Source organism: Oryzias latipes, chromosome 2 (genome assembly GCF_053564925.1).
Source record: "Oryzias latipes strain Hd-rR chromosome 2, Olatipes_Hd-rR_3.1".
NCBI classification, from domain to species: domain Eukaryota; kingdom Metazoa; phylum Chordata; class Actinopteri; order Beloniformes; family Adrianichthyidae; genus Oryzias; species Oryzias latipes.
In genome coordinates, this window is record NC_136238.1 from 3,094,970 (window position 1) to 3,217,500 (window position 122,531).

Genomic DNA, 122,531 nt, shown 5'->3' on the forward strand with positions numbered 1-122,531 from the left:
TGTTACTCTGCTGATGTCTTAATTGCAGGAGCTTTAGGACTGCGCGATACCCCTGTGCAATGGGCTGGAAGGTGGAGTAACAGCTGCCAAGATGCTGTTCATAGAGAGGCTCGAGGGTGTTCATCCCGATAAGCACAGGAGATGAGGACTCAGAACGAGCATCCGGAACAACAAGAGCAAGCGTTGGCACATCCATTTCCACTCCTGGGAAGTCCTTAGGAAAAGTGATGTCCAGTTCCACATAACCTAAATATGGCACTGACTGTCCTGCTGCACCTTCAACCTGGAGGTTGAAAGTGCTGTGTAGTGGCTTCACAGGCTGGTGGCTCAGATATTGATTATAGAATGACACTGGAATTGTCGTCACCTGCGAGCCGGTGTCAAGGAGGCAGTTGCATAAATGTTCATCAGTCTCCACCACAGCAGCATTTTGAACCATTAAGGCCCTTTGGTAGTCTGGTGGGCGTGGTGGTCTTTGATTCAGCTTCACTCATCTCCGCACACTTCACAGTCTCTTTCTCTTTGGGACAAGTTTGTTCCATATTGGTTCCCATTTGCCCCTCAATAGGAACCCCGACTAGTTTAACTGACTGTTTGTGAACGTGGGTTGTTGTTTCTGGCAAACTGTTTCTTTTTGCGGGCAACCAGAGCACTATTTGGTTCATTTTGGCACTGGGGACGAATGTGACCATCTTCACCACACCTAAAACAGAACCCAGGTTTGCGTTGGGCAGGTGTGGACTTCCGGGATGCAGGCTGTTTGCAGTATTCTGCTTTGGAACAGGAGTTGGTTGGAGGCTGGCCTTTGTTAGCCGTTAACAATGCCAGTTGTTGCTGTACTTCAGCAAGTTGTTCTGCCAGCTGCTGGGTTATGCTGGTTAGTGCAGCAACTGCTCCTCCCTCACAACCAGTCTCAACCTGAGCCAACTGCACATGGGTGGTTGCTTTCTGTCTGACGGCCCCGAGGTGATGTTTCATTCTTTGGATCTTTGTCGCCTCCCGATCCTCTTCAGTCCGAAGAAGCAGCAACAGTTCATTGAATGTTGATGGGTTCAACTTCCTTTGCTTCAGTTGGAGTTCAGAAATTAAGGAGCTGTCCCAGCACCCCCGGCAGAATTGATTTATAAAGTGTTTGTTGGCATCAATGTCCTTAACTCCACCCCTTTTTGCAGTTGCATTCAGTGCCACTTGGAGTATATGCAGATTGGAGGATGGCTTTTCTCCATTGTTTTGGAAAGCGTCCATAAATTTGGCAAAAAGTTCATCACCACCTTGTACAGTGCCACAAGCAGAGTCGAGAGTGTCCAGATAAACTAAAGGCAAGGCATCTGTGCACATCAGCTGCTGGTGGCAGGAGGCTGTCGACAATCTTCAGAGAACGCTGGAGATCTGAGATTGACGGGTCCCGCAGCATTAAGTCCACTCCTGACCGTCAGGTATCATAATCTGCCTCATGCGCTGGTCTCTGCAGTCGTCCTGAAAACACTTTCAGTTTCTATGGGAAAAAATTTGCCTCGCTCTTCACTATGTGCTCCACCACATAGCGCTGGACTTCAGGTGGGTTGAAATCTGGGGTGGTGGTAGACGCTCTCTCACCGTGGACAATTCAGAAATTAGGCATGTTTCCGTTTTATCAGAAGAACTAAATGTATACGGTAGACTGTGCCGTAAATCAACTATTTTGTACCGCTGTTAAATTCAATAATAAGCGACCCTTCAAATTCTGAACACGATTCCGATATCATTTCAGTTCTGTCAACACGTCCATATTGTTCCAAAAAGTCGATAAATTCTTCAGCACCTATTGTTTCAGTGACTGATATGCCTTCAACTATTACACTGTTTGGTATTTTAATTCCCAAGTTCATAAACACATCCATGATGACACAATAATGTTGCAGAGGAAAATAAATTCAAATTACCGCACAGTGTGGGTTAAGACACTTCCTACTCCCTCCTAGCTAGCTCGCCACTTTTTATATGTATGTAGATACTTATAAATTAAGATTTCATTGAGAGTTTGAGTTTAGGCTAGTATCTGAAGATCTTTGGTTCTTCTCAGGGAGGGAGGTGAAGGGCCCAAACAAAACACAAAGACAAAGATAATGGCTATGGTGCAAAAAGTGAAATTTTATATAGTTAACCCCAAAAGACATTTACAATATATACACAAGCTGTTCACAATGTTTTAAAGATAAACAGTTCATGAGTTCCAAAACAGCTGATCGGCGAAAATCCAGAATTTAATCCGGGTTTTATTGTCCAGGAAGAACAGAACAGGTGCACTGTGCCTTTGGTAAAGGCAAGGTGAGGTATTAAATGGGGAGAGGACAGTGCTGCTGCGCCTCTTACCACACAGGTTCCAGGCGATTCCAGGCAGCTCACCATCAAAAGGAAGGAATCAACATAGAAACGGAGATGGAACCTGGCCAGATCCCTCTTAAATCGAACAGTAGCTCCAACTAGCTTCCAGCGACAGTCTGTACTGCGCCATTTTTAAAGAGGCACGAAAAGTCACGTGGGAATTACCGGAACCGCGCAAGTCTCGCGATAGCTCGTAAGCAGCCGGACAGAACGGAAAGAGGGAGGGCAGGAGAACAGAAAATGGCTGAAAATCACCCGGGTTACACTAGTCCGGTAAGATGTTACAGAGTTTTGTTTAAAGTTTAGATAGCAGACGGCTATAGGAGATGCAGCCAGCCACAGCAGATCAGCAACAGCCAGAGCATGGATGACAGGAAGTGGCTATGTGACCCGGATGTTAATAAAGGGAACTGGCCCCACCAAAATGAGAGCGCCCAGGTGTTCCAAATCTGGTAATGCAAGTGGGGCACTGATCCGGGTTACACTGAACTGACTTAAATTTTTGAATTGATTAGTAGAACTTAGATTATAGAGTTATTACAACTTGAAAGATTGTGTTAAGTCAAAAACCTTAAGTTGGATTTATTACAGTGGACATGGGGGCAGCAGAGACATGAATCCAGCTTTTGGCTCCAAGACAGTCTAGACACTTCAGTGACTCTGTAGACATGGACAGAGAGGTGTTGATATGATCCATTGGTTTGCTGTTCTCCATCTGAACTGTGAACTAGAACATTCTAGCTGTGACATGACTCTAGTTAGTTTGGTTTCAACCTACCAGTACAGACAGAATGGAGCTGATTGCTGCTGATTCTCCACAGACTGGACCAGCAGAGCTCAGAGACTCCCAGTGGTCCGTCTGTCCAGCAGCATCAAACACAGCTGGACTCCATCTTTCTGGTCTGTACATGAACAAAAACTACTTTCCCATCATTCTGTCCACAGTCGTCTCCATGCTGCACTTTGCAGACCAGTGGATTGTCAGAGTGTCCAACATGGAGCTGATGTTTGGCTCCATGACTTCACTCTGATTGGCTCATTCATCTGGAATTCTGTTGCAGCTGCTGGAGGACAACATTGTCACTTTTGTCAAGAAGGAGCTGAAGAAGATCCAGAAGCTTCTGAGTCACAGGGAGGAAGAGGAGGAGCTGGAGGCTGAAGATGAAGAGCAGAGGAGCAGCAGAGAGTCAGTGATGAAGATCACAGTGAACTTCCTGAGGAGAATGAAGCAGGAGGAGCTGGCTGATGAACTGCAGAGCAGTAAGAGGATTTCTCTGACGGTTTCAGCTGCTGAGAAATGAAGATTTCCTGATGTCTCAACAGGGATTCAAACCCTCATCATTCAGGGCTGCAGAGACTTGATTTACTGTTTGTTGTCTTCATTCAGGATCTGCTGCTGCAGTTTGTCGACATGAAGTCCAATCTGGTCTGAAGAAGAAGTTCCAGTGTGTGTTTGAGGGGATGGCTAAAGCAGGAAGCCCAACCCTTCTGAATGAGATCTACACAGAGCTCTTCATCACAGAGGGAGGAAGAGGAGAGCTGAATGAAGAACATGAGGTCAGACAGATTGAAGCAGCATCCAGGAAAGCAGACAGAGCAGAAACAAGCATCAGACAAGAAGAGCTCTTCCAACTCCCAGCTGGAAGACCAGAACCAATCAGAACCGTGATGACTAAGGGAGTGGCTGGCATCGGGAAAACAGTCTTAACACAGAAGTTCACTCTGGACTGGGCTGAAGGCAAAGCCCACCAGAACCTCCACTTCACATTTCCATTCACTTTCAGAGAGCTGAATGTGCTGAAAGAGGAGAAGTTCAGCTTGGTGGAACTTGTTCATCACTTCTTCCCTGAAACCAAACAAGCAGGAATCTGCAGCTTTGAAGACTTCCAGGTCCTCTTCATCTTTGATGGTCTGGATGAGAGGCGACTTCCTCTGGACTTCCACAAGACTCAGATCCTGAAGGACCCTAGAAAGTCCACCTCAGTGGCTGATCTGCTGACAAACCTCATCAGGGGGAACCTGCTTCCCTCTGCTCTCCTCTGGATAACCACACGACCTGCAGCAGCCAATCAGATCCCTGCTGAGTGTGTTGACATGGTGACAGAGGTCAGAGGGTTCAATGATCCACAGAAGGAGGAGTACTTCAGGAAGAGGTTCAGAGATGAAGAGCAGGCCAGCAGGATCATCTCCCACATCCAGAGATCCAGAAGCCTCCACATCATGTGCCACATCCCAGTCTTCTGCTGGATCACTGCTACAGTTCTGGAGGATCTGCTGAAGAGCAGAGGAAGAGGAGAGCTGCCCAAGAGCCTGACTGAGATGTACATCCACTTCCTGGTGGTTCAGGCCAAAGTCCAGAAGGTCAAGTATGATGGAGGAGCTGAGACAGATCCTCACTGGAGTCCAGAGAGCAGGAAGATGATGGAGTCTCTGGGAAAACTGGCTTTTGAGCAGCTGCAGAAAGGAAACCTGATCTTCTATGAATCCGACCTGACAGAGTGTGGCATCGATATCAGAGCAGCCTCAGTGTACTCAGGAGTGTTCACACAGGTCTTTAGAGAGGAGAGAGGCCTGTACCAGGACAAGGTCTTCTGCTTCATCCATCTGAGTGTTCAGGAGTTTCTGGCTGCTCTTCATGTCCACCTGACCTTCATCACCTCCAAACTCAACCTGATGAAGGGAAAACAGAAAAAGTCTTGGTTTTCTTGTCTTTCTAAAACCAGTCCAGTCCAGTTCTACCAGAGTGCTGTGAAGAAGGCCTTACAGAGTCCAAACGGACACCTGGACTTGTTCCTCCGCTTCCTCCTGGGTCTTTCACTGCAGACCAATCAGAGTCTCCTACGAGGTCTGCTGACTCAGACAGGAAGTAGCTCACAGACCAATCAGGAAACAGTCCAGTTCATCAAGAAGAAGATCAATGAGGATCTGTCTGCAGAGAGAAGCATCAACCTGTTCCACTGTCTGAATGAACTGAATGATGGATCTCTATTGCAGGAGATCCAACAGTTCCTGAAGTCAGGATGGCTCTCCACAGAAAAGCTGTCTCGTCTTCGTAGGTCAGAATATCTCTCCACGTATAAACTGTCTCCTGCTCAGTGGTCTGCTCTGGTCTTCATCTTACTGTCATCAGGAGAAGATCTGGAAGAGTTTAACCTGCAGAAATACTGTGGTTCAGAGGAGGCTCTTCTGAGGCTGCTGCCAGTGGTCAAAGCCTCCAACAAAGCTCTGTAAGAACTCTCATGAAAATCACCTTCAGTGAACAAATGAATCTGATGGAAACATGAAAGATTCAATAACTGCTGTCTGTCTTTGTTTTCTGCAGACTGATAGGCTGTAATCTGTCAGAGAGAAGCTGTGCAGCTCTGTCCTCAGTTCTCAGCTCTCAGTCCTCCAGACTCAGACTTCTGGACCTGAGTCTGAACAACAACCTGCAGGATTCAGGAGTGAAGCTACTGTCAGCCGGACTGGAGAGTCCAGACTGTAAACTGGAGACTCTCAGGTCAGCTTTCATTCAAATGTTGATTCTCTACAGTCTTTTTCAACCAGTGTGCCGTGAGAGATGATCAGATGTGCTGCTGGAAATGACTAATTTTTACTGATCTAAAACATTTACCATTTCCAGAATATCAGCTCCATGTTCATCAAATAGGTCCATGTTTCACTCTGACGCTTTTGTGGAGCTCTTTGTAGTAGAAATACACCGGATCTCTCAGCATCTTCCATGTCTTTCATAAGGAGGGCGAGAAAAACTTTTGACGGTAGCTCCTCCCACACGGTGGTAGCGTCAGATTTAGAAACACACTTTTGGACGAACGTCCAGCAGCCACTTTGATAGGTGGAGATGAATCTGACGCGGGTTAAAAAAAAGTGGAGGACATGAATGAAGTGGGAGAAAAGAGAAGGAGGGGGGGGGGGGACCACGGCACACGTCTTTGAAGAACTGGGACTAATGATCCATATGGATCACGGATCATCCGTGCTCCCCAAGTAGTTTCCCGCGGGATCCGGTGTCAGAGCGCGTAAACGTGATCAAAAAGTACAGTTGCTTTACAAAAACATAAATCACCGTTTAGAAAGAATGTCATTTTGTTTGGTTTGGTGAGGTTTACATGAAAGTGCATTTAACAACCTGGAGGGAGAAACGGCTATCTGGACACATTTTCAACTCATTTAGTTGAACATTATTATTAAATAAGCAGCATCAATTGTTTTGTGGCTCAATTATTCCAAAAAATGCTGGTGAGATCATGGAGGGACTGTACATCAATACAGACCACAGAGATTCTCTTTTTAGTTTTGGTTGCTGGTGTGCCGCAGGATTTTTGTCAAGGTAAAAGTGAACCTTGGCTGAAAAAAGGTGGAAAACCACTGATCTACAAGAAGTTGAGTCTGGTTTTCTGTGATTTAGGAGAAAGTGTCAGATAGACGTCACTGATGAAGAAACAGCAGTAGATAGAAGAAAAACATCAGTTCAATTCAAAACCCCAGCTGGGTCTCATCTCATGACCTTTTTTCTGGCATGTTTTTCCACACCAGACTAAACAGGAGAACCTAAATCCATCCAGGGGTTGATATCCGGGAGAAGTTCATGTTCTGTGTTCTTGAAAGAAATCAGGAATCCATCCCAGAAGTGCAGATTTCAATGGACAAACAGTTGCAGCAGATTTCTGAGCCACAGAGCAGCAGCTCCTCATGCAGAAATATGAAGAGGTCAACCTGCAGCAGACTGACAGGTCTTTCCCACAGACCTGGTTCTGGTTCTTCTTCAGAACCCAGCCTGGATCAGAACCAGCTCTTTCATTAGACTGGTTTCGGGTTCTTGTTCCTGGTGCTTAAACAGACACTAAATCTTTGCTGGATTAGAGTGAAGAACCTCTGCAGGTAGTTTATGGATGAGGCTGGGGGCGGGGCTACCTGGCCAGAGAAAGGTTGAAACCAGGGGTCAGCAACGTTTGTGACATGAAGTGTCAGTTTGACATTTTCTCCAGAACAGCTGTGGCGTCACCAACAAAAATGTGAACTCTGATACATGGTGCTTGTATTGCATGTAAAATTATGTTTGATCATTATAGTTATATTATATACAGTTATATACATTTTCCACAATTGGACAGCATCATTCTTTTTTTATTGGAGTGGTGATCAGTCTTAGTATTCATTTTTAAACTTGTTGACATTTGTCAGAACAGACAAAGTCTGGGTTTAACCTGTTCCACCATGTCTCTGTCTTTCTATGGCAAGTAAAAGGTATCAGAAATCACCAGGACAAGTGGCGTAAAAAAACTGGTTTTTAAGAACATTTTAAAAGTAGAAAATAATTTACATCCGTCTTGTGTTGTCCTAAGACGGATGTAAAAAGCGGCGTTTTATCACGTTCAAACCACACGTCAAGAACGGAGATCTGATGTGTCACATATGGGCATCAAAAAAGCTGTAATGTTAATGAATCCATAGTTGTCTGCTATGGTCTAGTGATTAAAAAGCTGTACTTTATGTTTTTATCATGTGGAAATTATGAGTTTGATTCCACAGGATACACAAATGTTTGTTATTTTTTCTTTTGCTGACTTTTAGTGACATAATTATATTTATTTGTAGACACTAAACCCCACCCTGCCTCTGGTGGAGGGGGGGTGCCAGTGTTGAGCAGCAGAGCCACCTTCAGTTTCTGAATGGGAAAGTGACTGGAAAGAGCTTTGTTAATGTTTTTGGGTCAAAGTCATAAAGGAAATTGCTAAACAGCCCCCCCCCCCCCATGTATAATGCACTTTCATTTCGAGGTCTTCATGATTTTTCCTCCAAAATCTCTCCTGAAAATGTCATCTGTCAGTGTCTCATCAGGGCGGGTCCCACCTGACTGAATGGACCAAGTTCCTGGACCTCCAGCTGCATCACTGCTCCTGAACACACTTTTCTGTCTCATTGCAGGTTGAAGGACTGCAGTTTGTCAGGGATCAGCTGTAAAGTTCTGATCTCAGCTCTGAAGTAAAACCCGTCCAATCTGACAGAACTGGACCTGAGCGGGAACCAGAACCTGCAGGATTCTGGAGTTCTTCATCTGTGTGGTTTTCTGGAGAGTCCAGACTGCAGACTGCAGACTCTGAGGTCAGACTCCATGTTTCAGTTGTGTTCACATCAATATGATGAGTCCAGATGACTGACTGATGACATGACTACAGAGTGATGACTTGTCAGCGTATTCATACTAAAATCAATTATTTGTGAGAAATTCCATCTTTAAAAGTTTTTATATAGGTTTTTACATTTTAAGAGATATGACTCATAATAAAGGTGCTCAAATAAAGGTTCACTCTTACCTCTCTGGTCGCACCCAATTTATTCAATTAAAACAGTTCACTTCCCATACAGTTCCTGTCACTACAGGTGTTCCCCAGGGCTCCGTCCTGGGACCCCTGCTATTTATCATGTAGCTTCTCCCTCTTGGTCAAATCTTCCTTAAATACAAGATTAACTTCCATTGTTATGCAGATGATACTCAGCTCTACATCTCCACCAAGCCAAATTCCTCTCTACCTCCCACTTCCCTCACTGACTGCCTTCTTGCAATAAAGTCCTGGTTCACTACTAATTTCTTAAAACTAAACAATGATAAAACTGAACTTCTCCTGATCGGCACCAAATCCGTTATAAACAGTCCAGAACTTCTCAATTCCCTTTGAAACCTCCTCCATTTCCCCCTCCCCTCAGGTTAAGAGTCTGGGTGTCATCTTCGACAGCACCCTCTCCTTTTATAGATTATACCCAGCAACAATCTCTCTCCACTCTGGCGCATATTCTGTCGCCTCCCCTTTTATTATGTTTGTTGGGTTTTCCCTAAGCTACACATGCGCTGAGCTCCAAGGAGGGGAAACAGATCAAACACAGCTGCAGCGCTATCAGAAACATTAATTGGCATATAAAAAATAAGAGTAAAAATCACACATATGAGATCTAATTAAAAGCTGAGTTAAATAGATGAGTCTTTAGTTTCTTTTTAAAAACCTCAACAGTGGATGAGGCCTTCACATCCTCAGGCTGTTCCACAGACGAGGTCCGTATTGTCTGAGCGAGGCCTTTTTTTTTGCATGTTTACAGAAGTGTGTGTGGACACACACACACTTCTGCAAACATGATTATAGCAGCTATATAGGTAGGTAATGCATAAAATATGCAAATATAAGATAACTTCTATACATTAGTCCAACACTCCTTCCCCTAGTTCCATTATCGGATACAGATCAGTTTTGAAAAAAGTTTCTCGCAAGGAATGTGTCAGAAGTCAGAGTGCAGGTGTAGAGACAGCAGCTTCAGGCTGAAGCTCATTTTAGCAGTTGTAATCACAGATTGGAGGTTGAAACACTAAATGAACACATGTTAATTGGAATTTGCCAGTTCATAGCAAAAGCTTTTGTACACACAGATACAGATTTTTGGTGCACAAGTTCTCACATCAAATCTACTAACTCGTCCTTTAGACACATTATTATCTTCAGCATTTTCATTTAACTCAATATGTTTTAATCAATGTAAAAATAAATTGCTAACCCCCTCCCCCATGCATAATGCATTTTCATTTCCAGGTGGTCATGATTTTTTATCCAAAATCTCTCCTGAAAATGTCATCTGTCAGTGTCTCATCAGAGCGGGTCCCACCTGACTGAATGGACCAAGTTCCTGGACCTCCAGCTGCATCACTGCTCCTGAACACACTTTTCTGTCTCATTGCAGGTTGAAGGACTGCAGTTTGTCAGAGATCAGCTGTACAGTTCTGGTCTCAGCTCTGAAGAAAAACCCATCCAATCTGACAGAACTGGACCTGAGCATAAACAAATTGCAGGATCCAGGAGTTCTTCATCTGTGTGGTTTTCTGGAGAGTCCAGACTGCCGACTGCAGAATCTGAGGTCAGATTCCATGTTTCAGTTGTGTTCACATCAATATGATGAGTCCAGATGACTGACTGATGACATGACTACAGAGTGATGACTGACCCCCCCATTCCCACCTTACCGTATGCTGCTGCTGAGACTCTGAGGTTCCTTTTTAGCTAAACGCTCTACCTCCAACCGTACTTTTACTAATTCTAGGAACCACAAGCAGTCCTGCATTAAGTGAGTGAAGTGTTCTGATTGGATGGTAAGGCACTATGAGGTCTTTGATATAGGATGGGGTCATACCATGTAAGGCCTTATAGGTTAACAGGAGGATCTTGAACTTGATTCTAGAATCAACTGGGACTGACATAGCTGTGAGTAATCAGGAGATGTCCCCTCAGTGCCCTACCCGCCAATTTTAACTGCACCCTCTTAGTGCACACACCATTTACTCCTCAAAATATACATTCAAACAAACACACACAGACACACAGACACACACCCTCACTAACACACACGCACACAGTCATGTCGCAAGGAAGGCTGGACCTTGGACCATCTGTCCCCTACCCCATCCCTGGTGGGGCGTGCGGGGCCCTTGGCGGCGGCGGCCGTGTCCCCTGCGTGCCGGTTTCCTGGGCCCGGCGGTGCTCTCCCCACGCAGGGAGAGGGATCCCTGAGCTTTCTGGCAAGCCCAGAAACCGGGGATCATATTACACCTGAGCCGGAGATGTCTGTGTCCCTGCGGGGTGGGTTCTGGTCCTTGCCACCGGGTGCTGGGCCTCGCCAATTTCCATCTGTGGCAGAGCTTGGTCGGGCCTTGTCTACAACAACCCTTGTGGGCCCCCCTTCTCTCTGGGGTGCCCCTCTCCTGGGCGGCGGCGGCTGCCCCCTGTCTTGCACCTCCCTGGACCATCTGTGGCCCTGGTGGGTGGCTGCCTGGAGCGCGGAGCGGGTCTCCCTTGGGGGGTCCTGGCTCGTACCTGGGGTTGGGGCGGGGGGATGCCGAGAACTCCTGGGTGGTGATGGGGTGCTCATCTGGGGCTGTGGGTGCCCTTCTCGGGTGGGGCCCTGCGTTGGGCTCTTCCGGCGCGGCAGGGGGGCTGCTCTCCTGGTTGGGCTGGGGCGCTCTCTTTCCCCCCATACCTCCCTGCTCTCTGGCTCTGGGGGCCTCGCGGCGGTCCTGCTGGCCCTGGCCTGGGTGGCGGGCGTGGGCGCCAGGGGGCGGTTGTTCTCTGCCTGCTTGCTGCCATGTGGCGTTGGGGGCTTCTGGCTGCCGCGGCTGCTGTGTCGGGGGTCTGGGTGTGGGGGTGGCTGGTTGCTCCCCCTCCTGCTTTCCACATTCCATGATCCATTTTAGAAGAACATAAACACTTAACTGAGCACAGGTGTTAGCTCACCTTTGCACTAACAAATTGCGTGAATGAATGAAATATCTCACACTAGTTGGCTTGTAGGCTTGTAGGTAATCTAGCCACAGGGGTTGCAAGCCAGTTACTTCTGTGCCGGTCCCAAGCCCGGATAAATAGAGAGGGTTGCGTCAGGAAGGGCATCCGGCGTAAAAATTGCCAAAATAACCATGCGAATCATCCACAACACTTTAGACATACCGGATCGGTCGAGGCCCGGGTCAACAACGACCGCCACCGATGCTGTTAACCTACAGGGTGTCGGTGGAAATTTGACTACTGTTGGTCGAAGAAAGAGGGGAGGCAGAAGGGTCCGTGGCCAGAGAGAGAAGGGAAAAGGCAGGAACATAGGTTTGAGAATAGGGACTCTTAACGTTGGCACAATGACAGGGAAAGGCAGAGAGCTGGCAGACATGATGGAGAGAAAGAAGGTAGATGTACTGTGTGTGCAGGAGACAAGGTGGAAGGGCAGCAAGGCACGTAGTATTGGAGGAGGATACAAACTGTTCTATCATGGTGTTGATAGGAAGAGAAACGGGGTAGGAGTGATTCTGAAGGGGGAGTTTGTAAACAGTGTTCTAGAGGTGAAAAGAGTCTCAGACAGGATGATGAGCTTAAAGTTAGAAATTGAAGGGGTGATGGTGAATGTAGTCAGTGGGTATGCGCCACAGGTTGGTTGTGAGTTAGAAGTGAAGGAGAGATTCTGGAGTGAGTTGGATGAGGTCATCGAGAGTATCCCCAGAGGAGAGAGAGTTGTATTGGAGCAGACTTTAATGGGCATGTTGGTGAGGGCAACAGAGGTGATGAGGAGGTGATGGGCAGGTTTGGTGTGAAGGAAAGGAATCTGGAGGGACAGATGGTGGTGGACTTTGCAAAGAGGATGGAAATGGCTGTAGTCAACACTTACTTCCAGAAGAGAGAGGAACATAGGGTGACATACAGAAGTGGAGGTAGGAGTACCCAGGTGGACTACATCCTGTGTAGACGAGGTCATTTGAGAGAGGTTAATGACTGCAAAGTGGTGGTAGGAGAGAGTGTAGCCAGACAGCACCGCATGGTGGTGTGTAAGATGACTCTGGAGGTCAGGAAGAAGAAGAAGAGAGGGAAAACAGAAAAGAAGACCAAGTGGTGGAAGCTACAGAATGAAGAAACTTGTGAGGAATTTAGGCAGAAGTTGAGACAGGTCCTGTGTGGTCAGAATGAGCTTCCAGATGACTGGGAAACTACAGCAGAGATTATCAGGGAAACAGGTAGGAAGGTGCTAGGTGTGTCATCTGGAAAGAGGAAAGACGGTAAAGAGACTTGGTGGTGGAATGAGGAAGTACAGGACTGCGTCCAGAGGAAGAGGTTGGCTAAAAGGAAGTGGGATGTAGAAAGGACTGAGGAAGGTAGACAGGAGTACAAGGAAGCGCAGCGTAGAGTGAAGAGAGAGGTGGCAAAGGCCAAACAGAAAGCTTACGATGAGCTATATGACAGACTAGACACAAAGGAAGGAGAGAAGGACTTGTACAGGCTAGCCAGACAGAGAGACAGAGATGGGAAGGACGTGCAACAGATAAGGCTGATTAAGGACAGAGATGGAAAGGTGCTAACAACCCAGGAGAGTGTACAGAAAAGATGGAAGGAGTATTTTGAGGAGCTGATGAACGAGGAAAATGACAGGGAAAGAAGGGAGGAAGATGTGGTTGTTGTGGAGCAGGAAGTAGCAGAGATTGGAAAGGATGAGGTTAGGAAGGCTCTGAAAAGGATGAAGAGCGGAAAGGCCGTTGGTCCTGATGACGTACCTGTGGAGGTATGGAAGTGCTTAGGAGAGACAGCAGTGGAATTTCTAACGAGTTTGTTCAATAGGATTCTAGAGAGTGAGAAAATGCCTGAGGAATGGAGGAGAAGCGTTCTGGTCCCGATCTTCAAGAACAAGGGTGACACGCAGAACTGCAGCAACTATAGAGGAATAAAGTTGATGAGCCACACAATGAAGCTGTGGGAAAGAGTAGTGGAAGCCAGGCTTAGGAAGAAGGTGGAGATTTGTGAGCAGCAGTATGGTTTCATGCCCCGTAAGAGCACCACTGATGCCATTTTTGCTTTGAGAATGTTGATGGAAAAGTACAGAGATGGTCAGAAGGAGCTGCATTGTGCGTTCGTAGATTTAGAGAAGGCGTATGACAGGGTGCCGAGGGAGGAGCTGTGGTACTGTATGAGGTCGTCTGGAGTGGCAGAGAAGTATGTCAGAGTAGTTCAGGACATGTATGAGAGAAGTATGACGGTGGTGAGATGTGCTGTAGGTCAGACAGAGGAGTTCAAGGTGGAGGTGGGACTACACCAAGGATCAGCTTTGAGTCCTTTTTTGTTTGCTATGCTGATGGACAGGCTGACAGACGAGGTAAGACAGGAATCTCCCTGGACAATGATGTTTGCGGATGACATCGTAATTTGCAGTGAGAGTAGAGAGCAGGTGGAGGAACAGCTAGAGAGGTGGAGGTTTGCTCTGGAAAGAAGAGGCATGAAGGTCAGTCGTAGTAAGACAGAATACATGTGTCTGAACGAGAGGGATCAAGGTAGAAGCGTTAGGTTACAGGGGGCTGAGGTGAAGAAGGTGCAGGAGTTTAAGTACTTGGGGTCAACAGTTCAGTGTGATGGGGAGTGTGGAAAAGAGGTGAAGAGGCGAGTGCAGGCAGGTTGGAGCGGGTGGAGGAAAGTGTCAGGAGTGTTGTGTGACAGAAGAGTGTCAGCAAGACTCAAAGGAAAGGTGTACAAGACAGTGGTGAGACCAGCTCTGCTCTATGGGTTAGAGACGGTAGCAGTGAGACAGAGACAAATGGCTGAGATGGAGGTAGCGGAGATGAAGATGTTGAGGTTCTCCTTAGGAGTGACCAGGTTAGACAGGATAAGGAACGAGTACATCAGAGGGACGGCTCATGTTGCCTGTGTTAGCGACAAAGTCAGAGAAGCCAGACTGAGATGGTTTGGACATGTTCAGAGGAGGGACAGTGGATATATTGGTAGAAGGATGTTGGAGATGGAGCTGCCTGGCAGGAGGGCAAGAGGACGGCCAAAGAGGAGATATATGGATGTCTTAACAGAGGACATGAAGTTGGCTAATGTTAGGGTAGAAGATGTCCATGATAGAGTGAGGTGGAAGAGGATGATTCGCTGTGGCGACCCCTGATGGGAAAAGCCGAAAGAGAAAGAAGAGTTGGCTTGTAGGCATAAGTATGCGTGTGTGAACACTATCTGTATTATGTACATGTTGACATGTGGACATTTTTGCAGCTAACAGGTGTGTTTATAACATTTGAGTGTGTGTGTGGATAGGCCCCGCCCCTTTGAGATTTGTATTCTATCTGTACCTTAGCGTACTGATAAACATCCAGTAGCTTGTTGCTTTATCCTGCTTCATGGTTTTACCCCCCTCTCCCCTCCTAAGATCACCCTCCTATCCCCCTCTTTCTAACGTCCCTCTCTCTTCTCCCCTTCTTTTCCTTTTCCGTCTGGTCCAACAAAAAAGAATTTCAAAAATAATTAAAATGAATAAAGTCTGGTCTCGATTACAAAAGGTGTTTATTCAGACAAACCTCTGGTTTGTCAGAAGATTCATAACCGCTGTTGTAAAAGTAAAATATGTCCAACACAAGAGGCCTTCAGCTCTCATCTGTCTGCCCAGCTGTTGAACAGGACAAGTTAAAAAAAAAACTATCTGAACTAGTTCAGCAGCAGTCCTGGTCATGAGTTCTTCAGGGCCAAACCGCCAATCCCAGTTCTTTTGGAAATCTGGACTCATTGTGGATTTCTCTGGAACACAGAGGAGGATTTCCGGTTCTAAAGGTTCTGAACAGGGTTCTGTTCATTTAGCTTTGCTGTTGGAAAATTCTACAATGTCTCTTTGATGGGTTTTCATGAATCAGCAACTTTGTTTTCATGAATCAGCAATTATGTTTTCATGAATCAGCAATTTTGTTTTCATGAATCAACAACTTTGTTTTTATGAATCAGCAACTTTGTTTTCATGAATCTTCATTCTCTGTAAGATATCTGCAGGGGGTTTAAACTTTCTATATTCTCTTGATTTGTGTCAGATCCATTAAAATGTGATCCAGATTTTCCTATTGAAGATTTTTTTACCCATAATTCAAAGTGATCTTCAATCCTCAGTGAACAATTTACTTTACAATGTGATGATGTCATTTGAAAATTTATTTTACAATATAAGATTCAAGATGGAGAAATACTATTTAATCTGACATTTTAGAAATCAAAGCTTTAAATCAAAGTAAAATTATTGGATGTTATGTTTGTTAGGTTCATAATTCAGATGAAAACCATTTAACAATTATCAGTTCTATTTCTATTTTAATAATTTATTAAATCTACTGCATTTTCATTCACCTTTATGTTTTCAGTTTAAAGTCCAATAGAAATTGCAACCCCCCCATCCAAACCTCCTGTTCTGTTGGATTTTCCCACATTCGGTGGTCTGCAGACCTCGGATGCGCTGAATTTCATTGAACAGTGTGAAAACTATCTTGACCTTAGACCCTTATCAAATCACGAACTGTTAGGATCCCTGTCCGCAGTCCTGAAGGGACCCGCTTTAAGCTGGTGGAAAGCCACTAAACCTGTTGTACATGATTGGTTGACATTCAAGGAGGCTTTTTTATCCGCTTTCCTGCCAACTGATTATTTAAGTGAAGTGGAAGAGCAATTAAGAACAACTGTGCCGAGGCCGAAGCAGTGTTTACGTCACTTTGCCTATGACTATAGGGCTTTGTGTCTGAAGTGGAAACGAGACATGACAGAAGAAAAGATAGTTCGACGGACACTTAATAACATCAACCCGAGGTGGCCGGCTGTCTGCGTGGGAACGTTTCATCGGTAGCCCAGCTGGTAAAAATAGGTTCAATGGCAGAGGAGATCAGACGGAGAGTGGGGTTGCATAAGGCTAGACAAGCTAGGTACTATAACCAATGGAGGAAAGATGCGCTCTTTCTCCCGGGTAACTTAGACCTATCAAAGACCTATCATGGGTTAAGGCCTTAGTAGCCTTTGGCTGGAGGGGGGACTATGTGACAGTCACATAAATGTATCATATTTTCTGTATTTTACACCCTGTGAGGTGAAGAGGTCCTATGTTTTCCTTTTATTTTAGTGTATGTGTGTATTTTGTGTATTGGTGTACCGGGGATGCCGCTGACGTCACCCTTCACAGCTGATGCGATCAGCTGGGGGTGCGTTAACTCACGGCATGGCTTCCGGGTTAAAAAGGGACAGACAAGGTGGGCTGGAGGCTAAGAAGAGTCACAAACTCTGACAAGACGGAAAGGGAGACTACAAGGGCCCTTCCAAGGAGCAAGTACTCACCGAATACCTCGGAAACCGACCAACGGGAGTTACAGAGGAGGATCTGACGTGGACCTTTCCAAATTCTGCTGCGGGGATTATTATTAATTTCTTTTGGGGATGGACGTGGCTGGAAAGTGACCAAGAGCAAAATGAGACTCACTGACATTAACCCGAAGGACGGGGTGAGATCATTTCAGTTTTTATCTGTTTCTTTTGACTTTGGGAGGGATTCTTATATTGGAGCGCTTCTGCGCATGCAGGTGGAGGACGCTAGACGGACAATAGGGTGTCATTGTAAATGCAGGCACGGACCTATATGTAAACATCGGGAGAGCGATTCATGGAGTGTGACTGGGATCAATGAATTGTTAGGGTTAAAGAACATATCTTGATTTAATTGGTTGTACATTTGTTCATTTGTGTTCTATAATCAACCCGCGACAATTATCGTAAGACTCTAAATGAACTGTAGAGTGTTACAAACTCTCCTGAAAATGTCATCTGTCAGTGTCTCGTCAGGGCGGGTCCCACCTGACTGAATGGACCAAGTTCCTGGACCTCCAGCTGCATCACTGCTCCTGAACACACTTTTCTGTCTGATTGCAGGTTGATGAACTGCAGTTTGTCAAAGATCAGCTGTAAAGTTCTGGTCTCAGCTCTGAAGAAAAACCCGTCCAATCTGACAGAACTGGACCTGAGCAGGAACCAGAACCTGAATTGCGGAGTTCTTCATCTGTGTGGTTTTCTGGAGAGTCCAGACTGCAGACTGCAGACTCTGAGGTCAGACTCCATGTTTCAGTTGTGTTCACATCAATATGATGACAAAGTTGTGTTAGGACTGAACTGCAGAGTGATGACTGACCCCCCCATTCCCACCTTACCGTATGCTGCTGCTGAGACTCTGAGGCTCCTTTTTCTCTTTCTTCATAGGTTCTCATGTAGATCTAGTCTGACAATAATCCTGTCCACAGAGGAATGTTTTCAGTCTAACTTTGAATGTAGAAACTGTGTCGGCCTCTCTTCCATGAGCTGGGAGTTTATTCCAGAAAACAGGGGCTTGGTGGCTAAACGCTCTACCTCCAACTGTACTTTGACTAATTCTAGGAACCACAAAGAGTCCTGCATTTAGTGAGTGAAGTGTTCTGATTGGATGGTAAGGCACTATGAGGTCTTTGATATAGGATGGGGTCATTCCATGTAAGGCCTTATAGGTTAACAGGAGGATCTTGAACTAGGGTTGTGTCGATGGATGATACCATCGTCCATCGTGATGGGTGAGTGGCATTACGCTGGAGAGACACCATCGTGATGCCACGCCCCCGCCACGTTGCGAGTCGACACCATAAGCCACAGTTACATGTGCAAAATATCTTAATCGGATCTATGGTCGAATTAGAATCCAACCCTGTACATGAGCCCTGAAAAATGTTTTCAGAATATAACAAACGTACCATGGGTCACATTTTCGGTCGTAATAAATCATTCGCACATGCGCAGTAGGGTTTGAAAAACCGGGAGAGGATATCTGTTCCGCCGAGCGGCTATATACATTGATATTTCACACTCCGCAAAAGCCATACCATAACCATACGGATCACAGGCCCCGGTTCTGCACAGACGTGTGCCGCGGACCCCCAACCCCCCAATCCCCCATCTTAAAAGACTTGGACGAGCCATGGAACGGAGACTCGTAAAAAACAACTTGGCAGTACACAAACAGGCCCATCGAGACCATCAAAAACTCTACTGCAGGGGTCGGGAACCTTTTTTGCAGAGAGAGCCATAAACGCCACATATTTTTAAATGTAATTTCGAAAGAGCCATACAATAATGTAGTGTCCCTTTCCCACACTGAGGCACGGAGACTTAACCTCTTTTAAGGTTCTTTATTCTGGTTACTGCAGACCACAACAAACGCCGTACAATTAATTCAGCAACTCCTGAATCTCTCCAGCGAGATGAGAGCGCTTCTCCCAACTTTATATTCCCTGCTCCCGCTCCAGCCCTCCCATTTCCCTTATTTGGCCCATAGCTGAACCCCATTGGTCCAAATTACCTAACAACAGGCTGAGCGACAGAACTGAGGGCCAATCAGATCTCTGCTTGATGCGTTCCAGAACTCCAGAACTTATAACGCGGCCTAACAGCCAAGTTAAACTCAGTCCGCGACAATATGTTTAAAACTAAATATACAAATGAATGTGTGCATTTGATGTAATTTCAACATTTTTAAAGTACAATAAGTCTGTGGATTCTTTTCAATAACATTGTTATGCTGTTGCTAATAAATGAGTATTTCTCGTGGTAGTTTTGCTGATTGTCTAGTCTGGTTGATACGTGGTGAGTTTCTGCTTCATGCAGGCGTTGAGACGTTAAACGTGATCTTAGGTTGGTCTGAATGTTCTTTAGATGTGACAAAGACTGCTCACATGCAGACGGGGAGCCAGACACACACGCCACAGTGAGTGACAGGCAGCGGGTTTTACGTTTTTACAATCCCTGCGCGATTCACCTGCTGCCGGTCTCCACAACCCCTCACCCCCACCCTCTGCTTTCTTCCTCACACATCCCGTCTCCGCAACTGCGCGCTCTTTCTCAGAGACGGGAGCGCGCAGTTTTAGCCACGGCAATTCACAGGTTTTCAGCTGGCACAAACTCTGTGAAATAATAGATAATAGTAAACTGAAAGTGCTGGCGCAGATTTCTCTCTTTAAGCACCGCTACTACTGCGCGCCTCTGGCATCGCATCGCGCCGAGGACTGGTCTAATGAAAAAAAAAAAGTATAATTAAAGATTTGTCTGCGAGCCACATGTGACCATCAAAAGAGCCATATATGGCTCGCGAGCCATAGGTTCCCGACCCCTGGTCTACTGTATAGCCCTTACAATAGCCAGGTCTAAGTTCTATTCCCACAAGATCAATAGCAACACTGGAAATTCAAAACAGCTGTTTTCCACCATACACTCTCTGCTTAAGCCCCCCACACTTACCCATAGTGATGCTAGTGTCAGCAGCTGTGATAGATTCATGGATTTTTTCACCAAAAAAATATCTTCCATAAGATCTAACTTGCTGCCCACTACCACTATTCCCACCTCATCTGCAAACCCGACTGTACCAACAGCTCCAAGGACCCCTTCTGAATTCACATCCACTACACAGAAAGAGGTTGAGGCCATCTTGAGGACTATGAAATTCTCAACCTGCTCACTTGACCCCCTCCCAACAGCCCTGATCAAAGTATCAGTCCAATTATCACAACTATAATTAACCAATCATTACAAGCTGGTCATGTTCCCCTTGCTCTCAAAACTGCTTTTATAAGACCACACTTAAAAAAGCCTGCACTGGACCCTGATAACTTGGCAAACTACAGACCCATCTCCAACCTACCATTCCTGTCCAAGGTTCTTGAAAAAGTTGTCGCTGCTCAGCTCCACCATCATCTCTCAACGCACAGCTTATATGAAAAATTTCAGTCTGGTTTCCGGCCAGCTCACAGTACAGAGACAGCCCTGGTCCGAGTCATGAATGACCTACTCATCATCATGAATGACCAGGGCTCCCCATCTCTACTCTTCCTTCTGGACCTATCAGCTGCATTTGACACTGTGGATCACGGCATTCTCCTTAACTGTCTTCATACTACTGTTGGACTCTCTGGGAACATATTCAACTGGTTTAAATCAGCAAGCTACGGTTGTAGCTGTGGCTACAACCGTAGCTTACCATCACCAAGTATGAATGAGGAGTGAATGAATAATGGACACAATGTGAGCGCTTTGGGTGTCTTGAAAAGCGCAGATAAATCCAATCCATTATTATTATTATCTCACAAACAGGACAGAATATGTGGCTCTGGGGACTGCTAAATCTCACACACACACAGTCCCCTGCAGAGTTCCTCAAGGCTCTGTTCTTGGACCTTCACTCTTTACCATCTACATATCTCCACTTGGACAAATCATTCGTAAACACAACATCTCATTCCACTGTTACGCCGATGACACACAGTTATGTGTAAAAATGGATTCCACTCCCACCCTAACTTCTTCTGCCCTCCAGGCATGTCTCGAGGAGATAGAGGCATGGATGGCTGAAAACTCTCTCCAATTCAACAGCAACAACACTGAAGCCATATTAATTGTTACCCCTCACCAGATCAAAACATCCTCCACCAAAAGTATTCTGGTCTCTGGTCACAACATCCTGCTTTCTTCACCTGTGATAAATCTTGGTGTCAAAATCGATTCTACTCTAACATTTGATCATCATATACGTCACCTCTCCAAAGTCTCTTTTTTCCATCTCAAAAACATTGCAAAGCTCCGCCCCTCACTCACCCAGTCTGATGCAGAAAAAGTAATCCATGCTTTTATCTCCTCCAGACTAGATTATTGCAATGCTCTCCTTGTTGGGATTCCTGGCAAGAGCCTGGAAAAGCTCCAGCACATCCAAAACTGCGCTGCTAGGGTCCTGACAAGGAGACGCAAATTTGACCACATCACTCCTGTCCTTCACTGGTTACCCATTCGTTCCAGAATTCAATACAAACTCTGTCTTCCCACCTACCAATGTGTCCATGGAGTTCCATGGACACATGGAACTCAAGTAAGCTCCTTTTCCCGCAAGCCACTTCACGACTCCTCCGTTCCAATTTCACACACTGCCTTCATCAGCCAAGGACCAGGTTAACCACTATGGGAGACAGAGCCTTTCAGGCTGCTGCCCCTCCACTCTGGAACAATCTTCCACAATCCCTCAGAGCCCCACAAAGCCTTGGCACATTTAAAAAGGGCTTAAAAACTTTCTTTTTTAATAATGCTTTTAAGTACTTTGACTATTGTTTTTTGTCTTACTTTGTTCTTATTGTAAACCATTGTTATTCCTGCCTCCATTGTAGCGCTTTGAGATTTTATCTAAAATGTAAAGCGCATTCTAAATAAAATTTATTATTATTATTATTATTATTACACCGCCCCAAAGCCTCTGAGACACACTTTTAGACCCAGTTCTGAGTTCGGTCATTCACCTAGAGTTGCGGGACGGATCGCAGTCCTAAATCTCCCACACATACCGCTCATGTAACAAAGCACCCCCCCCCCCCAAACACAAAGCTGTAAGTCCGCGCTCCGCCGGTCCACTTGACTAGTTAAGTGTGGGAGCGGACTACTTCTTTTCTATTTTGTTTGTTACTTTTTTTGTTAAAGTCACTTCCCTCAGTTTATACTGGATCATCGCGGATGAGTCATTATTTGGGAAATAAAATAAAAATAAAATAAAGTAATAGAGTAAAATATCGAATAGCAATTATATAGGAGCGAAAAATTTAAAATGGCCTCTTTTTCTGTGTTCCAGCGTTATTTCGTTGTGCAAATGCATTTGTCATGTAGGGAGGAACCTATGTGCAGCGCTTCCGGCAGAACTCTATGCCACAACAACGAGCTTATACGCACGCGGCTGCAGCGACCACTCTCTGTTCAAAAGAAAATAGCTTTCATGATCGTAAAAATATGTAGATTATTTTACCTTTAAGAAATCTGGGGGGGGGTTTCTGGAAATAAAAATGGGATAAATTGAAATTTCGGGTTTGCTTCGGGCTTGGGCCTGCAAATCAAGTTAATTGGTCGGGTTCGGACCGGGTTTGGCTTTAATGCCTGCGGGCCTGTGTCGGGTCGGGCTGGATTTTTTAGGCCCGATCTTACCTCTTACCCCATGCATAATGCATTTTCATTTCCAGGTCTTCATGATTTTTCCTCCAAAATCTCTCCTGAAAATGTCATCTGTCAGTGTCTCGTCAGGGCGGGTCCCACCTGACTGAATGGACCAAGTTCCTGGACCTCCAGCTGCATCACTGCTCCTGAACACACTTTTCTGTCTGATTGCAGGTTGAAGGACTGCAGTTTGTCAGGGATCAGCTGTGAAGTTCTGGTCTCAGCTCTGAAGAAAAACCCGTCCTATCTGACAGAACTGGACCTGAGCAGAAACCAGAACCTGAATTGCGGAGTTCTTCATCTGTGTGGTTTTCTGGAGAGTCCAGACTGCAGACTGCAGACTCTGAGGTCAGACTCCAAGTTTCAGTTGTGTTCACATCAATATGATGACAAAGTTGTGTTAGGACTGAACTGCAGACTGAGGCTCATCAGCTCTGATCGGTGTCTTTGGTCCAAGAGACTCCTTTAAAGCGCGTGCAGAAGCAGCAGCCGTGCACGCTCACATGCACTCTGAGTCCATGCAGCTGAGAGTCCAAAGGGTTAGGGTGACAGAGTCCTGCTGCAGCTGGATGCTGCTCTGACAGACACATCCTCCACAAACATCCTCACCTTTTCATCCACAAACATCATCACATCATCCATCAAAGCTCCCAGCAGCTTCTGACTCTTCATTCAGAGCTGAAGTCATGCTTGATCAGGGATCAATGTCCAACATCTGCTGCTGACTCTTCCTCATCACTTCCTTCTTCTCTCTGCTTTGATCTGTTGGAGCTGAAAGTCTCTGCTTGAAGGGCTGCAGCAGAGAAGGACTGGAAGATCATCTCCTGAAAACTGGGAGGAAGACTTTCCAGCATCCTGCTGCTGAAATTCTCCCATGATTCAGTGCTGTTTGGAGAAGAGCTGAGCAGAAAGAGGAAGTGGACTTTTTCTGCTGTTGCTGCAGAAACATCAGTTGGTTTGGATGCAGCCACAGGCTGATGTTTGACTTTCACACATCTGGACTTCTTTCCTGAAGCAGCTGCATGTTGTCCTGAATGTTCCTGAATGTTCTTCTTCTCTGCTTCTGCTGGACTCTTCTGATCTGCTGCTGTTGCTTCACATCTTTGGACTTTTTCTAAACGTTCTGATCTTCTTCAGCTCTGAACTCTTTAGAAGAAGTGAAGGATGAAAAACAGGAACTTTGTCTTTAAACTCAACTCTTTCTTCTGGATTCAGGTTGGAGGAATGCCATTTGAATTGGTCCAGCATTCCTGCTCTGGTCTCAGCTCTGAAGTCCAACCCGTCCCACCTGACAGAACTGGACCTCAGAGGGAATTACCTTCATTCTTCAGATGTTCAGCAGCTCCAGGATCTGGTGAAGAGTCCAAACTCCAAACTGCAGTCTCTGGGGTCAGTAGAGGGTTGGAGTCAATCCAGCTGCTTCCAGATGTTTGGTCCTAAAGTTAGTCTGAGAGCAAAGATGCAGAGTTTCCTGTGAAGCTGCAGCTTCTCAGTGAAGCTCTGAGGAGAATGATGACAGGCTTCAGGACAACAGTCAGCCAATCAGAGCAGCAGAAGCTCCAACAGGTGAAGATGACAGGAAGCTGCTGCTCTGAACAGGACTGAAGCTCCTGCTGCTCTTTCTGCTGCTGTGCTGCATCACTGACTGACAGACCAGGATCAGGAGACACTCCTTCATCTCTGGTTCTCTATTTTCTCTCTTCAGGTGGAGGTGGTGAGTCTGATGTTACATCCTGGAGGAGCAGAGAGGAGCAGCAGCAGCAGCTGGTCTGCAGAGATGTGGTGACTGGACGGTGTTCCTGGGAGGTGGAGATCAGAGTGATGGAGGAATCAGAGGAAGTGGAGATGAGTGTCAGAGCTGCAGCAGGAACTGATCTGAGATCAGCTCCACTGTCTCTCAGTTATGGTGCTGCAGCTCCCCCAGTGGACTGATGGAGAACTGCATTTCCTCTAATTCTTACTTGTTCTGTCCAACAACTTAGCAAACAATTAGAGCTGAAGGCCTTTTGTGTTGGACAGGTATTACTATCACAAAAAGAGGTTGTATAGCTTCGAGAAATCAGAGTATAGATTTGTATAAACCCCTTTTTATTGTATTTTTTTTTTTTATTTGTTACATTTAGTGTGTGTGGGGAGGGAGAGGGGAAGAATGTGAGGGGGGGTGGAAGAGAGTAAAAGGAAAAGAGGTGAGAAAGTGGGGGATACAAGAACTGATTTGAATAAGTTTTTATTTTAAGTTGTAACAATTATACCAGATCTGCTGGAAAGACAAATATTACATCAAAGGTGAATTTCTGACACGAAGATGAGCGGAAAATATCTCTCCATCAAGACACTGTGGGTTAGGAAGGGGGATGAAGCAGACAGGGAGCAGTGTGGCAGTGTGCACGTGCACGTGGGGGTGGGGATACATGCACGCTGCCAAAGTGAACCGTGTGTTCATAAGGGGAACCAGATCCTACCCAGCCAGACCAGGAGAGGGGAGGAGAGACCCCCAGGCCAGAAGCGCCCCCGGCATCCGGACCCAGGCAGCCCGGGAGTGGGGGAGGAGGGGACCGCCCACCCAGCCAGGCGCAGAGAAGGCCACCCTACAGGGCCCCCCCCCCCGACACCCAAAGGCATAAGCGAACCCGAGACGAGAGCCAAGGATGAAGCCAGGGCCCCGAGAACCCATGAGCCGCCCACCACCCGACCGGCGCCCCGTCTCCGCAAGCCAGCCCCGGTACCCGATCCAAGCAACCCACAGCCACCCCCCATAACCCTACCCACTACAACCTTCCTCACCCGCCATATTATCTGAGCCCCCCTCCCCAACCCCCTCAATGCCCTCCCCCCTCTGTGATGGGGAGGGAAAGCCACAGAGGATCCCAGCGAGCCAGCCCCCAGGTCCGTCCCACCCATGCACTCTCACACACATACTTACAATCTTGTGGTTGCCCCCCACCCCCTGCCGCCACGCAGTAACCCCCTTCGGCCAACCGACCCCCCAGCGTCGTATGCCGACCATCACCGCAACCGACAGGATACCCACAAGCCCGGCCCCCCTGAGAGTACCAGGCGGGTGAAGACCGACTGCCCCTCCCTGACCCCACCCATGTACGGAGATGTGGGTGTGCTGTGTGTGTGCTGCTGGTAAAATAGGAGGTCTCTAGTGTGGGAGGCCCCACCGCTTCCAAGCCGCAGGGTCCCTCTGTGTGTGGTGTGTATTTGCTGTGTGTGTGCTGCTAACATGCAGTGTGTGTCTAAAGTGGAAGTTAAAATTGTGGGGGGGACCAGTGAAAGATGACCCTCCCCACAAGGCCCTAGATTAATCAGGGTGTCTAATATGCAAGTAAAAGCGGGATGGAGGGCGGACGCCGACGCAACCCCAGAGAGACACCCCAAGTGAGCCCAGCCAGCATGACCCCCCCATCCAGTTCCCAGAGCCCTATGTGCCTGTGTGCGAAATTTGTTTGGGTGAGAGCGGGGAGGAGCAGCCGGATGGGCACAACCGGGGGAAGAAGGCTCCCCCGAGCGACCAGCCCCCCAGCCGGCCGCGGTAGGCGCCCCCCCTCCCAGGGCGGCTAGGCAGTCAGGAGGCGGCAAGCTAGCCGCAGATGGAGGTCAGAGCCTCGTAGCGCCGAGAAACAGCCAGCAAGGAAGGGGCCCGGTGCCAAAACGGAGGGGCAGGAGGGCCAGCCCCACCATTCATGCCCTTACCTCTCTAAGGACTAGCACCCTGCACCCCCCCCTAAAAAATACCAAAATAGATTTAATAATAATAATAATAAATGATACTAATACTGCTACTACTAATAATAATAAAATAAATAAAATGAAATAAATAAATTAAAGAAAATAATGATAAAAAATAATAAAAAAAATAAAAAGGAAAGAAAGGAATAAAATAATAAATGAATAAATAAATAAAATAAAATAGTAATAATACAATAAACCCACCCAAGGGAACCCCTTAACCCCTGCTTCGAATGCAACGCCGACCCCCGGGAGGCCAGGCCATGCGCCAACTACTGGCCACGGCGAAACACCGGCCGCGGGCAGACGACCCCAGGCTCCAGAACCCCAAGCCCCCCCCCCACGCCACGGCAACCAGCCACCCAGCACGGCACCCGTCTGCCGTTCCCGGTCGCACTGTCTACCCTGCGCCCAGAAGGCACCAACCCAGGAGCCCCTACCAAGTCGCCGGCAGAGTGCGCCCCCCCCCCCCCCCCACGAGCAGCCAGAGCCCCGAAGCCGGGAGAACGGCAGGCCCGGCAGAGCCCACCACCCCAAACCCACCCCGGCCCACCCAACCGGCCAGGACCCGGCTCAACCCATCACCATCCCACCCCTACTAGGTGATGTGACTAACCAGCTGGAGCCAGGGAGAGTCTGAAGCCGACAGGTTTTTTGTGGAGTACATTATCTTTAAACTAATATGCTCTGACATGAGGTTTCTGTAGTGGTTGATGCTAAGATTATTTTTAGATTTCCACTTTAGGAGGATAGTTTTCTTTGTGATACATACAGCGGTGAGAACCATATAAGCCTTGTTAGATTCCATGTTGATGTTATTCAGGTCACCGAATAAGCAGAATTTGGGGCAAGCAGGAATCTTATGATTAAACCAGATTGATAAATCCTCACAAACCTTACGCCAGAATGATTGGACAGGTGGACAGAACCACAGGGCATGCAAATAGTCGTCTATGTTGTTACCTATGCACTGTGTGCATACAGCAGACTGATTGAGACCCATTTTAAATAACCTCTGTCTGGTGTAGTGAGTTCTGTGGAGAATTTTGTATTGAATAAGTTGCAGATTAGGACTTGTTAGAGTTAAATAATTATCATTTGCTTGGACACTATATCTCCATAATATGATTGTCTCATTTCTATCTTTCAGTAAGAAAACAATGACCTGAAAAGTTGTGATTATACGAGAATATGATGTTCTTGTTGTTTCTGATTAAATGACCAGCATTCATGTCTGCAACCTTCAGTTTTCAATAAAAGAAGGCTCCATGCACTAGGAGGGCAGAACTCCTCTGTGACAGTTTGCGCTGTGACAGACTGATTCTCCTTCTGCGGAAGTCTAGCAAAAGTTCTCATCTCCTGTGTGGTTCTTCTCTTTATTAAGGAAAAAGTCAGAACCCTGACATCTTGGTGGCGTGACCCGGATCTCAACATACCCACCGGTGGTGGACTGAGGATGACGCGCTGAAGCCGTGCGCACGCCCGGACAATATAGGCTGTCCGGAAGAAAGTCCCGGGAGGTGAATTCTTCGCCGGGCCAGCGTCATAGGTCTAACCCTCATCTGCCAGCGGTGGCTTGACGAGATCCGACCGGAAGTGACGAACCACAGGACTGAGTGAGTTTTGCATACAATCACAGCGCAAAGAATAAAATAGCAGAAAAGGTTTCTGGCTAAAACGGGTAACCAGTCCCAAGCGCAAAGAATAAAATAGCAGAAAAGGTTTCTGGCTAAAACGGGTAACCAGTCCCAAGCGCAAAGAATAAAATAGCAGAAAAGGTTTCTGGCTAAAACGGGTAACCAGTCCCAAGCGCAAAGAATAAAATAGCAGAAAAGGTTTCTGGCTAAAACGGGTAACCAGTCCCAAGCGCAAAGAATAAAATAGCAGAAAAGGTTTCTGGCTAAAACGGGTAACCAGTCCCAAGCGCAAAGAATAAAATAGCAGAAAAGGTTTCTGGCTAAAACGGGTAACCAGTCCCAAGCGCAAAGAATAAAATAGCAGAAAAGGTTTCTGGCTAAAACGGGTAACCAGTCCCAAGCGCAAAGAATAAAATAGCAGAAAAGGTTTCTGGCTAAAAAGGGTAACCAGTCCCAAGCACAAAGAATAAAATAACAGAAAAAGGTTTCTGGCTAAAACGGGTAACCAGTCCCAAGCGCAAAGAATAAAATAGCAGAAAAGGTTTCTGGCTAAAACGGGTAACCAGTCCCAAGCGCAAAGAATAAAATAGCAGAAAAGGTTTCTGGCTAAAACGGGTAACCAGTCCCAGCATGCAAAAGTAAAAAAGAAGGAGAGGTATTTTAGAGACCCTCTCTGGAGTACTCCTGTAAAAAGGCAGTACAGGTGGCAGGGAACATTAAAAAATAAAAATAAAATAAAAAATTAAAAAAAAAATTAAAAATATATAAAATTGTATTACTATATAGACACACATATAAATTTATATATTTGCGCATTAATATCAAAGTGACCTTGGTGTCGGAGATTCAAGCTAGTTCGATCTCCCTGGACCAGGAACTTGGGACATAGCGTGCCATACCTCTTGGTTGGCCAAGGTCACCAAAGTAATCTCAGAGTTTTTGCATCTTTTCGACAACCTCAAAAGTGTGGACTGCAGATGGTTAAAATTGATTTGTGTTTAAATCCAACGGCCTACAGTTGTGACTATGGGTATTAACTTGAGTAAATCCCCTGACGGGGCTCCTTTACAGGGGGACGAAAAATATATATGGTGCAAAAATACCCAAAACAGCCTACAATATATGTTGAAATAAAAGATAAAGTATGGTGTGAAAGGGCAACTAAAAATCGAAGAATAGAAAAAAGTAGTTGTTAAACTAGAGACAGTATGAGTGAGATAATGCAGCTGCGTGTGCCTGAGTGAAATTCTGTTGTCGCAGTAGGTGTGCATGTGTGTGTGTGTGTGTGTGTGTGTGTGTGTGACCATGAGAGAGAGAGAAAAGAGGAATAGGAAAAAAAGGAAAACATGACTAGTCTTACATTAAAGGATTCATTTCAGTGAAATGGTTTATTTTGCTAAGTGTTAATATACCATTAGTTTTTGTGTTGTGTATTTTTTGCTTTTCTTTTAGTTTGGAGAGAACTATTAAAAGTAATTGTTTGTGTCAGCCTGTGCTTTTAAACTGTGATTCAGACATTAAAATATTAATTTGAGAGAACTTGTGTAGCTCAGAAACAAAACAGAAGACAAAACAGAAGTCTTGGTTATCGGTTCTGAAGCAGAGAGAGAGATAAGGTTTTTTTTTTCCATCAACCAACTGTATGTGATCGTAAAGAACCTTGGTTTGATCTTAGATGCTGACCTTAGCTTTGACCAGTGCTGAAATCTTAATTCATGCTTTTATCACATCAAGAATAGATTACTGTAATGACCTCATGTCTAGCGTAAAGAAAACCACACTTATCACATACAGCTAGTCCAGAACACTGCACGCCTTTTTAACAAGAACCAGGAAGAGGGAGCACATTACACCAGCTTAGAATAACTGCACTGGCTCCCTGTCAGCTTTAAGATCAATTTTAAGATTTTTTAGATAGTTTATAAGAGTGTTCATGTTCTTGGTCCTTTTATTTCAGACATGCTTTTAGCTTTTGAACCCCCCAGAGCCCTCAGGTCCTCAGGCGCGGGCCTGCTGAAGGTCAGAACTAAAATCTACGAATAGGCCTAATTAAATGTTATATTAAAATTTATTACATATTTACAGTATTTGTTTAATGCTAGTTTTGTACTTTTTATGTCTTACCTTGTTCCAATTTATACTTTAGGTGTTTTTTATGCATTTTTTAGTATAGATTTATATTAATTTATATTTTCATTTACTAGCTGTTTTTTATATTTTAGCTCTTTTACTTACTACTTCTCTTCTTTTAACTTTTTTATAGTCATTTCTCTTTTATTTTTGTTTATTTTTATGTATGTAATTAGGTGCTATAGAAATAAAATTAAATTTAATTAATGCAAAAACACAGAGCCATATTACACCCCCGTACATTTTACTCCAAAAAGCTTGATCCTGTTGCCCAATCTCTACCACCATGTGTACAGGCAGTTTGTGCTGCATCGATGGCTGTAACCTCTTCGGCAGATGTAATATTATTTCATCCTTTACAACTTTTAGTCCCTCATGCCATTGACGTTTTTTTCTACAAAGCAAAATGAAGCTGAAATTACAGCGTTAACCAGAGCATGTGAATTAGCCAAAGGAAAAGACCTTACAGTGTACACAGACAGCCAGTACGCTTTTCCACCCTTTTTTCTATTTTGCCAAACAATGGGAACGCAGAGGAATGACAACTTCCACAGGCAAACCCATCACCCACGCACAACTTTTACTTAACCTCTTACAAGCCATAAAGGCCCCATCAAGGTTAGCAGTTTGTAAATGTGCTGCACACACTGCAAACATGGACACAATCTCAATAGGGAACAGGCTTGCTGATAAAATTGCAAAACAAGCGGCGGGAGGACACCACAACACAGAAACATACTCTGCAGAAACAGAAAACACACAACTCATAGACACTAGCATCCTGCATGACATGCAAAGCTCAGCTCCACTGCAGGAAAAGAAATTGTGGTTATCAAAAGGAGCAGAAATAACTGAAAAACAAATTTATGAACTGCATGGTAAACCTATACTCCCGAAATCATTGTTCAAAGCAGCGGCAGTTGCGACACATGGGCCATGCCATGTGTCGACAGGAGGAATGACAGTGCTCATACAAAATTATTTTACAGCATTTGGCCTACAATCGTACTTAAAAAGGTTTTGTACAACATGTCCTACCTGTATACGGAAAACCCACAGGGTAACATGCGACCAAAGCGGGGAGCTTTTCCTAAGCCATCCTACCCTATCCAGGTATTACACATGGATTTCATTGAACTTACTGCAAGTGGCCCCTATAAGTACTGCCTTGTGCTAATAGACGCATTCTCAAAGTGGGTAGAAATAATCCCTACCAAAAAAGCTGACGCGATCTCAGTAGCAAAAGGTATCTGTAAAACCATCATTCCCAATTATGGAATACCAGAAATTATATATAGTGATAATGGAGCCCATTTTGTTAACACCATCATCCAAAACATGGCCGCCAGCCTAAAAATGACGTTGAAAAATCACTGTGCATACCACCCACAAAGTGCAGGACTTGTGGAACGCACAAATGGAACAGTAAAAAGCAGACTCAAAAAATGCATGGAAACAACAGGAAGACCATGGCCAGAGTGTTTAGATCTAGTAAAACTATACATGAGAATCAGACCTACATCAGATGGCCTGACACCCTTTGAAATAGTCTATGGTAGGCCCTATAGGTTACCTATAGTAGCCACAGACTTACAAAAAGCTAATGAAGAAAAAACAATAGCAGATTTTATCATAAGAATGATAAACCAGAAGGAGGTGTCCAATGCAAATTTACTGCCATCTGACTCCTTATCTCCACAGGAAAGCTCACCGGTGAAACCAGGCGACTGGGTGTTCATCAAGGTCCTAAAAAGGAAGAACTGGGCCAGCCCACGGTGGGAGGGACCATACCAAGTCCTCCTAACAACACCCACTGCAGGAAAAATAGCTGAACGCCCCAGCTGGATACATCTCAGTCACTGTAAGTTGCAGCGTGCACCAGAGGCCTAAAGGAGGCTGTTGTGGTGAAGTCTGACTACAAAGGGGTTCCGTCTTTTAGTGGCGGTTCGTCTCAATCGTCAGCGAAGAAACCAGCCGAACCCAACATCCATTAGAACCTGGATCTTTGAAGTGACCCTGCAACCTAGCAGCATGGAAGGCCCACTGCTGGGAGACAGCAGCAGGTGGGCGCGGAGCTGCGCTGTGACTGTAGCACGTCTTCTAGTCGCACTGACTTTCCTAGCAATGGAGAAACCAGGAGAAGGCGGTATCAACCTCGTCCACCGCTCATGGGATCTGTATGAAAAGACAACTCACCTCAATATTGCCACCCATGATCATTCCTACAGTACCAATCTCTGGTGGCAACTGATGAACAGAACTGCACACGACAGCAACATCACCAGCTGTTATGTGTGTACTTTCATGCCGTATGCTTCCCACAATACAGGTCTCCGTCCAGGCAATATCACCAGAAGACAACAAGATTGCCTGTATGAACTCAGCACACACCCTGGCTACAACTGAACTAACAGGAGGACATTCAACTCCTGGAGAAAAAGGAATTACTTTGAGCGGTTTTGGGTTCCTCCCAATAACCCCCCGTGGATCAGGTGGCCCAATGAGAGACCTGTTGCCACTACCACAAGACCCCATTAAGCTCCCGGAGGTGATATCTTTGTTCGATCTAACTACTCAGCTTGTATGCAGAAAACCAACAGGATCAGAGGAAGCTGTGGATTATTCCTGATCTGACATAACAAACCAGACCAAAGGTAGGCAAAACCTAGCAGGTTGCAGTACCATAGTGCCTGGAGACCGAGGATCCAGGGTCCTGGCTGATTGGTACTTCCTGTGCGGACACACTGCCTATGCATCCCTTCCTCCAAACTGGGGAGGCCTTTGTGCTCTGGTCCCTCTGGTTCCACCTGTGTTCTCATGAACAGAACCGTCCGAACACCCCACCCCGCACGACGGAAACGTGCTGCACCGGAGTTCCACATGAACGCCCTACAAATGACTACCACTACTGGAGTCCCATGGGAGTTCCGCATCTGGGGTGGAGGAGCAAAATTCGGACAATCACTCCTTCCATGGATCGGAGTGGCAGAAGTAAGAGACCACATCGAGAGCAACAGGTACGCATTGCTGAGACTCCTTAACACCACCTACAAGTTTTCCAATGCATCAGCAGCAGAGATGTCGGCCATAAGAACTATGGTTCTGCAAAATCGACTCGTGCTCGACCTCCTAACTGCATCATCAGGAGGTGTGCAGAATGGTTGGAGACACCTGCTGCACTTTCATCCCGGACGGTACCAGTGATGGACAGGACATTTCTACCGCACTGCACGACTTAACAGGGCTGCAAGCCTATGTTAAGTCTGCGACTGGTGTTTACTCATGACGTGTTTGAAATGATAAAAAAGGAGGGATGTTAGAGTTAAATAATTATCATTTGCTTGCACACTATATCTCCATAATATGATTGTCTCATTTCTATCTTTCAGTAAGAAAACAATGACCTGAAAAGTTGTGATTATACGAGAATATGATGTTCTTGTTGTTTCTGATTAAATGACCAGCATTCATGTCTGCAACCTTCAGTTTTCAATAAAAGAAGGCTCCATGCACTAGGATGACAGAACTCCTCTGTGACAGTTCGCGCTGTCACATACCGATTCTAATTCTGCAGAAGTCTAGCAAAAGTTCTCATCTCCTGTGTGGTTCTTCTCTTTATTAAGGAAAAAGTCAGAACCCTGACAGGACTTTTGGTCATATTAAAGGCATTCAAACAGATCTGTAGCCAAAATTGATCACTAGAATTCAATGATAGCTCAGACTCCCATTTTGTCATGGGTAAGTAAATTGTTTCATCTATGTCCGATAACATCTTATAAATTTTGGAGGTGAGCTTGGGATTTTTTAGGTCAATAAAATGTGTTACTGTAAAGGGAGGGTCTAGGTCTATTTGGGTTAGGCAGTATTTAGTGCTTATAGCAGATTTAAATTGCTGATATTCTAGAAATTTATTTTTACTAATCCCATAGATCAGGGGTGTCCAAACTACAGCCAGCGGGCAAACTGCGGCCCACGGATCTGTTTATATTGGCCAGCAGCAAATTTTGAAAATGTAATTGAATGTGGCCCGCACATGGCGCTTGAGATCAACTCTGTTGCACTTCTCAGTTTCAACGCTAGATGGAGTCGCTCACAGAAAGGTGTGTTGCGGAGTGGGTGTGTGCTGAGAGCCCCGCGTGCCACAAGAGAGGGGGGGGGGCGAGTGCAATTGGAGATGGGTGTGTGAGAACGGAGCGGAGTTGTGGGGGTCTATATATTCTGTGTTCGGAGGACGGGGCATTTTTTTTTTTTTTTAAACTAGTCCTGTCCAACAGCTAGGCAGACAGATGAGAGCTGAGGGCCTCTTGTGTTGGACATATTTTACTTTAACAAGAGGGGTTATTAATCTTCAGACAAACCAAAGGTATGTCTGAATAAACCCCTTTTGTAATTGAGGCCAAACTTTATTAATTTCAACCATGTTTGGAAATCTTTGGTGTTGGACCGGACGGAAAAGGAAAGAAGGGAAGAAGAGAGAGGGATGTTAGAGAGAGGGGGGGGTAGGAGGGTGATAATAGGAGGGGAAGGGGGGTAAGACCATGAAGCAGCATAAAGCAACAAGTTTACTGGTTGTTAATCATTATGGTAAGGTTCAAATGTAGTACAAAAAGGGCGGGGCCTGTCCACACACACACTCAAGTGAGCGACCTTGGGAGCATTTCGGTAAGACAACTCAGGCAGGCTTTACTTAGGCCACTCCCCTAGGGCGGGTCAGTTAATCAACTCACTTGTGCAGCATCCTATTTAAGTCCAGGTGTGTAAGTTGTTCATCCTTCTTTACTGCAGCACTGCGTTCTTTGCCCCACCCTCCTCCCCGGCTTCCACCTGTGAGCTCCGTTAGGGGTAGTTATTACCCAAAAGTTTATGGAAATTTCTCTCTCTTGGAATTGCACGGAGTTTTATGCCAAACCAAAGGAAAGTGAAATGCAAAGTCAAAGGAAAGTGAAATGCAAAGTCAAAGGAAAGTGAAATGCAAAGTCAAAGGAAAGTGAAATGCAAAGTCAAAGGAAAGTGAAATGCAAAGTCAAAGGAAAGTGAAATGCAAAGTCAAAGGAAAGTGAAATGCAAAGTTAAAGGAAAGTGAAATGCAAAGTTAAAGGAAAGTGAAATGCTTACTTGGAGGAATATGAAATGCTTACTTGGAGGAATGCGAAATGCTTACTTGGAGGAATGCGAAATGCTTACTCAGAGGAAAGTGAATGCTAACTAAGGAAACTGAATGTCAAGAATGTGAAAGCAACAAGTATGTGGAAGCAAACTAAAGATGTGAAAATAAATATTATTACTACTGCATGAGTTGTCTGACTGAAATGTTATCAACACACCTGCTAGCTGCAAAAATGTCCACATGTCAACATGTACACAAAACAGATAGTGTTCACACGCATACTTATGCCTTAAAACCAACTAAATGGCGTATACTTATATAGCGCTTTCTACCTTCTTACGAAGGCCCAAAGCGCTTTACAGTCACAGTCCCATTCACCCACGCACACACACATTCACACATTCACACACTGGCGGCGGCTCCGCTGCCGAACACTGGCGCCAACCTCCCACCAGAGGCAAGGTGGGGTTCAGTGTCTTGCCCAAGGACACTTCGACACATGGGCGTGCAAGGCGGGAATCGAACCTGCAATCTTATGATCATGGGTCGACCGCCCTACCGCTGCACCACGGCCGCCAACTAGTGTGAAATCTTTCATTCATTCAATCATGCAAACTATTAGTGCAAAGGTGAGCGAACACCTGTGCTCAGGTGAGTGTTTATGTTCTTCTAAAATGGATGGTGGAATGTGAAAAGAAGGAGGAGGAGCGCCCAGCCACCCCCACACCCAGACCCCCGCCGCAGCAGCAGCGGCAGCCGGAATTCCCCCAACGCCACACGGGAACAGGCAGGGAACAACCGCCCCCCGGGCGACCAAGACCGCCACCCAGGCCAGGGCCAGCAGGACCGCCGCGAGGCCCCCAGAGCCAGAGAGCAGGGAGGCGCGGAGGGAAAGAGAGCGCCGCCCCAGCCCAACCAGGAAAGCAGCCCCCCCCGCCGCGCCGAGAGAGCCCAACGCAGGGCCCCACCGGAGAAGGACGCCCACAGCCCCAGACGAGCACCCCACCACCACCCAGGGGTTCCGGGCATCCCCCCCGCCCCAACCCCAGGTACGAGCCAGGACCCCCCAAGCGAGACCCGCTCCGCACTCCAGGCAGCCACCCACCCGGCCCATGGCTGGTCCAGGGAGGAGCAAGGCAGGGGCCCGCCGCCCCCGCCCAGGAGAGGGGAACCCCAGGGAAAAAAGGGGGCCCACAAGGGGTGTTGTAAATATGGCCCGACCAGGCTCGGCCACTGTTGGAAGTTTGGCGGGGCCCAGCGCTCAGGGGCAAGGACCAGGACCCACCCCCCAGGGACACGAACACCCCCGGCTCAGGTGTAATGTGAACCCCCCCACCGTGCGGAGAGAGCACCTCCGGGCCCAGGAAGCCGGCACCCAGGGGACACGGCCGCCGTCGCCAAGGGGCCCGCACGAGGACGGGGCATTTTAATAAATAGCATTCTGAACTGTGAAAAAGTATTCCCTTTATGTAAAAAAGAACTTGTTTTGTTTTTGGAATTTTTTTTGTTCAAAACATGATTCATTTTGCTTCATGGAAGAACAAAGGAATCCAGCAGTTCCAGCATATAATTCAGAATAGAACATTTCTGTCCCTCTCAACGTTATCCTCAATCTATGGCAGGGGTGTCCAAAGTTTTTTTGGTGAGGGCCAAATACAGAAAAATGAGCAAAGTTCCGGGCCGCACACTAGAGGTGACATATTGACACATGATTACTGTGTATTTTTAACTCACCTATAATGTGAAGAACATTGCTCTCAGTGGGAGCAGCGATGCTGATCTGTGCCACATAAAACAAGCCCACATCAAAATGAAACATCACTCAATGAAACCTCATTCCAACCAGGCAGTTCAGAACGGCTTTATTGAGCAGCTGAAGCCAGCAGATCTTTACATACGTAGCCGTTAGTGTGGTTGACTGGCAGAGTGCACGATTTTCTAGATTATAAAGACTCGAAGTCCAGTTTTCTCAGAAAAGTAGACCAAAAAAAGGGCTTATAGGTGACCAACAAGGACAATTTTAACATTAAACGCACACAATTTAAAAAGCTTCATTTTACAATTACACTCTGTGACAAAATATGCAGCTATTGCTAATTAAAATGTCAGGGTTATTCCAAATGGGGGTAAGTTTACATGGAAATAATGTGAGGTTGTTTTTTTGAGAAAATCCCACCAGGCTGTTAAGGATGAGCTGATGTTTAAACTTCTGAAGCATTTGTGTTGTTTAATTTTAGAACTGAAGAAAGGTAAATTAGAAATATCTAGGTTAGCACAGAGATTTTGTTCTATATCTAGCCAGGATTCATCCAGCACACCAGGATTCAGCCATTTTGGTACATAACACAATCTGTTCATGGAGTAGTAGTCCTGGAAGTCTGGAAGGCCTAGTCCTCCTCTATCTTTAGGTTTTTGAATAGTTTTTAAACTGATCCTTGGTGGTTTACCTTCCCAGAGGAATTGGGAAATGAATGAGTCTAATGATTTGAACCAAGTAGTTGGAGGTTTGGAAGGAATCATTGAAAACAGGTAGTTAATTTTGGGGAGAATCGTCATTTTTATGGTTGCAACTCTCCCTATTAGAGAATTGGGCAGAGTTTTCCATCTAGTGAGATCAGCCTCGGTTGTTTTAAGGAGTTGGGTGTGGTTTAGCTTGAATAGATCAGAAAGCGTAGAGGAGATATTTATACCTAAGTACTTTATGTTGCCTGTTTGTAGTTTAATAGATAACGGATTTAGGTAATTGCAATTAATTGGTAGAATTGTGCTTTTAGACCAGTTTATGGAGTATTCTGAAACTGAGGAAAATCTATTAATTAGGGAGATGATTTGGCAGATGGAAGATTGTGAATTTGAAGTAAATAGTAAAACATCATCTGCATAAAGACTTATTTTGAGTTGTAGTTTCTTGGTTTGGTTGCCTTCAATGTCTCGACTTTGCCTAATAGCAGCAGCTAGAGGTTCAATAAATAGTGCAAATAAAGACGGAGATAGTGGACAGCCTTGTCTGGTTCCTCTTTGTAAATTAAAGCTTGGAGATGTTTGATCATTTGTTCTGACACGAGCATTAGGAGAGGCATATAGTATTTTAATCCAGTTAATAAATGATTTTCCAAAGCCAAATTTGTTCAGGGTGGCTATTAAAAATTTCCAGTTGACCCGATCAAATGCCTTTTCTGCGTCCAGTGACAAAATGGTTGCTTCTCGGTTGTTGATGGTTGTATAATCTATGAGGTTGATTAATCTGCGCATGTTGGTAGATGGATGTCTACCCTTTATAAAACCTGTTTGGTCAGGATGTATTAGAGAAGGAACTACCTTCTCCAGCCTAAAGCTTTGCAGATTATTTTAAGATCTGCATTGATCAGCGATATGGGTCGATAGCTGAATGGTGATGTGGGATCTTTTCCAGGTTTCAGAAGTAAGATTATAGTATCAGAATTCATATTTGGAGGTAGATAATTGTCCTTAATTTCTATTGTCATTCTGAGAAAAATGGGAGCTAAAATTAGCCAAAACTCTTTCTAAAATTCTGCTGGGAAGCCGTCTGGTCCTGGGGCGTTTTTACTAGGCATGTTGGTTAATGCTTTATGTAGCTCTTCTTCAGTAAGAGGGGACTCCAGGGCTGTGATTTGTTCCTCTGTTGGTCTAGGCCAGGGGTCGGCAACCTTTTTTATCAAAAGATCCACTTTGCCCACCCCCCTCACAAAAAAATGTGTCTGGAGCCGCAAAAAATTACAGAGTTTATAAACTTCTAAAAGTTTTAATCTTTATTTAAATTTTAACAGTTGAAGCCACTGAATACAACAAACAATCCCACTTTAATATATAATATGTTTAATAGTAGTAACTACGGTGGCCCTGAAGTGCAAAGCATTCAACAAATCACTCGATACAAAAACATTTTTAAGATCACAACAACAATTAAAAAAAAAATAAATTAAAAAGCAGCATTACATTTTAGAAAACAAAACAAAATTTCAGAAACCAAAACTTGAAAAACAAAAATGACAAAAAAAAAACATTTCAGAAAACAAAATTAATTTCCAGGAAAAAAAAGAAATATTAAAAAATGAAAACATTTCAGAAAAAAAAAAATTCCAGAAAAAAAATGAAATATTAAAAAACGAAAAACATTTCAGAAAAAAAAAAATCCAGAAAAAAAAATGAAATATTAAAAAATGAAAAACATTTCAGAAAAAAAATGAAATATTAAAAAATGAAAAACATTTCAGAAAACAAAACGAAATCTTCAAAAATGAAAAACATTTCCAAACCGGAAGAGGCAGGTACTATGGGACAACGCTGATTGGATGATGATTTTTGTCAATCATTTGAACTGAAAAGTATTTTAAATGAAGCGATGCCGGATTTTATCGTCCAAACAACAATGTACTATAACAATCCACGTATTTCCCATTTATATATCAAATAAAATATGCAGCAAACTGTTAATGAGCTTTAAAATTATTTTTTTAACATTTCGCCTGACACACGGTCACCCGGAAGTAGTTTGTGAGCACTTTTACTTTGAACGCTGTGCGCTAATGTCTACGGCTGCGAGGTTCACGCTGTCAATCATCTTTAGGTAAGAATCAATTCTGTGATCTTTTCTTTTGTCAGTCACATGTCTCTAAGGATGTTAATTTTAGGATGTTAATTAAAGTGCTGCTTTGAAAAGATAATTTCTTTTTATGTTGCGCATGCGCAAAAGGAACCCGATGGAGACGAACCGTCTTCACATGATAGCCGTTCCCGTTTTCGGTGACAACATGAGAGAAAAAGCTCCGAGCCAGCCTGATTCTGTGATTTATACAGTAATTACAGTAATTATATGGCATCAGTGTTGCTAAAAATCGACTTTAAGACTGAAATCAGTAAACAAGTTCTTATGGGAAATAATATTTAAGTGCATTGTATATTTTTGAACCGTGCATATACACATATACTGAAACTTAAAATTGAACTTTAAAGTTTATAAAATACTTAATTGAATTAACATGTGATATTTCTGCAGGTGAAGTTTCTCAAAGCGAAGTTCCAGAAAGGTTTGTGCTGCAGAAGAACAGATGGCAGCTCTACATGGGAATACAAGAAGACTAGTCATTCATATCATTGTGCAGTGTACAGGCAAGTCACCATGATTTATGTGAAATGTAATCAATAAATATTATTTAACCTTAATATCTAATTTTTTTTTTTTAAATTGCAGGTCCTTTAAAAAACGTCTTTAACCTGCTGCATAAGCCTAGTTGTAAATGATGCAGTGGGGAGTGAAAAACGAAGCACAATTCCTGGCTTTAGCGTCGGGCTGATGATCTGGAAATCACATCTGAGGAATCGCATCAAACACTTGTACAACTCCAAACAACTTAATGTTCCTTTAAGCAAAACTCCAGTTTAAAATGTTCATATTAGGCTTGCTTCATTTAGGAGTTTTTCCATGTTTACCATTTTAGGTTTTAAAGCTTTATTAACAAAGATGATGTTTGATTTTCAAAGCTGTTGTTTAGAAATGTTTTTTTGTCAATGAAAAAACTGAATGCTGACGTGAGGATTGTAATAATGGATATGAAAATAAACAAATTTGTTTCATAGCAATGCAGTATATTTATTGAAAACGTAACATGAATACGTTATTCAATACAGTTGTGGATTTTCCTTTATGGGCTTCTTCATGCAGTCAATCAAATGTTGCGTTTACATTCAGCATTTACTCAGCGGACCTGTCAGTCACATTTATTAGAGGAAAAAATGCATCTGGGAAAAGTCTGTTTGTGCTTAACAACTATATCAAAAAGAGTCATGTCAGAAAAGTTTTGTCCACATTGCTGCTCAGCATCACATCCAGAGGAAGATGCACAGGTAAGGGACCCCAGTTCCTGCTCGTACATGCTTGCAGCTTCCTCTGCACTGGACTCCAGCTCCATTGAAATCCCTGACAGAAATAAATTAATAAATTAAAAATCCCTGACAGAAAAACATCGGCTGCCGTTCATCTTTCATTCAGGAAAAAGTTGAGTTCATCAAAATGAGGAGAAAATGGGTTAAACCAGAAATTCATTAGGGAGGGGTCAAAACACCAAACTCAGAATAAAATACATTATTTCAGTCTTATAAAAAATACATTCTAAAACAATTTGGTATTCCTCCTCTGCCTGAAAGACTAAAACGTTTTTTTAAAGATTTCTTTTACACTACAGACTTTGCCACCTTTAGTTACACACCTGGACGTGTCTGATGATGTGCACATCCAGTCATTTACTGTCATGTTTCTGTGCACTGACACACTCTAAAGTCACAGATCTTAATAGTGTGAATAAGAAGCATTCATAAATGTTATTCTGAGACACAAACTGCTGCAGTTTACCTGACAGCTTTGCTGATTTATGCTGCTGGTACACCTGTCTGAGAATCCTGCCCACGTGACCCCCCCTCTCCAGCTGATGGGGTAACCTGTCATTAACGTATGACTGAAGGATCTTGGATCTGTCTGTAAACACCCACCTAGAAATCACGTTTAACGCTACATTTATTAGATCAAACAAATGTGCCTCCATACCTTATCAGTGGATGGCGGGACTGCATTTCCTGATGTGCGCCGTCTTTAACACCCGTTTCTTCGCAGCTGCTGCTTTAGACAGAATCCTCTCACGACATTTTGAAACATTTGTAAACCTGGTTGGTGTTGATATTTCTGTGTGCGTTCTGTCATCACATCCGCTAAATATTCAAAGATTAAAGTTTATGTTAACGTTTTACCGTCCCTTTCTTTGTTTATCTGCAGAACGGACGTCATCCACACAAACTACTTCCGGGTGACCGTTCTGCTTCAGACGAAATATTCAAAAAATAATTTAAACCTTCATTATCTATTTACTGCATTTTTGATTTAATATGTAAATGGGAAATACGGGAATTATCATGGTACATTGTTGTTTGGACGATAAAATCCGTCGTCGCTTCATTTAAAATACTTTTCAGTTCAAATGATTGACAAACATCATCATCCAATCAGCGTTGTCCCATAGTACCTGCCTCTTCCGGTTTGGAAATGTTTTTCATTTTTGAAGATTTCGTTTTGTTTTCTGGAAATTCATTCTGTGTTCTGAAATCTTTTTCATTTTTTAATATTTCATTTTTTTCTGAAATGTTTTTCATTTTTTTATATTTCATTTTGTTTTTCTGAAATGTTTTCATTTTTTTTATTTCATTTTGTTTTCTGGAAATTAATTTTTTTTCTGAAATGTTTTCATTTTGTAATATTTCTTTTTTTTTCTGGAAATTAATTTTGTTTTCTGAAATCTTTTTTTCTTTTTTCTTTTTTATGTTTTGGTTTCTGAAATTTTGTTTTGTTTTCTAAAATGTAATATGCTTTTTAAATTGTTGCTGTGATCTTAAAAATGTTTTTGTATCGAGTGATTTGTTGAATGGTTTGCACTTCAGGGCCACCGTAAGTAACCCATGCATTCTCCCGTCCTCTTCGGGTTTGTTGGCAGCCAGCCAGTGATCAATGGACGCACCTTAAAATACAAAAAAACGACATCAGTTCTGAGTATGAGGATTTAAAAAAAAATAATTTCCTGTTTAGTGGAAATTATGTTCCTCTTACCTGTTTAGTGGGATTTCTGTGTCTGAATTTCCCTGCAGATCTTCCCTATGTCGGCGCTGTGAGATGTGACTTTCATCTTCATGCAGGACTGTAGAGTCTCGCTGGTGAGGCGGGAGCGGTATTTGGACTTTATAATGTTCATGCTTGAGAAAACTTGCTTGCATAAGTAAGTTGAACCAAAGATGGATAGGACTCCTAATGCACACCTTTTCATGTTGATTTAGGTGTCAGGAATGGCATTCCATGTTGCAAAAATAAGTTTGTCGGGTTGGGGTAGTTTTTCCATATCACTCCATTTGTGCTCTTTAGCGAGAGTAGCCCTCTGACGGGCAATTTCTTCAAGATCCGCTGACAGGGATTTAAACTTGTTAACCCACAAAACTTTATCCGCAATATCGGCCAGTTCAATTTCTAGATCAGGCTTACTTACTCCTGTGAATGCGGATGTGTTCAGCAGGGATGGGTCGCTGTTCAGCGGTGCGACAGGGAAAGAGAGAGGCTATTTCTCCTTTCTGAACTCACTGAATCTTTCTCCAAATGCAGCTTGCATTGCAGTAATGGCACGGTGTAAATTATCACAATTTATGTGATTGTTTTCTTCTTTGAACTCTCTTAGGGAGGGGAAGTGAGAGAGCGTGCCATTTTGTACATCTCTGGCGAACACTGTCATCTTGCGCTTAAATGCCCAAATCTCCTCCAGCATGTGCAGAGCCGTGCTTCCCTGTCCTTGGAGATTTTTATTCAGCATGTTCAAGTAACTTGTCATGTCTACCATGAAGTAAAACTTTTCCAGCCAAGATGGGTCTTCCAGCTCAGGATACCTGAGGCCTTTATTTCCCAAGAAGGTTTTTACGTGCTCCAGACAGGCAGCGACGCGTTTCAGCACCTCCCCCCTGGACAGCCACCGGACTCTGTTGAGCAGCAGGAGATCTGAAGACGTGTTTTCTACTTCTTCTAACAACGAACAAAACTGTCGGTGGCTTAACCCATCCGCAATTATTTTGTTCACCATCTTAATAACAAGGTTCATTACTTCCACACATTCAGGGGGAAATGTTTGTGCGCTAAGTGCTTCTTGGTGGATAAGGCAGAGAAACGTCATCAGATCTCGGCCCGGTGACTTTTGAAGTAAATTCACAAAGCCCTTCTGTGCTCCTCTCATACTTGGCGCCCCGTCAGTAGATACCGACACTAGGTGAGTGGGGTTTATCCCTTTATCTTTTAGACAACAGCATCACAAATGTCCTGCCCCCGAGTTTGGCCCTTAAGCGGTATGAGTTCAATCAGTTCTTCCTGCGGCCCATTAGCATTGGGGTACCTGCATAAAAGTGCTACCTCCTCAACATCGTTTACATCACTTGACTCATCACAGGCAATTGAAGATGCTTGAGCTGCATTAACATCGTCAATTTGCTTACTACTGATATTTGCTGCCATTTTAATGGTCCTGTCCTTAACCGTCTTTGCAGAGAGAAGCATGTCTTTCATTTTCTGAACAATTTCCTTTTTGTTTTTAAAATCGGAGAATAGATGCTCTGATATTTGAATAAAGGTTTCTTTTATGTATTCTCCGTCTGTGAACGGCTTACCCCTCTTTACCATCTCCTGAGCTGCCAAAAACTAGCCGCTGTAGTTGACTGTGGAGAGCTGATCCATTTTTTGAAAGATAGTTTTCTCTCTCCATCTCGTCGTTGCAATTCAGAAAATTGCTCTCTGGCGCTCATCTTCGGTTGGGTATTTTTCAGCAAATGCTAAATGCTTGCTTTGAAAATGTCTTTCAACGTTACTTTTTTTTGTTGTTTGATAGTTTCTCGCCACATATCAAGCACGCAGGTAAGCCAGCGTCATTGGCAGATGTCCGCGCTGCATTAAACTCTCTATTTTCTTCTGAATTTTTTCTTTTTTGGGCTCTTTTTATGCTTACAGTGGTAGGGGTTCCCGTCGTGGTCCCGCCAGCAAGTAAAGGCGACGGCTGCTGACGTTGATGTGACATATATTTAAAGTGTCAAATAAAATAAAAAAACTTTATTTAGAATCTAAATTTTAGAATCTAAATAAAGTTTTTTTTTTTTTTTATAATTTGTCATCTAAATTTTAGATGGTCCATATACTTTTACCCGCTTCTTTCCCATCAGTGGGGTCACGGGGGCCGGCTGGTATAGGCGAAGGGCAGGGTACACCCTGGACAGGTCGCCAGCCATCGGGAGCCACTACAATGAGGCTGAAGAGCCGCATGTGGCTCCAGAGCCGCAGGTTGCCTACCCCTGGTCTAGGCAAAGCTATGCTATTGAGAAAACTATTGATGTCATTGTCAGAAGGATCAATTTGAGATGAGTTGAGGATTGGTAAAAGTTTTTAAAAACAGAATTTATCGCAGCTGGATCTGTGTTTCCATAGCTATGTTCAAACAAGGAGCTGTTAACCAAGAAATAATCTAGCCTGGAGTATGATTGATGAACTGTGGAAAAAAAGGTATAAGCTCTTTTCGTGGGATGGAATAAACGCCAAACATCACAAAGACCAAAATCCTCCATGTACTGTTTAACAGTGTTTGTGGACTGCCAGGTTCTAAGATTTCCTGTTATTTAGCCTATCCATTTCTGGATCTAAACACATGTTGAGGTCACCTGCAATGATTAGCGATTTGTCTGTATGTTCAGATAGCGCAGAGAAGAAGGAATGAAAGAATGAAGGGTCATCTACATTGGGGGCGTACACATTAGCTAAACACAGCTGCATATTTTGAGTGGAAAGAGTGACTATTATAAATCTTCCTTCTGGGTCTACGATTTTGTTGGCTTCGGTGAATTTAACTTCCTTATTTATCATAATTGCTACTCCTCTCTGTCTAGAATTATAACAGGCTGAATATACGTTTGGAAAATCTGCTGTGGCGAGAATATTCACTGAGGAATTAGACATATGAGTTTCTTGAAGAAACGCAAAATCAGTTTTGAGATCTTTTAATGTGGTCAATATTTTCAGTCTCTTCTCTCTGGTTCCAGCTCCGTGCACATTCCAAGTAACTAACCTTAGGGTGGACATGCTGCTGTTGAGGTGAATGCTAGAAACTGTGTGTTATTGATGGAGGCAAAAATGAGTATATATGTACACATAATTGTGTGCTTGATGTTGCTATGAGGCTTTATGTTTAATGTACAGTGCATGTGATGTAATGCTGGACATGCTGAGTGTCTGAGTGTGTTGTGCAGATCAGTACTATTGTAGAGTGGCTGAGTTATGTGGCAGCTTAGGTGAGGGGGAGGGAATAGTGTGTGAAAAAAGGGAAAGGAGTGCAGAGGGAGGGATAACTAAGGAAACAGGGAGGGTAGAAACAGAACAAACCTATCATAAACAGGTTGTAGCTGCTGAGGAGACTGGTGGTGATTTTACCTAAAGTGGAAAACCTTTATGCCCCGTGAGTTCTGCCCAGTGTGTCACATATAAGCATAAACTGACACCTGTGCAGAGAGTGTAAAGGGTGTGGATACATGTCTGGTTTAGAAGAGCCAGGGAGTGACGTTTGGGTCACGGTGGAGCTGTCCGTTTACATAGAGCCGGTCCACAGAGATGACAGCGCGGGCCCCTTCATTCAGAAATTTCTTCCTGATGGGGAACAGGATCCTTCGGCGCTCCAAGATTTCTTTGGGGAACTGGTCATCCATCCTGAAGTCGGTTCCTCGGAGCTCCCTGCCACGGCGCCTCACCTCTTCCTTCTCCTTGTGAAGGACAAACTTGGCCACGATGGGTCTGGGCCTGCGGTTCCCAGGTCTCACTGCTCACATGCGATGCACACGGTGAAAGTTTATGGTTTTAACTTTTTCCTCTGGAAGCTTTAGCTGGGTTTGAATAAAGTTTTTAATTTTTTCCACGGCGTTTTCTTCTGGCGTTTCTGGTATTCCCATGACCACCAGGTTATCTCTCATGGATCTTGATTGAAGATCCAGAATGGACTCTTTGATCTTCTTATTTTCTTCAGAAAGTTGGCTCATTCCCTCAGCGCTGAATTCTCCACTTCCTCTAATTCTAACTTCTCAAACGTCACTATGGGGTCAAATTGTGAAGTTTGGTCGTTTCCTGCAAATAAACTCTGATATGAATTTGTAACAACAACCAGTAAATAGCTGGTAAACTAACCTGGCTCCAGTTAGTTTCCATTTTAAAGGTGTTTTTCTAAAAAAGTTTCCTCTTGGTTCAAAGTAAACCTGGACGGTTTCTCTAAACTGATGTGGATGGAGGCCCTAGCTCTAGCTGGAAACACTGCTACAACGTGAAGGGGATTTTCATGGATGGTTACCTCTCAGGTTGGACACGCCCCTGACCAGGTGCCAGTGGTTGTATTGATGATTGAGGATCAGATAGAAGAGTTGGAGCAGCATAGCAGCCCCAGTCTGCAGTCTAACAGTGGTGACATCAGGCTGGGCTCATGGGCTGATTTGGAAGAGAGAGAAACTGTCAACTTTGTAGGGGAGAGCTGCCATTTTCTGCCAAATCCTTGTTCTCCTGTTTCTTTTAGTGGTCAGACAGTCAGCATGTAGGTTTGGGACTTTTATTTTGTAGGATCTGAGGGAAGTTTGTTTTCTCCGTTTACTAGAGGTGTGTTCTGTTTGTTGTGTTCGCCTTGGCTCTCCCTGAATTTAAGATGCTCCTAGAATAAATTCCAGTTATTCTTATCTCCACTTCTTTGTTTTTTCTACACATTGATCTGAATTATTTCACTTATTCACCAACGTGAAAAGAGGAAAAGTTGATTGGATCAGTGATGAACAGAAGCACAAATACAGAAAGACATCCTCAGCGGGGGGGTTACCAGCAAACAGCACCTTTAGCCAAAATAGATCCAGATGTGAGAATCAAACACTCCTCTACACACTGAAGCAAGCAGCTCTACAAAAGGTTCTGGTTCTGTTTGGAAGAGGAAAAATCCCAGCAGAACTTTAGTCATCAACAAGTTTAGGAAAACGTCTCTGCTGCAGAACACAGGAGAACCAAACCAACTCATGTGTCTGTGTGGGACTGGAAGTTCAGAAAAGTCCTCATGGCTTTGAGATGCTTTTTGGGAACAAACAGATCCCAGAGTGGAAAGCCCACACCATGACAGCGCCGCCTCCTTTAAGGCTGGAAGCTACATCTCCAAAATACACTTTGGTGGCTGTTTTGGAGCAGATGAGAACTTTTTCAAACGCTAAAAACGTCTGCAGTTAGAAAAGTACAACTCTGTTGAACAACATGCTTTTATTTTGAAAATTACAATGACTTGGTTTCATTTAAAGTAGATTTATAAATGTGTGTATTTGTTATTTACAATGATGTTCTTATTGCAAACCTGAAAGTGAATCCTTGGAAAATGACATCATGTACAATAAAGTTTGAATGATTGAATAAATAAATAAATAATAATCAACACATATCGCCGTCTGCAGGATGTTTGTGTGCATTTATACATGCCAACATATCCCAGAATTCCCTGGTTTCAGCGCCATCATGTTTTAAAAACAAATTTATTCCACAAAAAGGAAATAAATCAAGTAGAAAACATCAAACTAAAGCTTGGTGGCTGATGCTAAAGCTGCTGATGCCCTCTTTTTATATTTGATTATTATTGAAATATAATCATTACAAACTCTCAGACACAACCACACAATGATGCAAGGCACAGCTCTACACACACAAAACAACGTCTACATGTCTAAAATCTAGAAATCTTTCAGCATCAATGACATTTCAAGGCATTTAACAATCTGGACTCTAGATCAGTAACTATTCTGGAGCAGATTTCCAAATGTCATCAATAAAGGATTTGAGTTCTGAATCCATTCAATGAGGAGAAATACAGTCTGACTTCAATTTCAAACACAGTCAATTCAGATGATCTGTTTTCATTTGGATGCATTTCTTTCTTTTTGGGGACTACGGGCCATTTGATGAATTTCCATAGTTGATCACCTGATGTGTCTGTTATTTTAGATTGATGATACTTTACTGTTAAAGTCATGGTAGAATTGACCTTTAAAGGATTTGTTTACATATTTATCATCACATTTTTCAGTGAGTTTTATTTCATCTCTGACTAAATTTGGTAGTTTATTTTGAACATTGGAAGACAATATTCTATTTCTTCTTAAATGGATTAAAGCAATTGGAATTTCTCTGCAGGTTTTCTGAAATTCCTTGGTTGAACATTAAATATCAAATGGACTTTTGAAGTCTCTTCATTGAAGAATTTCTCCATTTGAATCAAGAACATCGTTTCCAAAATGATCTTGAGGTCAAACCAATTCTGCTGAAACATTGTCTTCCTGCTTGTGGTCATTACTCTGTTGTTCCACAGGGGGGCGCAGTGAGGCCAAAACTAGGACTACAGAGCATTTTCCACTGGAAAAGTACTTGTTGGTGAAATTCTGAAATCTTTAGAGGAAGTTTGGAAATTTCAAAGTCACATCAACCAAAAATCTAATCCAGCGACTTTTTTGAAGATGTTTTTGGGAAAATGAAACCAGAATGAGTCAGGATTAGCTAGAAAGTCTTTAAACATTTGATTCTAAAAGTTCCAACCATTGATTCTAAATCAATCGTCTTCACACCTCCCTAATTATATTCCTTAATTATTAGAAATTTTCTGATGAAATGGGTCTTATTTCTCCAAATAAATGTATAAATAATTGAGTATTTTTTTTAATTCTTTGCATTAATGTAGAAAGATTGTCACGGATATATTAATGTTGAAATTCCTTCTGATTTGGAGAACAAGTTTCCTCCAAAAATGGTTCAATCTCTGATAAACTGCAGCAGCAGATCACAGCAGCAGGTGGCACACATTACCCATAATACACCACGCCTGCTGGCTGACCACCAGCAGGAGTAAATCTAAACAGAGGAGGAGAGAAAAGGAACTGTCCTCAATTACCTTCAGTCAGAGAATGAGATTCATTTGATATTTTATTAATTACAGAAATATTAATTTCCACAAAATTCCACAAACCTCTGAAAGCCCAGATTCTCTCTAACTGTATGAAATGATGTTTGTCTCCAAAGCCAAAGGACTCTGCAGTGAGAGACATCAGCCGGTAGAGGGCGCTGTCACCTGTTTACCTGGAGTTTCAATCTCTTTGAAATTTCTTGTCTGCGTCAAATTAAAATTGATAATTCAATAAGTGAAAATACAAAAATGGTTTGTCAATATGTTGTAAAATTCTATCAGAAACTTGACACTAAAGATGATTTAGAGAAGAAGATATTGAAGTATTTATTAACAATATTAAAGATAAGGTTAGAAAATTCAGTGAAACCTTTGAAAAGACTTGAGAGCAGAAAATGAAAACAGAGGAAGTTGAAGACTGGATTAAATCTCTGAAAGAGAATAAAAGTCCAGGTAATGATGGACTAACAAGTGAGTTTTATCAATGTTTTATTGATAAAATGACCCCTTTTCTAACAGATTGATTTGAAGAAGCTTTAGACATTGGTCTATTGCCCCCAACTCTCAGACAGCCTCATCAAACTCATCCCAGAATATTCACTCCTCAGATTGGTCCGGGACCGGAGGAGTTCCAGGCCAACTAAGCAGTTTTTCCTAATGAGGAGCTCCTCTCAGCCGCTGAGCATCATGGGAGTCCTTCCTGTTGGTGAGGAGCAATCATTTGATCTGAAAGGGATCACTGTTTAGTTTTAGGACAATGTCTGCGTTCTTTCTGACATAATAACAGTCATTCATAGATGAATGAATCTTTTTCTGAATCAGAATAAACCAAATTAGTAGAGTTTGACCTTAGTTTAGATATATGCTAATTCATTCATTTAACCTTAGAAAAGGCACATTTCTAAGACTGGACCATTAATATTTATGGACTATACTATACAATTCATCAAACTACAATAGAATGATTTTTTCATCATTCAGATCATTTTGCAGTTCAACTTTGAACTTTTTGAACTTTTCATTTGTCACAGCTCAGCTGCTCTGGTTCTCCTTTTTTCCCTGTTTTACTTTAAATAACAGCTCATTCAGTTTAAAACATTATTTATTGTGTTAAGGCTTTGGATTAATACAAAATAGAAAGCTTTATTGAAATCATGTTTGGAACATTTCAATGGAACAAAAGGGAAACTTTCCCTGAAACTGTTTAACGTAAGAAAATCATTTATTTGATCAACTTTATTGATTGGTGTTATTCATTTAATTGATATTTTTATTTGAACATTTTTCTGTAATAAAACCAATCAAATGTATTTTCTTCTGTCATTGTTAGTTTTTTTTTTACCACGTTTTTATCTGTCTCTTCAAATGTTTTCATTTTTTGAATGTTTTCTATAAATTATAGTCATGTCTGATAAACATCTGTTAAAAATGGATATTTTTAGAAAATAGATTGATTTTCTTAAATTCCTGGTTGGAAATGGTGTAAATCCTGAATATTGATGTTTTCAAGCACGTCAGTGATGGCTGAGCGGGTTTTTTCTCTGGAATGCTTTTGATTGACAGGCTTCCAAACACAAAGAACTTTGATCAACAGCTGCTTGATGAGAGTTCATAGAGAAAGAAACAAAAATGTCTTGAAAATGTGACATCACAAAGGGAAACCCGTTTAAAAAAGGTGTTTTTTACTACATTACAAAAATCTGTACCATTTGTTGTAAAAGGGAAAAAAACATGAAAAAATCTGTTTTTCTGGATGAAAAATGTGCTGAATATGAAGATGAATAAACCAAAATCTCATGTTTGTTGAATGATTCTTCTTGCTTGGTAGATGCTTCTACTGGCTGTGTCTCTTTTGCCTTTGGGTCAAAGCAGAAATCCTTTTCTGTCAGAAACATTGAACCAGCTAGGGTTAAGTTTCCATTGACTTGAGACTTTTTCCAGATCCTGAGATCAGTGAACTGATCCATGTCCTTTGGTTGATGTTTCTCCAAATGTTGAACTGTTGTCTTCACAGCTTTCATTTTAGACCCAAGGCTTTCAATGGAAACAACTGTTGTTTGAAACATTTGAGGAAGTTGGTTACCGTTTTCATTAAAGACTGTGACATCAGCAAGTCGCTTTCATTGAATTCTTTTAGAGTTTCTAAATGACATTTTTGAAACAAACCTACTTTATTCCTTTCTGAACTGGGAATCTTAGGGACGTTCTTTGTGGAAGGACGGTACTATTGGGAACAAAAACCAAAACAGAAACTGAATTCATTCTATTATTAAATGTTTACCAAATCCCAGAAACTCTAATGTACCAAATAGAAACTCCTGTTCAATCAGATCAAAGGCTCAATAGAGTCAATGAACCCCCCTTCTTTCAATTCTATTCACTTTGATTGATGTAGTCCAATATTCCAACAATAGTCGTCTCAATTCTACCGGTAATTGTAGAATAAACACCAAACCCTAAAGAACATGAAGTCATCCAATTCAATAGGTAATGGCTAAACTAAATGGAACAGACTAAAGTGACCTTTGACCCTCCTTCTCATACAGTCCCAAACCAGTTCCCCTCTGGAGATCCAGGATGTAGACGAGTCGGCTCAGGACGCGTTCACCAGGTTCCACTCAGTTTTTGGAACCATCTGATGTCAAGTGTTCTCTAAAAACCAACAGTGGAATTTACCAATTCATTCAGACCAAAGGCAGTAGAGAAATTGCTGCCTTTTATTGTCTGGATGCATTTTTTTTTTCAAATGTCTTCTGTTTTTACCGTCTCTATGTTGTTTTTTTCTTTTCAATTGGTGGTGACTCATCACCATGGAAACACGTTGCTGTATTTGTGCATCAATCAAAAGTGTTGTGTGGTGCATCGCTCACCGCCTCAACGCCATCAGCCACCGCAGACCGGTGAGCGCCGGCCCATCCAAACGGCGCCAGACGGCTCATGAAGTTCTGGACTTTAGGCTTTCTTCCTATTTTCCAGAACTGTGAACTTTTCAGTCCAAAGTCAGAAAGTGAGAATCTGGACTGAAACAAACGGGATTCTGGGTAATTTCTCTGGAAACTGTTGCTAAATTCCTTAAACTGTGTGTTTGCGTGTGTGAACATGAGTTGGATGGTGGACATGCAGACTTGTCTGGATGTGAACATTTTTGGAGCCAACAGGTATGTTTCCAACGTTTGAGTATGTGTGTGGACAGGCCCCGCCCCTTCTAGATCTGGATTAACCCTTGTGCTATTTTAGATGACCCCCCCTTCCATTGACGTGTTCTCCCTACCATGACAAAGGTGGATAAAGGTGGAAAGATTTCATGGAATCCATGGACAGTGAAGATCACAAATCATTGAAGAAAAAAGGTTCAGAGCACTGTCTGGTGGGTCTAGATGACCCAACTCCCAACGTTAAAGTGCCTAGGATAGACCAGGGTTAATCTGACCCTGACTGGAATGATTCTAGACATGCTGCTGCTTCATGGTTTTACCCCCCCTCCCTCTAACATCCCTCTGTCTTCTTCCCTCCTTTTCTTTTCCATCCGCTCCAACAAAAAAATGTTCCAAATAGAAGTCAGATGAATAAAGTTGAGTCTAAATTCCAAAAGGAGTTTCTTCAAATCTCCACCTAGTGTGTCTAAAGATTCCTGACCCAGATTCATCTGTTTGCTCAGCTGTTGGACAAGTTCACAAAAAGAAACTAGGAGTCCATCTGCTGCTGTGCTGCAGACACAACGGCTCAGTGGAGGCACGGCTGACCTTTCAATCAAAGAGAGAGGGTTCAAATCCCACAAAGTATGGTCCAGAAAACTGTTTTTTGAATAGAGTGTGGAACATCTTCACTTCAAAACAGAGACCAGCTGCTGATCTGCTGCAGACAGATCAGCTCAGTGGTAACCACTTGATCCTGGGAGCAGAAGACTGAGGGTTCAATTCCCTCCTAATGTCTTTCTAAATCCATCAACAGTTTTTTCAGAGTCTGGAACGTCTTCACCTCATCAGAACGACCAGCTACTGCTCTGTTCCAGCCATGAGGGCTCAGTGGAAACACATCACACCACCAATGCAAAAGGTGGAGGGTTCAAATCCTGCTAAGTATCTTTGGAAAGAAACTCCTAGTTTTTCCACAATGTAGACTGTCTTCACCTCATCAGAACGAGGAGCTGCAGCTCCAGTCTAGGTAGAATAGCTCAGTGGTAGAGAGCAGCTTATTAACTAGGAAAACGGTTCAATTCCCAGCTGGAGACAGAGGCAGTAACTTACCTCTGTCATCTAGAAACAAGAACTAAAGAGAATTCAACAGGAAGAAACAGATGATAGGATTCATTGGTAAGTCAGTGTAGGGGGGGTTAGTGGAGGGGGGGTGGAAACTGGCCACAAAGGAGGAAATGAGAGGAAGAAGACAAATGTGGTCAGTTTCCAAAGGGAGCATGGGGGAGAAGATGGGATGGGAGGAGGGAAAGGATGAAGGTGGAGATAGAGGGAGGTGTGTTGGAAAAGTTTATATAACCTTCCCCCCCAACCCAGATGCATTTGGGTTATTCTAAAAGTCAAATCTGCTCTTATTATCTAACCTCTTTTCCCTTTGTTTAGCCTGTGTCTTCCTCTCTCTTCCTCCCCCCTGAGGGGCTGGTCACATGTTTCTGTTGTCTTCCATGTTTCTTTTCTGTGACCAGCCCCTCATCCTTCCTCCTTCACTCCATCTGTGCTGCTCTTCTCTATCCTCCAACCTTTTCTAGCATCTGCTGCTGCTGCTTTCTCCCATTTCCTTGACCTTTGCCAACCAGACAAACTGCACTGACCTTGATTGACCTTCAGTCTGACAGAGGGAAGTTACTGCCTCTGTCCCAAGCTCGGAATTGAACCCTGCACTCCCACCCATAATAGCCTCTTCTCTACCACTGTGCTGTACTTCCTAGACCAGAACTGCAGCTCCTCGTTCTGATGAGGTGAAGATGTTAGACTCTCTGAAAAAACTTGGAGGGTTTCTTTCCAAATCCATGCGGTGGGATTTGAACCCTCACTCATCTGCTTGTTAGATCAACTCTACAACGCTGAGCTGTTCTGCTTGTGTCAAATCAGCAGCTGGTCTCTCATTTAAGGTGAAGATGTTCTCCACTTTGAAGAAAATGACAGAGATACTCAGTGGGATTTGAACCCTCACAGTTGGGAATTGAGGTCAGGCATCATTTCCCTGAAGCCATCAGTCTGTCTTAGAGGAGCGGCTGGTGGTTCTGATGAGAGAAGATGTTCCACACTCTGAGAAATGTTTTAGATGAAAGTTGGGATTTGAACCATCAAGCTGGTGTTTGATGGTCAGGTGTGTTTTTCCTGAATCCTATTGTCTGAACCAGACCTGCAGCTGGTGGTTCTGATGAGGTGAAGATGTTCCACTCTGAGAAAAAATGATGATCTTCTGAACAAAGACTCTCAGTGGGATTTGAACCCTCAGGCTTTTGTATGCTCTTCTGCTAATGCTCAGTGAGAAAGAATTTTGCGACAAGTTTCCCAGGGTGGATGTTAAAATGCAAATGCAATCCCCTCTTTGCATTTTCATTTTAATAATGACACAGAATAAGCGGTTTTAAGTAGAAAATGAAAAAGCATTTTGAAATATTGCTTTTTCCTTTTAATTTTGTGGCATTTGCAGCTACATTTTGAAAATGAAAAAGCATTTCTAGTTATGACTTTGCTTTTTATTTATGATGCAGATTGGCTTCCATAGTCTGAGAGGCGAACAGCACAACTGCAGAGGCAGCAGATAGTCTCAGCATTATCATTATCAGCTCCTCGTTCTGATGAGGTGAAGATGTTCCACTCTGAGAAAAAATGATGATCTTCTGATCAAAGACTCTCAGTGGGATTTGAACCCTCACCCTTCTGCTCACTCTGCCTCCAACTCCTCTATTCAAGCCAATAACTCTATGCTGTTCTGACTGCATCAGAGCTGCAGGTCATCTAAATTATGAGAAAAAAAAGAGAATAAACCTGTTAGATTATTTACCAAGAGACTAAGTGGAATTTGAACCTTCAAAGGTCAAATTAAGGTCAGGCAGGATTTCCCTGAACTCTTATGTCTGCGTTAGAGCAGCAGCTCTTGGTTCTCATGAGGTGAAGATGACTTCAAAGTCTGAAAAAAGCTATTTTTTGTTTTATCAATGGTGGGATTTGAACCCTCACCCTTCTGATCAAGCCAATAACACTAAACTGTTCTGGCTGCATCACATCACTGCAGAAAACTCCCACTAAGTGTCAGGTTTTTTTCAGAGTGTGGAACATCTTGACCTGGTTGCTGCTTCAGAGCCAATGGCGGCACGACAAACCCTTTTCCCTTTTTTAGCTTCTATTGTTTTTCATTGAACAATTGGAACTTTCAAAAAAACATGACTGAACATCAAACATTTGAACAAAAGAAGGTTTTTTTTGGCTCCTCTAGCAGTTTGAAGGATTCTAACTGGATTTGAAATTCACTAATAACTATTGTAAATTGGGGGTGGGGTGGGGGGGCTATACATTAATATTTATGCATATTGAATTTGGCATAGAAAATAGTTTTATTATATTGTGTTTTTCATTCTGAGACCAAAGATGATGATGAAAAGAGTAAATGTTGGTCATGACGGGTTTCTATTTTTGTCCATAAATTTGTGTTTGGGGACATGACCCCCCCCCCCACACACACTAAATCCTAACCGATGTCATTTAGTTTGGGGGGAAACAGAATCTTTCATTGGTTTGTTTTTGATGAACTTCTTTGCATCGGCAGCAGAATAGACTAAACTCTGGACAAACATTTCACTTTAGTCCAATAAATAGACTGAAAAATCTCAAGTTGAGATGAATATGGACTAGTTTGGATTTGATCCTTTACAGAGATGGATTCCTAAATCAATTCTTTCTGATTTGAAAAGGATACGACTATTTCATTCAAAATGGATTGACTTAGTTTGAACTTTAAATCTAAGGTGTCAGAGATTCATTTGACTTTCTAAAACCTGGAGTGCCACACTAAACCCCTCACGCCTGAGACTTTCCTTGAAGTGTCCAGTTCAATCCTTGAAGTGTCAAAGATTTGGGCTTTGACAGCAGTTTGAGCTATTCTTCTGTTATCTTGAATCGTCTTCTTGACACTTTTCTGTTTGTTCTCGAAGAAGAAAAGCTGTTTGTCTCTAGAAGACGTGAGCAACAGATGGGATTTGAACCTTAGAGCCTCACACTAACCCACTACACCATCAGGGCCACTCACACTGAAACGTCTTCTCATGGTGCTTTGAACTTTACATTTTTGTCTGTCAACTTTCAAATGTTGCTATGGGAGAATTGAACCAGCAACCTCTGAGTTAGATGATTCTTAGTTAGATTCTAACACAATGGGAGTAGAAAAGATCCACACAAATATTGTCAGCCAACAGTACTACAAAAAAACACACAAAACATAACACAGCACCAAAAGTGTTAGTGCTAAATCTAGCACACCTGGCATTAGCTCCATCAGCTGCACTGCCCATACCACCTTATTTGAACAGAAAATCAAACTTCAAAGCGGTCTTTCAGTCCTGGATCACATATGCAGCCAATAAACTTTTGTCTCTGGGCTTGGAATTGGACTATGGCTATGTTTGCAAAATACTGAGAATAGCAGTACAGCAAGCCTGATATTTGAACTTACCATCAGAAAGTTGTTGGATTGCATTGTGTACAGATGTCTGTTGTTGCTGAGTGAGGATGAGTGTAGGTGGCTCTCCATGAACAGCTGGAACTCTTCCTCCTCCAGTGGAGGCAGTCTTTGAATTCCATCCTGCTCTAGGATGGCATCAATGTTTTGGTGGCTGGAGGGATTTTCCCCAAACACATTGTTGACAGCTGTGCTGTCTGTTGCAATGTTTTGGAGCGTCCCTCTGTCCAGAGTTCAGATGGTTGGCCATTATTTTCTGGAGGTTCCAGGCCTGTCTAAACTGCTCCAGTCTTTGTGGAATTTCAGGAAGAGAAACAATCTGCAGTGAAAGTCTGTGGACATCATCATCTGGGTTTAGAAGCTCTGAATCCTCTAAGGAGTAGAACATGAGGTCAAAGTGCTGCAACACATGCAGAAATACATCACGCCAAAGGCCTTCAATGCTCTGATGGTGAACGGATCGTCCGGTTCTGGATCCTCTGTGTTCAAGTCCTTGAAGTAGATGCATGAATGAAGCCACCAGGATGTTTTCAGCACCATGGTCAGCTCTGACTCTTGATGGTAGGGCATAGAGGCATGTTGCTTTCAAACACGGAGAAAGCTCTGTTGTGGCACGATTGTCTGTGCTGCAGTTGAGGGAAGTCATCAGACGGGAGGATCCATCAATTGAACCATGAATCCCAAAACCCCATCTAGAAAGGTTGAAAAACAAATATTACTGGAAGATTCTAAGACTATTGACAGTCGTCTGGAAACAATAGAGCTGGAAACTTTTTCTACTTGCTGAAGTTATTTTCAAAATCTAAAAAAGGATGACAAGTATGGTAATAATCACCTTAGGAGACGCATGTTCCCATCAATGTGCCACAAACTATTGGGGTAAGGTACATGATAAACACGTCCTGCAACTGCCATAAAAGATTGATGGAAGCTAAAAATTAAACACATGCAATAAAACAACTTTCATAACATCATAAACTGACAAAAGTCACTCTTTATAACTATTCATAAACTAAAAACAGTTTTTAAATTCTCTCTGAATCACTGTATAGTGATATAAACATTTGGCAACATTAAAACATAATATTCTAAGTTGTATTTCTTCATTTGTAAAGAAAATGCACTAATATGGTTTGTTAGATGCATAGGACATATGTCCAAAAACAGACATACCAAGTAAAATTTTGTTTTTAGTGAAAAGGGCGTATGATCACATATGGTGCCTGCATTTTTCAGGCTGTATTTTCACTCATTTCAATAAATTCTCCGCAAACAACTTATATGTCAACACTTAACAAAACTATTCAACAATAAAATGTATGAGTTTCATCAACTTACCGTGGTTAGTTTTGACGATTCCTTTGAAAATGTCCAGTGAACTGAGCTGCAAAAGCAACTTTTTCTGATTTTGGAGAAAAGGGGAAATTTGATTTGACCCTGCTCTCTGCTGATTGGTCAAGTTGCACAATTGAGTAACCTATAATGGAGGATGATCTTTGCTGAGTCATGGGTAAAGATCCCATGACTCTTGAACTCACTGAGACGGGGGAAGGACGCGATAAGTAACAGGTGCGGAAATTACCAAAAACAGTCACTTACCCAATAAAGGGTTTTTAAGCACCATTGGAGTGTTTATTTTTTTAAATTCATCATCATACTAATTCTCATACATGTGTGGTGGGTCAGAAAAAAAAGAAGACACCCCTATTTTATTTTGTCATAGTCTTTATGTTGTTGTATATATTTTTTTATCCCTGATAAATCTCGTTAAGTACTGATTTCAGAACAGGCTCAGTTACCATTGTGCTATTTCACGACCGGCCGCTAGAGGGCGATCATCACGCTGGTATAGAGTAGTTGGGCTGTCAGGAAGAAGAATAAAGTTTCCTGTGTTGAAGCTAACGGCAGCTCAAAGTGTTTGTCTCTTCTGTTCTCACCACAGGTCAGTAAAAGAGCATCTGAATAAATGATAATTACAGATTATAATCAGAAATGTTGTTTTGAGATGATCTTTGTCAAGAGGAAATATGAAGTGTGGTAGAGAGATGGTGGTGAAAGAGTAGATCATTATTGTTATTATCATTTTTGTCTAACAGCTGACAGCTTTGAAGTGCGGGGGGGGGGGGGTCAGACTCTGCTCTGAACTTAATTTATTATATATTTAATGAAACAAACTTCATACAATATGTTGTTCTGGTTTATAGCGCATGTTAAATGCAGATTTCTGATTAATGCTTGATTGTAGGAGATATAGTGAATATTTAGATTTATGGATCTAAGTTTAACTGATAGAAAACTAACATTTTTTATTTAAGTTTTGATCATCCTGTAAATATGATTAAATGTTACAAAGAAACTATTTTATAGAGTGATAGAAATTACGGAGTTTTCATAAATGTTCAAAGGTGAAGTTAAAGGGTCGCCAGTCTGTCGCAGTGTAGAATATCCTCAATCACACATCCATCCATTCTCACATTCACACCTATGGACAATTTAGAGTTGCCAATCAACCTATGAAACATGTTTTTGGACGGTGGGAGGAAGCCGGAGATCCCGGAGAGAACCCACGCATGCACGGGGAGAACATGCAAACTCCACACAGAAAGGTCCCCCATCCAACTAAATTGATCTTCAAAAATCAATCAAAAATCAACTAAATTGATTTTTGAAAAATGTAAAGTTTATCAAACCCCAAAGGTTTTATGAACTGCTGTTTCCTTTTCTATTATGTTGTGTTTAGATATGTGTGTGTGTGTGTGTGTGTGTGTGTGTGTGTGTGTGTGTGTATATATATATATATATATATATATATATATATATATATATATATATATTGTATTTTTCTGCAATATCTACACATTTCAATTCCCCCTGAGACATTGACATTGTTGTTGTATTATGTCGTTTGTCAATAAAGTCTGAGAAATTAATCATTTTCCATCGGCGGACGGAATCAAACCTGCAGGAAGCAGAGCAGCTGCAGTTACCTGTGACTGCCACGAGAGGGCGTCAAACAGCTGCATGTTCAAATCTGCTGCCTGGAACAAACGTCAACACTTTCCATTCAACGACCGACAAGAAGAGCATTTCAAATAGAGAAGGTGTGGAGAAAAGACAGACGTGCAATGTAGCCAGTTCTCTGACCGAGTCCTCATGAGAGACACGCTACATGTGTCAAGCAGGACAGACGTGGGATTAAAGGGGAGGAGGAGCAGAACTGAAGATCAAAGTTAGAAGATGCATACAAACAGGAGAAAATGAACCACCTGGAAGAACATCCACCTGGAAGAACATCCACCTGGAAGAACATCCACCTGGAAGAACATCCACCTGGAAGAACATCTACCTGGAAGAACATCCACCTGGAAGAACATCCACCTGGAAGAACATCCACCTGGAAGAACATCCACCTGGAAGAACAACCACCTGGAAGAACATCCAACTGGTAGAACATCCACCTGGAAGAACTTCCACCTGGAAGAACATCCACCTGGAAGAACTTCCACCTGGAAGAACATCCACCTGGAAGAACATCCACCTGGAAGAACATCCACCTGGAAGAACAACCACCTGGAAGAACAACCACCTGGAAGAACATCCCACCCGGAAGAACATCCCACCCGGAAGAACATCCCACCTGGAAGAACATCCACCTGGAAGAACATCCACCTGGAAGAAGATCCAACTGGTAGAACATCCACCTGGAAGAACATCCACCTGGAAGAACAACCACCTGGAAGAACATCCACCTGGAAGAACATCCAACTGGAAGAACATCCACCTGGAAGAACATCCACCTGGAAGAACATCCACCTGGAAGAACATCCAACTGGAAGAACATCCACCTGGAAGAACATCCACCTGGAAGAACATCCACCTGGAAGAACATCCACCTGGAAGAACAACCACCTGGAAGAACATCCAACTGGAAGAACATCCACCTGGAAGAACATCCAACTGGAAGAACATCCACCTGGAAGAAGATCCAACTGGTAGAACATCCACCTGGAAGAACATCCAACTGGAAGAACATCCACCTGGAACAACATCCACCTGGAACAACATCCACCTGGAAGAACATCCACCTGGAAGAACATCCAACTGGAAGAACATCCAACTGGAAGAACATCCAACTGGAAGAACATCCACCTGGAAGAACATCCAACTGGAAGAACATCCACCTGGAAGAACATCCACCTGGAAGAACAACCACCTGGAAGAACATCCACCTGGAAGAACATCCACCTGGAAGAACATCCAACTGGAAGAACATCCACCTGGAAGAACATCCACCTGGAAGAACATCCACCTGGAAGAACAACCACCTGGAAGAACAACCACCTGGAAGAACATCCCACCCGGAAGAACATCCCACCCGGAAGAACATCCCACCCGGAAGAACATCCAACCCGGAAGAACATCCACCTGGAAGAACATCCAACTGGAAGAACATCCACCTGGAAGAACATCCAACTGGTAGAACATCCACCTGGAAGAACATCCAACTGGAAGAACATCCACCTGGAAGAACATCCACCTGGAAGAACATCCACCTGGAAGAACAACCACCTGGAAGAACATCCACCTGGAAGAACATCCACCTGGAAGAACATCCAACTGGAAGAACATCCACCTGGAAGAAGATCCAACTGGTAGAACATCCACCTGGAAGAACATCCAACTGGAAGAACATCCAACTGGTAGAACATCCACCTGGAAGAACATCCAACTGGAAGAACATCCACCTGGAAGAACATCCACCTGGAAGAACAACCACCTGGAAGAACTTCCACCTGGAAGAACATCCACCTGGAAGAACATCCACCTGGAAGAAGATCCAACTGGTAGAACATCCACCTGGAAGAACATCCAACTGGAAGAACATCCAACTGGAAGAACATCCACCTGGAAGAACATCCACCTGGAAGAACATCCACCTGGAAGAAGATCCAACTGGTAGAACATCCACCTGGAAGAACATCCAACTGGAAGAACATCCAACTGGTAGAACATCCACCTGGTAGAACATCCAACTGGAAGAACATCCACCTGGAAGAACATCCACCTGGAAGAACATCCACCTGGAAGAACATCCAACTGGAAGAACATCCACCTGGAAGAACATCCACCTGGAAGAAGATCCAACTGGTAGAACATCCACCTGGAAGAACATCCAACTGGAAGAACATCCAACTGGAAGAACATCCAACTGGAAGAACATCCACCCGGAAGAACATCCCACCCGGAAGAACATCCCACCCGGAAGAACATCCCACCCGGAAGAACATCCCACCCGGAAGAACATCCCACCCGGAAGAACATCCACCCGGAAGAAGATCCAACTGGAAGAACATCCAACTGGAAGAACATCCACCTGGAAGAACATCCACCTGGAAGAACATCCACCTGGAAGAACATCCACCTGGAAGAACATCCAACTGGAAGCATTTGCTCCATTCTAATGGATGACCCCCCCCCCCCCATAAAAGGTTGCTTTACAAACATCTTCTTTTAAGCTCTTTTCATTTTATTTACTTCTCCATTGATAGAGGTGGGAGAGATAGAAAGAAAACACAGAATGGAACCACATAGAACCGCTCCGTTAGATTACACATGTGGAAACCTCCAGCTGAGGAACCTGGAAGCCAGCTGCAGCTGGACGCTGTTCCAGGAACTCCACCGGGGTTCCACCTCCAACCAGATCAGTGGGTGACTGGGAAGGCTGGTTACCATGGCAACAGGAGGTCACCAGAGGTCTTCTTTCTCCAGAAGCAGGAATGGAACCTCTCTGTACCTCATCAAATCCAGCTCTGAGGAAGTTCAGCTTATTGTTCAGAATCCTCTTTTCCACCATCCAGTCAGCTTTTGTCAGCCATTCATGCTCTAAAGCCTGTTGCATTTTTTGAAACATTAGATTAGGCACAAACACTTCAGGATGTTGGTTTGACCTTCTTGCTGGTGATAAATGTGTTCTCCTCTTCAGATCTTTTCTTCTTCTCTTCCTCGTACCTGCAAGCGTTTCCATGGGTACCGTGCTGACAAACACTCAGAGGATTACAAGGAGGTGGGAACCGACAGCATTGGAGAGGGGGAGGAAGAGGGGGAGGAAGAGTGAGAAACTCCAATCACCTCACAGCTTTGGTACGTCTGAATGTCATCTGGCTGCACGTTTTATGTTCCCTAATGACCTCTGACCTCTGACAATCAAATCTATCTGATGAAGAACAGAACAGACTGGATATATGGTGATGAACACATGAACTACACGGATCATGTCTACGACACGGAAACGTTGCTGTTTTTCTACGTTTAATTGCAGCTCATCTTCTAGTTTTCATGAACCGATGAGGTCAGAGTTCAGCATGTTTGGAGTTCTTAAAATATTACAATGAAAACCAGAGAAAGAAATGTGAACAAAGATCACCTGTTTTATTTTGTAATCATTGAATGGAATATGATTCCATAAATATGAATCAATCTCCTGAAAATGAACCAGTGGGAGTAAAAATGACGTCACATCCTGTCATGATTTTAGAGGAATTGGTAAAAATATGATCCATTTATGTCTTTACTTTCTACATTTACTTGATGTTAATTTTTCATTTTATTGAATCTTTTTCACATTTTAATAATTTAAATGGATGAAATTGAGTTTAAATAAAGTCTTAATAGTGAAAATCTGACCAGAATGCTGATTTTAGGTGATTGTTTGGTTCTGATAATAGAACATTAAAACAACAATAGAAAAGAACAGCTTAGAGAACAGTTTTCTGCGTTATTTGTCATCTTTCCTTTAATAAGACAAAAAACATGCAAAAAAAATCAAAGTTAGCTGTTAGTTATTAACAATGATAATAATTCATTCAGTATTTATTTGACTTTCAAATACATTTTTAAAAGTTGGGTCAATAGAAGTGAGAGAAGTGATGGATTTGTGACAAAGAACCGTTTCCTCCACATGTTTTTAACATTTTTTTCTACTCCTCAACCAAACCCGGCTTGTTGTCGGGAAGATTTCCATTTCCTGAAGAAATCCAAACCAGCAAAATGGTTCAAATCATGGAATCATCAGAACTGTGACGTTACATTTCTCCAGCAGATGTCACTGTTCTTTGTTGGCCTAAAGTCTTGAAAATCTCCATGTTTTTTGGTCCAATCAGAGCTAAAAGCTCCAGAGATGGTTCTGCTTTTCACGAGAGATCAGCGTGACTCTTTTTCTGGACTTTTTCTGAACTTCCTGCAGTGATGAAAGTGTCAAACTAAAGTGTTTTTCTGCTCCTCACATCTTTCTCTCTGTTGGAATCTGTCAGAGTTTTTCCTGGAAGCTCTGACAGATCTGGAAGATCCACATTCTTTCACTTTGAGCTTTTCTTTGGGATCAAATCTCTGCCTCCAATGGCTGTTCTGACTTGTTCACATTCAGATTCAATCTGCTCAGTTCTGAGATTTAGCAGAGGAGAACCATCATCTAAATCCTGAAAACATCTAAATCCTGAAAACATCTAAATCCTGAAAACATCTAAATCCTGAAAACATCTAAATCCTGAAAACATCTAAATGCTGAAAACATCTAAATCCTGAAAACATCTAAATCATAAAATCATCTAAATCCTAAAATCATCTAAATCCTGAAATCAGCTAAATCCTGAAAACATCTAAATCATAAAATCATCTAAATCCTAAAATCATCTAAATCCTGAAATCAGCTAAATCCTGAAAACCATCTAAATCCTAAAATCATCTAAATCCTGAAATCATCTAAATCCTGAAATCAGCTAAATCCTGAAAACATCTAAATCATAAAATCATCTAAATCCTAAAATCATCTAAATCCTGAAAACATCTAAATCCTGAAAACATCTAAATCCTGAAAACATCTAAATCCTGAAAACATCTAAATGCTGAAAACATCTAAATCCTGAAAACATCTAAATCATAAAATCATCTAAATCCTAAAATCATCTAAATCCTGAAATCAGCTAAATCCTGAAAACATCTAAATCATAAAATCATCTAAATCCTAAAATCATCTAAATCCTGAAATCAGCTAAATCCTGAAAACCATCTAAATCCTAAAATCATCTAAATCCTGAAATCATCTAAATCCTGAAATCAGCTAAATCCTGAAAACATCTAAATCATAAAATCATCTAAATCCTAAAATCATCTAAATCCTGAAAACATCTAAATCCTGAAAACATTTAAATCCTGAAATAATCTAAATCCTGGAAACATCTAAATCCTAAAATCATCTAAATCCTGAAATCATCTAAATCCTAAAATCATCTAAACCTTAAAAACATCTAAATCCTGAAAACATCTGAATCCTGAAAACATCTAAATTCTTAAACCATCTACAGCGGGGAAAATAAGTATTGAACACGTCAACATTTCTCTAAAAAAACATATTTCTAATCGAACTATTGACATGAAATATTCAGCAGATGTCGGCATCAACCCAAGTTATGCACACATAGAAAGAAATCCAAACATTTATGTCCATAAATGAAGGTATGTGTAATAAAGTGAAATGGCACAGGGAATCAGTATTGAACACATGAAGAAAAGGAGGGGTAAAAAGGTCTGGCAAGCCAAGAAAGCAGCTGGAGTTTGTCAGTATTCAGAAGGTTAACCTGCCCCCTATTAGTGCAAAGTAATATCAGCTGGTATAGTCCTGATTGATGCCTTTTAAAAAGGTTTCTCACCATCAAGGTGTTAGACAAGAAGCATTGCATGATGGGTAAAAGCAAAGAGCTGTCCAAAGACCTACGCAACCTTATTGTTACAAAACACACTGAAGGCATTGGTTATAGGCGCATTTCTAAACTTCTGAAAGTTCCAGTGAGTACCATTGGGGCCATCATCCGGAAGTGGAAAGAACACGGCATTACCATAAACCTGCCACGGCCAGGTGCTCCTCGCAAGATTTCAGACAGAGGAGTCAGAACAATCATCAGAAGGGTTCTCCAACAGCCCAGGACCACTCGTGGAGAGCTTCAGAAAGACCTGGAATCAGCAGGTACCGTTGTTTCAAAGAAAACAATAAGTAATGCACTCAACCGCCATGGCCTCCATGCACGCACACCACGCAAGACTCCATTTTTGAAGAAGAAGCATGTTGAAGCTCGTTTGGAGTTTGCCACACAACATTTGGATAAACCCATGACATTCTGGGAGAAGATACTCTGGTCAGATGAGACCAAAATTGAACTCTTCGGATGTCATAAGACACAACATGTTTGGAGGAAAAATGGCACCGCACATCACCCCCAAAACACCATACCAACAGTCAAGTTTGGAGGTGGGCGCATCATGGCGTGGGGCTGTTTTTCAGCATGTGGTACTGGTAGACTTCATATCATTGAAGGAATAATGACTGGAGAAAAGTATGGAGACATTCTTGATCAGAATCTGCTGTCATCTGCCAGGCTGCTGAAGATGAAAAGAGGCTGGATCTTTCAGCAAGACAACGATCCCAAGCACACAGCCAAGGTAACACTCAACTGGTTGAAGAAAAAGAAAATAAAGCTGCTAGAATGGCCCAGTCAATCACCAGACTTGAATCCAATTGAAAATCTTTGGAAAGAACTGAAGATCCGGGTTCACAGAAGAAACCCGGAACCTTGAAGATTTGAAGGCAGTTTGTGTAGATGAATGGGCCAAAAATCACACCTGAGCTATTTCGACTGGTTTCTCCATACAGGAGGCGTCTTGAGGCTGTAATCACCAACAAAGGTTTTTGCACTAAATTTTGAATACATTTCAGTAAGCGTTTTCAATACTTATTCCCTGTGCCAGTTCACTTTATTACACATTCTTTCTATGTGTGCATTACTTGGGTTGATGCCGACATCTGGTGAAAATTTCATGTCAATAGCTCGATTAGAAATATGTTTTTTGAGAGAAATGTTGACGTGTTCAATACTTATTTTCCCGCTGTAAATCCTGAAAACATCTAAATCCTGAAATCCTCTAAATCCTGAAAATATCTAAATCCTAAAATCATCTTAATCCTGAAAAAATGTAAATCCTAAAAACATCTAAATCCTGAAAACATATAAACCCTAAAAACATCTAAATCCTAAAAACATCTAAATCCTGAAAACATCTAAATCCTAAAAACATCTAAATCCTAAAAACATCTAAATCCTGAAAACATCTAAATCCTGAAAACATCTAAATCCTAAAATCATCTAAATCCTGAAAACATCTAAATCCTAAAAACATCTAAATCCTAAAATCCTCTAAATCCTAAAATCCTCTAAATCCTAAAAACATCTAAATCCTGAAAACATTTAAATCCTAAAAACATCTAAATCCTAAAATCATCTAAATCCTAAAATCATCTAAATCCTAAAATCATCTAACCCTTTACCCACAAATTTAGAACCAAACCACCTAATCTGGCAACCCTGCCAGGAGGGCAAAGGGTGTTGTTTAGGAAATTTTCACTGGTATTGAATTTTGCTACAGCTATGGCGGGCTGTATGTGAAAACAACAATGCAATCCTCTCTTTGCGTTTTGGCTTTAATTATGTCACAGAACGAGTGATGTTAAAGAAGAAAAGGAAAAGCATTTTGACGGAGTGACATTTAATTTTATTTTTGAGTCATTTGATGCAGTTACATTGTGAAAACGAAAAAGCATTTCTGTTAATCCATTTATCATTATTCATCATTATGATTTTAATTAAGGGACAGAATAAGCGATGTTGAAGAAGAAAATGAAAAGCAGTTTGGCTGATTTCTTTTTAATTTTGAGTCAACAAATGCAGCTTCAGTTTGAAAAGGAAAAAGCATTTCTGGTTTGGACTTTTATTTTTAATTTTGCTACATATTCGCTCCCATAGACAGCAGCGTTCCAACCGCACATCTATTTAAACTGACTCCTGCAGTCAGACATGAGACACAGCGCTCCTGAGCCTCACCCGGAGTTTCCACTCCGTATGTGATTGTGCAACACTAAAATGTGGCGATTTTAACCTCAGAAACTGTGGAAAACATGTTGAGATGTGGAAAGTTTTTGTTTCTCTCTTTCGGCTTTTCCAATCAGGGGTCGCCACTGCGAACGAGTCGCATGGTAAACTTGGCAATGATTTACGCCGGATGCCCTTCCTGACGCAACCCTCTCAAAGCAACCGGGGTTGGGACAGGCACAGAAGTAGAGAAGGGAACGTTGAGATGTGGAAAGTAATATTTACTTAATTTATTTTTCTATTTTATCACGATCATGACAGGCCTCACCCGACCGCACGTCACTGCACTGTACCTAATGATGAGAAAAATGGAACTGATCTCATTTCCACTAAAATGTCTAGATAAGTGTCAGCTATGTCTGATAACTTGGCCAATTAGCTGGACCGGGATATTGCAAAGTGCTGGTGGTTTCACATCCAGTGTGATGAGTCTGTGGAAAGCAGCAGTACAGCGCAGCTGTTAGTTTTTATTAACATCAAGAGAAGAACTCTTGACACAACTGCCCTAACAGACAACTATAAGAGGATGAAGATGTATAACATGGTGAAGGAGTTTTTGTGCAGAAAAAGGTACCATTAGAAAAGCTTGTAGCAGTGACTGCAGAAGGGACTCCTGCTATGATCAATAGACAAACAGGTTTCATCACTCACTGTAAAGCTGACCCAGACTTTCCAAAATGTCTGCATTACTGCTGCGTCATTCACCAGTAGGCCCTATGTGCAGAAGTGATTGGCTCTGGACATATAATGACTCCTATTGTGAAAATCATAAACAACCTCAGCTGAAAAGTAAAACATCACAGGATTTTCAAGATGCTATTGTCTCAACAGGGATTCAAACCCTCATCATACAGGGCTGCAGAGACTTGATTTACTGTTTGTTGTCTTCATTCAGGATCTGCTGCTGCAGTTTGTCGACATGAAGTCCAATCTGGTCTGAAGAAGAAGTTCCAGTGTTTGTTTGAGGGGATGGCTAAAGCAGGAAGCCCAACCCTTCTGAATGAGATCTACACAGAGCTCTTCATCACAGAGGGAGGAAGAGGAGAGCTGAATGAAGAACGTGAGGTCAGACAGATTGAAGCAGCATCCAGGAAAGCAGACAGAGCAGAAACAAGCATCAGACAAGAAGAGCTCTTCCAACTCCCAGCTGGAAGACCAGAACCAATCAGAACCCTGATGACTAAGGGAGTGGCTGGCATCGGGAAAACAGTCTTAACACAGAAGTTCACTCTGGACTGGGCTGAAGGCAAAGCCCACCAGAACCTCCACTTCACATTTCCATTCACTTTCAGAGAGCTGAATGTGCTGAAAGAGGAGAAGTTCAGCTTGGTGGAACTTGTTCATCACTTCTTCCCTGAAACCAAACAAGCAGGAATCTGCAGCTTTGAAGACTTCCAGGTCCTCTTCATCTTTGATGGTCTGGATGAGAGTCGACTTCCTCTGGACTTCCACAAGGCTCGGATCCTGAAGGACCCTAGAAAGTCCACCTCAGTGGCTGATCTGCTGACAAACCTCATCAGGGGGAACCTGCTTCCCTCTGCTCTCCTCTGGATAACCACACGACCTGCAGCAGCCAATCAGATCCCTGCTGAGTGTGTTGACATGGTGACAGAGGTCAGAGGGTTCAATGATCCACAGAAGGAGGAGTACTTCAGGAAGAGGTTCAGTGATGAAGAGCAGGCCAGCAGGATCATCTCCCACATCCAGAGATCCAGAAGCCTCCACATCATGTGCCACATCCCAGTCTTCTGCTGGATCACTGCTACAGTTCTGGAGGATCTGCTGAAGAGCAGAGGAAGAGGAGAGCTGCCCAAGAGCCTGACTGAGATGTACATCCACTTCCTGGTGGTTCAGGCCAAAGTCCAGAAGGTCAAGTATGATGGAGGAGCTGAGACAGATCCTCACTGGAGTCCAGAGAGCAGGAAGATGATGGAGTCTCTGGGAAAACTGGCTTTTGAGCAGCTGCAGAAAGGAAACCTGATCTTCTATGAATCCGACCTGACAGAGTGTGGCATCGATATCAGAGCAGCCTCAGTGTACTCAGGAGTGTTCACACAGGTCTTTAGAGAGGAGAGAGGCCTGTACCAGGACAAGGTCTTCTGCTTCATCCATCTTAGTGTTCAGGAGTTTCTGGCTGCTCTTCATGTCCACCTGACCTTCATCACCTCTGGACTCAACCTCATGGACAAACAGAAGAAAATATCCTTTAAGATTCTCAAACTGAAACCGATCTCTCAGCCTGAACAGAGCAGTCCAGTCCAGTTGTACCAGAGTGCTGTGGAGAAGGCCTTACAGAGTCCAAACGGACACCTGGACTTGTTCCTTCGCTTCCTCCTGGGTCTTTCACTGCAGACCAATCAGAGTCTCCTAAGAGGTCTGCTGACTCAGACAGGAAGTAGCTCACAGACCAATCAGGAAACAGTCCAGTTCATCAAGAAGATCAGTGAGGATCTGTCTGCAGAGAGAAGCATCAACCTGTTCCACTGTCTGAATGAACTGAATGATGGATCTCTAGTGGAGGAGATCCAACAGGTCCTGAGGTCAGGACGTCTCTCCACAGATAAACTGTCTACTGCTCAGTGGTCTGCTCTGGTCTTCATCTTGCTGTCATCAGAAGAAGATCTGGAAGAGTTTAACCTGTTTAAATACACTGATTCAGAGGAGGGTCTTCTGAGGCTGCTGCCAGTGGTCAAAGCCTCCAACAAAGCTCTGTAAGAACTCTCATGAAAATCACCTTCAGTGGACAAATGAATCTGAATGAAACATGAAAGATTCAATAACTGCTGTCTGTCTTTGTTTTCTTCAGCCTGAATTGCTGTGATCTGTCAGAGAAAAGCTGTGCAGTACTGTCCTCAGTTCTCAGCTCTCAGTCCTCCAGACTCAGACTTCTGGACCTGAGTCTAAACTACAACCTGCAAGATTCAGGAGTGAAGCGACTGTCAGCTGGACTGAAGAGTCCATACTGTAAACTGGAAGCTCTCAGTTCAGCTTTCATTCAAATGTTGATTCTCTACAAGAAGTTGTCTGGTTTTCTGTGATTTAGGAGAAAGTGTCAGATAGACGTCACTAACAGAGAAACAGCAGTAGGTAGTAGAAAAACATCAGTTCAATTATTCCAAAAAATGCTGGTGAGATCATGGAGGGACTGTACATCAATACAGACCACAGAGATTCTCTTTTTAGTTTTGGTTGCTGGTGTGCCGCAGGATTTTTGTCAAGGTAAAAGTGAACCTTGGCTGAAAAAAGGTGGAAAACCACTGATCTACAAGAAGTTGAGTCTGGTTTTCTGTGATTTAGGAGAAAGTGTCAGATAGACGTCACTGATGAAGAAACAGCAGTAGATAGAAGAAAAACATCAGTTCAATTCAAAACCCCAGCTGGGTCTCATCTGATGACCTTTTTTCTGGCATGTTTTTCCACACCAGACTAAACAGGAGAACGTAAATCCATCCAGGGGTTGATATCTGGGAGAAGTTCATGTTCTGTGTTCTTGAAAGAAAACCGGAATCCATCCCAGAAGTGCAGATTTCAGTGGAAAAACAGTTGCAGCAGATTTCTGAGCCACAGAGCAGCAGCTCCTCATGCAGAAATATGAAGAGGTCAACCTGCAGCAGACTGACAGGTCTTTCCCACAGACCTGGTTCTGGTTCTTCTTCAGAACCCAGCCTGGATCAGAACCAGCTCTTTCATTAGACTGGTTTCTGGTTCTTGTTCCTGGTGCTTAAACAGACACTAAATCTTTGCTGAATTAGAGTGAAGAACCTCTGCAGGTAGTTTATGGATGAGGCTTGGGGGCGGGGCTACCTGGCCAGGGAAAGGTTTAAACCAGGGGTCAGCAACGTTTGTGACACAAAGTGTCAGTTTGACATTTTCTCCAGAACAACTGTGCTGTCACCAACAATAATGTGAACTCTGATACAAAGAAATACAGAAACATTTCCAACAGATCTGACATTTATTGTCATTCACAAACAGAAGGTCAAAAAGGTTTTAAAGGTATATTTGTTATGGCAAGCTAGGCGAGGCAGACCCAGGCGCTGGAACCCAGAACGAACACACAGGTGAGTAGATGGTAAGTAAAGTTTTAATGTAATATGGATTAGCTTGAGATCATGACGTTGCTTGTTGGAGAACAGCGGGAGAAGTTGCTGGAAGTAGCCTAAGGTAGCTGTGGCTTGAGGCGAGGTACGCGGTCGGAGTTGGCTCGTGGCGTGGCTGGAGGTCGGTGTAGGCTCGTGGCGAGGCTGGAGGCTCTCGAGGTTCAGAGAGGTTCTGTGGCTTAGGAGATCTGGTGACTCAGGTGTCCACTCGTGGTATGAATTTCCTGAAGGTGAGGCAACAACAAGGTTAGACATGAACAAACAAGACTTGACTAGAGACCAGGTTATGCACCATCAGGGGGCAACGAACTGGCGAAGAATGCTGGTTCAGGATCTCCTTAAGAAGGCCAGTTGGGTAATGAGTTGAGTGGACAAAGCTGGGATGCATCAGGAGCCAAGCAGAGAGGGGAAGGGGAGGAGAGATGACAGAGGCACCATGACAGTACCCCCCCTCAACGACCGCCTCCAGGCGGTCTGGGACAGCGAGTAGGCCAGGTAGAAGTCTTCAATCAGGGAGGGGTCCAGAATGAGCGAGCGGGAAATCCAGGACTGCTCCTCAGGACCATAACCCTCCCAGTCGACGAGGAACTGGAACCCACGGCCACGGCGTCAGACATCCATTACCCGGCTAACCGTGAAGGCGGGGGCGCCGTCCGTGACCCAGGTGGGTGGAGGGGAAGCGGACGGCGGGCACAGAGGACTGTCTATAACAGGTTTAATTTGCAAGACATGGAATGAAGGGTGTACCTTGAGAACAGCCAGGAGTTTCAGATGGACACAGGAAGGATTGATGATCCTGTCGATCTCGTAGGGTCCAATGTACCGGGGAGCCAGTTTCCGGGAGGTGGCTTGGAGGGGAACGTTCCGTGCAGAGAGCCAGACCCTCTGTCCAGGCTGGTAAGTGGGTCCCACCACCCTGTGTTGATTGGCGATGCGGCAGTTGCTCTCCTTGGTGCGGAAGAGAGCAGCCTTGGTCTGGCGGCAGATGCGTTGGCAATGCTGGAGATGTTGGACCGATGGCACCGCCAAATCGAATTCCTGGGACGGAAACAGAGGTGGTGAGAAACCAAGGGCGGCCTCGAACGCAGACACCCCAGTAACGGAGGAAGGATGTGCGTTGCGGGCGTACTCAATCCAAACCAAATACTGAGACCAGTCCTTTGTGATTTTGTGCCGCCAGACAACAAAGAGCCGCCTCCAGCTCCTGATTGGCCCTCTCAGCTTGGCCGTTTGACTGAGGATGTTATCCAGATGTGAGACTGACCGATGCTCCGATGGGGGAGCAAATGGCCTTCCAGATTTGGGAGAGAAATTGGCGTCCCCTGTCTGATGCAATATCGGACGGGATGCCATGGTGACGAAACACAAAGTTGACCAGGGTGTTTGCGGTTTCAGTGGTGGTGGGCAGTTGAGGAAGGGGAGTGAAATGAGCCATCTTAGAAAACCGGTCAATAACGGTGAAAATGACATTGTTACCATGAGAGGGTGGCAGACCGGTGATGAAATCAACTGCGACGTGAGACCAGGGGCGACTAGGAGTAGGTAGTGGCGGAAGTAGTCCAGCTGGAGCAGAGTTCGAAGACTTAGAGCGGGCGCAGGTGGTACAGGCCGCGATGTATTCATGAACGTCTCTCTCCAATGAGGGCCAGTAAAACCTCTTACGGATAAGACTGATAGTCTGATGTACTCCGCCGTGACAGGACACCTTCCAAGCATGCCCCCATGTAATGACCTCGGACCTGAGAGAAGATCGGGCAAAAAGAGTACCTCTAGGACATGGTGCATGGTTGGGCTCCTCACCTTGTGCTTGCTGGACCCGTCTTGTGTTGCTGGACCCAAATGAGGTTGCCCACGATGCAGGTTTCTGGTATGATGGTGGAGATGGAGTTTTCAGAAGGGCTGTATTTGCGGGAGAGAGCATCGGGTTTGACATTCCTACTGCCGGGTCTGTAAGTGATATTAAAATGGAATCGGTCGAAAAATAAACACCAGCGGGCTTGACGTGAGTTCAGTCTCTTGGCTATGCGTAAATACGCCAAATTCTTTTGGTCAGTCCATACTGTAAAAGGCTGTTCAGCCCCCTCCAGCCAGTGACGACACTCTACCAGAGCCAACTTGATAGCAAGCAATTCTCTGTTGCCGACATCATAATTTTGCTCTGCAGGCGATAATTTTAGTTTACCCGAGGACTCCTCCTTTTGAGAGAGGACTGCTCCCACGCCGGAATCTGAGGCATCCACCTCTACTATGAATTGTCGAGAGGGATCAGGTTGGATGAGGATGGGAGCTGAAACAAAAAGTTGCTTGAGTTTGTTGAATGCCGCCTGGGCTGCAGGTCCCCAATGAAACGGGTGATTCGTGGAAGTGAGTTTGGTTAGAGGGGTGGCGATGCTACTGTAATTCCTGAAGAAACGGCGATAGAAATTGACGAACCCCAGAAATTGCTGTGGTTTTTTCCGGGGGTTCCCAGTTACTAACAGCCTCGATCTTAGAAGGGTCCAGTCGAATGTGGCCTGCTTCAATGATAACACCCAGGAATTTTGGACAGGTCAACATTGTCAGGAGGGTTGCAAATACGAGTGGAGACGGGGGGAACAGCGGACTGGAGGCAGTTGGCCACACAATAGGCACTCCAGTTCAAAATCTGCCGATGAGACCAGTTTAGCTGAGGATTGTGTGATTTTAACCACAAAAATCCTAAAATGATGGGAGTATGTTTAGAATTAGTGATAATAAATTGAATAGTTTCTCTATGATTGCCAGATGAAATCAGAAGAATGGGTTTCGTACGGTGGGTCATGCGGGAAAGATGTTGACCCCCTAGGTCCCTGTTATCCACAATAGAAGCAAGAGCCCTCCTCACGACACTTCTGGCATTCTTCAGCAGATAATTTTGAGTGTCCTATTTACATAGATTCCTCAGATGACTTTAAAGGAGGGATGATCTGAGAGAGGGGAGGAGAGATAAGAGTAGCGGAGATGGCTTTGGTATTGTGGGATTGTTTGCGTTCATTGAACCGCTCCCTACGCCGGATGTCAGAACGGAGGGCAGCGGAGACAAGTTCCTAAAATGTGGTGGCTTCAGGTTGGGTACAAAGGTGGTCCTTGATAGGTTCATTTAAAGACTCATAGAAGACACCCTTGAGAGCTCGATCGGGCCAGCCGGCTTCTACCGCTAGGATGTGGAAGTCAATCACGTGATCGCTTACAGGAAAAAGAGTATAAAATGAGAGTATTTAGTCTTATCATTTGTTCCATTACAAGACAGAGGAACTGAGTGTCAGTTCATTCTGTCATGGTGCTTTTATTGCAAAAATATATGTTTTTACTTTTTCCTTAGTTTGATCATTATAGTTATATTATAATATAGTTATATATTTTTTTCCACAATTGGACAGTCATTCTTTTTTTTTGGAGTGATCAGTCTTAGTATTCATTTTAAAACTTGTTGACCTTTGTCAGAACAGACAGAAAGTCTGGGTTTAACCTGTTACACCCCCGCGTGTCACCGTCTTTCTATGGCAAGCTAAAGGCGTCACAAATCACCAGGAAAAGTGGTGTAAAAAATGCTTTTTGAGCATATTTTAGAAGTAGAATATAATTTACACCGTCTTGTGTTGCCCTAAGACGGGTGTAAAAAGCGGCGTTTTATCACGTACAAACCACACATCCAGAACAGCGTTCTGATGTGTCACATATGGGCATCAAAAATGCTGTAATCTTAATGCATCCATAGATGTCTGCAATGGTCTAGTGCAGGGGTGGCGAACACGCGGCTCTTGCCTCTTTGCATCTCATCGTATTTTCAATATAATGTGACGGCCTGGGGGTTAGCCCCGCAAAGACTCATGGGAAGTGGGGAATCTTGGGTGACAACCATAAGTGAGAGGGCTGGAAGCAGAAGTCTCATGCATGCTGTTTGTCAGTATGGGCGTATTGTCGGAAAGGAGAAAATGATTCTCAGTGTACTCCGCCCCCTCTGAGTCTGCCCGTAGTCGTGTGGTATTTGGGACACGGACAGCTCCCCAACGCTGTCAGTTAATCAGCAGCGTACTTCTTGCTTCCCTGCCACAGTGACGTAGCAGCTGAGTTGTTACAATACTGTGCCTAATTTCTTAACCTCTTAAACCACACTCAAATCCATCAGAGGGGATTAAAAATAAACGATAATAAAATTAAATTGGCTGTGTGCATTTTCGAAGCTGCTCCTGACATCTACGTGACCGCGGGTTACACCCAATGCCGGAAAAAATAAGTCAACATTGGCTCTGCGAAGAATGGGAAGATTCTTACTTTTTTACTGAATGGAATGGGAACTCACGATATTTATCATTATGAGCTTTTGGAAGCACTTACATTGCTCATGACAGAAAAGAACTTAACGTATCCCTGAGAAAATCAAAAGCTCTTCCTGATCTGACACAAATTGTCTCCTTTATGAACAAGTTGAAGCTTTTCAAAGTGCACATTCAAAACAACAATCTCTGTCCCACTTTCCTTCTTTGCGGAGATCACACAGCAGAAAGCTGCAATCCAAATGAATAAAGCGCAGAACGTGACGCTGCTTGCGCAACTGGATGGAAACGACTGCAGATTACTTTTATCATGGACCCTTTAATGCAGAGACTGACTGCCTGAGATCCCCGCTTGTCACTGATGAGGCAGCGAGACAACTGGAGATGATTGAGCTGAAATCTCTCTGAAAAAGGGGCCCTATTACGTTTTGGAGAACAGAGAAATCCCCGTGTGGAAAAGAGCTGCTCTCAATCTTCTGTCGATGTTCTCCTCAATATGTCTGCCAGTCCCTGTTTAGTACCTGGAAACATGAAATCAAGGCATCGGTCCGTTCTGACTGACACTCACGTTAAGGAACCGATCAGATAGTCTAAGACTGGCCCGGGGGTTAGCCCCGCCTTATGCCCCTAAGGATCATGGGAAGTGGGTAATCTTGAGTGCAAAACCATGAGCCAGGTAGCTGTTAGCAGAAGTGAGGTTCATGCTGTTTGGCTGTTTGAGTGAGGGTACACATACATTGGCCCTGAATGTGTGCAGGAGCTGCAAGAATTGTTATCTAATGGAGAAAGTTCACTGTCACTTCGTGAAGGAGATAATTTGCTGATATGCATTAGTGTAACATAAATCATCAGCTTCTGCAGGTCAATCAGTCATGTTAAATAAAACAAATGTCAAAAGCAAAAATTTTAAATGAAGGCTCAAAGTAATTTATGCTACATAAATCTGAAGTGTAATGTATTTAATGTTTTTATTATGAATATGAATTATTTGGACAGCATAAGGATGCTCTGTCCAGATGTTTGTGAATTCGTTGGTGTAAGGGACATTGAAAGAGGAATGTTTAGTTACAAAGAATTACCAGTTAAATCCTATTGTAAATTTGACATCAGAGGAGTCAGTGCCTCACCAGAATCCACCTTACTGCACGTCACTGAGTAGTTTTGTGTCAGAGAGAGGCAGAGACAAAAGTGAGATAGAGAGAGAGTGTGTGTGTGTGTGTGTGTGTGTGTGGGTGTGTGTGGGTGTGTGGGTGTGTGTGTGTGTGTGTGTGTGTGTGAGTATGAGATTAGAGAGAGGTCCCTGTGTGTGTGTGTGTGTGTAGGGGTATGTGACCTCCAGGGTTAAGTGTGTTAACTCTGGCTAAGCTGCATTGATGCGTGTATTGAAGGTGGACACCTACCTTGAAATAAACACAAGTACAATACTTGCTGTTCTGCTTTAAAGAGAGGAGTGTGTTATGGAAAATAATACAGCTTTAATTGCGTGTTTGTGTGTGTATGTCTTGGCAAGTTAGTGTGTGGTGTGGCTCTTTGACTCTCACAGAGAAAAAAATTGGCTCTTGGTGTCAAACTTGCTCGCCACTCCTGGTCAAGTGGTTAAAGCAGCTGAACTTTGTTTTTTCTCATGTGGAAATTGTGAGTTTGACTCCACAGGATAAATAAATTGCTAAACAGCCCCCCCCCCATAAAAATGTCATCTGTCAGTGTCTCATCAGGGCGGGTCCCACCTGACTGAATGGACCAAGTTCCTGGACCTCCAGCTGCATCACTGCTCCTGAAAACACTTTTCTGTCTCATTGCAGGTTGAAGGTCTGCAGTTTGTCAGAGATCGGCTGTAAAGTTCTGGCCTCAGCTCTGAAGAAAAACCCGTCTAATCTGACAGAACTGGACCTGAGCTGGAACCAGAACCTGAAGGATTCAGGAGTTCTTCGTCTGTGTGGTTTTCTGAGGAGTCCAGGCTGCAGACTGCAGACTCTGAGGTCAGACTCCATGTTTCAGTTGTGTTCACATCAATATGATGAGTACAGATGACTGACTGATGACATGACTACAGAGTGATGACTGACCCCCCCCCCCCCCCCCATTCCCACCTTACCGTATGCTGCTGCTGAGACTCTGAGGCTAGAAAGTATATTTCTGATCTTAGCTATATTGAACAGGTGAAAAAATGCAGTTTTCCACGTCTGAGATCTGTGAGCCTTAAATAATAAATCCTGGTCAAATTAAAGCTCTTCAGAACTTCTCTCTGGGTAAATGGTCTGGCTGAAGCGCTGATCTCCTCTGCCATGATCAAACTTGCTTCACTTTGTGATTCTGCACGGCTGAAAAGTGTCTGATGAAGTGTCTGAATCTTCATCTCTTCTGCTTTCTGGATCTTCTACTCTGACAGAAGAGGGATTGACAGAAAATGCTCTTTCAAATCAAATCAAATCAAACTTTATTTATAAAGCACTTTTCATATTAAAATATAACACAAAGTGCTTTACATTAAAACACAACAAAATAAAATAAAAAAATCATGATGATTAATAAATAAATAGATAAATAAATAAATAAATAAATAAACAAACAAATAAATAAATAAATAAGTAAATAGTGCCCACATCCCCGTACCTAGCCCCCCACTCCTTTCACACCTCCCACCCTTAAACCGATGGGGAAAGACAATTAGAAATAGGCTGAGCACAAGAACATGATGCTGGAAACGCTGGTAATTGGAACCTCCCCCTCTGTGAACAGCCGCATACACAGCCAAATGCAGTATCACAGGCGGGGACCGCTCCACCACAGCTAAGCGGTGATGCAGGTCCCCATCTAGAGCCGCAGTGGCTGAACAGCAGCCGACCCAGAGGGAGGGGCTCCAGCTGAGGAAGCACCGGAAATAAAAATGAATGAAAATGAGAATAAAAAAGGAAACATATTGATAAAAACAATAAAACATTGAAATACGGTAAATTAAAATTACGCTTTAAAAATCTATTTCAAGTTCATAAAACAAAACAAAATGGATCAATAAATAAAAAAAAATAAGTTAATACATATAAATAAATAAGTGAATAAATAGATAAATAAAAGGAGTAAAAATAAATAAATATATAAATAAAATTAGCTAAAAGCCAGATTAAAAAGATGGGTCTTGAGCCTTTTCTTAAAAGCATTAACGCTCTCTGCTGCCCTCAGATCCTCTGGCAGACTGTTCCATAAACGGGGGCCATAGTGCTGAAACGCAGCACTATGGAGGCAGAATTGTTCCTAATTCTGCCTCCAAGTGTTTCTTTGTTGTATTGTATGGTGTGCGCTTGTGTAGCTTGCTAGCTGCTATTTTCATCTCTGTTGTTGTGAGAAGTGGGCAGGCTGACTTTACTCAGAACAACAGAAGTTGAATTCTTCAGAGCTTGTTGTGTGTGTGACCTTCAGACACACTCCAATATTGCATTGCTCTGTCATTTCTCTCCCTCAAATGTGCCGTTAACTATCTGAACTAGTTCAGCAGCAGTCCTGGGGCCTCATTTATAAATGTTGCGTACGCACAAAAGAAGGCGTACGCCACTCTCTACGCAATAATTGAGATTTATAAAAAGCAACTTGACGGGAAAATGTGCGGTCCTTCACGCAAGCTCTGACCCAGGCGTACGCACAAAAACGGGTGAAATGAGAAACGGCGACACCGTTGGCAGATGGAAGAAACACGTGAAAGTGAAAATGACAATACTGCCTCTCAGAAATAACATGAAGACTTCACAAAGCAAGTCTTACAATTAACAGCTACACCAACACCCGTTTGATCGATCAGCAGTGAAACAAACAAAAAAGATCAAACGAAAATTCAAATGAACACATATTTGCAGAAAGAAAAGTGAAATATGTTCTGCAATATTGGCATGTTGTGCAATTCATCCTCATAAATAATATAGTTAACAGAACGAAATAATGTACAAAACTGATATTCCCGTCAATGTGTCCGTCTGGAGGAGCAGATATAGATGCAGATAGATAGATAGATAGATAGATAGATAGATAGATAGATAGATAGATAGATAGATAGATAGATAGATAGATAGATAGATAGATAGATAGATAGATAGATAGATAGATAGATAGATAGATAGATAGATAGATAGATAGATAGATAGATAGATAGATAGATTGATTGATTAATTTTCCACTGGGGAAAGTTGTTTTCATAGTAAAGCATTTCTTCATAAGCTGTGGAATTATGGTATTCATGCATATGCCTTTAGTTTGTTTTATTTTTGATAAAACCATGTATGGCGTATGTCTCAACCATTCAGAAAGCAACAAGAAATTACTTTTGCGCTGAACAATTTCCCATTTCCACGTGGATTATTACCGACATCTGTAGATTGTCAGATGTAATTAAATGGAGGGAAATAAAATGCCCCATCACAATGCGTAATGACGCACAATGGCTGATCTTGCGCTCTTAGAAGATGTGGCAAATGGAAGAATTCGGAGTGAACGCATCTTTAGACAGCAAGAAGACTTGCTGGCAAACGAGGACGACTGGCTTATGAGCCGGTTCCCACTTCCTCGAGCCGTCCTATTTGACTTTTGCGGGCTTTTTATTTCGGCCACGGTCCGAGGTTGTGAGGCTACAGTATTTACGGCGTCTGCCACCGTTTGCCGCTCACGTGCCTTTTTGCCATTAGTAATGCCCACACTGTGCCCTCCAAACAACACTTTTCTCCTCTTTTCCACCTCGCCAACGATCACTTCTACTTCACATTGAGTGAAGTTACGTTTTTTTGATTTCCTCTCTGTGTTTGCCATGGTTTCGCTATCAATTAATATTAACTTGTGGGCGTTTCACTGACTATTTATGGGCAACTATGGGCGTGTCATGAAGCCGCAAAAGCTGCGGAACATTTAGAATTGATTGTGATTTATTAAGGGAAAGATGCGTAGGATGTGCGTGCGCACGGTTTTATAAATCCGAATATTTCTGTGCGTACGCACGTCCTATGTTTCATCCGTACGCCACTTCTGACGCAAATCCTAAGCAAAGTTTTATAAATGAGGCCCCTGGTCATGAGTTCTTCAGGGCCAAACCGCTAATCCCAGTTCTTTTGGAAATCTGGACTCATTGTGGATTTCTCTGGAACACAGAGGGGGATTTCCTGTTCTAAAGGTTCTGAACAGGGTTCTGTTCATTTAGCTTTGCTGTTGGAAGATTCTACAATGTCTCTTTGATGAGTTTTCATGAATCAGCAACTTTGTCTTCATGAATCAGCAACTTTGTTTTCATGAATCTCTGTAAAATATCTGCAGGGGGTAAAAACTTTGTATATTCTCTTGATTTGTGTTGGATCCCTTAAAATGTGATCAAGATTTTCCTATTGATGAATTTTTTTACCCATGATTCAAAGTGATCATCAATTTCCAATGAACAATTCCCTTTACAATGTGATGTCATTTGAAAATGCATTTAAAAATTTAGGATTAAAGATGAATGAATGATATTTGAATTTTTGATTTGATTTGATTAGATTTTGATTTGAAATGGTTTATTTTAAACATTCAAGTAAAAATAATACACAAAAACATTAAAATCATCAGCTATACATTCATACAAAGACGTATCAAACTTAGAATAATTACACATAAAATTAAATATTGCTTGAAAGGGAGTGGAAGGAAGTGAACTTGTATAATCCACCCCTGTTCTACTGTAACCATTTTATGACATCATTTATCATTATCCAGTTCATCACTTTTATCAGACAAAATTAAGAATCCTTAAATATCAATAAAGCACATGACAAAGATGAATTATTTATTATATAAAAAAATAAGTATTTTAGAAATCAACATCAGTTTAGTTATCTACAAAATAGGCAGATTATGTTCATTAGAAAAATCATGTATGTGATTAAAAAATATGGCTGTCCTTCGTGTGTTGAAGTTGACTGTCTCGAGTTTGAGGAATAGAAAATGACAGGCTGTCATGTGGGCTGCTAGCCCAGCGCGGGATCTGCAGAAGCGATCACATCTCAAGCATTTGAAATCGGTTGAGGTTGCTACGGAGTGACGCCGGTGATGTGCCGTTGGTATTCACGTTGGCGTTGGTCTTCAATGGTTTTCATGGCTTTCTTTAAAGTTTCACGCCATTTGGATTTTTGTAGGGCTTCTTCTTCCCAGTTGTAGTGTGGAATGCCTGCTCTCTTCATGTGTAGCTTTAACACAGCTCTATAGCATAGTTTCTGTCCACCGCGGCTCCTTTTCCTTGAAAAAGTTCAGAGTAGAATACTGCTTTGGGCAATCCGACATACATACATGCCCTGCCCATCGATGTTGGGACGATGTTATTAGGGCATCAACACTGTGTTGGCACGTCTCAAAATCTCAACATACGGTCTTGCCACTTGATGTTAAGAAAGAAGCAAAGGTGGCGAAGCTGAAGTCTTGTTAGAGCCTTGATGTGTCTGCTGTAGAGAGTGGTACACTCGATAGAGTATAGCAAACAGGGAAAGCCTGCGGCTGCATATACCTTCACTTTGGTCCTACTGCTGATGTCATGGCAACTCCACAGTCTGTTTTGTAGTGCACCATATGCCTTAGTGGCAGAAAGTATTCTCTGTTCCACTTCCAGATCAGCTGAGTTTGAGTTAGTTAAGGTACTGCCCAGGTAAGTAAAACTTTCTGTTGATTTCAGTGGTTCATCATGGACCATAATCGTCTCTGGGTGTTCGTTGGATAATGTGGGAGGCTGATACAGTAGTTTGGTCTTAGAGATATTAATCTTCAATCCAAAAATCTCAGCTGCGGAGGAAAAGCGATCTACAATCTGTTGCATATCAGATGCGTTACTACAGCGGTGGGCAAACTACGGGCCGCGGGCTGGATCCGGCCCGCCTCCATGTTTGGTCCGGCCCGCTGAACAATATCAGAGACCCATGTTTTTTTGTTTTTTTTAATCTGGCCAGACGATCAAGACTTGACATTTTCTTCCCCACTTCTGCAGTCTGTGCTCCAACCTTAAAGCCTCTATAATCTGTCAAACACAACACAAGACAGTCTTTCCTTTCTACGTCGCAGTTCATCTTTCCCGGTTTAGCTCATTCTTTTAGAGCGATTATGCTGCCTTTTTTATACAGCGTACCCTGTTCTGTGTGCAGATTGGCTAGAGACCTTGTCAATCAATTAGGGTTGGGCGATGTCTCCTAATTTGGCCGTTGACGATGTTTGCTGTCAACCATCGGGATGGACGATTTTTCGTTCTTATATAACTGCTATTCGTTATTTTGCTTTTTTCATTTTATTTCCCAACTAATGGTTAATCCGCGATGATCCAGTATAAACTGACGGAAGTGACTTTAACAGAAAAAGTAACAAGCAAGATAGAAAAGAAGTAGCCCACTCCCGCACTTAGCGAAGTGGACCGGCGGAGTGCGGATTTACAGCTTTGTGTTTGATGGGAAGGGGGGGGGGTACATGAGCGGTATGTGTGGGAGATTTAAGACTGCGATCCGTCCCGCAGCTCTAGGGGTACAAGCAACCGAACTCAGAACCGGGTCTAAACGTGTGTCTGAGCACAGCTCGGATCGTCAGCAGACACAGAGGTTTGAGCATCAAAGCAGAAATGTCGCTCAGTCCTTAGAAAACATTCAAACAATCACGTGGATTTGTGTTTCCAGTCGTGTCCCGACTAAATAAAGGCTGATGTTATTCACAGGATGCAGCACCACCCAAAGCTAACGTTGTTAGCCCGTGTTAGCATACTGCTAATCCTGGCTCCGTTCAGAAAAAGCACTGACCACACGGATTAAAATTCAAATGATGAGCGAACAGGTGTTTCATAATAACCGTAACATTATTAAAAGCACGTTTAGAAGAGCATCTCGTATTTTACCGAGCTGACATGTCAATGTATATAGCCGCTCGGCGCTGTTATGTTTGTATTGAATTGTTACATTCAATAAAGTTTGGAAAAAAAACCGCTCGGCGAAAGTTGTATCCCCTTCCGGTTTTCAAACTGCGCATGTGCGAATGATTTATTCCGACCGAAATTGTGACCTTAGTGAACGTTTTTATATTCTGAAAACATTTTTCTGGGCCCATCTACACGGTTGGATTCTAATCCGACCATTGATCCCATCAAGATATTTTGTACATGTAACCGCGGCTTATGGTGTCGACGCGCAACGTGGCGGGGGCGTGGCATCACGATGGTGGTCTCTCCATCGGGATGTCAGTCACCCATCACGATGGACGACGTCCATCGGCACAACCCTACAATCAATCTCCTCAGTCCGTGCCGTGTCTCCTAGAAACACAGATCTCTTCAGAGCTTAAGAAATCTGTGATCGATCACATCTTTGTTTTCATTCTAAGATCCTGGACCTCATTTCTAGGAAGGTTTGAGAATTTAAACAAGAAAAAAGGGAGAAAATGTTCATGTTTGTGTGAGAAAGCTGTATTTAGGCAGTGAGGAGTTTTACTGTCATACACGTCTGTAATCAGACTCCGTGGATTTCACCGATCTTGGTTATTTTTAGAACTCCTGCAATAAACGAGGAACTTTGTACTGGTAAAAAGGTCGTGCAGATATATTTGTAGCTGCAGCAGGAGACATAGAAATGTGCTTTTTCATTATTACTGGATGAGAAACAGACGTGCAGCGGGTCACAGCGCAGCTGCAGTCCTCAAAATCTCAGTGGAATTTATGACTGGAGAGGATCCTTTATTTATTTATAGATATTTGGTCATTGTTCTATTTCATAAATAGTGTTATTTATTTTATTAAAAGGGTCATGAATGAATGAAAATTTATTCATACAGCACTTTACAACTCCTTGAAGGTACCAAAGGGCTTCACAATAAAAAAGAGATCTAAAATGGGAGCAAAAGTTTTAAACTAAGAACTCTAGAATGTTTTGTTTTAGAATATAATTTTCCATCCAAATGTTTTTATCTACATTCCATGTTATATCATTCTCACTGCACGCATCTGCTCGTGGTCTGGCCCTTTTATCCAATGTTAGAACCCAATGTGGCCCGCCAGTTAAAATAATTGCCCACCCTTGCGTTACTAGCTAGATGGGCTGAGTCATCAGCATGAAGTAGTTCTCTGACACACGTCCTGTGTCTTAGTGTGGGCACGAAGACGGGCGAGGTTGAAGAGTTTACCATCAGTTCTTGTGCGAATGAAGACACCCTTGTTTGGGCCTTCTTTCATAGTATCCAGTACAGCTGTAAGATGAAGAGAGAAGAGGATTGGTGCCAGTACACAGCTAGGGATGGGTATCGTTAAGGTTTTAACAGTACTACTACTCTTATCGATACTGCTTATCCATCCGGTATTTTAACGATACTCTTATCGATACTTTATGAGGACGAAAAAAAAATGAATAAATAACAAATTAAGAACATAAAGTGCATCAAAGGGCATCAAAGGGACTCCTTGACGCAAACTTCATTAATTTTACACGGATATGGGTGTTCTTAGTATATAGGGGGATAAAAGGATTTTTTTCGGGGGGCAGTCACGTGTCCCCTACGAGATCACCACTGTCTGTGTGCGCGCTCCCTTGCCTTGTGTGTGTGCGCGGGCGTACTGTCTGAACAGCTCCGCCCCCCCGTGTGCACAAATAGCCAGACAAACCTCTCTTGTTCAGCGAAAACAGCGAAATTAACATCATCGTTAATTAAAGGAAAATTGACTGACTTGATGAGTTAAATATGGCAGATAACGTTTATATCTTGTGGGACACAAAAAAAGCCACTTCTCCAGTGCAGATAGCAGACCGTTCAGGTCAGTTCTTAACGATACTGCGGTCCTGAAGAATGTGACCCTGGGGCTCGTACAAAACCGGGGCTCGGTACCCATCCCTGCTTCACGCCATGGTTAACTGGAAAGGTGTCACTGGGTCCACTACCAACTGAAACCTGTGCCCTCATTCCATCATGAAATTGCCTAATAATGTTAATACTATATCAGTAAATTAAACATACCACTCTTTCAGTAATAATTAGAAATCAATTTTACTAATTTAAATAATTAACAGAATTATTTTTATCTTTATTTTCTTTGTAATTTTTAGTTTTTTTTATTATGAAGCAATGCTTTGAAATAAAATAAAATAACAATTCTGTGAATTGTCAAAAAAAATAGACTCTTCTTAAGTCAAAGCTTTAAATCAAAATAAAATCTATTGGAATTTAAACTTTTGTTTGTTTTGTTCCATAATTCAGATGAAAATCCATTTTCAACCCCCAGTTACATTACATTTTAAAAATATATTAAATCTACTGCATTTTCATTAAACTTCATGTTTTCAGGTCAACAAAAAAAAGAAATTGCTAAACAGCCCCCCCCCCCCCCCCCCCCCCCCCCATGCATTATGCATTTTTATTTCCAGGTCGTCATGATTTTTCATCCAAAATCTACGACGGAGTTTTAGGGCCACGGTGAGGAAATACAATTCTGGCCAACATGACGAGATTAAAGTCGTCATGTCGACTTTAATCTCGTCATGACGAGAAAAAACTCGACACAAAGTTTCGAGAAAAAACTTGTCGTGTCGAGATAAAAGTCGAAATAAAGTTTCGAGATCAAAGTCGCAATGTTGCGCGAGAGCAGAGAAACTGAGTCTTTCAGGAGTATTCAGTGTTATGGCTTATGTTAGTGAGCTAGTGGCTTTGTATTTAAGAGTTTACAAAAGAGTTTTACGGCCACCAATAAAAGTAATTTTATTAGCAGATAAAAACTCGTACATTCACGGGAAAAAAGTCATAGATTAACAAGGAGAAAACCCCGTAGTGGTCTGTTTATCGGAGCTTAGTTTGAAGATGAAATATGTGGAGCCTTTTGTGAAGCTTCATTGCCGGATTATTATAGGTTTAAAACAAAGAGATTCTGAACCTTTTGGCGACTCAAAATCAGATTATTTTCCGTGTAGCAGTCTTTCCGGGGTTCGGTGTCAGTAAAGCAGACTTTCATCACTAAAATAAGGAGCTCAGAGACACGTTTGGGTGTAGAGGACCGCTGCAGCCTTTATTCTCCTTTTCATTCACATAACCTGAAGTTCATTTGTCACATTACGTCATGAACCTGTCACCTGAACACCAATGCGGATGCAAACAGTGTTACATACGCCCCCTCCTGCAGATGAAGCGACCGGTTTGATCATTACAAAACAAAGATGAATGAAAATAGTCTGTTATATTAGCATTACAACGTTGAAAAAGGCAAAAAGTGCTTCTCCTCCTCAGACGGAAGCGTCACACAAACATAGAGATCTTGTCTTTGGTGGAGGAAGAAAGGATTCAAGCAGACAGCTGCAGGGACACCCGATGGCTTCATCGGGCTGCAGAGATCCTGCAAACCAACCATCAATAAATAAAACTTTAATGAATCGTAAATCAATCAAATGAGCCTCCAGACATTTGGGACGTTACCAATAAACATTCAGCTCACCTGTTCAACAAAGTTTAGTCGGTCTGCTCTGCTGCTGCACGGTGTTCACCTGCTGCTCTGCATGCTGCTCACTTCCACAATAATCTCGTAAATTTAGTTTTTTTCTCTCGCGCGCAACATTGCGACTTTAATCTCGAAACTTTATTTCGACTTTTATCTCGACAAGACGAGTTTTTTCTCGAAACTTTGTGTCAAGTTTTTTCTCGTCAAGACAAGATTAAAGTCGACATGACGACTTTAATCTCGCCACGTTGGCCAGAATTTTTTTTTTCCTCACCGTGGCCCTAAAACTCCGTCGTAAAAATCTTTCCTGAAAATGTCATCTGTCAGTGTCTCATCAGGGCGGGTCCCACCTGACTGAATGGACCAAGTTCCTGGACCTCCAGCTGCATCACTGCTCCTGAACACACTTTTCTGTCTCATTGCAGATTGGAGAACTGCAGTTTGTCAGAGATCAGCTGTGAAGTTCTGGGCTCAGCTCTGAAGAAAAACCCGTCCAATCTGAAATACCTGGACCTGAGCAGGAACCAGAACCTGCAGGATCCAGGAGTTCTTCATCTGTGTGGTTTTCTGGAGAGTCCAGACTGCAGACTGCAGACTCTGAGGTCAGACTCCATGTTTCAGTTGTGTTCACATCAATATGATGAGTCCAGATGACTGACTGATGACATGACTACAGAGTGATGACTGACCCCCCCATTCCCACCTTACCGTATGCTGCTGCTGAGACTCTGAGGCTCCTTTTTCTCTTTTTTCAGAGGTTCTCATGTAGATCTAGTCTGACAATAATCCTGTCCACAGAGGAATGTTTTCAGTCTAACTTTGAATGTAGAAACTGAGTCGGCCTCTCTTCCATGAGCTGGGAGTTTATTCCATAAGACAGGGGCTTGGTGGCTAAACGCTCTACCTCCAACTGTATTTTGACTAATTCTAGGAACCACAAGCAGTCCTGCATTTAGTGAGTGAAGTGTTCTGATTGGATGGTAAGGGACTATGAGGTCTTTGATATAGGATGGGGTCATTCCATGTAAGGCCTTTTAGGTTAACAGGAGGATCTTGAACTGGATTCTAGGATCAACTGGGATCCAGTGAAGTGAAACTAACACAGGAGTGATGTGATTTCTTCTGCTAGTTCCTGCTAACAATCTAGCTGCTGCGTTCTGAACAAGCTGGAGACTTCTTAAGGAACTCTTAGGACACGCTGCTAACAAAGAGTTACAGTAATCCAGTCTAGACGTAACAAATGCATGGATGAGTTTTTCAGCATCACTTTTAGAAAGTAGATTTCTGATCTTAGCTATATTGAACAGGTGAAAAATGCAGTTTTCCATGTCTGAGATCTGTGAGCCTTAAATGATAAATCCTGGTCAAATCAAAGCTCTTCAGAACTTCTCTCTGGGTAAATGGTCTGGCTGAAACGCTGATCTCCTCTACCATGATCAAACTTGCTTCACTTTGCAGATCAATTATCCAAAATACATGCAGATTATATACTTCAGAAAAACAATGCATATGATTAAAAAATAATACTATATCAGTAAAATAAACATAATACTGTTTCAGAAATGTTCATAGCAAAAATTGATCAAGTATCAAAAGTTAAAATATGTGCAAATTATTTTTCATTAGAAAAAATCATGAATCCATATTTGGAGCAAGTGAAGTAAAATAATTAGAAATCAATCAATTTAACCATCTTCAATAATTGACAGAGAATTCTTTTTATCTTTATATTCTTTTTACATTTTTATTATAAGGTAATGCTGTGAAATAAAATAAAATGAGAAAAAGGTCCACATTCAGGAATCAGGAAATCTTTATTGTCATTTTATCACATGATAAAACGAAATTAGGCTTTCTGGTCCCGGGCCAGCCGTTTACATTCAGACATAAATAAATAATATAATATCAATGTCATATCAATATGTTACGGTGTGGTTCCTGGTGAGTATTGCACAGAAAGTATGTTTCAAATTGCACAGTATATTATATTAATTACTGCACAGCCCTGTGATATTGCACTTTAGAATTAGCTTGTTGTCCATGGAGGGGGGGTGGGGGGGTGCAGTGATCAACCGGAGTTCAGCTGTCTGACTGCTTCAAGGAATAAACTGTTCCTCAGTCTGGAGGTCCTGCTCTTTATGCTCCTCAGTCTCCTGCCTGAGGGGAGCAGGGAGAACAGAGGGTGTCAGGGGTGAGTGGGGTCTTTCAGGATGTGGGAGGCCCGTTTCCTGCATCTGGTCGTATAGAGGTCAGTGGTGGACGGCAGGCTGCAGCCCACAGTCCTCTGTGCAGCTTTGGTCACTCGTTGCAGAGCTTTCCTCTCTGCTGCAGAGCAGCTGCCGTGCCACACTGTGATGCAGGAGGTCATGATGCTCTCCACCACACACCTGTAGAAGGAGGCCAGGACGCTCTCCACCACACACCTGTAGAAGGAGGTCAGGACGCTCTCCACCACACACCTGTAGGAGGCCAGGACGCTCTCCACCACACACCTGTAGAAGGAGGTCAGGACGCTCTCCACCACACACCTGTAGGAGGCCAGGACGCTCTCCACCACACACCTGTAGAAGGAGGTCAGGACGCTCTCCACCACACACCTGTAGAAGGAGGCCAGGACGCTCTCCACCACACACCTGTAGGAGGCCAGGACGCTCTCCACCACACACCTGTAGAAGGAGGTCAGGACGCTCTCCACCACACACCTGTAGAAGGAGGCCAGGACGCTCTCCACCACACACCTGTAAAAGGAGGTCAGGACGCTCTCCACCACACACCTGTAGGAGGCCAGGACGCTCTCCACCACACACCTGTAGAAGGAGGTCAGGACGCTCTCCACCACACACCTGTAGAAGGAGGCCAGGACGCTCTCCACCACACACCTGTAGAAGGAGGTCAGGACGCTCTCCACCACACACCTGTAGGAGGCCAGGACGCTCTCCACCACACACCTGTAGAAGGAGGTCAGGACGCTCTCCACCACACACCTGTAGAAGGAGGCCAGGACGCTCTCCACCACACACCTGTAGGAGGCCAGGACGCTCTCCACCACACACCTGTAGAAGGAGGTCAGGACGCTCTCCACCACACACCTGTAGAAGGAGGTCAGGACGCTCTCCACCACACACCTGTAGAAGGAGGCCAGGACGCTCTCCACCACACACCTGTAAAAGGAGGTCAGGACGCTCTCCACCACACACCTGTAGGAGGCCAGGACGCTCTCCACCACACACCTGTAGAAGGAGGTCAGGACGCTCTCCACCACACACCTGTAGAAGGAGGCCAGGACGCTCTCCACCACACACCTGTAGAAGGAGGTCAGGACGCTCTCCACCACACACCTGTAGGAGGCCAGGACGCTCTCCACCACACACCTGTAGAAGGAGGTCAGGACGCTCTCCACCACACACCTGTAGAAGGAGGCCAGGACGCTCTCCACCACACACCTGTAGGAGGCCAGGACTCTCTCCACCACACACCTGTAGAAGGAGGTCAGGACGCTCTCCACCACACACCTGTAGAAGGAGGTCAGGACGCTCTCCACCACACACCTGTAAAAGGAGGTCAGGACGCTCTCCACCACACACCTGTAGGAGGCCAGGACGCTCTCCACCACACACCTGTAGGAGGCCAGGACGCTCTCCACCACACACCTGTAGAAGGAGGTCAGGACGCTCTCCACCACACACCTGTAGAAGGAGGCCAGGACGCTCTCCACCACACACCTGTAGAAGGAGGTCAGGACGCTCTCCACCACACACCTGTAGGAGGCCAGGACGCTCTCCACCACACACCTGTAGAAGGAGGTCAGGACGCTCTCCACCACACACCTGTAGAAGGAGGCCAGGACGCTCTCCACCACACACCTGTAGGAGGCCAGGACTCTCTCCACCACACACCTGTAGGAGGCCAGGACACTCTCCACCACACCTGTAGAAGGAGGTCAGGACGCTCTCCACCACACACCTGTAGAAGGAGGTCAGGACTGAGATCCCCATCCCAGCACGCCTGAGCCTCCTCAGGAAATAGAGGCGCTGGTGTGCCTTCTTGACCAGGCAGGAGGTGTTGGTGCTCCAGGTAAGGTCGCTGGAGATGTGCACGCCCAGATACCTGAAGCTGGAAACCACTTCCACCACGTCCCCTCCAATGTGAATGGGGAGAGGGGGGCATCTGTCCTTCCTGAAATCCAAGATCATCTCCTTGGTCTTCTTCCCGTTGATACAGAGGTTGTTGTCTCTGCACCAGCTCTCCAGATGTTCCACCTCCTGCCTGTAGTCGGACTCATCGTTGTTGGAGATGCGTCCAACCACAGCTGTGTCATCCGCAAACTTCACGATCAGACAGCTGGGGTGACTCGCTGTGCAGTCGTGCGTGAGCAGGGTGAACAGGAGGGGGCTCAGCACACAGCCCTGGGGGGAGCCCGTGCTGAGGGTGATCGGGGAGGAGGAGACGTTGCGGATTTTCACAGACTGTGGTCTGTCTGTCAGGAAGTCCAAGACCCAGTCGCACGGAGTGGGGCTCAGTCCAAGTGTGTGTAGTTTTTGGGTGAGGGTCTGCGGGATGATGGTGTTAAAAGCTGATGTGACGTCCACGAAGAGCAGTCGAACGTACGTGTTCTTGACAATTCTGTCGATTGTCCAAAATAAAAAGACTTTTCTTAAATCAAAGTAAAATCTATTGGAATTTAAACTTTTATTTTTTTGGTCCATAATTCAGATGAAAATCCATGTTTAACTCTCAGTTCCATTTCATTTTAAAGTTAAATCTACTGCATTTTCTTTAAACTTCATGTTTTTGGGTCAGCATATACAGTCCCTGACAAAAGTCTTATCGCTTATCCATTTTGTAGAAACTAAAGCGTATAGCCTCACATTTAATGAATCCATTGGTCTTAGAAATGTCGCATATGAAAGCTAAAACCCTCCCAAATTATGTTCAATATACTAAAATAAAATTGCTTCACTTAAGAAAGATTGATCATTTAATGAACACAGAACGGTCACATTTTGGCAAGACAAAAGTTTTGTCGCCTACAGAGAGTAATGTGAAAATGTAACAAATAATTTACTTCAAAACAAAAATATGTTGCATAACATCAGTGAATTAAGTAGTGCTACTGTGAGATCCATATTTATTATCTTGTATGACTTCCATGAGCTTGAAGGACAGCATCCATGCGGTTTGACAATGATTCATACAATTTATGGATGAAGTCATCAGGAATAGCAAAGAAAGCAGTCTTCCATGCCTCCCAGAGTTCATCAAGATTCTTTGGTTTGGTCTTCCATTCTACCCCAGACATGCTCAATGATGTTCATGTCTGGTGACTGGGCTGGCCAGTCCTGGAGCACCTTGAGGAACTTTGATGTAGAGATGGAAGTATGCGATGGAGCACCATCCTGCTGCAGAATTTGACCCCTTTTATGGTTGGGAATGTAAGAGGTACCTAAAACTTCTTGATATTTTAGGCTATTGATATTGCCTTCCACCCTGCAAATGTTTCGCACACCCCCATACTGGATGTAACCCCAGACCATGATTTTTCCGCCACCAAACTTAACTGTTTTCTGGGTGAATCTTGGGTATATGCGGGCTCCAGTTGGTCTCCTGTGATGTAATTCAACTGAAGACTCATCTGAGAAATCCACCTTCTGCCACTTTTCCAGCGTCCATCCTTTTAGCAGGCTGTGGGCCTTGGCAAATGCCACACGTTTTTTCAATTGCCTTTTGTTTAGTGCTGGTTTCTGGGCACTGATTTGACCATGGAGGCCATTTTGAGACAGAATTATACAAACTGTTCTGGTTGACACAGGGACTTGAGGTGACCAGGCCTGGTGGAGCTCTGCTGCTGTGGAAAAGGGGCTGGCCTTGGATTTTCGAACCAACAAATGGTCCTCCCGAGCAGTTGTCTTGCGGACCTGGGCTTGTCAAAAACATCTCCAGTCTCTTCAAATCTTTTTCTTATTCTTTGTACTTGACGCTGAGACACATTGAAGGTGTCAGCCACCTCAGCAGTGGATCTGGTCTTCAGCCTCTTGATAATCAACGCTTTGGTCTCAGGGTGAATCTTAGGCATGTTGTCAGAGGTCAAGTTGCAGTTGATGTGAAGGCCTGGTGTGCTGGGGTTCTTTTTATACCCACCCACTAGTTGATTGATCAGTAATTGACACAGGTGAGGCTGTAATCTAGGATTGGGTGCATCATATGACAAGGCCACAAAACTTTTGTCTTGCCAAAATGTGACCTTTCTGTGTTCATTAAATGACCAATCTTTCTTAAGTGAAGCAGTTTTATTTTAGTATATTGAACATAATTTGGGAGGGTTTTAGCTTTCATATGCGACATTTCTAAAACCAATGGATTCATTAAAAGTAAGGTTATACGCTTTTGTTTCTACAAAATGGATAAGCGACAAGACTTTTGTCAGGGACTGTAAACAAATTCCAAAACAGCCACCCCCCCCATGCATAATTCATTTTTTATTTCCAGGTCTTTATGACTTTTCATCCAAAATCTCTCCTGAAAATGTCATCTGTCAGTGTCTCATCAGGGCGGGTCCCACCTGACTGAATGGACCAAGTTCCTGGACCTCCAGCTGCATCACTGCTCCTGAACACACTTTTCTGTCTCATTGCAGGTTGGAGAGATGCAGTTTGTCAAAGATCAGCTGTAAAGGTCTGGGCTCAGCTCTGAAGAAAAACCCGTCCAATCTGACACACCTGGACCTGAGCATAAACAAACTGCTGGATTCAGGAGTTGTTCATCTGTGTGGTTTTCTGGAGAGTCCAGACTGCAGACTGCAGACTCTGAGGTCAGACTCCATGTTTCAGTTGTGTTCACATCAATATGATGACTGACAGATGACCGACTGATGACATGACTACAGAGTGATGACTGACCCCCCCCATTCCCACCTTACCGTATGCTGCTGCTGAGACTCTGAGGCTCCTTTCTCTCTTTTTTCAGAGGTTCTCATGTAGATCTAGTCTGACAATAATCCTGTCCACAGAGGAATGTTTTCAGTCTAACTTTAAATGTAGAAACTGAGTCGGCCTCTCTTCCATGAGCTGGGAGTTTATTCCATAAAACAGGGGCTTGGTGGCTAAACGCTCTACCTCCAAATGTACTTTTTACTAATTCTCGGAACCACAAGCAGTCCTGCATTTAGTGAGTGAAGGTTTCTGATTGAATGGTAAGGCACTATGAGGTCTTTGATATAGGATGGGGTCACACCATGTAAGGCCTTATAGGTTAACAGGAGGATCTTGAACTTGATTCTGGAATCAACTAGGAACCAGTGAAGTGAAACTAACACAGGAGTGATGTGATCTCTTCTGGTAGTTCCTGCTAACAATCTAGCCAATGACCTCTATCGCTAGAGGAGACACGCCTGCTTGGGAAACCAGGCCAAAAGTGGTGGAGCGCGACGCCATCTTGGTGAGGTCGTCGGTGCCCACATGACAATGATTTCTATTGCCTTTGGTGGCATCTAATTAGATTTTGTATAATATATATATATATATATATATATATATATATATATATATATATATATATATATATATATATATGCAAGTCACGACACACCAACCTGTGCACAGCCTGGATTGATTACAAGAAGGCCTATGACTCAATGCCACACACATGGATCACTGAATGCTTGGAGCTGTACAACATCAACAGGACTCTAAGAGACTTCATAGGAAACTCAATGAAGCTGTGGAAAACCACCCTTGAAGCCAATGGGAATCCACTTGCACAAGTGTCCATCAAATGTGGGATATACCAAGGTGATGCTCTGTCCCCACTGCTGTTCTGCATAGGTCTGAACCCCCTCAGCCAAATAATCAACAAGACTGGCTATGGATACCGACTCAGAAATGGGGCCAACATCAGTCACCTCCTCTACATGGATGACATCAAGCTATATGCTAAGAGCGAGCGTGACATTGACTCCCTGATCCACACCACCAGGATCTACAGTACTGACATTGGGATGTCATTCGGGCTCGAGAAATGCAGCCGGATGGTGACAAAGAGAGGCAAGGTAGTCCACACAGGAGGGGTCTCACTCCCAGAAGGAACAATAGCAGACATCGAGGACAGTTACAAGTACATTGGAATTCCGCAGGCAAATGGCAACCTGGAGCAGGCAACAAGGAAAGCTGCAACAGCTAAATACCTCCAACGAGTAAGGCAAGTCCTGAGAAGCCAGCTCAATGGCAAAAATAAGACCCGGGCAATAAACAGCTACGCACTGCCAGTTATCAGATACCCTGCAGGAATAATAAGATGGCCAAAGGAAGAGATACAGACCACGGATGTTAAGACACGAAAGCTCCTCACCATGCATGGAGGGTTTCATCCCAAATCCAGCACCCTGAGACTGTATGCTAGCCGCAAGGAAGGAGGCCGAGGACTTGTGAGCGTAGAAGCCACTATCCAGGATGAGACATCCAAGATGCATGAGTACATCAAGCTCAAGGCCCCAACTGACAGTGTGCTCAGTGAATGTCTCAGGCAATGGAGAGCAGAGGATACAGTGCTGGAGGACAGATCCTCATGGGAGGACAAACCCCTACATGGGATGTACAACCGGACCATAACTGAAGTGGCTGATATCAAGAAGTCCTACCAATGGCTAGAAAGGGCTGGCCTACAGGACAGCACTGAAGCGCTCATCCTGACAGCTCAGGAACAAGCCCTGAGCACCAGAGCAATGGAGGCTCAGATCTACCACACCAGACAAGACCCAAGTTGTAGGCTGTGCAAAGAGGCGCCTGAAACAATCCAGCACATAACTGCAGGATGTAAGATGCTGGCAGGTAAAGCATTCATGGAGCGCCACAATCAAGTGGCTGGAATAATATACAGGAACATGTGTGCAGAATATGAACTGGAAACCCCAAGGTCAAAATGGGAAACACCTCCGAAGGTAGCAGAAAATGAGAGGGCAAAGATCCTGTGGGACTTCAAGATCCAGACTGATGGGATGGTAATGGCGAACCAACCAGACATTGTAGTGGTGGATAAAGAACAGAGGAAAGCCATTGTGGTGGATGTGGCAGTGCCAAGAGATGGGAACATCAGGAAGAAGGAACATGAGAAACTGGAGAAATACCAGGGACTCAGAGAAGAACTGGAGAAAGCCTGGAAAGTGAAGGTGACAGTGGTGCCTGTGGTAATTGGAGCACTCGGGGCAGTAACCCCCAAGCTGGAGGAGTGGCTACAACAGATAGACAAGAAAGATGGCGCCGGTGTGTGTGGCTGCTCGTCTACCCCGCTCCCTGTTGTTCGTGATTGTGTTGTTTTTGTACCTTGGCACGCGACTAACCGAGTCTCTATTGGTGTATAATCGTCAGTTTCTTTTGGATCATCAATTTACCAACTCTGATCTAAGTTCGTCCAAGTTGTACTGTCGCCAAACACTACCTCCTCTGCCTTTGGGCATCCCAGCCTACCTGCTCAGGGCGTCGGCTCTCTTCCTGCGGCGGAAGCGTCATCGGAAACGCGGCAAGCGCGGGGGCCGCCTTGTGAAGCTGAAGGGCATCTGGGCCCGCTCCCCGTCCTCTTCCCGAACAGGATTTAGATTATTTCCCCGCTCCATGCTGTCCTGGCGCTCCCTGGATCCACCTGAGGTCTGCATTATTCCTGTTGCTGGCTTTGACGGAGGAGACCAGCCCCGCCGCTCCTGCTCTCCTCGCCCCCGCCGGCGCGGGGTAAATCCCGGGAACCTGTCGTCGCTCTCCCGGTCGCTTCTGTCCCATGACATACAGGCTGCCGCTGCTTCCAGATTCGGCCTGGTAAACGCCAGATCGCTAGCAAACAAAACTTTTATTTTGAGGGATTTCTTCACTTCCCGCTGCCTGGATTTCCTCTTTATTACAGAGACCTGGATATCTCCAGGTGAGGACAGTGTTCTTGTGGATCTTTTACCTGCTGGATTTTCATACTTTAGCTCCCCGCGGATGTCTGGTCGGGGAGGAGGTACTGCGTCTGTCTTTACAAACGATTTTAAGTGTAAACGACACTGTGTGTCATCATCGTACCCCAGCTTTGAGCTGACTTCTTTCGAGGTGGGGAGGTCCGACCCGGTGCTGTGCGCTGTCGTTTACAGACCTCCCAAGTACAACAAAGATTTTCTGAAGGAATTTTCTGACTTTTTGGCTGAAATGATGCCACTCTACGATCGTTTTCTTATTGTTGGGGATTTTAATATTCATGTGTGTTGCCCTGAAAAGCCTTTGGTGAAGGACTTTTTAGAGATCATTGACTCTTTTAACCTTGTTCAGTGGGTGTCTGGAACCACTCATGACACCAGGACACGTACTGGATCTCGTCCTCTCCCATGGACTACCTGTTTTTAATATTGAGATCTGTGACTTAGCTGTTTTAGACCACATGCCTGTAGTGTTTGAAGCTGGACTTTCACGCACTGCTGTTAAATCTACCGCCCCTCCTCAGCGTCGCAGGATTTTTAACTCTTCCACTGCTGGTCAGTTTTCCTCTGCTTTTAACCAGCTCGTTGTCCCTCCCTCTGCTGCTGATGTTCTTGAGCTGAGTTCCTGGTTCAGTTCCTCCTGCACCAGCATCCTGGATTCTGTGGCTCCTCTAAAGACACTAAAGCCCCGTCCTAAACCTGAGCCCTGGTTCAATGAGAGAACCCGGGCAGCTCGGAGGGCCTGTAGGAAAGCTGAACGCAGGTGGAGGAGGGACAAACTGCAAATCTCACTACAAATCTTGAAGAATTGTTGGCATTTTTACCAGGGCACTGTAAAACTTGCTAAACAATAGTACTTGGCTAATATTATTGTTCTTAATCAGCATAACCCACGGGTGCTTTTTAAAATGATAGACTCTGTTCTTAATCCTCCACAGGCGGTGTCCTTAGAAGCTTCCACTGACCTGTGCAATATGTTTTTACAGTTTTTTAACAATAAGGTATCAAATATAAGGGCTGACATTACTCTACCTTCCTCCGACCCTTCGACCTGTGTTCTCTGCCCAGCTGTATTTAGAAAATTTGAGCCAGCGTCTCTTCAATTTTTAAATGAATTAGTCAGTCAAAGCAAACCATCAGGTTCTCCCCTAGACTCCATCCCTCCTAAGTTTTTCAAGGAGGTCTTCCCCAGCATTGCACAGACGGTCCTCTCTATTATCAACAGCAGTCTTGCTGCTGGTGTCGTCCCCTCCACCTTTAAACATGCAATGGTTCAGCCGATACTTAAAAAACCCAGCCTGGACAGTGCTGTACTGGCCAATTTTAGACCCATCTCCAAGATGCCCTATATCTCTAAACTCTTGGAGAAAGTGGTCTATTCACAGCTGGAGGATTTCTTAAACCAACATAAAATTCCTGAAGTCTTCCAGTCTGGGTTTAGACCCCTTCACAGTACTGAGTCAGCACTGCTAAGAGTCAGCAACGACATTCTCTTGGCCAATGATGCTGGAGATTATGTTGTTCTAGTTCTGCTGGACCTAACTGCAGCATTCGACACCGTAGACCATAGCACTTTAATTTCTAGGCTCCAGAACCTGGTGGGGATTCAAGGTACTGCACTGGACTGGTTCAAATCCTACCTGGCGGAAAGAACCATGTGTGTCAGTTTAGGTGGTTATGAATCCACCACAGCTCGGGTTCCCTATGGGGTCCCACAAGGGTCGGTTTTGGGACCTCTTCTGTTTTCTTTATATCTGTTACCTTTAGGGTCCATTCTAAGAAAACACGGCATTTCCTTTCATTTATACGCTGACGACAGTCAGATCTATCTGCCGCTAAAAAAGGATAATCTCTCTGTGACGCAGCTCCTGTCATGTCTCCATGACATTAAGGACTGGTTGGCCCTAAGTTTCTTGAGTTTGAATGAAAAGAAAACAGAAGTTGTAATTTTTGGACCGAATGATTTTAGTGGACCGTCCCCGATTGATCTGGGCTCTCTGACTGGTTTCTTAAAATCAACTGTTTCTAACTTCGGTGTTAAATTGGACAGTAATTTTAGGATGGACCAACAGATAAGCTCTGTAGTGAAGTTAAGCTTTTTAAGCCTTCGCCAACTTGCTAAGGTAAAACCTTTTTTAACACCTGCACACTTTGAAACAGTAATCCATGCTTTCATCACGTCCCGGCTGGATTACTGCAACTCTCTTTATCTTGGACTCAGCCAGTCGTCTCTCTTGCGTCTCCAACGTGTTCAAAATGCAGCTGCTCATCTTATGGTTGGAGCACGCAAAAGAGACCACATCACACCGATCCTAGCATCGCTTCACTGGCTGCCTGTGCATTTTAGAATTCATTTTAAGATTCTTCTGCTTGTTTTTAAATCTTTACACGGTCTTGCCCCGCTGTACCTCTCTGAGCTTCTCACTCCCTATTCGCCGGCACGGTGCCTCAGATCAGCTGATCAGATGCTTCTAGAGGTACTGAGGTCCAGACGGAAGCTCAGAGGGGACAGAGCTTTTGCTGTAGGCGCTCCAAAGCTGTGGAATACTTTGCCGCTGGCCATTAGAGAAGCCCCTTCACTGACCATTTTTAAAACCCGTTTAAAAACCCATTTTTATGCTCTGGCTTTTAACCCAATATGACGACCACTGTTTTTCTAACTGTTTACTGTTTTCTATAGTTTTATCTCCCTCTGTGTTTTCCCCCCCTTAACATGTTTTAATGTTTTTTACTGTTGTGTTCAGCACTTTGTCTCAACTACTGTTGTATGAAAGTGCTATATAAATAAAGTTGAGTTGAGTTGAGATACCTGGAAAGACCTCAGACCTCTCAGTCCAGAAAAGCGCAGTGCTAGGCACAGCTAAGATACTGTGCAAGACCCTCAAGCTCCCAGGCCTCTGGTAGAGGACCCGAGCTTGGAGGAGAAACCACCCGCGGAGGGTGAGAGGGGCAATTATATATATATAACCGTGGGTGGTTTTCTTCTCCAAGCTCAGTTCTTCTTCTTCTCATCTTCACATACGGATTGGAACGGTTCGGAGTGGTCGAGGGCAAACGATCTACTCCGACAATCCTCACCAAATCCCGAAGGCAAAAAGAAATAGACCTGTTAGTTAAGGAGAGGCGGCAGCTGAAGAAACAGTGGAGGAAGGCCACAGAGGAGGAAAAGGAGGGAATAAACGTTCTGCAGGAAGAGATCAAGGGTAGGCTGTCCACACTGAGAAGAGCAGAAAACCTCCTGAGGAAATGCAGAAGGAAGGAGCAAACAAGATCACGCTTCTATAAAGATCCCTTCAAATTTGTAAAGAGTCTATTTACAAAAGAAAAAAGTGGAAGTCTCTCTGCATCAAAGGCTGTGCTGGAAGAACATCTTAAAAAAACCTGTACGGATGACCGACACAATGAAGAGGTCTCACTCCCACCTGACATGCCACCAGTGAGCACACCAGAATACCAGCTTGACGCGAGTCCACCCAGGTGGAGTGAAGTGGTCAAAATTGTGCATTGGGCAAGGGCCGCATCCGCACCAGGCCCCAATGGAATTCCTTATAGGCTCTACAAAAATGCCCCAGGCGTCCTGCAATCCCTATGGAAGCTGATGAAAGTTTTGTGGATAAAGAAGGAGATTCCAGCATCCTGGCGGAGAGCTGGAGGGATCCTCATCCCCAAGGAGAAGGACTCCGCAGTTCTCGGCCAGTTCCGCCAGATCAGTCTCTTAAATGTTGAGGGAAAAATCTTCTTCAGTGTGGTGGCTCATAGACTAACAAGCTACCTGCACAGAAACAACTTGATTGACACATTGTTTAATGAAATAATTTTTTGCAGGTTCGAGGGAGGTAGGCACTGAGCAGAAACAAATGACTCAAAGACTGCAAGCTAGAATAAAATGTGTCTTTTTATTCCCCGCTTCAAAACAGTGACACAACATAACACAGGAGTTTAAGCCATCCAGTTTCAACAGAAAAGATTCATCTGCCCCTACCGTGACACACGGACTGGAGAGCCAACAGTCCCGATAGAGTGGCTTGAAACAAAACTCCGGCTGGGCGTTCGTACGTAACCCACAGCAGACTCTAAATAAAATTGGGCTTCCTTATCTTTTATATTCTTTGATGAGCGTGAGGAAAAGGAGGGCCGGTCCCTTCCCGCAGGCTCACCCTGCACGTAGACTCATCCTATACCATCATAAACATGTCAGAATATCTTCTACAGAGCACTCCTTTTACGGGTCAGTAACATAACAGGATAGGATAAAATTCTAAACATTGTCAGGATATGCTCTACAGAGTCCTCCCTTAACAGGATAAAACTTTATATTAAACATTCCTTTTGGGGGTCAGTCATAGAAACATAAACATATCAAGACATTCTCCATTTTTGGTTATTAGCAACATAGAACCTTATATAAGAGTACATAAGAGTTTACATAAGTATTCCTTTTTTGGATGGTCAGCCACAGAACATAATCTTGAATGCAGGGCAGAAGGCTCCCCCCTGCCTACAGTGCATTATCCATCTCACAGATCAATCCAAAAAGCAGGGATCCCAGGCTTCTCAGGATGTGTAGAACACACTAGCGTTATCTGGCATCAGATTCAGCTTGCCAAGAAAGAAAGAAAAGATCTCCATGTGGTCTTCCTGGACCTCGAAAACGCATTTGGCTCTGTCCCCCACAAGTTCCTGTGGACAGCCTTTGATTATTTCAGAGTCCCACCAGCTCTCACAACCCTGGTAAAAGCCTACTTCCAGGATATCCAACTGTGTGGGACGACGGCAGAGTACACTACAGCGTGGCAACACCTGGAAGTGGGAATCATGGCTGGCTGCACCATCTCCCCATTGGCATTCACCCTGGCAATAGAAGTCATCATACGGGCTTCTCAGTGGGTGGTTGGCGGGCAACAAATAAGACCTGGGCTGAGGCTTCCACCGGTCAGGGCCTACATGGATAACCTGACTACTCTGACTACGACCAAGGCTTGCACAGTACGGCTGTTGGGAAAGCTTCACAAGAACATAGAGTTGGCTCGGATGAAGCTCAAGCCAAGTAAGTCCAAAAGTATCTCCATCGTCAAGGGGAAGCTGTCAGACCACCGCTTCCACGTTGGCGAGGAACCTATCCCAACAGTTTCCGAAAAACCCGTGAAAAGCTTAGGCCGCTGTTATGATGCTTCCCTCGAAGACAAAGAGCAGGTAGAGCAGCTCAGAAAGGACATAGCTGGTGGCCTAGAGAAAATCAACAGAACCCTGCTCCCTGGCAAACTCAAGCTTTGGTGCATGCAGTATGGTTTACTCCCACGACTTCTCTGGCCATTAACCCTGTATGAAGTGCCACTGTCAAAAGTGGAAAAGTTGGAAAGGCTGATCAATGCCTATGCCAGAAAGTGGCTTGGCCTTCCCAGGTGCCTCAGTACCATTGGACTCTATGGCAGGGGATGTTAGAACTACCTATATCCAGTTTGGTAGAGGAGTACAAGTGTGCCAAGGTCAGGTTGGAAATGACACTCCAAGATACCTGTGACTCAATGGTTGTCCAAGCAGCTCCCATCCTGGCCACTGGGAGGAAGTGGGCCCCCAAGGCAGCAACTGATCTGACCAAGGCAGCACTTAGACACAAAGACATTGTGGGATTCGTGCAGGAGGGGAGGAGTGGTCTTGGTCTCTCATCTAGCGCACCTTCCTGGAGGAAGGCCAACCCAGCTGAGAGGCGTAGACTGGTGGTCCAAGAGATACGCCGGGAAGAGGAGGCAGCAAGGTGTGCTCAAGCCGTGGCCCAGGCAAAGCAAGGTCAGTGGATGGGATGGGAAGGAGTGGAGAAGAGGAAGGTCTCCTGGAAAGACCTGTGGGAGATGGAGGCATCCAGGGCAAGTTTTACAATTAGGGCTACCTACGATGTCTTGCCTTCTCCTGCAAACCTAAAACAGTGGTATGGCGAAGACCCCTCATGCCCCTTATGTCAAAGCCCAGCAACATTGAAGCACATCTTGGTGGGATGCAAGACCAGCCTCAGTCAAGGCCGTTACACCTGGCGACACAATGTGGTTCTAAGGTGTTTGCAACAGTGCTGGAAAAACAGAGAACAAGCGTGAACGCCCTTCCTCAGGCAACATCTCATCGGCAGCTAATACCCTTCCTCCGAGAGGGTCAGGCCACCTTCAACACCACCAGTGCAGCTGACATAGGACAGCTGGGTAGAGCATGGGACTGGAAAATGCTGGCGGACCTGGACAGGAAACTCTGCTTTCCACGGGAGGTTGCATCCACCAACCTTCGACCAGACCTTGTACTGTGGTCATCCACACTCAAGCTCGTATACATCATAGAGCTCACAGTACCCTAGGAGAGTGCAATAGAGGAGGCTTATGAAAGAAAGATGCTGAGGTACGCCGAACTTGCAGCAGACGCCAAAGAGCAAGGCTGGAGCGTGAATGTACGCCCAGTGGAAGTAGGCTGCAGGGGTTTTGTGGCCACCTCAACACCCAGGCTATTCAGGGAGATGGGAGTGCGAGGGAAGGCTCAAAGGCAGGCAATTAAAGACCTCTCCCAGGCAGCTGAGAAGGGAAGTCAGTGGCTATGGATCAAGAGGAAGGACCTGACCTGGGCCTCCAAATGTATGGTGACTGATGGTGAACCTGGGACGCTGGGATTCACTGTTGAACCCTCTGGAGGTGTCATGGGCCTATCAGCGAAACACTGAGGAAGGAGGGCGTCCACTTGAAAACCCAAGTGACGTCACCATTTATCTGCTTGCCACAGTGTCTCATCGGTGCCTTAGTAATTATTCAGGGATAACAACATCTAGTCCTATAAAACAGACTTCTCTGAGTCCCTGGTATTTCTCCAGTTTCTCATGTTCCTTCTGATATTCCCATCGCTTGGCACTGCCACAGCCACCACAACGGCTTTCCTCTGTTCTTTATCCACCACTACAATGTCTGGTTGGTTTTCCATTACCATCCTATCAGTCTGGATAGGAAGTTCCACAGGATCTTTGCCCTCTCATTTTCTACCACCTTCGGAGGTGTTTCCCATTTTGACCTTGGGGTTTCCAGTTCATATTCTGCACACATGTTCCTGTATATTATTCCAGCCACTTGCTTGTGGCGCTCCATGTATGCTTTCCCTGCCAGCATTTTACACCCTGCAGTTATGTGCTGGATTGTTTCAGGCGCCTCTTTGCACTGCTTACACCTTGGATCTTGTCTGGTGTGGTAGATCTGAGCCTCTATCGTCTGGTGCTCGGGGCTTGGACCATCAGCTGCCTCACAGACAGACCACAGTTTGTGAGGCTGCGTGACTGTGTGTGTGATGTGGGGGTCTGCAGCACGGGGGCACCTCGGGGGACTGTGCTCTCCCCCTTCTTGTTCACCCTGTACACATCGGACTTCACCTACGACTCCCACCACTGTCCCCTGCAGAAGTTCTCAGAGGACAGTGCCGTTGTGGGCTGTGTATCGGGGGGGCGAGCAGGAGTACAGGGGGGTCATGTCTGACTTTGTTGGCTGGTGTGAAGTTAACCACCTGCTACTAAACACCAGTAAGACGACGGAGCTGGTCCTGGACTTCAGGAGGTCCTCACCACCACAGTCACCGGTGGACATCCAGGGTTCAGACATTGAGGTCGTGGACACATTTAAATAACTGGAAGTTCAACTAAATAGCAGTGGTCCAACAACACGGATGCTCTGTACAGGAGGGGTCAGAGTCGCCTTCACCTGCTGAGGAGACTGAGGTCGTTCGGCGTTTGCAGACAGCTGCTGAGGACCTTTTATGACACTGTGGTGGCCTCAGTGGTCCTTTATGGAGTTGTGTGCTGGGCGGGGGGCAGTACAGGCAGAGACTTGAAGAGGCTTAATAAACTGGTCAGGAAGGCCGGCTCTGTCCTGGGCTGCACACTAGAGTCCATGGAGGAGGTGGGGGACAGGAGGAAGTTGGCTAAGCTGACATCCACCATGGATACCCCCTCCCAACCCCTGCACCAAACTGTGGAGGCACTGACCAGCTCCTTCAGTACCAGACTGTTGCTCCCACAGTGCAAGAAGGAGCTACCACAGGTCATTCCTCCCCACAGCCATCAGACTGTACAACGCCGTGTTACAGTGACACTCCACGGTCCCAGGGGTGTTTTTCTTTTTCTTTCTTTCTCTAATCTATTCATTTTACTTTTATTGAAGTTGTTGCTGTTTTCATTTCTTTTTGTCCCTGAACAGTTGTTTGTTTTGGTGTGTACTTTATCACTTACCTATTTGTTTGTATTTAACAAAAAACTAATTGTACATGTGTTTTATAGTTGATCACATGTTTTTGCACTTTCGCAGCTTAATATTAATATGTATTTATTTATTTAATACGAATGTTATTTTTAATGATTATTTTAATAATTTTGATCATTTGAATAATAGTAATACGTATCAAACTTAGGATAATTAGACATAAAATTAAATATTGCTCAAAAGGGAGTGGAAGGAAGTGAATTTATATAATCCCACCCCTGTTCTACTGTAACCATTTTATGACATGATTTATCAATATCCGGTTCATCACTTTTATCAGACAGAATTAAGAATCCTTAAATATCAATAAAGCACATGACAAAGATGAATTACTTAATTATTATGTAGAAAAAAGGTATTTTAGAAATCAACATCAGATCAGTTATCTACAGTATATATGCAGATTATATACTTCAGAAAAACAATGCATATGATTAAAAAAATAAAACTGTCAGTAAAATAAACACAAGACTGTTTCAGAAATGTTCATATCAAAAATTTATCAAGTATCCAAAGTTAAATATATGTGCAAATTATGTTTCATTAGAAAAAATCATGAATCCATTTTTGGAGCAAGTGAAATAAAATAATTAGAAATCAATCAATTTAACCATCTTCAATAATTGAAAGAGAATTCTTTTTATCATTATATTCTTTTTATTTTTTTTTATTATAAGGTAATGCTGTGAAATAAAATCAAATAAGAAAAAATGGTCCATATTCTGTTGATTGTCAAAAAAAAAAAAAGACTTTTCTTAAATCAAAGTAAAATCTATTGGAATTTAAACTTTTTTTTTGGTCCATAATTCAAATGAAAATCCATGTTTAACTCTCAGTTACTTTTCATTTTAAAATTATATTAAATCTATTGCATTTTCATTCACCTTCATGTTTTCATGTCAAATTTCAAAAGAAATTGCTAAACAGCCCCCCCCCCCCATGAATAATTCATTTTCATTTCCAGGTGGTCATGATTTTTCCTCCAAAATCTCTCCTGAAAATGTCATCTGTCAGTGTCTCATCAGGGCGGGTCCCACCTGACTGAATGGACCAAGTTCCTGGACCTCCAGCTGCATCACTGCTCCTGAACACACTTTTCTGTCTCATTGCAGGTTGAAGGAATGCAGTTTGTCAGAGATCAGCTGTGAAGTTCTGGTCTCAGCTCTGAAGAAAAACCCGTCCAATCTGACAGAACTGGACCTGAGCTACAACAACCTGCAGGATCCAGGAGTTGTTCATCTGTGTGGTTTTCTGGAGAGTCCAGACTGCAGACTGCAGACTCTGAGGTCAGACTCCATGTTTCAGTTGTGTTCACATCAATATGATGAGTCCAGATGACTGACTGATGACATGACTACAGAGTGATGACTGACCCCCCCATTCCCACCTTACCGTATGCTGCTGCTGAGACTCTGAGGCTCCTTTTTCTCTTTTTTCAGAGGTTCTCATGTAGATCTAGTCTGACAATAATCCTGTCCAAAGGGGAATATTTTCAGTCTAACTTTGAATGTAGAAACTGAGTCGGCCTCTCTTCCATGAGCTGGGAGTTTATTCCATAAAACAGGGGCTTGGTGGCTAAACGCTCTACCTCCAACTGTACTTTGACTAATTCTAGGAACCACAAGCAGTCCTGCATTTAGTGAGTGAAGTGTTCTGATTGGATGGTAAGGGACTATGAGGTCTTTGATATAGGATGGGGTCATTCCATGTAAGGCCTTTTAGGTTAACAGGAGGATCTTGAACTTGATTCTAGAATCAACTGGGATCCAGTGAAGTGAAACTAACACAGGAGTGATGTGATCTCTTCTGCTAGTTCCTGCTAACAATCTAGCTGCTGTGTTCTGAACAAGCTGGAGACTTCTTAAGGAACTCTTAGGACACGCTGCTAACAAAGAGTTACAGTAATCCAGTCTAGACGTAACAAACGCATGGATGAGTTTTTCAGCATCACTCTTAGAGAGTAGATTTCTGATCTTAGCTATATTGAACAGTGAAAAAAGGCAGTTTTCCACGTCTGAGATCTGTGAGCCTTAAATGATAAATCCTGGTCAAATCAAAGCTCTTCAGAACTTCTCTCTGGGTAAATGGTCTGGCTGAAGCGCTGATCTCCTCTGCCATGATCAAACTTGCTTCACTTTGTGATTCTTGTTTCCGTCTTGTCCTTACAGTGGACAACGTACGGACAAGACGGTACAGTTACAACACAATACATTAACTCATGGCCCAGAAGGGTTACAACACAACATATTAACTTACCTCACAACACTTTAACTCACAACAGAAGTAAAGCAGCAATTGAAGTGCTTTTATTCTGAAATTTCCACTGGGCTGAGCGGCTAACTACCTAACAAAAGGTAATGTCACGGTGAGCTGTGGAGGGAGCATGTTATTGCTACAAGAGAAGCTAGCAGCAGTCTTGCCAGAAACTTTCTCTTTATTACGGTTCTCCTTCCTCTAAACACACACAATATGAACGCACACTCCTCCCTCCGCTCTCACACCCCTCCCTCTCTGTCGCGGCAAGTGCGCTACTCTCCTCTCCTTTCTTCTGCTCCCTCCTCTCACACACGCATGTGCGGTCCCCAACACACACACACCCACTCCGCAACACTAGACACCAAGAATGTGGAGAGATGGGGTTTAGTATTTTGGAGAGTTCTACTTGGTAATCATGTTTCCATGTTTGAGATCACAAGATAGTCCCAGAGAGAGTCTGTGCTTCAACTCCTGCAGTGAAAGCTGCGTCTAAATCTGACGCTGTGTTTCAATCTCTCTGACAGAGTTTGAAGCCAAAGCCCCTCCCCCGCCTCTTTACCTGTTCACCTGTTCACATCCTCCAGCTGAGAGTTGTTTCCCCCCGCGCTCCTCCAGTTTATCCTACACAGAGAGTGCAAAATACGGTCATCATAGGTCGACACGATAGTCGAGGCGCTCCGGCCTAGCACACGGAAGAAAGAGCCGCATATAGCGGGGATAGAGCGGGTTACGAAAATTAATGAAAGAAGGCCGGCCCGCTGAAGAAATATTCAATACTATCAGGCATGTCCCCGTTTGGAATGTTCTCTGGGCTACCAACCCCCGCTGTTCCCCGAGCAGGAGAAGGAGGTGGCAGTTCCCTCAGTCCAACACCTCTACCGCCGATGCAGACCCATTTGGACGGAGGCCCGTGCTGGCCTTCAACGCTCATCTGCAAACAACAAGCGGCTGGCTGACCGGCACCGGTTGCGAGCTCCCACTTAAATGCCGGGTCAGTCTGTCCTTTTGTCCACAGTGTTTCATGTGTCCCAGATCACGAGTAGTCTCCATCAGATCGCTCCCCCGCCTCCGCCTCCTTGTGTCATCGACGGACACCCGACCTTGACGATCAGTCGCCTGATGGGCGTCAGACGACGGGGTCAGGGTCTTCAGTACTTCGTGGATTGGCGGGGTTACGGTCCTCAGGAGAGGTCCTGGGAACCTGCCTCTTACATCCTGGACCAGAACATGAAGCGGGATTTCCACCGCCGGCACCCTGACAAACCTGGTGGTGCGCTCCTTGAAGATGGGGTACTGTCAGGTTCTGGGCCAGGGTGGTTGTTGGGTTTTGTTTTGACACTTCCGGTTTTTTGTCTCTGCTCGTTTGTTCTATCTTTACCTTATTGGTCTCACCTGTTGCTGAATCACCTGGAGGGTATTTAGCCTGCACTGATCCCGTCCCTGTCATGGGATCGTTTTGGATTATTGTTACAATCGTGAGTGTTATTAAAACCTACGATTTGACTACGAGTCCCTGCGTCTGCGCCTGTGTCCTCACCTGCGAGCACAATTGTAAACAGGTATTTTATATAGAAAACCTTTTGGTTGCTTAGAGCTCTAAATATAAAAACAATGCTTTTATATCACTAAGACACAGATGGAGAAGTATATCAACTGGATTAGTAACAGGGTGGCATGTTTAGGTTTAATTAGGTTAAAAACTTACATCACTAGACAACATGAAGCTGTTCATCACATTATTGACCTAAACATGTAAACATATACTTGGCTCTGCGGTTAGGAAACAGTATTTGGGAATCTCTTCATATCAGGAGCCAGCCTGGCCATTGGAACATCGCCACAGCGCCCACCCAGCCTGGGACAGCAACGGGGTCCACTTCACAGCTGTGAGGCTGCAAAGTTTAACTCCAGCTGCCCCAGCAAGGGTGACAACTGCAGCAACATCCACCGACCAAGCCGGCAAGCCCTGGCAGAAAAGATCCCCACAAGAAACACTGGCTCCAGCAAGCTGTTCCATAAAAAAATATAGTTTTGCCATTGCCTTGCATCTCGCAGTTCAAGAGGTTTAGTTTTCCAGTAATGTCGGTCAAAAATGCAAGTTCATATTCACCAAATTCATATTCACCATATTCAGCAGATATCTCCTCCAATAGCACCTTGAAAATCCTGTGCTGTTTTGCCTTGCAGCTGAGGAAGTTTATGATTTTCACTATAGTAGTCATTATGTGTCTAGGGTAGAGGTAAGATCTTAAGCCCGAGCCCGAGTCAGAACCCGACCCGACCCGACCCGAATTTCGGGCACTAAATGACAATCATTACGTTCGGGTCGGTTCGGGCCGGGCTTCTCTCTCGCTGACTTTTTTAATAAATATATTGTAATGGCTGCAAAGAAGCTCCTTAGGCGGGCGGTTGTCAAACGGCTCTTTATTAATCCTGAACGTCAGAATGGTTACGCACGAACCGAAAGGCACAGCCAGCTTCTTCTTACTCAGAGGGACAACGTTCACCGAACGCACACACACGCAGACCCCGCCCCCTCTATCCCACCAGTCACCAGCACACCGTTGATTGACATACACTGTGGTCCAGCAACTGGCAGAAAGAGGGGGGCGCCGGCCACCCGCAGCTCTGTGCACGTGTCGTGAATGTAATCTTCCCTCCTCAAGTCCGCATCTATTTTGTTTAGGTATCCCCGATATGGAGCAGCAAGAAGTCAAGGATAAACTTAAGACAGGGGAACTGAAAAGTCAAACATGCACCGCCGTGGCTGCACTATTTCTCCGCGTAATGAAGCGAGTGCGCATCAAGATCTGTCTTTCACTCTCTTTGTCTGGCCTCTTATTCTGTGTTCCAGCGTTATTTCATTGTGCAAATGCATTTATCATGATCATAAAAATATGTAGATTATTTTAACGTTAAATCTTGCGTTTTTTTTCTGCCAAAAATACCATGGGATAATTTGAAATTTCGGGTTTGCTTCAGGCTCGGGCCTGCAAGTCAAGTTAATTGGTCGGGTTCTGGCCGGGTTCGGCTTTAATGCCCGCGGACCTGTGTCGGGTCGGGCTGGATTTTTTAGGCCCGAACTTACCTCTAGTCCAGGGCCAATCACTTTTACACATAAGTCCTACTGGTGAATGACGCAGCAGTAATGCAGACATTTTGGAAAGTCTGGGTCAGCTTTACAGTGAGTGATGAAACCTGTTTGTTTATTGATCATAGCAGGAGCCCCGTCTGCCGTCTCTGCTGCCAGCTTTACTAATGGTACATTATTCTGCACAAAGACTTTTTCACCATGTTATACATTTCAACTCCTTTTGTAGTTGTTTGTAAGGGCAGTTGTGTCAAGAGTTCTTCTCTTGATGTTGATAAAAACCGACAGCTATGCAGTAATGCTGCTTTCCAGACTCATCACACTGGATGCTAAACCACCTGCACTTTGCAAGATCCCGGTCCAGCTAATTGGCCAAGTTATCAGACATAGCTGACACTTGTCTAGACATTGTAGTGGAAATTAGATCAGTTCCATTTTTCTCATCATTAGGTACAGTGTTATTAATTATCATTATTGCTTGATTGATTTTTAATCTGAAAATGCCTTTTTCTGGATGAGAAATTGAGCAGGTCTAAACAAGGCTTCAGTTGAAGAATTTTTTTTCATGCTATATGCAAAAGTCTCTGTCCTTAAAGCCAACAGATTACAGCCCCCCACCCCCCACCTACAGGCTCCTGTCATGTTAACAGTAGCTTGCAGCTCCAGAAAGCAGAAGGAAGAACGACATTTAACAGCTTAAGCAGGGCGTTGCTCGCGGGTTGGTCGCCTGTGCCAGGCGGTCGCACGTGCTCGGGCCCGCTAAATGCTACTTGTAGCTTTAATTAGACTGGTGTTTTTTTGTGTAGTCTGCATTGCAGGTGTCGTGGCTCCATAAACACTCCAGTACAGAAAGAAAACAGAGACCAAAGGTCAAAAACAGGCCTACTGATGACATCTGTTCATATTATCTGTTACTGAAGGCAGGAATCCAGCATATTTTTGCAATACAATAGACATGCATATATAGAATCCAGTAAATGCATGATAAAAGATCATAGAAAATACAATACCCCTGTCTCGATCTCTTAAGAGATCCAAAATCAAAAATGAAAAACCTAAAAGAAGAAACCCCACCCCACAATAACAACACACACAAACAAAGCAAAAGAAGGACAAAACATCACAAACACAGTGCCACCGCATCCCCCCACCCCCCTCCACCAACAAACCCAGGACCCCCCTGCTGCCAACAAGGTCATCATTCCCTTTGGGGCCCGGCTGTCAATGGTGGAGGACAGGAGGTGGACGACGAGTGAACCATCAAACAACAACCACACACACAAAACGAATCAAACAACAACCACACACACAAAACGAATCAAACAACAACCACACACACAAAACGAATCAAACAACAACCAAACGCACAAAATAGCAACAAACACAAAAATCACAAAAGATATAATCCCACCTGACCCGACTCACCACAGACCTGAATAAACATTTCACAAAAACACCACAACATGGATGACCTCACAAATGCTGAAATCAAACCAACACAGAAAAGTAGGAGAGAAACTCAACCACCTGATGTTCTTCTCCTCTCCTGAGTCCTACCACTAGGGGCGCTCCAGCCCTATTCTTGAGGAGGAGAACTTTAGGAGCACATGACTCCTGGTGCAACCCGGGGACTATTCTGCCCCTGTGTGGGTTGAGCCTCTGTGGGAAACCGCTGGATCAGCTGCTGCCTGGAGGTCCTGCTGGACCCGTGTCAAAGGTCACTGTGGTTCATCTGCTGCCTGGAGGTCCTGCTGGACCCGTGTCAAAGGTCGCTGTGGTTCATCTGCTGCCTGGAGGTCCTGCTGGACCCGTGTCAAAGGTCACTGTGGTTCATCTGCTGCCTGGAGGTCCTGCTGGACCCGTGTCAAAGGTCGCTGTGGTTCATCTGCTGCCTGGAGGTCCTGATGGACCCATGTCAAAGGTCACTGTGGTTCAGCTGCTGCCTGGAGGTCCAGCTGGACCCGTGTCAAAGGTCACTGTGGTTCAGCTGCTCCAATGAAACCAGGTGTCACCTTTGCCTTGGACCCTCACTGCATGCGACGTTCTCTCCACAACTTGGAAGGGTTTGTCCAACATGCTTCTGACCATCTCCATTTGATGACCTTTATCAGCACCCAGTCAAGACCTGCGTCAGTCTCAGTGGGGACTCATTCTGGACTCTTCACCCCCTGTTTGGAGAAAACTGATAAAAAACTATGGAGAGAATTTTAATAATCATTGTGTTATTTGAGCTTCCCGAGCATGGAAACCGGGACTGTGGCCCTGTAAAAAGTTCTGTCTGCTACTCATGTGGGTCAAACTTACTCTCTGAATAACTGAGCATCTGATTGACATCAGAGCAAATGGTAGAGAGTCAACCCCATTTACTTTGGTGTGTGCACAGATTTTACCCAATTCAGTTTTGACTGTGACCTGACTTTGATGGGAAAACCATGATGATGGATGTACTGATTAACCAGACATTTATCACTGATTTGATGTCCTCCCTCTTGGTAGACCACGCCTCTGGTCACCCAGTAAATTCATCCATGCACACCAACACATACCTGTGACCTCTGATGGAGGTCACCATGTCTGGAAAATCAATTCTGATCTCCTCATTCTGCCTCTGGTTTCCACCAGAAACCTCTCTGGTTTTCCTGGTGACATCCCTATATGTATGTTAATCAGTGCTGTATGCGATGGAGATGTCAATGTCCATGCGGGAACCTCCCAAATGGATAAATAAAGTTGTCTGTCTGTCTGTCTGTCCGTCCGTCCGTCCGTCCGTCCGTCCGTCCGTCGTCATATGCTGATCTCAATGCATCCTTGTCATGCCTGAAACAACAACCATCTGTAGAACTCTTTGCTCCCTGTGGACTGCACATCCTACCTGATCTTCTCCTGTTTGTTCCACCGGTTCAGCACACATGTGTTGTTCCTGTGCTCATTTGGTCTGTGATGTTGATCCCTTTGTGTGTGAATGTGAGCCACTCCTCCATGTGTGGTCAATATTTGTAATGGGTATTCCATGACTGTGTGCTAGAGTGGTTTGGTTCCTCCAACTGTATGTTAGGTGCATTTGTGATGTCTCATGTCCATGTTGTCTAACATAACGCTTAGGTACATAAGTATTACTCTTCCTCCCCCTTTTGTCTGGAACAGAACAGCGTTTGCTAGATCTTCTGTTCCAGAAACACCAAGAAAGAACGGGCTACTACATATAATCTGGTGTGGCCAGCTCAGAGGCTGCAGCCAGGGTCTATTTTAGTTCAATGACAGCAGTTTCAGCCTCTGTAGTCCAGTGCAGGTCTGCTTTAAGGTTCCTCCTATTCTGCTGTCTGACCATGTCATGGAGTGGTTGGTTCAATCCTGTGTAATTGGTGACGTAATGTCTGCTGCAGCCAGTCAGACCTAAAATGACAAATCAGAATTTCATCCCCATACATGAGAGTGACGTTGGCTTCCAGGGGACAGTCAGAAAGCACCTCCTTTAATACCTGATGGGAAATTCCTGGAGAGAGTGAGAACCCCTGTTGAAAACATGTGTAACACATCTGCTGGTCTCACACGTAAATGAGAAGATGTCTACACTCAGGATGTAGAAGCAGACAGAAAAAAGATAAAACATCAGTGAGGTCAATGCGTGTAAACCAGGAGTGGGAGTGGTCCAGTTCAGCCAGGGCTACGAATGGATTAGGATCAGAAACAAGAGCTCAAAATATTATTTACAGCGGGTAAATTGGTGGGTAATTTACCGACCCATCATCTGTGGTGCTCTGAGCCCACAGATGGAAACGAGGGGCATTTTAGAAATCAAATTTTTTAATCAAAGTAAAATTATTGGATTATTGGTTCATAATTCAAATGAAAATCCATTTTTAACTCTCAGTTTCATTTCATATAAAAGTTATATTAAATCTACTGCATTTTCATTCACCTTCATGTTTTTGGGTCAAAGTCAGAAAAAGAAATTGCTAAACAGCCCCCCCCCCCCCCCCATGCATAATTCATTTTCATTTCCAGGTCTTCATGATTTTTCCTCCAAAATCTCTCCTAAAAATGTCATCTGTCAGTGTCTCATCAGGGCGGGTCCCACCTGACTGAATGGACCAAGTTCCTGGACCTCCAGCTGCATCACTGCTCCTGAACACACTTTTCTGTCTCATTGCAGGTTGAAGGTCTGCAGTTTGTCAGAGATCAGCTGTGAAGTTCTGGTCTCAGCTCTGAAGAAAAACCCGTCCAATCTGACAGAACTGGACCTGAGCTACAACAAAATCCTGCTGGATTCAGGAGTTGTTCATCTGTGTGGTTTTCTGGAGAGTCCAGACTGCAGACTGCAGACTCTGAGGTCAGACTCCATGTTTCAGTTGTGTTCACATCAATATGATGACAAAGTTGTGTTAGGACTGAACTGCAGACATGAGGCTCATCAGCTCTGCTCTGTGTCTTTGGTCCAAGAGACTCCTTTAAAGCAGTGCAGAAGCAGCAGCCTCACGTGCACGCTCACATGCACTCTGAGTTCTGCTGTGTTTCAGCAGATGCAGCTGAGAGTCCAAAGGGTTAGGGTGACAGAGTCCTGCTGCAGCTGGATGCTGCTCTGACAGACACATCCTCCACAAACATCCTCACCTTTTCATCCACAAACATCATCACATCATCCATCAAAGCTCCCAGCAGCTTCTGACTCTTCATTCAGAGCTGAAGTCATGCTTGATCAGGGATCAATGTCCAACATTTGCTGCTGACTCTTCCTCATCACTTCCTTCTTCTCTCTGCTTTGATCTGTTGGAGCTGAAAGTCTCTGCTTGAAGGGCTGCAGCAGAGAAGGACTGGAAGATCATCTCCTGAAAACTGGGAGGAAGACTTTCCAGCATCCTGCTGCTGAAATTCTCCCATGATTCAGTGCTGTTTGGAGAAGAGCTGAGCAGAAAGAGGAAGTGGACTTTTTCTGCTGTTGCTGCAGAAACATCAGTTGGTTTGGATGCAGCCACAGGCTGATGTTTGACTTTCACACATCTGGACTTCTTTCCTGAAGCAGCTGCATGTTGTCCTGAATGTTCCTGAATGTTCTTCTTCTCTGCTTCTGCTGGACTCTTCTGATCTGCTGCTGTTGCTTCACATCTTTGGACTTTTTCTAAACTTTCTGATCTTCTTCAGCTCTGAACTCTTTAGAAGAAGTGAAGAAGAAAAACAGGAACTTTGTCTTTAAACTCAACTCTTTGTTCTGGATTCAGGTTATATGGCTGCAGTTTGTCAAAGACCAGCTGTGCTGCTCTGGTCTCAGCTCTGAAGTCCAACCCGTCCCACCTGACAGAACTGGATCTGAGTTACAACAACCTTCGGTCTTCAGATGTTCAGCAGCTCCAGGATCTGGTGGAGAGTCCAAACTCCAAACTGCAGACTCTGAGGTCAGTAGAGGGTTGGAGTCAGTCCAGCTGCTTCCAGATGTTTGGTCCTAAAGTTAGTCTGAGAGCAAAGATGCAGAGTTTCCTGTGAAGCTGCAGCTTCTCAGTGAAGCTCTGAGGAGAATGATGACAGGCTTCAGGACAACAGTCAGCCAATCAGAGCAGCAGAAGCTCCAACAGGTGAAGATGACAGGAAGCTGCTGCTCTGAACAGGACTGAAGCTCCTGCTGCTCTTTCTGCTGCTGTGCTGCATCACTGACTGACAGACCAGATAAGGAGACACTCCTTCATCTCTGTCTCTCTACTTTCTGCAGCTTCTGAATCTGATGTTCCTCCTGGAGGAGCAGAGAGGAGCAGCAGCAGCAGCTGGTCTGCAGAGATGTGGTGACTGGACGGTGTTCCTGGGAGGTGGAGATCAGAGTGATGGAGGAATCAGAGGAAGTGGAGATGAGTGTCAGAGCTGCAGCAGGAACTGATCTGAGATCAGCTCCACTGTCTCTCCGTTATGGTGCTGCAGCTCCCCCAGTGGACTGATGGAGAACTGCACTTCCTCTAATTCTAACTTCTGAAAGGTCACTATGGGGTCAAATTGTGAAGTTTGGTCGTTTCCTGCAAATAAACACTGATATGAATTTGTAACAACAACCAGTAAATAGCTGGTAAACTAACCTGGCTCCAGTTAGTTTCCATTTTAAATAAAAAAGTTTCCTCTTGGTTCAAAGTAAACCTGGACGGTTTCTCTAAACTGATGTGGATGGAGGCCCTAGCTCTAGCTGGAAACACTGCTACAACGTGAAGGGGATTGTCATGGATGGTTACCTCTCAGGTTGGACACGCCCCTGACCAGGTGCCAGTGGTTGTATTGATGATTGAGGATCAGATAGAAGAGTTGGAGCAGCATAGCAGCCCCAGTCTGCAGTCTAACAGTGGTGACATCAGGCTGGGCTCATGGGCTGATTTGGAAGAGAGAGAAACTGTCATCTCCACTTCTTTGTTTTTTCTATACACATTTATCTGAATTATTTCACTTTTTTACGTTTTCTAAAGTCATTTGATGCTGCAGCTACCAGACAAAAACCAACAGAATAAAACAATAAAAATGTACAAATGTATATGAGAGTCCAACCCCTCTCTAAGGACTGAGTTTCAGAACCCAGGCTATGTCTGGAGGTGAGCCCAACTATATCTAGACGGGATCTCTCAACCTCTCGCACCAGCTCAGGCTCCTTTCCTCCCAGAGAGGTGACGTTCCATGTCCCAAAAGCCAAGTTCCATGACCGGGGTTTGGGCCGCCAAGGCATCCGCCCTCGACTGCCACCAAAACCACAATGCATCGGCCGCTTTTGAGGTCTCCTACGGGTGGTGGGCCCATGGGAAGAGCCCCGGTCACCAGGCCTGTGAGCCCCAACCCCGGGCCTTGCTCCAGAGTAGGACCCGGGTAACGCCAATCCGGGCAACGTAATCGGGTCCTTGCTGTTTCCTTTCATCAGGAGTTCTAAATCGCTCTTCGTCTGGCTCGTCATCCAGGACCGGTTTGCCATGGGAGACCCTACCAGGGGCTTAAGTCCCAGACAGCTTAGCTCCTGGGATCACTCGAGCTCTCAAACTCCATCACATTAAGTTGGGGGTTCACGGGGGATTAGGAGGCAGGAGGTCAATGATCGACTTTGTAGTTGTTTCAGGCGACCTTCGGCCTTGTGTCTTGGACACTCTGGTGAAGAGAGGGGCGGAGCTGTCCACTGATCACTACCTGCTGGTGAGTTGGATTCGCTGGCGGGGAAAGAGGCCGGAAAGACTTGGAAGACCCAAACGTACTGTGAGGGTCTGCTGGGAACGTCTGGCTGAGCCCTTCCCATTAGGGAAGTCTTTAACTCCCACATCCGGGAGAACTTCAAACAGGTACCGAGGGAGGTTGGGGACATTGAGTCCGAGTGGACCATGTTTTCCACCTCCATTGTCTCGGCTGCTGCTCAGAGCTGTGGTCGCAAGGTCTCTGGTGCCTGTCGCGGCGGTAACCCCCGAACCCGGTGGTGGACACCAGAAGTAAGGGATGCCGTCAAGCTGAAGAAAGAGTCCTACCAGGCTTGGCTGGCCTGTGGGACTCCAGAGGCAGCTGATTGGTACTGGCAGTCAAAGCGAGCTGTAGCCCGGACTGTTGCGGATGCAAAAACTCGGGCCTGGGAGGAGTCCGGTGAGGCCATGGAGAAGGACTATCGGTTGGCCTCGAAGAAATTCTGGCAAACCATCCGCGGCCTCAGGAGGGGAAAGCAGTTCTCCGCAGGCACCGTTTTCAGTGCAGGTGGGGGGGCGTTGACCTCGACTGGGGACATTGTCGGGCAGTGGAAGGAATACTTCGAGGATCTCCTCAATCCCACTGACACGCCTTCTTTTGAAGAAGCAGAAAATGAGGACTTTGGGGGGAGGCTGTCTATTACCCGGGCTGAAGTCACTGAGGTATTCAACGAGATCCTCAGTGGCAAGGCCTTGGGAGTGGATGAAGTCCGCCCTGAGCACCTCAAGTCTCTGGATCCTGTGAGAGTGTCTTGGCTAACATGTCTCTGCAGCATTGCGTGGCTCTTGGGAACCGTAACACTGGACTGGCAGACAGGGGTGGCGGTTCCCCTCTTTAAGAAGGGGGACCGGAGGGTGTGTTCCAACTACTCCTCACCGTCTCTGGGAAAGTCTATGCCAGGGTACTGGAGAGGAGAGTCCATCCGATAGTCGAACCACAGATTCAGAAACATCAGTGCGGTTTCCGTCCTGTTCCTGGAACAGTGGACCCACTCTACACCCTATCTAGGTTGCTGGAGGGATTGTGTGAGTTCGCTCACCCAAACCATATGTGTTTTGAGGATTTGGAGAAGGCGTTCGACCGCGGGGGCCCTTACTGAGAGCTGTCCGGTCTCTGTATGACCGGAGTAGGAGCTTGGTTCGCATAGCCGGCAGTAAGTCAGACCTGTTCCCGGTCCATGTTGGACTCCAGCAGGGCTGCCCTTTATCACCGGTTCTGTTCATAGTTTTTATGGACAGATTTTGTAGGCGCAGCCAGGGGCCGGAGGGGATCTGGTTTGGGGACCACAGGATTTCCTCTCTGCTTTTTACAGATGATGTTGTCCTGTTGCCATCTCTCGGTGGTGGTGTGTCCCTGTCCCTGTCCCAGGTGGAGGAGTTTAAATATCTTGGGGTCTTGTTCACGAGTGAGGGAATACCGGAGTGTGAGATTGACGGGCGAATCGGAGCGGCGTCCGTAGTTATGCAGTCGCTGTATCGGTCTGTTGTGGTGAAGAGGGAGCTGAGCCAAAAAGCAAAAAAAGCATCTCTCGGCTGGCCTGGGAATGCCTCGTAGTCCCGCCAGAGGAGCTGGAGGAAGTGGCCAGGGTGAGGGAAGTCTGGGCATCTCTGCTTAGACTGCTGCCCCCGAGACCTGGTCCTGGATAAGCGGAGGAAGATGGATGGATGGAAATGTATATGAAATAGACATTAAAAACTAGTTTGAATGATGTTTTTCTGCGAAAAGTTGATTGAATTAGTGATGAACAGAAGCACAAATACAGAAAGACATCCTCAGCGGGGGGGTTACCAGCAAACAGCACCTTTAGCCAAAATAGATCCAGATGTGAGAATCAAACACTCCTCTACACACTGAAGCAAGCAGCTCTACAAAAGGCAGAACTCTCTGGGTTCTGGTTCTGTTTAGAAGAGGAAAAATACCAGCAGAACTTTAGTCATCAACAAGTTTAGGAAAACGTCTCTGCTGCAGAACACAGGAGAACCAAACCAACTCATGTGTCTGTGTGGGACTGGAAGTTCAGAAAAGTCCTCATGGCTTTGAGATGCTTTTTGGGAACAAACAGATCCCAGAGTGGAAAGCCCACACCATGACAGCGCCGCCTCCTTTAAGGCTGGAAGCTACATCTCCAAAATACACTTTGATGGCTGTTTTGGAGCAGATGAGAACTTTTTCAAACGGTAAAAACGTCTGCAGCTAGAAAAGTACAACTCTGTTGGACAACGGGCTTTTATTTTGAAAATTACAATGACTTGGTTTCATTAAAAGTAGATTTATAAATGTGTGTATTTGTTATTTACAATGATGTACTTATTGCAAACCTGAAAGTGAATCCTTGGAAAATGACATCATGTGCAATAAAGTTTGAATGATTGAATAAATAAATCAATAAATAATCAACACAGAGTTCTGTGTGTCTGCAGGATGTTTGTGTGCATTTATACATGCCGACATATCCCAGAATTCCCTGGTTTCAGCACCATCATGTTTTAAAAACAACTTTATTCCACAAAAAGGAAATAAATCCAGTAGAAAACATCAAACTAAAGCTTGGTGGGTGATGCTAAAGCTGCTGACGCCCTCTTTTTAGATTTGATTATTATTGAAATATAATCATTACAAACTCTCAGACACAACCACACAATGATGCAAGGCACAGCTCTACACACACAAAACAATGTCTACATGTCTAAAAATCTAGAAATCTTTCAGCATCAATGACATTTCAAGGCATTTAACAATCTGGACTCTAGATCAGTAACTATCCTGGAGCAGATTTCCAAATGTCATCAATAAAGGATTTGAGTTCTGAATCCATTCAATGAGGAGAAATACAGTCTGACTTCAATTTCAAACACAGTCAATTCAGATGATCTGTTTTCATTTGGATGCATTTCTTTCATTTTGGGGACTACGGGCCATTTGATGAATTTCCATAGTTGATCACCTGATGTGTCTGTTATTTTAGATTGATGATCCTTTACTGTTAAAGTCATGGTAGAATTGACCTTTAAAGGATTTGTTTACATATTTATCATCACATTTTTCAGTGAGTTTTATTTCATCTATGACTAAATTTGGTAGTTTAATTTGAACATTGGAAGACAATATTCTATTTCTTATTAAATGGATTAAAGCAATTGGAATTTCTCTGCAGGTTTTCTGAAATTCCTTGGTTGAACATTAAATATCAAATTGACTTTTGAAGTCTCTTCATTGAAGAATTTCTCCATTTGAATCCAGAACATCGTTTCCAAAATGATCTTGAGGTCAAACCAATTCTGCTGAAACATTGTCTTCCTGTTTGTGGTCATTACTCTGTTGTTCCACAGGGGGGCGCAGTGAGGTGAAAACTAGGACTACATAGCATTTTCCACTGGAAAAGTACTTGTTGGTGAAATTCTTAAATCTTTAGAGGAATTTTGGAAATTTCAAAGTCACATCAACAAAAAATCTAATCCAGCGACTTTTTTGAAGATGATTTGGGGAAA

At 44.1% G+C, this 122,531-nt stretch overlaps 3 protein-coding genes and 2 long non-coding RNA genes across 6 annotated transcripts; all 5 read left to right on the forward strand.

Annotated features, from left to right (window-relative positions):
* Positions 1-2,993: 2,993 nt before the first annotated feature.
* Positions 2,994-5,942, forward strand: LOC144983617 (NLR family CARD domain-containing protein 3-like). The gene is made up of 4 exons (XM_078930508.1): positions 2,994-3,264; positions 3,426-3,624; positions 3,752-5,591; positions 5,687-5,942. The coding sequence occupies exons 2-4, from the start codon at positions 3,558-3,560 to the stop codon at positions 5,925-5,927; spliced, it is 2,148 nt and encodes a 715-aa protein (XP_078786634.1). The 5' UTR covers positions 2,994-3,264; positions 3,426-3,557; the 3' UTR covers positions 5,928-5,942.
* A 16,927-nt stretch (positions 5,943-22,869) lies between these two features.
* Positions 22,870-35,491, forward strand: LOC144983656 (uncharacterized). 2 transcript variants are annotated; one of them, XR_013647417.1, is made up of 4 exons: positions 22,870-23,045; positions 23,913-24,086; positions 24,403-32,060; positions 32,139-35,491. It is a non-coding gene; the product is annotated as an uncharacterized LOC144983656 (long non-coding RNA). The 2 variants fall into 2 exon arrangements; XR_013647416.1 differs by having other exon boundaries at positions 24,403-28,048; positions 31,901-35,491.
* A 3,958-nt stretch (positions 35,492-39,449) lies between these two features.
* On the forward strand, positions 39,450-40,903 carry LOC144983652 (uncharacterized). The gene is made up of 2 exons (XR_013647413.1): positions 39,450-39,894; positions 40,324-40,903. It is a non-coding gene; the product is annotated as an uncharacterized LOC144983652 (long non-coding RNA).
* An 18,471-nt stretch (positions 40,904-59,374) lies between these two features.
* On the forward strand, positions 59,375-121,446 carry LOC144983613 (NACHT, LRR and PYD domains-containing protein 12-like). The gene is made up of 10 exons (XM_078930490.1): positions 59,375-59,438; positions 63,480-63,637; positions 69,368-71,183; positions 78,670-78,846; positions 88,733-88,909; positions 94,942-95,115; positions 107,630-107,803; positions 116,018-116,194; positions 117,081-117,254; positions 117,566-121,446. The coding sequence occupies exons 2-10, from the start codon at positions 63,520-63,522 to the stop codon at positions 117,570-117,572; spliced, it is 2,994 nt and encodes a 997-aa protein (XP_078786616.1). The 5' UTR covers positions 59,375-59,438; positions 63,480-63,519; the 3' UTR covers positions 117,573-121,446.
* On the forward strand, positions 97,553-101,048 carry LOC144990512 (uncharacterized). Its single transcript, XM_078944042.1, has 2 exons — positions 97,553-98,107; positions 99,129-101,048. The coding sequence occupies exons 1-2, from the start codon at positions 97,553-97,555 to the stop codon at positions 100,884-100,886; spliced, it is 2,313 nt and encodes a 770-aa protein (XP_078800168.1). The 3' UTR covers positions 100,887-101,048.
* Positions 121,447-122,531: the final 1,085 nt, after the last annotated feature.

Excerpts from the sequence above, each read along its gene's own strand:
- LOC144990512 (XM_078944042.1), top strand. The coding sequence starts at position 97,553 with ATGGCGCCGGTGTGTGTGGCTGCTCGTCTACCCCGCTCCCTGTTGTTC. Across the intron at positions 98,108-99,128 it reads CTGCTTCCAGATTCGGCCTG|CATAACCCACGGGTGCTTTT; the intron begins GTAAACGCCAGA and ends GTTCTTAATCAG.
- LOC144983613 (XM_078930490.1), top strand. The coding sequence starts at position 63,520 with ATGGGTACCGTGCTGACAAACACTCAGAGGATTACAAGGAGGTGGGAA. Across the intron at positions 71,184-78,669 it reads AAAGCCTCCAACAAAGCTCT|GTTGAAGGTCTGCAGTTTGT; the intron begins GTAAGAACTCTC and ends GTCTCATTGCAG. Across the intron at positions 116,195-117,080 it reads TGCAGACTGCAGACTCTGAG|GTTATATGGCTGCAGTTTGT; the intron begins GTCAGACTCCAT and ends TTCTGGATTCAG.
- LOC144983617 (XM_078930508.1), top strand. The coding sequence starts at position 3,558 with ATGAAGATCACAGTGAACTTCCTGAGGAGAATGAAGCAGGAGGAGCTG. Across the intron at positions 3,625-3,751 it reads GGCTGATGAACTGCAGAGCA|GATCTGCTGCTGCAGTTTGT; the intron begins GTAAGAGGATTT and ends GTCTTCATTCAG. Across the intron at positions 5,592-5,686 it reads AAAGCCTCCAACAAAGCTCT|ACTGATAGGCTGTAATCTGT; the intron begins GTAAGAACTCTC and ends TGTTTTCTGCAG.